At 40.0% G+C, this 143,774-nt stretch overlaps 5 protein-coding genes across 23 annotated transcripts; 3 read left to right on the forward strand and 2 right to left on the reverse strand.

Moving 5' to 3' along the window:
- Positions 1-4,697: 4,697 nt before the first annotated feature.
- TEX12 (testis expressed 12) lies at positions 4,698-45,797 on the forward strand. Of its 5 annotated transcripts, none has more exons than XR_010378904.1 (5): positions 4,721-4,835; positions 10,359-10,465; positions 41,280-41,766; positions 44,451-44,562; positions 44,655-44,680. XR_010378904.1 is itself a non-coding variant. In XM_010986111.3 (5 exons), the coding sequence occupies exons 1-5, from the start codon at positions 42,006-42,008 to the stop codon at positions 45,622-45,624; spliced, it is 411 nt and encodes a 136-aa protein (XP_010984413.1). In that variant the 5' UTR covers positions 41,895-42,005; the 3' UTR covers positions 45,625-45,797. The 5 variants fall into 5 exon arrangements, 1 of the variants encoding a protein (XP_010984413.1); XM_010986111.3 differs by lacking the exons at positions 4,721-4,835; positions 10,359-10,465; positions 41,280-41,766 and adding exons at positions 41,895-42,031; positions 43,605-43,680; positions 45,480-45,797 and having other exon boundaries at positions 44,655-44,706; XR_010378903.1 differs by lacking the exon at positions 10,359-10,465 and having other exon boundaries at positions 4,698-4,835.
- Positions 21,932-39,038, reverse strand: IL18 (interleukin 18). 2 transcript variants are annotated; one of them, XM_010986140.3, is made up of 7 exons: positions 38,900-39,025; positions 36,555-36,671; positions 32,134-32,220; positions 31,319-31,330; positions 27,308-27,442; positions 26,363-26,496; positions 21,932-22,883 (listed from the first exon to the last, which is right to left on the reverse strand). In XM_010986140.3, the coding sequence occupies exons 2-7, from the start codon at positions 36,640-36,642 to the stop codon at positions 22,662-22,664; spliced, it is 678 nt and encodes a 225-aa protein (XP_010984442.1). In that variant the 5' UTR covers positions 36,643-36,671; positions 38,900-39,025; the 3' UTR covers positions 21,932-22,661. The 2 variants fall into 2 exon arrangements, with proteins under 2 accessions (XP_010984442.1, XP_031299591.1); XM_031443731.2 differs by lacking the exon at positions 36,555-36,671 and having other exon boundaries at positions 38,900-39,038.
- Positions 45,798-48,004: 2,207 nt separating the features above from the next.
- BCO2 (beta-carotene oxygenase 2) lies at positions 48,005-84,575 on the forward strand. 5 transcript variants are annotated; one of them, XR_010378902.1, is made up of 13 exons: positions 48,016-48,611; positions 52,734-52,938; positions 62,949-63,160; positions 63,370-63,485; positions 64,278-64,380; positions 68,286-68,414; positions 69,735-69,895; positions 70,829-70,996; positions 79,029-79,166; positions 79,741-79,923; positions 80,393-80,503; positions 81,601-81,783; positions 81,877-83,858. XR_010378902.1 is itself a non-coding variant. In XM_064482046.1 (12 exons), exons 1-12 carry the CDS (start codon positions 48,524-48,526, stop codon positions 84,519-84,521), a joined length of 1,695 nt encoding a protein of 564 aa, XP_064338116.1. In that variant the 5' UTR covers positions 48,005-48,523; the 3' UTR covers positions 84,522-84,575. The 5 variants fall into 5 exon arrangements, 4 of the variants coding, with proteins under 4 accessions (XP_064338116.1, XP_010984461.3, XP_031299582.2 ...); XM_064482046.1 differs by lacking the exons at positions 81,601-81,783; positions 81,877-83,858 and adding an exon at positions 84,441-84,575 and having other exon boundaries at positions 48,005-48,611; XM_010986159.3 differs by having other exon boundaries at positions 81,601-83,858.
- Positions 84,576-84,740: 165 nt separating this feature from the next.
- Positions 84,741-103,358, forward strand: PTS (6-pyruvoyltetrahydropterin synthase). 10 transcript variants are annotated; one of them, XM_064482041.1, is made up of 9 exons: positions 84,741-84,874; positions 86,215-86,294; positions 87,490-87,512; positions 87,892-87,948; positions 90,431-90,501; positions 90,695-91,538; positions 94,733-95,060; positions 96,939-97,083; positions 99,226-103,358. In XM_064482041.1, the coding sequence occupies exons 1-6, from the start codon at positions 84,753-84,755 to the stop codon at positions 90,816-90,818; spliced, it is 477 nt and encodes a 158-aa protein (XP_064338111.1). In that variant the 5' UTR covers positions 84,741-84,752; the 3' UTR covers positions 90,819-91,538; positions 94,733-95,060; positions 96,939-97,083; positions 99,226-103,358. The 10 variants fall into 10 exon arrangements, with proteins under 10 accessions (XP_064338111.1, XP_064338112.1, XP_064338113.1 ...); XM_064482042.1 differs by having other exon boundaries at positions 103,054-103,358; XM_064482043.1 differs by having other exon boundaries at positions 103,074-103,358.
- Positions 102,276-109,143, reverse strand: PLET1 (placenta expressed transcript 1). The gene is made up of 3 exons (XM_064481993.1): positions 108,960-109,143; positions 104,426-104,624; positions 102,276-102,402 (listed from the first exon to the last, which is right to left on the reverse strand). Exons 1-3 carry the CDS (start codon positions 109,141-109,143, stop codon positions 102,276-102,278), a joined length of 510 nt encoding a protein of 169 aa, XP_064338063.1.
- Positions 109,144-143,774: the final 34,631 nt, after the last annotated feature.

Below are 143,774 nucleotides of genomic sequence, written 5' to 3' on the forward strand. Positions count from 1 at the left end.
GTGTGTGTTTTGTATTTTTCCTCTGGTTTTTCAGCCATGTTTCTCAGTTTAAAAAGAAAAAAATGCAACTATTCTTAGAAGCCAAGTGAAATGCAGCGGAATCATATTTCCCCTTCAACAGTAACAAAATAATATGAAAATCAATATATGTATGTATATGCAAGACTGGGACATTGTGCTGTACACCAGAAACTGACACATTGTAACTGACTGTAGTTCAATTAAAAAGAAACAAACAAGCAGTAACAAAACAGAATAATCTGCCGAAGTCTTCAGATTTGACTCTGAATCTTGTATAGTTTTCTTTTGTTCACTCTCAGAAAATACCTACTAATCATTTTCCTTCTTCTGACAAAATTAGTAAACACTTTTACAAATGGGACTTTAGTATCAGCATTATGGCTGTGAAACAACTCTGGGAGAACCTTAAAAAGGATGTGAAAGCAAAAGAGTGGTCTCTAAGTTAAATTTACACTTAACTTCCAATCACAATGGAAATTTTCTGTTCATGTTTTACTTACCCAGCTGGATTGTGACACTTTTAAGGGCTAGGATCGTGTCTCAGATGACTTTGGAGCCGCACTCCTGCACTCAGCACACTGTCCAGCACATGCTAAATAGTCAGGGAAAAGCTGTAGAATGAATGAACAAACTGTGACTTCTGTAGCCTCTGTCTTTTTTATCAGCAAACGAGCAGTGCTCGCCCGATGCATGTGTCACTAGTGAATGATCAATAGATGCTCAACATTGTAAATAAAATATATATATATTTTTTGCAGCAGCTGCTTCTGACAACAAAAACTAGACATTAAAAAAAAGGAAGCTGGCATGGGGAGGGTATAGCTCAGTGGTAGAGTGCGTGGTTAGCATGCATAAGGTCTTGGGTTCAATCCCCAGTACCTCCATCAAAAATAAATAAATAAACCTAATTATCCACCCCCACCCACCAAAAAAAAAACTAGACATCATGGCCAAAGAATGCAGAAAAGTAACACGAGTTGTGCCCAGCTCTTACTTTATAAAAATGACTGAATGAAAACAGAGTTCAATGTTACTGTAAGAAAAAGTTGCCCTAAAAATGAAAAGCCTGTCATGCCACACAGGGCCACAGGGGGCGCACCAGAGGCTCCTCTGGAGGCAGAGAGGAGGGAGGGAAAAGCACAGGCCACAGCCTTTATTATGTTTCCTTTGTTGTGTATTCTGTGGGAAAGGCAAAGCAGGGAAAAGCAAACAGTTTAGGATTGTTTGAGGAATTCCAGTGGGCTCTGGGACACAGGGCTGTGGCTAGTCATCTGGTGTCTAGCTCTGAGTTGATTTAGGCCAGGCAAAATGTGGGCTGTGGGTGTGAGCGCTAGATAAAGGCCGTCTGGACTTGGAATTGGTTGGTTTGTATAGGAAACGTGGGCTCACCGACCAACAGGTTGTTTACTGTCTCGGGAATTCACTAGCCCTGAAGGGCAGTCTCTCCCCAGCCAGCCAGGACCCCAAAGATGTCAAAACATCATAAAGCATAGAAAATATAATTAATGCATAAGACCCCAGAGCTTACAAGAGATGTTATGACAGAGAAGTATATGAATAAGAAATTTTAATCCATACCTATTAATGTGATCTGCTTTAGGTATTTGCATTAAATCTGCATATTAACTTGAAAAGAACTGCCATCTTCACAACAGTCTTCTTGTTACGAGCATTTATCTGTTTTCGGGTTCCTTTATTTCTCTTAATAAGTTTTATCATTTTTCCCTGAATAGCTTTTATTACCTAAATTAGATTATTCCCACGATGATCATTCTTACCATTTTAAGTGAGATTTTACAAATTGTTTTCTTACTCATATCACTCATACATTGAAGTGAGATTATTTCTTTGTGGCTGAACAGATTGCAATGTTTTGCAATTTGGCAGATTTATTATCTCTAATAGATCTTTAGTTTTTAAAAACTGGTTCTATAAAAAATTTTAAACTTACTTAAAAGTACCAATCACTATAATAACGTCAAATTATTTTGCTTATCTTATATCTTCTATTTCCCCACTCTCATACATTCATGTCTTCTTCAGTTCTACTTAAGGTGCCCAATAATTTCCTGTAATTTTTTTCTGGCCCCAGCCAAAAATCATTAAGGTATATATAAAGCCTGTGAATCTCTGGAATACTTTTTCTTTCTCTTGTTTTGTTTTAAATAGTTTCCATGCTGATTTTTTTCCCCTCTGTTCTCAACTTTGAATGTGGTGGTATCTGTTTAGTCAGTGTTACCAGGCAGTGCGAGTAGGAATTTCCTTTTGTCCTGATTCCTGTCCAATGACGTGGTAGTTGAATCTTCCTTTAAAATCTGGATCTGGGAGGCACATTGGTATGCATGTGTCCCAGCCTCGTTTGCAGTTTCTAGCAACTTTTCACTTGATATATTTCTGCTGTGTTGAAGTTGTATCTCTCCCTCACTCCTACCTATTGCCTGGTTTTCTATTAGTCCCAGCTAATCTAGTACATGAGGAATTGTGATTTTTAAAAAATGCTGTTATAGTAAGATTTTCCTGCTTCCTCTCCTAACTCTAAATCACACACAATGAAACAAAAAAAATCCCAGCTACAGGTATGATTTGGGGTGGATGGCGACCTTCAGGAGAGAAACCGTGGGCAAGAAGCAAGAAAACTGTTCCTTCTAATGGAAAGAAAGGAATATTTTTGCTAAAAGGCTTAAGAAGAGCTTATCCAAATCTTTCCTGGCCTATCTCAACATTTTATAAAAACAGAGATTAAAAAAAAAACAAACCCTACATTTAAAATAGAAGGAAACTAAGATGCTGTGAATAAAGGAGGAAGCGACACTTTCTGTTTTCTGCACGTCTCCTTCTTCCAGTCTAAAGATTCTTCCGTAAACGAGTAGATGTGACTGGAGGCAGATATTGAATTAATGGTGCTTCTTGAACCATGACTCACCCGTTTGGTGGCTCTGCCAAGTCTCAGGCTAGGGCGCCTCCTCCCCATCCCCAAACCATGACCATCACTGGTTCCTCTCCCTCAAGGCGGTTACAGCAGACTTAGGGATTTGTTTGTCATTGATGTATTTCTTCCTGTGATTTAGAGGTTTGGAGAATTCAGTAACTTTTTATTTAGCTTCTTTGTCATACCTAATACATTTCGAAATTCAAAATATTCTTCTGGCCAGACCAGGGTCTATCCGCTATGGATTATTTCTAACTCGGTGCACATTTTAGCCCAACTGTTCTCCACATCTCACGTCAACACGCTCAGTGTGACGGCTCTCTTCTTCTAAGGTGAGATGACCCTGATAATATTCTCTGAAAATTTTTCACTCGTTGACCTACCCATATTTTTGCTTTTCCTCATTCCTGCTCTTTAAGGTCAAATAAATGCAGGAGGGAGGGTATAAGCTCAGTGGTTCCTTAGCGTGCACAAGGTCCTGGGTTCATTTCCCAGTACTTCCGTTAAAATAAATAAGTAAATAAATAAACCTAATTACTTCCCCCCAAAAGAAAAAAATACAAAGAAATTTTTTTAAATAAAAGGAATGCAAGCGGGAAATTTTGAACAGTCTCTTTTGGAGACACTGCCCAGTTTCCTATTGGGTGTAGAACCCAGTTTCTGAACTGGTGGACACATGGTGCAGAGGTTTGAAGTTTTAGTTTTGGGGCGTCCCCTTTCTCTCTTCACAATTCATTCTTACATTTTTGTCATCTAAAATGCTTTAAGAAACCTCATTTTCTCTAGTTTACATCTCTTATAACATCATCTAAAAACGTTCGTCGACATTATGACAGTAATCTTGCTCTGACACACGTGCACCTTCACTTGCTCCCCTGTGTTGGCTTTCATACTTCTGTTACTGCTGTTGTGAAAGTGTGTACATTAGTCTGTTGTAGCTTAAGGACATAATTCCTTATTCGGAGTCATAATTCTTGGTGTGTTACAGCGCCTTACAATTTGCAGGGAGATTTCACATTAATCTTTATTATTCAATCACTCATGCATTAAAAAATATTTCAGTGTCTACTATATACCAGGCACTGAGCTGGGCCCTGGGAATATAAAGATGAAAGAGACACAGGTCCTGATCTCCAAGAGTTCACAGGCTCGACGGGGAGGCACAGAAGACGGTACATGGGATAATATACACAGAAGTAAACTTCTGATAATGATTTGATCTCTAAATAGATCTTTTTAAAACTGGGAAGTGATTATATTGACTAATGGACACTGGAATTTTATCCATTTGACAGTTTGATCATGTGCATTTGTGTGTGCATAAAAACTGAACAAATTGGCATTTTGGCTTATAAATCAGTCTCTTAAGAGCACAGCCAAAACTTAATCTCTACTGTATAACTGGAGAAATGTGAAGACCTGATCCTTGAGCTTGAAGCTCATATCCATGACCCTTGGTGACCCCACCAAGGCTCAGACAAACCGGAGAGCCCAGTCTGGTTGGTCACTCGTCCCTGCTTCACTTCTCAACACTGGTCAATAATGTCAGATAAACAGAGGATTCCTGTAAAAGGTAGAACGTTTTTCTCCTTTACTGGTAGTCGTGTTGTAACTCACACAGAAGGAGCTGAGCCTTTTCCCACGCTGCTTTATAACTTTGGCATCCTTCAAAGTGGAAATGGATTCTGGTGGCGTAAGTGTCATTTCCTGGGCAAGAAACATCTTAAATGGAGAAGTGAGTCAGCAGGGCCCATGAAACTGATGAACCAAGATTAGTCACGCGGGCAGTGGAGCTGCTTAATCTGAATATAACTTTCTTTTCAAGCAATCACCCTTGAAATTGGGTGGAAATCCCCACACCTCTCTCAATTTGGCAGCTGCAGGGGTGAGTAAAGGCTGAGGACTCTGGCAATACTGTGGTGAGAGCTGTAGCTATTTGGATAATTAGAGTGGTGAATCCATTTTAATTTGAGCTTTTCCTTTGTATACTGTAAAATGCAAGAGTTATTATAAATATCAGAATATCCAACTATAAGGAAAGATGATTGAGAAAAAGACTCAGAACCATAGTACAAATTAAATGCCATTTTCCTTTTAAGTTGGGAGTGCTTTGGGAAGAAGCAGTACTCTCAAAAAAAAAAAAAAAAAAAAGGAGGGGGCTGGTGGGATGCAGTGTGACTGCTTTTCAGTGGCAGTAGGACTAGTTAGTAATTGGATTACCTATCTCAAGATCTCAAAATCTATTTGTAAAAGTTACCTCATTTCTTTTTCTCATTGCAAAGGAAAAGTAAACTTTAATTTCAAACCTGAATTTTTGCATGGGGAACACAGAAGTGTTATTTCTCAAGTTCTAAGCTAATTGATTCTAAGTGCAGCTCGATGCCTGTCGGGCAGAACTTTAAGATGAGGCTGCTTCTTGACTTTTCAATGGAGGCAGTAAATCACTTACAGCAGAAATTACCCAAAGAAATCACTTGACTGGCCTTTCCTGACTATGGAATTGTGACTTTTTCCTCCATTGCCCCAGGGAGAAACTATAACTATAACTTTCCTTCCGTCTTCCAATTTTCTTAATGTGCATTGCTCGGAAGAGAAGGTAGAAAATTTATGAGGAACTCAGGGAAACTTTCTTTGGAAGGACAGACACTTTGCTCCAGCGTTGAAGGTTAGGGAGTGTAGTGGGAGGGAAACTGCGAGGCCAACTTCAAGACTTGGTGGCAGGTAAAGCCAGGAGTTCCAGTTTCCTGCTATGAAATAACCATGATGGCTGGAGAGGGAACCAGTGGGCCGGCCTTGGTGCTGGTGGAGTGAGGAGGTGAAGGGCACAGTGCTGGGACCTGGCCTCACCCAGCTTTCTTGGGGCAGACTTGCCTGCTGGGAAGTTGCTGCACTGACAGAGTTGTCAGCCTGAGAATCTCTGAGTGAACCTCACAGTGAGGCATGAACTTGACATCTCTCGAGGAACTTTTCCGTCTAGACTGTATCAGCAAATGGAAAGTCCCTCAGAGTTTCCTCAGGGCATCTGTGCAACCAGCTCCCAGAGTGACTCTTCCAGGGACAGCTAATCTGGTGATGACAGAGGCATCCTTCAGCGACAAATGTCAAGAGAGCTTGTCTCTCTTTCCCCCTCTTCGGGCGCTGTACTTGCACAGGGTTGCTGACCACTTAAGGGGGAGCAGAAGGCCTTGAGGAGACTGAACTAGACTTGCGTTTGGGAGGCTGAGCATTATATTTCAGGGGAGGGCATTGTTCACTCCAACTGTGTACTTGGATACCACAGTTACACAATGGTTTGCACATATAAGGGCAAATATTTTAAATAAGAGGCAAAACAAGTGAAGGGAGTCAAAAGGGCAGGGCAACTATTGTCAATAATAGTATATTGCGTATTTCTTTTGTTTTTGTTCTTGAAGATTTCAGTGCTCTCTTTAGCAGAACAACTGGACAGAAAGCATACAATACTTGAACACTACCAAGTACCCTGACTTAAAGTGACATATTGGGACATCCTACCTAACTTCGTCAGAATACAGATTTTTTCATGTTCCCAGAGAGTATTCTCCATGATAGATCATACACTCTGATCTGCAAATATGGTTTGCATATTTGAAAGTTCCTAGGAGAGATCTTAAAAGTTCTCACCGCAAGAAAAAAATTTCTGTAGCTCTCTGTGGTGACAGATGCTAACAAGACTTACTGTGGTGATCAGGTTGCAGTCTATACAAGTACCTAATTGTACACCTGAAACTAATACAATGTTATATATCAATTATACCTCAAAAAAAAAAAAAAGAAGACAGTGCAGTTTTCCACCAAACAAATTTTTCCCTACAGTCTTATTCTCCTTACTGTAAAAAATTAAAATACATGTGATGGCACTTTTGAGAAGTCGACAGTATGTAGTAATTATTTCCTCATTTTCTCTACCAAAACAAGTCTCTTAAGTCTTGATTAAAAATCATCTATTCTAGGAAGAGTTCACTGATGAAACTTTCCCAGCTTGGCTTTCCTGTTATTACCATCATCATTAGTGAGCATTTTTGTGTGTGTGTGTTTACTGTGTTGTGGTTCTATCTGACACTTACTGTCAGTATAAATAATTGTAGTTCTGTAAGGCCGTGAATAACTGCCATACTTATTAAAATTACTAGCAAAGGTCAGAAAAAAAAAAAGTAAAGCAGTTGCTTTTCTTCAATTGCAAGATGCCGAATCATCTGCCTAGCTAATTAAAACAAAAACCAGGTGTTTTTTTTGTTTGTGTGTGCTCTTTGTTGGGGGGAGATAATTAGTTCTACTTATTTATTTATTTTTAGAGGAGGTACTGGGGTTTGAATCCAGGACCTCATGCATGCTAAGCGTGCACTCTACCACTATGAGCTATACCCTCCTCTCCAAAACCAGTTTTAAAAGCTAAATTTACTAAATTGATGAATGATTTTGGCTTATATAGATCTAGTCTAGAGTGTATTTTTTTATTTCTTTGCTTTTAACATTTTTTCCATATATATATATTATGTATAATATATATATATCTTCTAGACAGGTTTCTTGAAAGCAGGTTTTGTGTCTGGCTCATCTTTGTATGCGAGGCACCTAGTGCAATGCCTGGCACACTGTTGGCACTTACTGATATCTTCCAAATGACTAACTCTGATGAAATTTCTTGAGAGCAGGGATCTTGCCTGCTGCCTCTCTGACATGCTCAGTAGATGTTGGCTTGCATTTCTCTACTAATCTCAATTAGACTTTCTATTTTGAACTTCACTTTTTTTCTCTCCTTGGGACCCAGGGATGTCCAATAAATAGCATAGTTGTTTACGGGAAAACCTGGAGGCATCATGGAAAGAGCACTGCATTGACCAAGGGGCTGGAAGGGATGGATGGCACTTCCGGTAACTAGTATGTGATTTCAGGGCAAAATATTTCACTTCCTGTACTTCCATCTTATTATTTCACCTGCACCTCGGTTTACTTTTCTGTGCAATGGGGATAACAGCTTCTGTCTTTTTTTATTTTTATTTTTATTTGTTTTGACACTTTACTGGGCATTTATTTATATGCCTGCATAAATCCAGAGACGGATTTGAGAGCATCACAAATTTACTTCTCAGATTAGCCAGAGGAGGGAACCAAGTCTTGTTCCGGTGACTCTGTGGAGCAGCTAGAGAGAACTTCGCTCTGCCTCGGACATACGGTTTTTCCGCTCAAAACACTCCAAGAGCCTCCCTCTGCACTTTAAGAACCCTCGCCCCATGCCATTCATCGTCGTGCTCACTGCATCCCACCTCACACAAATGCATTTATGCCCCCGACTTCCTACAAGCTGCCCCTTCTGCTGGACCATCTTCCCCTCCTCTCCCAGCTCCCCTCTGCCCTGCAGGCCTTGGCTTAAACTGCCACCACTTATCTGACTATGCCAGCTAAGTGTTCCCTCTTGTCTCTCACTCTACTCTTTTCCTTCCCAGTGTTTTTAACAATTTGGGTGCTATCTTTTTTTTAAAAAAACTGGGTCACTGTGATTATAAACAAGACCTATTCTGCATGTTGAATTCTACGGAAGCAATGAAAGGATCAGTGGTATGATCTGAAAGTTATCAGAAACCTGTGCTTGTCAAAAAGTCCTTTCTATGGATCTTCTTGAAGATGAAGCATTTTTGCAAAATCATCGGAGTGAAACAATAACCGTCTATGAAGTGTGGTTAAAGATCTGATTACGATGCAATCGACAAAGAAGTTAACCAAGTTGCTATGAGTTTAAGTTGAATCAGATTGCTAACATTTTAAGATTTATGGTTAAGCTATTGTTTTATCTTGCTGGACTGCTTTCCGTTGTTTCTGCATGTTCTCACTTCTCTGACTAAAGTTGCTCTCTGGAACTCAGGAAGGCCTAGGAGGCTAAAGCTTTGCTACAGAGAAGAGGTGGGACACAATGGGTGTTTGTGTCTGGTGGGAGGGGTATGTGCCTGGGAAGTCCTGGATCTGTACTTAGATAAAATCCACACTCCTTACCCAAGTCCGCAAAGCCTCTGATCAAGCCCCAACCACCTTCTTACCCCACCCATGGCCAATCTCCCTTGAACCAACTCTCCTCCGTCCATAGTAGACTCTTTCTCTGCCTCACAGTCCAAGCTTGTTGCAACCTCAGGACTTTTGCACTAGCTGTTTTCTTTGCCTAGAATGTACTTCCTCATAATTTTGGCATGGGAACTCCTGTCTTGACCTTCAGATCTTAGTTTCACTGTCACTTCTTCATAGAGGTTCTTAATTCTGCACATGATATTTTTTACTATTTTTGATCTTTAAAAAAAACAGTTGTCTAGTCTCATTTCCCCTCTACTAGAATGTAAGCTCTTTGGGAACAGGAATCTGTGTCTCCTATTTGCTGAATCATCAATGACTATAAAAGAGCTTGGATCACACTGGGTGCTCAATAAATATTTGTCAGATGCATGAAAGGCGCTCAAATAATTTTTTAAGTTGGTTTGTCTTCCTCTACCTGTGGGTGAAACTTACATGTGAGCTTTGGGCAACACATGATTTCCAACCTTGATGAGCTGGTTGGGAAGCAATGAGGTGAGGAGGTGAAGTGGCAGATCAAAGTCTGGCAGTCAGAAGATGGGAAGGGACCGGGAAACCAGGCTCACATCTTTATGAAACCACCAGCTGATGAAACTCATGACTTTGACAGGCAGGTCAGGCTTAACTATGATGCAGAGAAGCAGAGGGACTCTGTCCTACCCCCCAACCCTTCAGGTTGTTATTGCTTCTTTAAACAATTTGTGAGCGTCTGTCATAGACTCTACCACCCTTTGGAGCCTCTGCATTAGAAATTTGGCCAATGGATATCTGTGTAGTCAAATGAAATAATGTCTGGCTCATGATAGGCATTCAACAGGGGGAATTTCATTACTCCATTGCCTGGGTGTAACAATCCCCCTTAGGGTGCCAGGAGGGGAAGGTGGAGCCTTTCTGGATACTGCAAGGTGAGGGTGTGAGATGTCAATAAGGTGGGAAAGAAATGCTGAGCAGCCAGGGTCACTGCGTTAGTTCTGTATTTTGTGCCTCACCTGCACAGCTCCCTTTCGTGGCCCTGGGTCCAGCAGGGGCTGGTGCTCTTTCTTTTCCAGTAAGTATTTAACCACGCAAGATCCCGAGGTTGCCAGGCACTGCTGCGTGATGGGCGAAATCAAAAGTCACAGCTGTTGCCCTCTGCTCCTCAGCGCTTTGAGCGCTGGGGTCCTCTGGGGTCCACTGACTGGGGTCCTCAAGACTTAAGAGAGCTTGGAAGTTTGTGCTTTTGATTGACTGACTTGCTCTGTTCGTAAGAAACAATTTAGTCCCAGAATTTATATTTTCCCTTTTCATTCGTTCATCTGTATTCACGTACTGAGTGCCTTCTATGTTCCAGGTTCTGCACTAGGTACTCGGGACACATCAGTGAATAAAATAGACAGAAGTCCTTGCTCTCATGGAGCCAGCATTCTATTGGGGAATCTCGCAGGAAACAATACGATGGTGTGTAAGCTAATTATCGAGCATATTAGAAGTTGATGGGCCTGTGGATGAAAAGTAATGCAGTGTGGGGGTGGGGGGTAGGGGGTGGTCAGCAGTGTCTGGAGGTGGGATGGGGCGGGTTACGGTATTAAATAGTCAGAGTAAGTCTCATTGAAAAAGAGATATCATCAAGTTTTCAAAGAGGTGGGGAATTAGGTGATGGACTTCTGGGGACATGGAGAAAATTCCAGGCAGAGAAAACAAGTAGACCCTATGGTGGACATGTGTTTGGTGTGTGTGAGGCGCAGAATGCCAGTGTGGCTGAAGCAGAATGAATGCAGAGGAGAGAAGTAGCAGACAAAGCCGAGAGGTAAGAGGGGACCAGATGGCGTACAGCCTTTGTAAGTCATAGAGACTCTGGTTCTCACTCTGATGGAATGAGGAGCTGTGCAGAATTTTGAGCAGAGACATCTCATGATTTGGCTTATGTTTTCGAAAGAGCCACCGCAGCTGCTGTATTGAGAAATGATAGTAGGGGAGCCAAGGGCAGAGCCCAGAGAGCAGGTGGAGGGCTGTTGTAGCATCCAGGGTGAGAGATGTGGTTCTGATCACGGAAGTAGCAGTGGAGGTGCTGACAAATGACTGGATTCTCAATACATATTTTTTTCATTTTCCAGTTTTATTAGGTAAAGTTGTTACAGTTTGACTGCACATATACAATATATTGCATGTAAATACACATACACAATATACTGCACATATTTTAAAAATTACATATATGTACTGTTCATTGTTTCTAAGAACATTTGGACTTTTAGCTTTTTAAACTGTACATAGTTATCAAAGGAATAAAGCCAACTGCAAAATAAGAATTAATTCAAGAAGATACATACACCCTGCTATTAAGAGCAACATTGTTTATAATTGCCAAGATATGGAAGCATCCTAAGTGCACATCAATAGACGGATGGATAAAGAAGATGCAGCATGTATGTGTAATGGAATACAACTCACCCATAACAAAGAAGGATATTTTGTGGCCCTTCATTCAGTTTTTTTTCCTTTTCACTTCAAAAATCAGAATTTTATAATTGGCATAAACATTTCCATGGCATCAAAAACAACAACATACCTAGAAATAAACTTAACTAAGGAGGTTACCTATACTCTGAAAACTATGAAACATTGATGAAGGAAATTGAAGATGATACAAAGAAATGGAAAGATACCTCGTGCTCTTGGATGGGAAGAATCAACATTATCAAAATGGCTGTACTACCCAAAGCAGTCTACAGATTCAATGCAACCCCTGTAAAGTACTCACAATATTCTTCACAGAACTAGAACAAACAATTCCAAAATTTATACGGAACCATAAAAGACCCTGAACTGCCAAAGCAATCTTTTGTAGATAGATTCTTTTTTATTATTATCTTTTTCTTCTTTTTGTTCTCTTTTCTCATGTTTTGATGACTAGAGAGTTTCCTTTAACATTTGTTGTAAAGCTGGTTTGATGGTGCTGAAATCTTTTAGCTTTTGCTTATCAGTGAATCTTTTGATTTCTCCAGCAAATCTGAACGAGAGCCTTGCTGGATAAAGCATAAGACTTATACCTGCTACATCAGTTAGGACTCTGACCATCAGAGGTAACTTCTCACAAATCCAGATTCACAAGCTAGGATGAGAGAGTCCTTCCTCACATTTGTCTGTTGAGATTCTTCTTGTCCTTAAGGCTCAGCTTAAATGAGAACTTTTCTGTGAGGTTTCCCCACCCAGCCAGCCAGAAGTCCTCCTCTCTGCCCTTTGTTCTTACCCTCTGGTTGCAGGGCGTCTATGGGAGGCCCAAGGCTCTGCCTGATGGGTGCCTCTGGTCTCAAAATGCATTGGGTTTAGAATATGGTATTTGAGAGCTTTCTGGAAATGTCTCCACCTGTTGTTTTTGTTTTTGTCAAATGGCAGCAAAAAAGTGAGTTAATGATTCTAAAAATATAGGCCATCTTGCAGTCTGAGAGCTAGAAAGAGAAAGTAAGCTTTGCAGTTCATTTGAGGAACTCTTTTGGGGCAAGTGGAGTTTCCTGGCATCTTGCCCCAAATTTTATGATTTCCAATGCCTATCCCTTTGACGATTACGTTCTGGTTTCCTGAACTGAGCTCTGTGAGATATCATTAATTTAGGTCCTAGACAGAAAATGTGAACCACTCATTGGGGTTAGGGACCATTCATGAGCAAACCCATTACCATTTTAGGAAAAATCAAAGGCCAAATTTTGAGCATGCTTTCAGATGTGAATACAAAATTTTCTTCTGCTATATGGGTTTTGTGGGTTCAGAGACAACCATAAGTAAATAGCAAAATTCCAAACTGTAAATTGCCATTTTCTGTGGTTTAGGTTAAACTGGATTTCTTTTGTGTAACAAAATCAAGAGTTTAAAATTTGGAAAACAAACAAGCAACCTGGCATTTTCTCTTTCAATTATAATGTACACATGTTGAAGGAAAATAGAAATAATGCAGTAGATGTCCAAGAACTAGAAAGAATGGTAGGAAAAGCAGTGATGTTTTTATTTATTCAGAGTGAGCAATGAGTTTATATACTGTAGGAAAAGAAATGACCTAAAGCAGGTTGGATTTATTTCTTGTAGGAAAGAAAGGCCCTGTTTCTCTCTGACAGGTAATGTGTGTGTGTGTGTGTGTGTGTGTGTGTGTGTGTGAGCTCAGGTGAAAATGGGTAGTGAGTACATGGAGAAGTGTGATAAAGGAAATAAAATGTATTAGCTATTATGTTCCAGTGTCAGATACTGCTAGGAGCTTTATACTGTCTCATTTCATCTGTAAAGTACCCTATGAAGTAGGTGTTTCTTTTCATACCCCTTTTATATGTGAGTAAACTGAGCCTCGGAGAGATACGTCCAAAGCACACATCTCTTGTGCACTTCAGTTAGGGGACAAGATTCAAAACAAAGCTGCATATCTCCAAAACCCATTCTCCTCATTTCATCACTTCATGCTGCCTCTTTAAACATCCACATTATATTTTTAGGAGTCAGATAAAAGGAAACAAGACCAAAGGAGTTTAGAAAACTAAAGGGCATATTTGAGAGTTGCTAAGAGACTAGATCTTAAAGATTAACATCACAAGAAAAAAAAAAATTGTCACTATGTGTGGTGATAGATCTTAATTAGACTTATTGTGGTGATCATTTTTCAATATATACAAATATCAAATCATTATGTTATACACCTTATTAGAAAGAAACAACAGGCCCCAAATAGAGTCACTCTGCTAAGGCCCTATGTCAGCAAAACAAACTTAATACGTAACCAAGTTGCAGTTACAACCTTTCCCAGGAAAGTAACCTTTAAACAGTCAACACGGAATTACCCAGTCAGCGCTAATGAGATAATCCATCCAACTGGCCCCTTCTGTTCCCTTTGGGAGGGTGACCTTGCCTAAAACAATGCATTCTTTTATAATATTTTCTTTTTTTTTTTTTTCCTGTTTCTGCTCTGCCTTTGAACCCTTTCTTTCTCTGCAGTTTGATGGAGGTCTTTTCTGTTTGCTAGGTGGGGTGCTGCCTGATTCAAGCATAATTTAATAAATCCAATTAGATCTTCAGATTTACTCTGTTGAATTTTTATTTAGCAGATTTGGTGACTGCGATGGGATTGGAAGTGAAACTTGGTGGCATTTGGGGACGAGAAAGACAGGCTTGGTACTCCACGAATGCTTTGAGTTCATTGTCCTTCTTGCCATTTTTGAGGGCCAGGGGGAAGACCCTCTCAGTTCTGAGCTCTGCTTTCTTTGCATTGAGCTTCTGATCTAATTGGCATTTATTTACAGAGGAGGTCAGCTTCAGCTGGCAGATAATTCTGCCTGGCACCCCACTGAGCTGGTAGACAGTTCTGCGAACAGTCCAGCCCCTACCCTTTTAGATTGCAATTCCCAGCCCTTAATTTTGCCTAAAGATCCACATGGGAGTCGCTAGTGGCTGTGTGCAGTTCCTATCCATGTGGAGCCCCCGTGTGCAGTCCTCATTTGTTGAGGTCTGCTGGTTCAGTCCTTTCCTTCAGTCCAGAGTTCCATGGGAATTATTGGCGGTTACCAACCAGAGTTGGACTGGATCCAACTTAAAAGCCAAACGGGGTCCAGGATTGGACTGGGCTTGATTTCAGCTGGACTGGGTCCAGTGGAGGTATTGGGTGAATACAATTTTGTTTTAAGTAAAAAAAAATGGGATTCTTAAAATCCCAAGAGTTAAGTGTGCCGTGTTCCAGCACACTGCTTATTTTATGTCTAAGAACTGTGGTCCTGGAAGCTATGAATACCTACAAAAGTGGTGAAAATCTTACTAAATTTGTTTTGTGTCTTGAGAGCTTGGTTTGGTAACCTTCAGGTTGTAGACCCCAAAATATAGCCAGACAGAAATGTTGGTTATACCCCATTTGTGGGTAGACATGGCTGGTAATAAATGTGGATTAAACTCCATTTGCAGCTCGGGTCCTACCAAACTGCTGCCAGCTCTTGGGAATTACAAACCAGGATTACAATGGCTATTATGAGGAACATTCCAATCAGATAACATCAATTAAGAAGTGCACTTAGAAGCAATAAATATCAATTTTAATTGGCACGTAGATGCCTCCGCAAGGCTTCAAAATTCCAAAATAGTTTCATTGAAACATTTCCTGCGAAAGGCTGATGAAAAATTATAGATATAAAAGGTACCCCCTGAAAAGACTATAGGACTGGTGTCATTCCTACTGCACTCCTTGAGTCTCCTTTGAGTATTTGTTCCAGTAATCCTCTGTGTAAATTGCCTTTCCACTCGGAAGAGACTATTAGTCATGTTTTTAAAAATAAAATCTTGACTTGGCTTTCTGCCTGCCTGGGCCATGCAGGCTGCTTGTTCTTTCTTTGGGCTCTCTTTGGGGGTGACTCTGGTTCTTGGGAAGGTAGGAACATTTGCACCTTCTTTGAGGACACATTTTGGGTCCATGGTGTTATTTAATACCGCCAGAAATATTTACTCTTTGTCCTGGCTGAAGCCTGACAAGATATTGAAAGCTGATATTGGAGCCTGAAAAGATATTTTTCTTTTTAAGGGCTCCTCTTCTAGGATAAATATCTATGCCTTTGAGGTGTAAATATTCTACAATTTCAGGGAGGTAATTCTTATCAGAAGAAGAAAAAGGGCAAAGTTCATTTGAAATTTAGGCAAATGAAAAATCATGTGTCTTCTCCACAAATACTAGTAGAAAACCTTTTAGCTGAACATATAAATTTAATCCAAATGATCTTTTGTAACTAGTGAATTTTACATTATCATGCCTGTCTTATGGCTAAAAATTTAAAACCAAATTATCAGTTTGTGCCTGTCTGTATAATCTGTAAAAGATCTCTATTTAATTGGCTTAAACAAACAAGCACTTATGTAAATTTAGTATTCATAAAAACCCTCAGAAATATAGTGAAAACTAACCCAAATGCTTTCCAGATTCAAGTGATCAGAAAAATATTTGGTATTAAAGCTCGTTTATTTTGTTGGTTTAAGTAAAATAAATATGTCTTCAGAATTATTAACATTAAGTATAATGAAGATAAACAGCTTTTATTCTATATTGAGTTTATTAGTCATATGAGTTCCTGTTATCTCTTATAAAATTTGTCAGCAAAAAAAAAATTAACTTGGGATGATGGCTGACTTTACCTAACGTTTCATAAAGTTTTTGTGGGTAATCTAAATATAACTGTTAAGAACACATAACTTAAATAGACATAAGATAAGAGTTTTTCCATGAACTTCTTAGCAATGATTGTTTTATAATATTTCTACTTAAATAGTTTCTCAAATCTCTGTGATAACTTATATCCTTAAAATTTTCTAAGTTAAATGATGGGAATTGGTTGAATGCCTAGATCATTTCCAAATAAGGTAAAATACTAAAACATTAATTACTGAACATAGGCTTGTCCACTTTTGGCTTCTTTTTAGAGAGAAACTAAAGCTATTTGGATCCATTAATAAACATATGGGTGCTATGCAGACAAAGTTCCATGAGAAAGCACATGTTTCTAGAAGGCCAGTCTACAAAATGATAATGTGAAGGACTTGTCAGTTTTCACTAGAAATTAAAAATTTCTAAGAATTAAAAGAATTCTGATGTATGTGATTAAGCCTACTAGAAATAGTAAGAGAAATATCTCTTTATGCAAGCAAAGTAGGATGTATATTTTTGGTAAAAAAAGATTTATGAAGAAGGAATCTTGGAAAGGAAATTTATATGTGGTCAGGACAAGCTAAGATTGGAATAAATTCAGTTAAGTAAACGAGTTTTAGTATCAAAAGTAAGCCTTTGCAAAATTAGAATTTAGTTTTCTCTCTGTTGGAAGGATGAATTTTTATTGAACTATTAGTCTGGTCTTGATAAATGATTGTAAAAGTCTTTTCTTTTTACCTTTTTAAAATAATCTACTTAAACAGAAGGATTCTGTGCTTTGTCAAAATAATTTTCTGTGTTCAGAAATCTGAATCTTCTCTATTAAAAGAACTAAAGTTTTTTTTTTTAAACAATAGATAACTCTCTGTATTTGCCTTTAACATCTTCTATTGTCACTCTGGTTTAATGAATAACTAAGCATTGTTTTACAGTGACCTATGATTCTATTTGACCAAGTGATTTAAAACCTTTTCTGATACTCTTGACAGATTTCCCCAAATCAAATTCTAAATGAAGTCTTTTTTTTTTTTTTTTTTTTTTTTTACTTCAAACTAACTTTGAAATTTTCCAGTATGTCCCTGGAATATTTCAAAAGGTTCATTCTATCTCCTTATATAAAGGAAGATGTTAAAATAATTAGGCTTATTTGATATGTTAAATTACATGGGAAGCATTGTCAAATAAGAAGTGATGTAAATAGTTTTAAATTGTATCTGTATTTCATCAATGCTAAGATATGATCCAGCGATCCTGCTCCTGGGCATATATCCAGAGGGAACTCTAATTCAAAAAGATACACGCACCACAATGTTCATAGCAACACTATTTACAATAGCCAAGTCACAGGAACAACCTAAATGTCCATTGACAGGTGACTAGATAAAGAAGTTGTGGTATATACACAATGGAATATACTCAGCCATAAAAAAAGAATAAAATAATGCCATTTGCTGCAACATGGACGGACCTGGAGATCGTCATGCTAAGTGAAGTAAACCAGAAAGAGAAAGAAAAATACCATACTTGTATGTGGAATCTAAAAAACACACACACACACACACAAATGAACTTACTTACAAAGCAGAAACAGACTCACAGACATAGAAAATAAACTTTTGGTTACCAGCAGGGAAAACGTGTGGGTGAGGATGGATTGGGAGTTCGAGATTTGCAGATACTAACTAATATATAAAAAATAGATAAACAACAAGTTTATACTGTATAGCATAGGGAACTATATTCAATACCTTGCAGTAACCTATAATGAAAACAAATATATGAAATATATGTATGTGTATGTATGACTGAAACATTATGCTGTACACCAGACAGTGACACAACACTGTAAACTGACTATACTTCAATTAAAAAAAGAATGCACCTTACAAATGAAGGTATGCCATAGTTTAGCTGACAGTGTCTTTTCCTTTTTAGTGGTACATGAAATAATGGGACATTTTATAATAAATGGCATCTTAAATTCAATGATAAAGGGAATTCTACTTTGTTTTTAAAAAGTTTTCTGGTGATTTCTTTCTACTTGAGCTCTACCTTGTTGCCGTGGTGCTTGATCCAGTCTGGTCTGATGTCACATAGCTTCAGCCACTTCGCATTTCCACAGTAACTGCAGCGGACAGCTCCATGCTGGCTCATACTAACAATATGACCGTGAGTGTGCAGTGTGTCTTTTCACTTTCTGCTACAGATAAATATGCCTGGCCAAGCACTGCTCAGAAGTATGGGGGTTAACATCTCCAGGGGCAAACCTTCAACTAATGGGTGTCAGGAGCTGGTGGGTAAATGCCCCTGCCTCCCTTCTTCCCTTCCTCCAGAAGGATAATTTTGGGAAGCATTTGGTATGCTTCTTAGGAAGTTCTGGACAAATCAGACCCACAGCGAGAACCTTGATAACACATCTTGTACTAGCTTCTGCACCTTCCCTTTCTCACCCTCCTAGCTTTCTCATTCCTGCTCCTTGGGAGCACCTATCAAATAAATTACCTGCACACAAGTCCTTGTCGTAGGCTCTGTTTTTGGTGCGGAGTAGGGGAACTCAAGCTAGAACTCCTTTCTACTCTCCCTGTCAGAGCCCCTTCTTTCGTTATACAGACCCATTCCTTATGTCAAGACTCAGCTCAGGCTATAACCTTTACGTGTTCAAGATTTCAACTGCAGCTTTGAAAGATTGTTGTAAAATTATACCAGATTCTGTTTGGGCAAGAGGTAAGGAGTTTTGTGGTTTTTCAGCTCACATTTTAATAGAAACAAAAACTAAGGATCTATGCCAAAATGTCAAAGATGGCTGTCTGAAGATGGAAGGATGGGCGCCTTGAATTGTCTTCTTCTGTTACATCATATTTTCTAAAATTTCTGTAACAAATATGTCAATTTTATAGTAAGCAAAACAAAAACAAAAGCAAGCAAACAAAAAAACCCCAATAAAAGTTAATGTAAAATTCAAACTGACTTTTTCGTCTTTTAAGAATGAGTTTATTGAAGTATAATTTACATACCATAAATCCATCAATTTTACATATACAATTCAAGGATTTCTATTAGAAAGTTTACCAAGTTGTGCCATCACTATGACATCCGGTTTTAGAACACTTTCTTCTCCCCAGTGAGATTTTTCATATCTGTTTACAAGTAATCCCCATTCCCACCCCCAACCCTAGGCAAATGTGAATCTACTTTTGTTGTTTTTATAGATTTGTCTCCTCTGGGCATTTCACATAAACAGAATATCATATAATGTGTAATCGTTCGTGTTTGCCTTCTTTCATTTAACACAATGTTTTTAAAGTTCACTCATGTTATAGTATGCATCTGTGGTTTACTTTCTCATTAGTATTTACACCTTATTATCAGTTTGCCACATTTTGTTTATCCCTTCGACCGGCTGATGGACGTCCGGGCTCTTCCCAGTTTTTGGCTGTTATGAATAATGCTGCTATGAACATAAACATATGAATCCTTGTATGAACACGCTTTATTTCCCTTGAGTAGACATGTAGGACTATGGAATTGCTAGGTCATATGAAAAAATTATATTTAAACTGTAGAATTATTTTCCAAAGTGACTGTACCACTTCACATTCCTGCCAGTAATGAATGAGAATTCCTGTTTATTCACATCCTTGTCAACACTTGTTACTCTTTTTTTTTTTTTAAATTGAATTATGGTTGATTTACAATATTATATTAATTTCAGGTGTACAGCATAGTGATTCAGTATTTTTACAGATTATACTCTATTAAAAGTTATTATAAGATAATGTCTATAATTCCCTTTGCTATACAATATATCCTTGTTGCTTATCTATTTTATACATACTACTTTGTATCTCTTAATCCCTTAACCCTAATTTGCCCCTCTCTTGTCTGTCTTTTTAATCATGGCCATCCTGGTGGGTATGAAGTGGTATCTTACTGTGGTCTTAATGTGCATTTCCTAATAATTAATAATGTTAAGCATTCCTTTATGTGTTTATTATCCATTTGTACATCTTCTTTGGAGAAATATCTATTCAAATCTTATGCCCATTTAAAAAACTGGATTGTCTTCTTATTGAACCGCAAGAGTTGTATATTTCTGATACGAGTTTTTTGACATACATGTGATTTACAAATATTTTCTCTGTGCTTTGTCTTTTTGTTTTCTTAATGACATCTTTTGAGTGAAAAGTTCTTTTTTTTCATTTTAAATTTTGAAATAATTTTTTTAATAGAGGTACTGGGGTTTGAAGCCAGGACCTCATGCATACTAAGCACGTGCTTCACCACTGAGTTACACCCTCCCCCTTAAGTTTTGAAATAATTAAAGATTCACAGGAAGTTACAAAGATATTATAGAGAGTTCCCCTGTAACTTTCCTCCAGTTTAACTCCCAAATTTTGAACTTTGATTAAATCCAATTTATTAAATGTTTTCTTTTATAGATCAAGCTTCTTGGGTTGTGTCTAGAAAATCTTTGCCTAGTCCAAGATCTTGACATTTTCTCCTGTTTTATTCTAAAAGTTTTATAATTTCAGCTTTTATGCCAATATCTCTGATCAATTTTGAATTAATTTTTGTAGATAGTGTGAGGGAAATGTCTACGTTCATCTTTTTTTCTTTTTGCATATGAATATTCAATTGTCTCAGCACCAGTTGTTGAAAACTTTCCTTTTCTATCAAACTGCCTTTGTCAGAAATTAGCTGGCCATAAATATAAGGGTTTACTTTTGGACTCTCAGATCTATTCCATTGATCTGTAAGTTTATCCTTGTGTCAGTACCAAACTGTTCTGGTACTGCCACGTATATTAAATTTTAAGATTAGAAAATGAAAGTTATCCAGCTTTGTTGTTTTAAAAAAATTTTTGGCTATTCTGGGTCTTTTGGATTTCCATATATGTTTTACATACAGCTTGTTAGCTTCTGCAAAAAAGCCTGCTGGAGTCTTGATGGAGTTTGAGTTGATTCTATAGATCAATTTGGAGAGAACTGCCATCTTAACAATATTGAGTCTTCCACAGAGAAAGACAAATAGTGTATGATATCACTTATGTGTGGAATCTAAAAAATACACAAACTAGCGAATATAACAAAAAAGAAGCAGACTCACAGATATAGAGAGCAAAGCAGTGGTTACCAGTGGAGGGTGGGGAGGGGCAATACAGGAGCGGTGGGTGGGAGGCACAAACTATTGGGTGTAAGATAGGCTTGAGGATGTATTGTACAACATGGAGAATATAGCCAATATTTTGTAATAACTGTAAATGGAAAGTAACCTTTAAAAAATATATAAAAACAAATTAAAAAAAATTTTAAAATATTATCTTCTGATCAGTGAATGTAAAATGCCTCTACTTTTATTTAGATTATATTTAATTTTCCTCAGCAATGTTTTGAAATTTTCAGTGTTCAAAACTTGCACTTCTTTTGCTAAATTTATTCGTAAGTACTTTATTCTTTTTAATACTATTGCAAATGGAACTGGTTTCTTATTTTTAAGATAAATACGTGTATACAGAGATACAATTTATCTTTATATATTAATCTTGTATTCTGTGACCTCGCTGAACTTGTTTATTAATTTTAATGGGGTTTGTGTGCACACGGGTGTGTCTATTCCTTAGGATCTTCTACATACAGAATCATGCAGTCTGCAAATAAGGACAGTTTTACTTCTTCTTTCTAATCTGAGTGGTTTTTCTTTCTTTTTCTTGTAACTGTGCTGGCTAGAACCTCCAGCATGATGTTGAATAGAAGCTGCAAGAGCTGAAATTCTTTTTTTTTTTTTTTTTTTGGTAATCATTAAGCATGGCGTTAGCTTTAGGTTCTTCATAGATGCCCTTTATCACATTGAGGAAGTTCTCTTTCAAGTTTGTTGAGAATTTTGAATACAAATTGGATTTTGTAAAAACTTTCTTCTGCATTTATTGGGATGGCTGTGGGTTTTTATCCTTTATTAATATGGTGTATTGCATTAATTGATTTTAGAATATTAAGCCATCTTTGCATTCCTGGATTGAACGGTACTTGATCAGAGTGTATAATCCTTTTTCTATGTTGCTGGATTCAGGATCAATTTGACTTTTAAAGATATCCTGACTTTGGAAGAAATGCAGAAATTACTCAAATGAAGTGGTTTCTTATAAAATATTTATGGTCTAAATTATTTTCTTAAAAACTAGAAAATTCAAATATCAGTATTATTCATCATTAGGACCAAGAACCCAAAATATTCAGAACACTTCTACTGAATACAATCTACGTTTCAATTAACAATGTAGAATGTATTTTCAAACCAAGCATTCTTTTTACATTATACAAATATTTTTTTCACCTGGATAAGGGGAAACCATTTCAATTTTGTGAAAACTTATTATTAATTTATTAGTGGTACCTCTTGAGAGCACTATTCATTTTATTTCATCATTGTAATACAGGTTCAAACTCATAACCTTTCTGAAAGACACAAAGTCAGAAAGGTCAAACTACGCAATTTTAATATCTAGTTCTTGTCTTGAACAGTAAACATTATAGCTTTATCTCCAAAGTCCTCCTTTTCTTTCAAAATGAGTTTGAAAAAGTCATTCTCTTTTTTACAAGCTAGAAAGTACCCTTTGTAAAATGAAGACTCAAACTGTATCTTATCATCATGTCCTGGAACACTTCTCTGAAAGAATATGATGTCATTTCCTTCATCATCAATATTATCAGGAGGGCTCATTTCCTAGAGAGAGAAAAAAGTTACTTAATTTTTAAATACATGACCAATTTGAATACGTGCAGTTTGTTTTGAAATATATTACTGAACAGAACTAAAGAAGTTTATATTCTCAAGAGTTAAGAAAAAAAAATCCCTTGAGTATAGAGATACTGACCTCCTCTCCAACTTGATTTCCAGTCTCCCATTCTGCCTGCCCACTCTGGCTTTTCCCACCATGGAATTCATATTCAAATCTAGACCTCCCAATATATCCATCATATGATTTCCTTTTCTCCTCTCGCATTAAGTGAAGTTCATATCTGCTCAAGATGAAGTACAGTTCCAGCAAAGACCACAGCTTTTTTAGGCTAATACCAGTTCCTGTCTTCTCCAACCATTCATAGCCAAAGACATTGATGACTCCACCCATAGGCCTAGGGTAGCTCCAGTTTGAGAACTAACTGTGAGAAAGGCAGGAAGTGGCCAGATTCTCAGCTGCTTCCTTCAGTGGAGCCTAGAACTGAAACTGGCTCTAACTCGCTGCTTGTTCTAGGGCCAGGTCCTGGGTTCCTGTATAGCTCTGATGTCTTGGCTTAGTCCCCTTTATTGCTTCCCTGCCAAGCTCTCTAGTTCCATAGTAGTCCTGAATTTCTGCCCTGCAGGTAGTCTGTCTTTTGATTGGGCACTGCCCTAGAAGGCCAAATGCTGATTCTTATATATTTTAGCTGCAGAATAAGGTATTCCCAAGAATGAATAGATCACTTGAGACTATAATCCTGCTGGTCACCTGACAGTACTGCCTGCACTATGCCAATTATTTTATCACACCGACTTTTCAGGATGGACTAGAAAATGTGAGGATCACCTCAGGTTTTTCCATGTTAATCCTGGAACCAGGAGACATTTTGAACTTAATTTTGACCCTCTGATAGCAAAGATCCTCACGATCCTAACTGAGGATGGACAGAGAGCCCCTCACCACTGCCCCAACCCCAAATAGCATTCCAGCATCCTCCTAAGATGCCTAAAAGAACCTGGGGGTTATTTCTAAACTTCTCAATCAGTTATGGAATTTACAATCATAACTCTTGAACTTTGTCCTCTAGCTCAAATGTTCAGTCTTGAAATAATGACAGTACAAACTGGTTTTCCCACTGGCACCTGTTTCTGCGGCTGTCTACAGTATAGCAGAATTTAGGAAGAGACCCTAAACTGGGGAACCACTTTGGGACTAAGCTGAAGTCTAATGGGAAATAATCCTTAGTCAAAACTTCAAAAGCTCTAGAAGTATTAGCAGATGAACCTGTTAGTTCAAACCTAGCATGGAAAGTTTAGAGTTGAAGGTGGTGGGTGTGGATAGGTAGAACAGGCTGTCTAATCACAGTTCAATGTCACATTTCAGAACAGAGGCAAGGAAATCCTGGGACAGTAGCTCTCCTTGGCTTTAGTGTTGACTATTCACAGCCGTCATAAAGAAGGTGCACAGCAAGTGAATGTAGAAACAATCTGGTGACCCTGGGGAACCCCCAACTTGGAAAGTCCTACCTGGTGAAACCTGAGTGCTCCAAGCAAGGATTTAAAGGATTCTTTACATCAGGAGGGGCTGATTTTGATCTCAAGGACAGTTAAGCTTGGCCTAACATCTGTCCTCTTGGTCGTCTCCCAAGTGCATCAGCAAGTTTGAGAGAGTCCTGACCATACTTGGATGGATATACAAGGAATAGACAATGACAATCACCTCTTGAAGCACATCCCTGTTGATACCATGAAGGGTCTTGCCCAAAGAATAACAGGGGTAACCGTAAGCTCCAGGACTTTATAAAAAGTAACCAACACAGAAAGGTGAGCACATAATGGCAGTTAGTTGTGTCTTATGATCTAGAACCTAGTCTAGATTTATAATCATTGCTAAGATTCATATTAGTGGGAGAAAAAGGGATTACAAAGCCCAAGCTAAAACTGGTCCTAGCTTACCCCTTCCTCCCTCCCTCCTTCCCCCTTCTCCTCCCTTCCTCCTCCTCCCTCCTTCCAACTATTTACTGAGTTCCTACCAGAAGCAAATTTACTGTGAAGCTAATGAAGCTTAGAAGATCCCCTCACTTGCCCAAGTCTCTTCTAAGGCCTCTTCTTTTCTTGTTCTAAATAAATTGTCAACTTTATGCTTTTGATAATTATATAGTCTATTTCCTTAAAAGGGCTGCCCAAATTGCGTAATCTTCAGGCTCCCCTAAACCTGGATTTGCTCCAATGTCTACTATATGCCAAGCATCATTTCCATCTTCTTAACACTCTCCCTGGTCTCTCAACAGGAATCCACTTATAGATCAGGCTTTCCCCCAGCTTCTGCAGCAGAGTTAGTTTTTCTCTAGCCCACATGGCTTGAGCTTGGTCACCTTCCTCCTTCCCTTCTGATTTTGTTGCTAAGTGACACCATGCTTAACTCTCTCGACCCTGTTTGTCCACCCCCAGGCCTCTAAAGTCATTACAATAACTAAGCTTCCTGCCTGTCAGGTCAGAGAGCAAGGACTCCAAATTGTCACCTGAAAGGGTATCACTCTGGTTGGAGGGGGATGGCTAAGAGACTTGTTTGGAGGCTCTATTTGTTGCAGACACCTGATCTTACTTGTGCTTTAGAGTGGCTTTTTCCTCCCTCCCGATTTGCCCCTTGGCATGTCTACTAAGGTCATACTCTAATTTTTGGTGGGAACTGAGTGATCTTGACAGCAGTTCTTTATTGGCAAATCTCCACTCAGAAAGTCTTCACGACACAAGATTCACCTCCGAAACACTGCCCGTTTGTGAGCATCCCCTGGCTGCTCTCACTGGAAGGGAAGTTTTCTGGGTCAACCCATAATGATAGTTAATGATTTTTTAATCCAATAATAGTGGAAAAAAATAGAGAAAAATGGCAATGGAGAAGAAAATGGAGAACAGAGGAAAAAGCAATGGCCATAAATAATTTATACTTGGCTTTGAGATATATTATACTGTTGCTTTTACAACTGATTTTATTAATTTAATTCACCTAGATTAACATTAAAAATAACATACATCAGCTGAATGCTAAGGGTTGTAGCCAAGACTTAGGTGAAGAAGCAGGAACAAAACAATTAGGGATTAAAATATTATCATAATTTACAAAGTAGAGGATTTACGGAAGAACAATTAGCTTCATTCTGTGTAGCAGGACTTATTCTGGAAAGTCACATGCAATTATTAAATATAATAATTCATATATGTATTCTGTGTTATTATTTATCTATAGCTTGATTATTCAGAAGGCCTAGGTTATGTAACAAGGGCTGTGCCCCTTCCTCCCTATGGCCGGCTCGGAAAAACAATGTTACTACAGTAAGTTAAAAAGAGTTTGACAATTTTTAGTAAGTATCCATTTTAATCTACATCTTGCTATTCTTGTTTTAGGCAAAAAGTTGTACTGGTATATTTGGGCTTTCTAACTTTGCGTATAAATATTACTAAAACAAATTAAAGTTCAGCCTTACCTTAAAGGAAACAATTTTGTCCTTACAGGAGAGAGTGTAAGTTTTCCTACACCTCACAGAGATGGTTACTGCCACACCTCTAATGAGGCTGTCTCTGTACACATTAATGATAAACAGAGTCTGAGGTGCATTATCTGAAATAAAGATTAACAAATGAGCATGCTAGTTAGAAGAATTTTTTTTGCAAATAAGCATTTATGCAAATTAACCAAAGGATAATCCTTAATAAGCCCATCACCAATCTCACACTGAGATTCAGCCAGTTAGCAGAAGACTGTACAATTGTTCATGCATTCTTTAAAACACACTTAAATATGTATTATAACAAATGCAGCAACTTTTTGAGTGCTAAAGGGATTTTATGAATTCTAGAAGATTGTCTTTAACTTTTAAATGCTAAATAGAATATTAAAGATCTGTCTGTTAAAGGTTAAAAATTCAGGATTTTTCAACAGTGTACATTCACTCTGTCAACTCTGCCTGAACTCTGATGTTTGGAATTCATCCCTTGGAAGGCACAGTGAACTTACTCATTTTCCAAGACACGCTAAATTTCTGAGGGCAGACTTATCTGAAATGCTTGTATATTTATATTTAATTCTGGGTTTTGAAAATGCTATCAGCAATTTCAGCTGTAAACAGCAGGTATTAAGGATCCAACTCAATGGCGATCCTACACAGTTAATGCAATTATAGTCAAGGGATTGGTGATTCAAGTGTAGGGTCAAAGTAGCATGACCCCGTACTATCTTTATTGTATCAGTTTTTCAGCCCAGCTAAAAAAAATATAGATTCTCTATAAAGTTTCTTGTAAGTGAAATTATTATTACTATGACTTTTCATATAAGGGTTAGGTCTATCATAGAAAAGTATAGGCAGTTAAATGGAGTTGGAAGAAGTTGCTGGCCATTTCCACATTTACAAACATAATTAAAAAAAAAATACCTGAACAGTCAGAATCAGGCATATCCTCAAACACGGGTAGATTTCCTTGGTTTATGAAGAGAACTTGGTCGTTCAAATTTCGTATGATTGAGAGTTTAGGTTCAAGCTTGCCAAAGTAATCTGATTCCAGGCCTTCTACAATGCACATTAAATTTCATTAAAAAAAAAGCTTTTCCCCCTCTAAATTTACAAATAGGCATACTATATATTCCAGTTTTCAATAACAATCACTACCTTCTGTTATGGAAGCTGAGGTAAAGCTGCACAGTGTTTTTTAATCCACTTCTAAGGTCATACCCTGTTCTTGTTATCACTTAGAACTACTCTATTTCTGAACTCTTCAATTCAAATATCCTACTTTCTGACCAGTCTCCTATCCTTGTAGTTTCCTTACATGTTTCTTCCACTTTCCTGAGTCCTCCTGACTCTTACATTTTCTATCTAAGCTCTTCTAATCTTCACTTCCTTCTCTGTGCAGCCTGGATCTCCTGGTTCATCCTTTTATCTACCCTTTTGCCAGTATCTTAAATCCCGAACTCATTTGTCTTTCTACTACAAAACTCTAAACTTGGCCACTGAGTGTGCTGCTGGTAAACAATCATACAAATATGCAAATTAGTGCCATAACAAACACATCTATCGTCAATACTTTCCTTTTATAGTTCAGCACGTCTTCCATAGTCCATGGCTGCAATTTCAAACCCTCTTCACTCCCCTCGGGATCTCGGCACTGTCACCTCTGCCTTCACTTTCAGCAAATGATTTCCTGCTGGTCACTTACACACTTAAACTGTCTCATCAGTTGTTATTTCCTCTACCCGTCTTGTCCTAAGTGAAATGTGTAAACGGTGCCCCTCCCAGCATCTCAGGCTAACCCCATCTGTGCTCTGCATGCACTTTCAATGAAGCTTTGATCTACCATCATCCTTCCTTCCAACAACTCAGCAATTCTCCTTCCTGGATTTTGCCCTAAAAAAACAGTACACAAATGTGTAAATATGTCTCTAGAAGAAGGCTTATAGGAGTATTTTGATAATAACAACAAACTGGAAACAACTTAAACGTCCATCATTTGAGAATTTATCAAATAAATTCTGGTATGTTCTTACTATGGATTATCATAAATTTAATATAATAGCAATTATTCATTGCCATGGAAAGACAGAAAGATGTCCATGTATTAAACCAGAAAAAAGAGGCTTAACTGTAGTATTTTATGTATAAACATCAAAATGATAGCAATGAATATTTTGTTGTTATTGTCATGTTTTTATTTTTCTTCATTTTCTTACCTTCATTGCCTGAATTTTTTATAATAAACACATTACTTTTGTAATCATAAAAGCATAAGGCTCTTTTCATTTTGAGACTTAAAACACCTCCATCCACCGTATCCCACTCTGTAGCTAGACTTATTTCTCTCCTCCTTTAGCCGAGCTTCTGGCAAGAATTGGATGTATCATTTCCTTACTTTCCATTCACCCTTCTTCTACTCACTGCAATCTGCCTCTGCCTCCATTTCTCCACCAAATTGCTTCCACCAAGATCACAAAACTCCCTGTTGCTAAATGTAATAGATGCTTTCTGGCTCTTGATTTTCAAGGCTGCAAAATTCAACACAGTGCCTATTATCTCCAACTTGAGATGCTCTCCTGGGACTGTGGCTTTCTTTGTCTTTCTTATTCCTCTTTGGTTACTCGGTTCTGTTTTATTAGCTTCTCTTTCTACTGCATCCTCTAATTGTAGGCATTCGTCAGAGTTTAGTCCATGGCTTTTACTTTTTCACTCTACATATTTCCTCTGATTTGTCATTTTATTCCTATAGCTTCAGATGCCATTTTTATGCGTGTCTCTTACATCTACATATCCAGCCCAAATTTTTATCCTGCGTTCAGAACCATATGTCCAAGAATCTACTGGACATCCCCACTAGGATGGCCCAAAACCATGCCCATCATCTATTTTCCCCTTTGCCCTGCAGTCCTCTTTACGCTGCTTTTCCTCTTGTTTTCTATTTCACTGCATGGTACAAATTGTCCACATGAAAAAATGTAAGCATCATCTTTACTGTCTTTCTCTCCATCCCCTTCCAAATCCAACTCCAAACCATGTCCTGTTGATTCTTCCACGTATTTCTAAAGTCTCTTCACAGCCCTCATTGGCACCCCACTGTTCCGACCTTAATTCATGTCACCATCATTTCTTATAGGGACTACAATAATGGCCTCTTAATTGGCATCCCCCCATTTTAGCCCCCCCCCCAGCAATTCTTTCTACTGAAGCCAGAATAAATTAAAATTCAATTTTAGTTAAAGTTAACATTCAGAGATATGATCATGTTATCTCTGAATTTTAACGAATCATATGACCACCCAAAATAAAGTCATTTTCCAGATTCCTTACAGCTGGTGCCATATGACTAAATTCTCAATACAGTATGAGTGGACTTGATGTTTACAACATCTAAAAAGAGCCTTTAAAAGGAGTGTCTTCCTCTTACTTTGACCACTTTCTTGCTAGCTGGGATATAGACCCAAAAGTGTGGTGAAGATTTTCAAGGATGTGAATGAGTTCAACAACTGGGGGATGTTGAAATAGAAAACAGAAGAAACTTGAGTTGCCAGCATCATCAGGCTACATCCAGCCATACTAGTCTTGAACTGACTACTTGGATTTGTATTCAATAGAAATATTTTCTATCTTATCCAGTTGCTATATTTTTGGATCTCTTTGTTATAGCAAACTAATCTGTATCCTAGATCATGCATATTGTGCTTAATGAATCCTCATTACTCTAAAGTCCAAATTCAGTATCTTGGAATAAGAGTATCTTCTTGATCTGCACCCTATTTATCATTCTTCTCTCACCATTTTCCTGGTCCCACTCTACTCCTATTCTGAATTACTCTTAATTTCTCATACACGCCACACTTTCTTTCATATCTTAGCCTTTGCATGTGTTCTTGTTTCTGCCCAGAACATCTTCTCTTGGCCAACCTCTATTTACTTTTTAGTTCTCTTCCTTCTTCAAAATGCCCTCCCAGAATCTACTGGACTAAATTAGGTGCCCTGCTACGTGCTCCCATAGCATCCTGTGCCTTTGTAATACTTAACATATCATGTTCCAATTGCCTTCCTAGTATGCCTGCTTCTTCCTATAGGACCTGTGTTTTGCTCACTGTTATATCATAGTGCCTAACATAGTGCCTGAGATACAGATGCTAATATTTATTGAATTAAATAAATGGGAGTAGGGCAATCTTTAAGAAGCAAAATATGTCAATAATATCTCAGTAAATCTTGGAAAAGAGACATGAAGGAATAGTATTAAAAAAAAAGTTGCTGTTCTCTATTTCCATTGTAGTAAGGATCAACTTAAGAATGAGGAAACTGCTATTTTTAAGGAAAAGTATGAGAAACTAATGACCTTTAATAATCTGGGGGTCTGTTAGAGGATCGTAGGCTATGTACCGGTATGATTCTCCTTGAATGTCAGAAGTACAAGGGACAGGTACATTCACTTCTTAGCAAGACTTAATGACTCAGCCTCAGAGATCTGTTTTCTCTACCCTTCTCCATCTCTCTGCTTCAGAATTCCCTGCACCCTGGGAGCCTCCCAGGCTTCTCCCCAAAGCATTTATAAGAGAAAGGGTGTTCTTGATTTTGGACAATTCTCATGCTTCAATCCCCTTTTCCTATGTACTCCAGAGAATCCCTGACTTGCTGCTCATCTCAGGATATATGTAACAGGCAAGATCTATTTTGTAGATTCTAAGAGCTGGAGAATTTCCTAAGGTGTAGAGAGGCATATTTTGTTGGAAATTCTTTTTTGCATCCCTTTTAGTCATCTTTATTCCAAAGCAGTGCTATTGAGTCCACGTTCCTTTGAGGGCCTATCGGCTTCTCAAATAAATTCTCTCAGCTGAGGATGGTGATATGGATATGCCTGTGGGATGCTTAATCAAGTAGCTATTTATTTTACAAAGAGAAAGAAATAAATGTATACTTTACCATCATTTTCAGCTAAAAGGGAAAAAGAGAAACAAAATATGTTACATTCTGTATTTCAACTCAGAATTTCCTCTCTCTCTACCCTTTTATTACTTTTTTCTGCCACTCTGCATTCTTTAACCCCCTATCTTGCCAGCGAAGGCTTTTGTTGGCTTCCATAAAAATATTATATAATCATCTGAAAGGTTCCATCAAATGAAGCCAGTTAGACTTAGTGTGTTCTCAGGTATGTTAGATATAAAGCTTAAATCTAGGGTTCAGAAGTTCAAATTTGTAGCTCAAAAGAAACTCTATAAAGTGATAGATTTTACTCTTAAATGTATTACTTCAATGGGAAGTCGTCTAAAGACTTTCTTTGAAGCTTTCAAATAAAGCCAAACTGTCCAAGGAAGATTAACCATAAACATTTATTTTTATTTGTTAAATATATTTACATAAAATGGTATAACTCACAGAGCTCTAGATTTAAGATATGTATCTCTTATGTAATTTGCCAGTTTGCTTTGGGAAATTGTATTACCTGAACGTATCCAATTGTGTAGGATTTTCATCACGGGCGCCTGCAGCCACCTTGTGAGTGGGCTACTACTAACTAAAGCGCCAGGACATGTCGTGAGACAAGGTGCTGGGACCTTGGACACACCGTGGTTAATTTTTAGAGGCCCAATATATAAATATATTTCCCAGAGAAGAGTGTTATTAGTATTACAGTGGAAGTTGGTGGCAAGAAAGAGTCCTTACTAGTTCACCTTAGATCCTTTCAACTTGAATACATTGATCTGAATGCTGTATTTGGGCTGTTGTTTTAGACTTACCTACAAAGTAAAGCGTATTGTTAATAAATCTCATTTCCACAAAGCTCATGCAATTGTCTTCTATTGGTTGAACAGCCATCTTTATCCCTAATGAAAGCAAAGAGGCATCTGTTAAAAGGTGGTGATTGTTCCTTTAACACAAATGGAATCTTTTACCACTCACTCCCTTGTTCTACCACCAATTCCAGAAGTCAGTGTACCACCCAGCATGCTGACGAACACTCTGGACATTTAGTAAATGCCAGGAGTCTTCAGTTTATGAACGGACATGTTCAAATCTTCTCTTGCAAACCATTAGATACTTGGAATCCAGAAAGCAGTCTCTCATTAAACAATGTTATTAAGGGTGGATAAGTGGCCCACTATTGAAGTGAATTATTGTTCTAGTATTTTGGGGGAAATATACATATATTACCAATATATAGACACCAGACACACACCTAATCCTGTCCTTTAACTAGGAACTACTTCTATCTCTGTCTTATAACTGGTGGGGTCCCAGTGTGTGTGAGATTGAAGGTTTGTGACTTCATTGTCAAAGTGCTAAAGTTGGGGCACTGATTAAAAATAGTGTTTCTGTCTGGGAGTGGGGGCAGGGTGGGAGGTGGCTGAAGGGCTCTGGCATCTGATGGCCCTCTTTCTCACTGAGCAGCAGCAGCTTTTGATCTGGAGTCTGGATCACACTATGCTTTTTACACAAGTAATACACAAATACAATCTTTCTGTAAAAAAGTCAAATAACACAGGATTAGAAAATGTTAAAAATTCTTTTTCCTCTTCTCCTCTGTCCCCCTGCCCCCAGCCCTCCAGTACAGTATACATCCTTCCAGACTTTTGTCTATGGAGCAGGGGTTGTAAATCTGGGAACTCTATGAACTTGGATGGGAAAAACAATTGCATATTTATTTTCACCAACTTCTAACTAAAATTTAGCAGTTCCTTGCATTATGGTGTAGGAAGCAAACCACAGTAGTATTCATAACTGTCATTAATAGAAAAACATATTTCTTATTCTAATTGCTGCAGAGCTCTTGAAATATGGTTTAAACTCATTACTACTTTGAAATATACGGAATTTATTAGACCCAAGAGTACAATTGCTATTTCATGTGTTAATAAAGGAACACATATATATCACACAAAAATTTGTAAAAAAAACTTTTTGATAACCCTATTTTGATATAATGGGTTTCTTTTCTGATCCTATACATTTAATTTTCTGCCTGTAAAAGCGTGGTTCTGAGTAGGGGTGCACAGACTTCACTGGATTGCCATGAGAGCACTGTGGGGGTGTGGTGTGCCCACTGGTATTAGTAGGTCAGAGGAGGAGTGCAAAGATGCTAGCTGCCAGTGCCAGTGCTAGTGAGACAGATGGAGAATGCAAAAATGGCAGCTGCCAGGGCTCCGTCCATGGAGTCCTAAAAGCTCCTGCACCTCCCTCAGATGCTTTAAGATTAACAAATGAGCCTCCTTCACATATTGTCTGGGTGCTTTTCAAACTATTTTCGTGATGGGTCCTGGGGTGAGTGAGTCAAGCCCTTTGAGAGTGGAGTCTGTTGCCTACAGCCCTATGGTCCTCCTGGATGTAAACTCCATTGGTCTTCAAAGCTAGATGTTTTGGGAGCTCATCTCTTTGGTGCAGTTTCCGAGGGTTGGGGTTCGTGATGCTGGGCACTGACCTCTCAGTCCTCAGGGAGTAGCTCTGTATTGATGATGTCCCTCCTGATTGTGGGTGGCTGCACTGTAGGTGGGGCTTTTGGTGAGACCCTGTCACTACCTCTCCTACCCATCTGGATGGGACTTTTAAATCTTTCTTTGTGGAGGAGCTTCCAGCTAGTTTTCAGGTCTTTTTCAGAGGGAACTGAGCCATATGTAGCTGTAGATCTGTTGTGTCTGTGGGAGGAGGTGAGTTTAGGATTTTCCCAGGCCATCTTGAACTGCCCCTCCATTTGGTGGTCATTTAACAGTTTTATCTAGATTCAGTTTATATATAATATATAAGTATATATATGTATACACACATAGACACATAATATTTTTAATTATATATATGGTTCTCTATAAATATTGTTTAGATAAAAAAGCAAAAGAGAAAAAGAATGAACTTTTGGAATATCTAAGTGTCTTGAAAAAAGGGCATCATGGCAGGGTGGAGGGAGGAGGATGTTGAAAATAAATGGCTGAGATTCTCAAAGATAAATTATACCTTCTTGACAATTTCATAAAAATTTGGCCTTAAATATTTAACATAGTTTGTTAGCATAGTCTTTATTATTTTATTAATTTTCCCCTTACAAGAATGTAAGTTCCATAAGGTAAAGAACCTCTGTTAGGTTCAGTTTAGTACTCCAAGTGCCTAGAATGGTGCCTGGCATATAGCAGACATCTGACAAAAGTTTGCCGAATAAATGAATAAATGAAAACAAATTTAAAATTATAATAGTAGTAAATGTTAAAAAATAATAGAACAACAATAACCTGTATGTCTCAAGAGTTTCTGAGATACTTAAAGAACAGCCTAGTTTGTACTATAGTGACATGAAAGGAAATAATTCCACCAGGTATAAGAGACACTTCCATGTGGCAATAGTGTCAACAGTTCACAAGTCACCTTGCCTACCGGCTTTGACATTGTCACTCCAGATAAACTATTTAATTTGGAGTTTATAAATTTCCATTTTGCCTATAAAGTGAGACAATCATTTTTTTTATAATACATTAGTTTGATTCTGCCTAGTTCAACCCACATAAAATGCAACTTGTGGTTAAGTATGACAAAAGCTTGTAAAGGAGAGATTCAGATTATAAAGTCCCTGTTTAACTAGGCTAAAGGGGGTGAACTTTTTTTTTCCTGAAAAAGTACTGACTTACTTTCAGTAGGAAAAAGACACGGTAAAATTTATGTTTCAAAAAGCTCACTTTGGCAGCAGTGTAGAGAACGGATTTGATGGCATGAAGTTGGACACAGGCCAGAAAACAACCTCAGAACCAATTTTAACCGTTAAGACTTGATGATGCCACAAACCAAGGTAATGGCTGTGGCGGTGAAAGGGAGAGGATGGAGTCAAGAGAGATTAAACAGCAGCATTTTTCAGCTGATTGGTTGTGGGTCAAATGGAAGAAGGAGGAACTGAGGATGACCTCAAAGTTTCTGGCTTGGGCAATTTGTTGAGTGGTTACTTCATTAAGAAAGAAGAGAATGAAAGACAGGCTTGAGTGGAAAATACCTCAGTTGTAAATCTAAGAGATAAATATCACAGAAGTCAAAAAACAAAGGAGCTTTGAGGAAGAGCTTCTTGAAATCAGAAGCTGCAAAGCCCATAATTTAGATACAAGCTTCAACTTGTTCAATGAATTTGGCAATTATTATCAGCAGAATGGTTTAGGGAAAGTGGAGGTAGCGGAAGGCAGGTGGGAGAATGAGGTGAAAAAAAAAAGTAAAGACAGTGAATGTAAACTATTCTTTTAGGAAGTTTAGATACAAGGTGAAGAGAGAGGTTGGCCATTATTGGGGGATATAAAACTTGCAAGTTTCCATTTCTGGCTTCAGATCCACAGATTCAAGTGTAAGATACACTAATGAATTCCTTTTTAACACATATGACCAAACAACCTATCCCGAAATGAAAACTGGGAGTCCTTCTCAACAACCTTGTCTAACTTTTCCTGTCTCAAAAATACTGTAGATTGTAACTCAGAAATGTTTCTAGAATTCAGTATCTCCTCTCTATCTCTACCAGCAATCTTTTAAATCTAGCCCCTGTCACTTCTGGTATCTTCTATTTTAATAATCCTTTACTTGGTCCTCTTGCTTTCGAATTCTCCCTCACTCCACACTGTGATCAGTTATTTCCTGGAACGTCCTCTGCTTTTTTTTTGCCTGCCAAACCCTTCTTAATCCTTTATCCTTTGTGTCATAGCTCAAACATTTCCTCTAGGAAAACTTCCCTCACTCCTTCATTCCTAGCTAATCATTTCCCCTCAGTGCTCACCATTTATCCTCCTGAAATAGCTCTTATTACACTGAATTAAGACTATTTTGATTACAAATAGGTTTGCCCAGCTTCAATCTGAGTTTCTTTAAGTCAATGAGTTGTCCTTTGTTTTTGAATCTTCAACACTTTATATACAATAGGAGCTCAATAAATGTTAAGTAAATGTTTGCTATGATAAATCTTGTCGCCATGACAACCATGAATAAAGGGAGTGGCACAAATTTTTTTCTGTCTTAAAACTTTCACTCCATCTGAAAGCCTATGAGAAACAGTATGAAAATGAGGGAAGTCTGAAAACAGATTTAAAAAAATAGAATAATTTCTCTAATATTCTTCCTCTTCTTTTTTTTTTTTTTTTCCTGGTAGTTTCTTTAGTTTCTCTTTTATTTCATGTGACTCTTTATTTTGAATTCTTTATTTTCTTACCACTCTTTTTGTTAGATCTCAGTACATCTATGATCACAAGTATTGTGGTCCTCTTCCTCTCCCCAATTCTCTTCTTTTTCTTTCTCATCCACGCTCCTTTGGTTTCTTAACTGTAATCTATGAAAATTATAGTTCCCATTGGATAAAAATGCTTTGAATATTTCACCTAAGATTCTGGCTTTTTTCAAAAAAAAAAAAAGAGTTATAAACGACCCCAGATAGATCCTCCAAGGAGTATGCAGTGATAATTGGTTCTTTGCAACAAAAAAATTTTAGTTACACAAGCCTTGGAAACTAGCCAGAGGCTAGTGAAAGGTATAAAATCATGATGAAAATTAAGCCACATGTGTTCCAATCTGTGCTGGGGCAAATCATTTAATTTTGAGGGTCAGTTTCTTCATTTGGACAAGGAGGGAGGGAGGGAGTTGAATGGTCAATATTTAAGGTTTTTTTTCCCTAGCTCCAGCATTCTGTAATTCTATATTCTAGTTAAGGCTGCAAAGAGAGAACCATTTATATGTGGCAAATGCCCCAGTAACCACTTCTTCATAATTGTAAAACAACACATATTGATTAAATATTTATCATCTAGTCAACTTTGTTAAGCCATTAGAAGTTTAAAGACATACTAATTAATAGCTTAAAAGTAAAAGTGTTTTGAACTTGAAAGGCAATTATGATTATGTTTATCCTTGCTATGAAATTCCAATTCTGTAGAATAGGTGTGGGGGGAAATAAGAAAGCATATTATCTAATTCCCTAAAATCTTGACAGCAACAAGATCAAAATCTAACTTTTCAGTTCTAATAGTCATTTTGTCCTTCTAAATTCTGCCATCTTATGAATGAAAGTATGTGGGCATGGTGGAGGTTAGGGTGGAAGAAGGCTCAGGTAAAATTTTAGGTAAATAGTTAATGATCAAAGGTGTATACAATTAACTGCTAAATACAGACTCGAAGCAAAAAGCCAAAGTGAAACTGATGGAATGGCCTTGTGTGAAAAGGAGAATTGAATTTAATCTTGAATGCTTACAATTTGAATATATGGATAAGAACATGGAAGAGCATTTATGTGATACTTAACACAATGTTGTAGTGGGGGGGTAGACTGGATGGATATATTTTTTGACTGTAGAGGAACAATCCTGCTATCCTGCAGTGAACACAAGGTAGGGTGGGGTTAGATTACGCAGTGCTTTGAAAGTCATGTGAAAGTTTGTATTTAATTTCACAGGCAATAAGAATGCAGGTTACTGAGTTCGCAAGGGCATTATGGAAAAGATTAGAGACAGGCTCTGAAACTATAAGAATTCAGGTAAGAATTCATAATATTCATGTAAGGATGTAATATCCAGATTTTAAAGATATTTTGAAGGAAGATTTAATAGAACATATGATAGCTAGATATAGGTAAAAAGAAGAGTTTAAGAATATCCTAATTTTTGTTATTTATACATCAAAACAGAGATATTCATTCAACCCTTTCCTTGTGAAATAAAATTCTCCTGGGAAATGCTATAACATTGTCCAATTTGGCCCAGCCTAAGGATGCTGACGCAGATTCTATAGATTCTCAACCTCTGGCAATTTTTTTGTTTGCTTTTAAAATAGTTGATTCAGAATTGAGAAGCTCTTTAAAGAGAAACATTTATCTTATTCTAAAGCAGCAATTCTTGGGAGTTCATGAGGTCAAAGCTATTTTCATAATACCTCTAAGATGTAATTCATCTTTCACTCATTTTCTCATGAGTGTACAATAGAGCTTACAAGGGGTTATATTCTGTGCTTGATATTGCATAGACTGAAAGCAGAAGCAGATGAGAATGCAGCTCTGTTCTATTAAGCCAGGCATTAAAGAGATTTGTAAAAATGAAAAACACCACCACTTTTCAAAGTAGAGTTTTTGGGAAAAAATATATAGTTATCCATAATTTAAAATGCTATTTATACTGACATGTTATGTGCTTTTTGTTATTTTAAAATCAATTAATAAGTCAGTTTTTTATGTTTCTCGGTTTTAATTTTTAACACAGTAAATGACAGAATACAGCAAATAACCTAGAGAAACAAAAATTCTTCAGGACACTCTATAATTTTTAAGAGTAGAAAGAGGTCACAAGACCAAAAAGCTTGAGAATATTTGCCCTGAACTGATGTTCTCCAAGATTGGGTAAAAGAAAGAATAAGATTTTACTCTGACTTTGCTGTGTTCCTTATGTTGTAACTGACTAGTCACCCATCATAGTTATGTCAGAATACTTAAACTCCTCTCAGTCGCTTTTTTAGATTATCTACTTGTAATCGCTGTATCTAGGTTTCCAAATAAAGAGGAATCATATTTCTTACCTGTGCTCAACAGTTTCCTGGGAGAGGAAGTGGTCTGGAAGATTTGACGTCCCTTTCTTGTCCTGGTAAAAGGAGGCAGCCCCTTCCCCCTTCAGCAGCAGAAGCAAGCAGCCAGGAATGCAGAAAGAATTGGAAAACACAACTTCTCGCTGCTCGAATCCAACAGCGGTCTGGGGAGGGGTGTGTGTGCCAAGCACTTGGGAGAAAGGAGGAAGAGGGTGGAGGGAGGAGACTGTTCTGGCACGCCTTGGACCCGCCTTCAAATGTGGGCTCTTTCTTAGGGCAGTGAAACTTGAAATAAAGTGTCAGAGAATACGGGCATTTCTTTTCATGTAAAAATCATATATAACTTTAATGAAATCATTTCATTTGTTGCAGTTCTGGCTTTTCCAAAGCCTGTACCTCTTTCAGAAGGACATCCAAGCACTTTAAAGAAAAGCACCTTCTTTGTCTATTAGAAGCATCTTTTCTCACATTAATCTCTCTTTTTAGAATTTCTACTTACACTTTCATATGAAAAATTTTTTTATCTAACAATGCTGAATAATCCTACAAGAATAATTCCTATAATGTAATCATAGCACCCAAAATGGAACTTTAAAGAGCAGAGTGTGACTATCACAGCCTTGAAAATGATTAGCAGAAACAAAGTTTCTCAATTTTCTCTTGAACATGTGCTAAATTGTATTACCTTCTTAGCAAGGGAATTAGTAAGGTGACCTTTTGTTTTTGGTTTTTTTGCCATCACAGCGAGAGACTGAACAGAGGGGTTCTAGACTTAGAAATAAACTGTTTACATCAGCAGCTAGTTCAGGTGTTTTTCTGTTGTTGTTTTAACAATATAGAGTTTTCATTTCATAAGGTCATAAAAACATCACGTTCACAGCAGTGATTACAAAGGAAGTCTAAGTAAGGTAGGATGGTTGAAGGTGCTTGATGCAGTGACAATCAGAAGAAAAAGAAATAGCACATTTAAGACGTATTTGATAATACACACACGACTGAAACTGAAATAACAAGTTTTTATCCTATGTGTTGTCCAATCAGGCCAATTAACGTGAAAGCATGAAGTAGAGTCAAAACAGTGATTTCAACAAGCAAAGCACCAAGCAAGTTAATTTTAAGTGGCCCATCGTCAATTATTTTTCTCAGCTGTAAAGATACAAAATGCATAATTTGTCCATTTCTTACTTTGGAGACATTTTTTCCTTTGTCATAGAGCAACCCAAATGTCTCTGTGTCCTATTTCATAGGATTGTTTGTGAAGATTAAATGAGATGATGATATTGAGTATTTGAATATTTTAAAGCACCAGACAATACCTCTCCTCCCATACTCTCACTTATTCTTACTCATATAGCTTACCAAATGGAGATAAGATAAAAAAAAAACAAACAAAATGTACATGGTGTTCTCTTAATCTGATGCAAATATTTATGTATTAGGTGGAATCATTTTTCCTGAAACTATTTTAACAACTAGATAACTACCTGTTTAGATATCATACCATATGAAGGCTGGGAGAGGAATTAGATCAGTACTTCCCAGACTTTGGGGTTTAATGGACCATTAATAAGAATAACAACAATAATGATAATAATGAAGAAGAGATAAACACTGAGTGGATAGCTTTACATTTTACCAAGTTAAGGACTTTTTAAAAATCTAAAAAAATTTTTATATTTTTATTTTAAAAAAATTTTAAATTTTTTGTTTTCTTTTTTGGGGGGAAGAGGGTAATTAGGATTATTTATATTTATTTAATGGAGGTACTGGGGATTGAACCCAGGGCCTTGGGCATGCTAAGCATGCACTCTACCACTGAGCTATACCCTCCCCACTATTTTCATTTCTTGAGAAGACACTTTAACACCACAACCTATAGGAAGGACACAGCATCAGATTAAGACAATCCTTTAAAGCGAATGCATTAGCTTTAGGAAAAACTCATTATTTTTTTCCTCATTTTATCACAAATAGGGAAAATTTCAATACAGATTTCTATCAGTCATCAGAAAGTGACTGGGATCCTTTAAAGACTATCAATAACTGCACCATAATCTAGTCTACTTTTACTGGATGACTTACATCTCACAATAATAGCAACTCAAGTTAAAATGAGCACCTTTTTCACAAACAGACAATAAATAAACATATACACACAATACTTACAAGTCTTTATGACAGCTAACATCTAAATAAGCCAAAGGGAAAAAGACATTAATAACATGTGTTAAATATAATTTGCTAAGTTGTAAGATTGTGAATCTGGAATTTATGGGAAATGTTACTGACCTTTGTTTTATGAGGTGATGGGCTTTCAATTTTCTTCCACAACTAACTGCGCATGAGTGTACAATATCTGTCTTTGAAACTGCAGGTCAAAATTGCCATGTGAAAGCATCCAGTGAGGCTAAACTTCAAGTATGTGAGCCTCGCATGTTACGAAGTATTTTTTTGAAAGCAGTCAATGAAGTGGACTACTGAATGAAGTTACTGACACATTAAAGAAGAAATTTTCTAAAAAGACGGTGTGATTCCAAAAGCTAGTCTGGATCAAGAAAAAAAAAAAAAAAAAAAAAAAGGTGAAGGAACGGAGGCTCTGGATCTCGAAGCCTCGGCAAGCCGGCCAGGAGAACTCAGGTTTAAACCCTTCCTGCAAACAAACCATCTGGGACATGATGTAACTTTCACTTGGCAAGTGGTGGTGGTGTGCTGCTATTTTGTTTTCTGAGGTTCCAAGGGGCTGGGGCACACCCCGGCCTTCCGCTGGCAGTTCTTGCTTGGTTTTTCTTGAGGAACGGGTCTCAGGTTTCCCGCTTCTTGCAGAAGCGCACTGGAAGGCAGGGAAACGCCTTGACTCACAGGTACTCCAACCGGAGAAGATGAACGGGAGGCGCTTCTCAGGGCTGGCGCGACAGGCGGCGGAGGGGCGGCTCGGGGGGCGGGGCGGACACGTCACGTGACACGCGCATTGCCTGCCGGGAAGGCCACCACCGCCCCTGCGCCTGCGCACTGGAGAGCAGCCGGCCTCTTCATTCCTGCGCGTTCGCTGACGAGGTCCCGAGGCCTAGCAGTCGAGCGGGCGTGGGGTGGGGATGCTGGGATGAGCGCCCGGGAGAGCGTGACTGGGTGTGAAGCAAGGCAATGAGAAAGGGTGGACGCTTCCTTGTAGGGTCTCTAGTGGGGCTGAAACCCTCGTGGGGAGAAAGGCGGGGAGCGGGGCGGAAAGTGAGGACCAAGGTGGGTGGGGCGGCCTGAGGGGCGGAGGTGACGGTGAGAAGAAAGAAGGCGAGAAGCAAACAGTTGCACAAGGTCCAGGGGGAGTGCTTGGTGATGACTGTGCACCAGCGCCTCAGATTGCACAGCCGGGGTCAGTGGCTGTGACGGGTCTGTCGCAGGCAGGGGCCTGGTCTCTTGACGAGGCCTGGATTTGGCGGAGGCCCTAAGTCATGACAGAAAAATTAATCTTTTTACAGAGGCAGAATTAACTAGTTAGAAAAGTTTTGGTTTGACTTAAACGCACGTTCTATTGCTTTGAGAGAGGCAAGAAGAGGTGTTAAAGGAAAAGGGAAGAGAAAAAGGGGAAGGGAGACGAGAACAGTTCTCATGTTGGCTTCTCTGAAACATTCTCGAACTTCCCAAGGCAAAGTGAGCGCCCCCGTGCACATGTAGTAGTTTTCTACATGTTGCTATTATAGCGCTTACACTTACGTACTAGAAAGATACTGACAGGATAGTAGGAGCCTTATAAGGAATTTACTAAACAGACATCTCTGTTATTTGTTGTTGCTGTCTTTCTGTCATATATACGTATACCTATACATGTAATATATACGAATATTACATGTGACTAATCAAACATTTGTTGCAGTTGTCCAGGTCAGCATAGTTTATCAAAAAACAAGCAAAGTTAATGGATAACTTGAGTGTACCGAGCGATCTTCATCCACTAAGATGTAGAGATCATACCATTCTATGTTTTAACAGTTTTTCTTTAAGTTTAAACTTAGTTTTCCAGACTCCCTGGGAAATTATCTTTACAATTTAGGAGAAAGTAATTTAAAAGTGAAAGTAAAAATTGATGCTATATGAAGAAGTTAAGATAGGACAGTGGGGAAAAAAATCTCAGAAGCAATCTTGTTCTAGTCTGGCCCAGTGATTTATGTTTGAATTTGGTCAGCTATCTGTATCCGTTTTCACATTTGTGAAAAATGAGATTGAATTAGATGACTATAAGATTTATTTTAATACTAAGATACTGTGATGGCAGAAAAATCTTAAATGAATCCTGAAACAAGGAAGAAGTGCCAAAGAGACTAGTTTGGCTGATGGAATATAACAAGAGAGCAGAAGAAAATCATGGGAATGATAGGTTGGCCCCAGGTGATGTAGGACTTTGGATTCCACACCAAAGAATTTGAACTTATCCTGGAGCAATGAATGACCAAGGGAGGGCTTTTTGACTTAAGGGAATGCAGTAATCAGAGTTTTGAGAGATTACCCACCAGCAGTTGGTAGGATGAAACATAGAAGGGAGAATTTGAGTGGGTTAGGTAAATAGACAAAAAAAATTTGAGTGGGTTAGACAAATAATGAAAGCCTAAACTAACAGTGGTAGTAGGAGTGGAAAGAAAGGGAAGGATTCAGGGGAGCTGTAGCATGAAGTTTGTACCTAAATTTGGCATTGCTCTAAACGTTCCAGCTCTTGCCTCCAGAATATGGCAAGTCACCTTGTAAAACCTGATAATAGAAATTGCAAAAGACCAAGAGAGTTGGAGGTAATCTATATGCTTGTGGAGCCTTAATCTTTTATTTTATATACAGCTCAAGTTTGTTCCATTTAAGATAATTCTGTTGATAAGTGGAATTTAATGTCTTCATATTTCCAGAGCTGGGATTGACCCAGCAGGGCCTATGTTGACTTCAGCTTCTTTTTCACTAAGTACAGGCCTCCAGGAAACTATTGGGAGATTTCTTTGTGATAATTTGTGATCTAGAGACAGAAGTGGGTTCATGCCTTTATGATACATTGGACTTTAAATAATTATTCTGATAGATAAGTAAGATACCTAGCTATTGTACTTGCAGATATTTTTAAAGAAGAGCACTATATCCTACTCTTCTTTACTACTACCCCACCAATTGATTTGATTACATTTGGGACATTATTTGTTCCCTTGAAGATTATGTTATCTTGGAAAAATTTGCAAGCATCTGGCTGTTATCCAAATTAAAGTTTTGTTGTTTTACTGTGGAAACACCTGCTGGTTCAAGATACAGGAAATGTTTCATCAGGGGATTAATACCATTTTTAAAGTCTAGTGCAAACCCACAATAAAATTATTATGTTGAACAGTGCTTGTTGGGTCTAAAAGTTTCCTTGATAGTAAAATTACAAATGACTAGTTAGGACAATAGAGCATATAATTTCTAGCATGTTTACTTTTTTTTGAAAGGTATTTTATTTGCTTTTTTTTTTTTTGATGAAATGATATACCTTAAGGATCTTATTAACTGTTTACTTATTTTCTTTGCTTTCTCCTATTAGCCTCAAATGCCAGATAGTCCACAACTGTCCTCTCTTGGGAAATCAGATTCCTCTTCCTCTGAAAGCTCTGGACTGTTTTATAAAGATGAAGCCCTGGAGAAAGACTTAAACGGTGGTGTATAAAGTGCTTATATTTATATACATTGATTTTATAATATGGAAAATATATTGTAGTTCTTAACTTAGTGATTTTTTTTTGAACAGATATGGGCAAAGAAATTAATCTCATGTTGTCTGCATATGCAAAGATCTTAAGGCAAGTACTTATAGTATATTCTCTTGAGTCTTTAACTTAGACATAGAAGTTTTCTTTTGGAAACGCCATAATGGGAATTTTAGTTCAGTGGCTGCAAAACCTGTCCAGTAATTTTGGAAATTTTTTATTCTACCTCAGTTTCTTATAATAGATTAGTTGGTTATTTTCAAAGATTAACTTTTATACTAAATATCCTTTGGTTTGATTCTCCCAGAGCTGATATCAGGCTGGATACACTTTGGTCTCTAATTAGATGATATAACACTTAAAATTTTATGAAAAAACTTCTTTCAGAAAAATATCATTGAGGGGAGGGTATAAAAATATCATTTGGTGAAGGTTATGATAATAGAGGGATATTAAAGATAAAATAGATATTTATGTTTATGAAATGTTTAAGTATTTTCAATATATATTTGAAGGCTGAATTTAAATATTCTGTTGGCCTGAGATGATTTGTAAGATAATTTTTTAAACTACTGGACAGTCACTATAGTTGAATAATGGTTTCTGTGGCAATTAAAATAATGTACATAGTTTAAATTAGAATTATATATATAAGATATGTATTCTGCTGTATCAAGAGCAGTAGTCAAAAATATTTGTGGGACTGACTGAATTTTTACTGAGGAGTGTAAATTAATGGAGCTTTCTGGTATACAAAGCCATTTAAAATGAAATAGCTGACAAATATAGCATAATAAAGAACATCACTATGATAGTGAGTTTAGATGTTATAACTAGTTTATTGTAAAACTTTTCTTTCCCACTAGTGAGAGAGCAGCGGTAGATGCATCTTACATTGATGAGATAGATGGACTCTTCAAAGAAGCCAATACTATTGAAAACTTCCTAATACAGAAGAGAGAGCTCCTGAGACAGAGGCTTACAGTGATTGCAAACACACTGCACAGATAAAATTGTGTACTTAAAATTAGCTGAGAATTTAAACCCATTGTTGTAATGAAAGAATGACATTTGTGCTCTGAATGCTTCCTAGTTGTTAAGAAAAATGTGTAGCTTAAATATAGAAGGGGAAACTCCTTAAATTTCTTCTCTAGAATTAAAAGAGGCTTTAAGCTGGACATAAATATGAAGTATGTAGTTTTTCTTTTGAGGGTCAACTATTTGGCATATTTTATAAAAGTCTAAATTATTTAAATTATGTATGAATTCCTTTTTTTCAATCCTCCCAACCTTTCTTAACTTTCTAGAAGACTCAGTGAGTTAATTCGATAATATTTAATAATATTGTGCTTTTTATTTTAGAATATTTTCTTCAAATAGCAGATGGATAGCTTTCAAGATAGTTTTAAGTTGCTTTTCATGGTTGGTATTGAAAAAAAATTAAAGCCCAAAAGTAATTTTTCCAGCGTCTCAATATGTAATTAAACTGTGCCATTGCTATTCAATATTACCATTTGATTATTTTCACTATTATTATTACACATCGCTAATAAAAATTTGGTTTAAAATTAATTGTCTTGTGATAAAAGTGGTAAAGTTAAAACCAGAAATTACTAACCAGAACTTTATGAGTTGATTTTTTTACACATCAACCATATCAATGGTGCAGTTAATGAAGTTTACTTTGAAGCCTTAGCAGCTGTGCAGGGTGGGGTAAAGGTTAGTGATGCAAAAGTAGAGACTGGCTAAACAACAAGGCAATCTTGGTGAGTCATTTCAATCCTGTTATAATTCCGAAGTTGAATTTGGACTAGAAGATCTAATGTTTATCCAGAAAAAAGTCCTCCCTTTGACAGAAGCTACTGCTGTGATTTTACTGAAAACCTTCAATATGATTTATAGTTATATGTGATAACTATTCATCAGATTTTTAAAAAAATCACAGCACTCATTGTTCAGTCATGTAGATAATTTAATCTGTTATATGTATATTTTGCTGATACAAGCAGTCACAAACTTGGACGTATTTATAGACAGTACCATAGGGAATTTGGTATTCTTCAGGTGGACCGCATGTTTGTCATGCTGCCTTCCTAATGTTAAAATCTCATTCCATCAAATTACTATTTTAAGGCATATATACCGCATAAAAGAACTACTCGTACAAGAAAAGACTGAAAACAGTAAAGTAAATATTTACTAAAAATGTTGTTATTAAGTGGGAAAAATGATTAGGTTTGTAGAGGAATATGTTGATGGTACAGGATAGGCTGAAGGTCAGTAAAGTAACTATTAGAAATGGGATTTTAAATACTGAATGCAACAGGATGACTATATTTGAGTAGATACGATTTATTAGCTGGATTTTGAGTTATTCTGTTACCTTACAGAGTTCTTTACTGTTTAAATATGAAGCTGACTCTGCTAGCTTATCATCATTAAGAAATATTCTCGACTTATTTTTTTTCTAAGCGTTTATTATTAATGTGAAAGATAAGGCTAATCGTTTCAGAGTGGATTTCATATTTGTTATGTCTCGATAGTGTCACTATTGTTCAATATCTGGTTCTTCTCTGTGTAGTTCAGAGAATTGATCATTTCATTTAATGTGTGTAAGACTAGGGAACTGATTTTTAGTCACAATGTACTTACTGGTTAAAACAGCTACCTCCTGGGGAAAAAGTTTCTGAAAGCCTAATTAAGGCTTTTTTTCCCCAATCAAATTTGATGTCTTTGGTACCATTCACATAAATAAGAATAATTATCTCACAACTGGATGTATATTATTGCAGGAATATATTTGTCCTTTAATTTATACTTCTCACTCATTTCAGTAAAATTTCACAAGTTTATGAATTATTTTTCACTAGTTACAAATTGTATTTCATGATCTGCTAGGCACTGTGGGGGATACGGAATAGTTTAAGATACTTGGTTCTCCCTTCTGACAATTTTAACCACTCCTTTCTTGAAATACAGTTATACATCTTTGCTAGGAAGCCATGTAAGTGTTAAAAGTATTTCCGTGACAGTGCTATTAACTCCTTCTAGTGGGAGTTACTAGAAGGCTTTGGCAAGGGGGTCAGAGAGGTAGGTTTTGAAATGAGTTTTTGGAAAGCAAAGAGGAAGGATATTTCAGGAGGGAAAAGTTTGTTCAAAGGCACAGAAGAACAAAAACATGTGGTAAGTCACTTTACTGAGCTGACAATTCACAGAGGGGAACAGTGTATCATCTAAACGGCTTAGAGAACAGCACAGAATCTAGTTTCAATTTGTAGCCCAGTAGTGTTGCTCAGAAATGTTTGTTAAATTAATAAAACTATATATAAGTTTTTTAAGGACATACCTTCACGGGGCTTTATTCATACTAGATTGTTAGAAATGTTTAGCAAATTAAATGAATAGAAAAGAAAAGGAAAGATGAAATGTTAGAAAGGCAGTGAGACAAAGATTGAAAGGTAGGTTGTGGCCAGATTAAAGAGTCCTTTGTTGACAGATTTTGGACTTTATTCTGTGAGTAAAGAGATCTGACTCTTTCAGAGGAGAGGAGTGGCATAATGAAATTGATCCCATGCGTCAGCTGACTTAATTGTAGTGTGAAGACAGATCTCAAAGAGCAAAGTTTCGGGAGGGAGACCACTATTGGTGGTCCAATGTCAGTATTTCAAACAGCAACCTAACTATAGATGGGTTGCTGGGATACCAGTCCGGGAAGTGAGACTAAGAGACTGCAGGCATTTTTGAAACCCCGCCCTTTTTAACACCCCTGCCCCCTCCACCCGTCTCCTTTCCCTTCTGTTTTGCCAGTGAGCCAAGGACAGCCCAGGAAGTGAGTGTTTCACCTCACTGCCAGTTCAGTGTGAGGATCTGGGAATCACGGAATCTGCTGCTACTAAACTCAAAAACAAAAATGTTTTTTCAAAACTTTTTACGTTTTTTCAGCAATCTTTCTGCCATTGCAGGCGATTTCCTTTCTGTGATAGTACACCGGATCCCAGGTAGGGGATTTGCCCCTTCCTCCTCTTTTTCCTTTTCCTACTAGCCTGAACTTAGAACTGCGTGCCTCTTTCCTGAAGAATACTAGGAGCTTCTGAAATTTCCATTCTCTGTGGAGCACATCCAGGCAGCAACACTGCAGAGCTGGGAGTTAAAGAAAATTGAGTCAGGATTTGTTTTCTTGTCAGGAAAACAGCCTTTCCATTTGTGTATTTTATGCAACATACAGGGACTGGATTTGGGGTTTAAGAATTCTTTTGGATCTGCCATAGGAAGAATATTCACTATTTAGAACTTTCTCAATTGAAAATCACTGCTACATGTTCTAATGTAAATGTTTGCTGCCTCTATTTGCATTCTGGGTGACTGCCTTAAAACCTCTGTTTATTGTTTTGGAGCTTTCTATCACAGCAACTGTTACGTGATTTTATTTCTTGAAATTGGCTGATACAGAGCAATTAGAAATGCTGATGTCTGCTAAAGCCCTTGAAATTATTTAATTCAATAATGTAATGCTTGCAGATGCAGGGCAATGTGTTAAATACTGGGGTGGGGACAAAAACAAGACCATGTACTGAAGGAGTATCGGTAGTAAAGGTTACAAAGTATATTCATCTTTATCACACTAGACAGAATAAGTAAATGCCTAAAGGCTACTAAAACATGCTGTGTGATTTCAGACAGAATCAGTTCTTGCTATGCGAAATGGGAATGTGGTGTTTATAAAGCAGGTGACATGGGCACTGCATCTTGAAGGATGCATCACCTCAAGGAGGTAAGAAATATCCTAGGTAAGCAAAAGGGTACAGTTATGAGGAGAAGAGGATGAGGAGTGATCCAGTTTGGCTGGAGGGGAAGGTATTAGTGAGACAGACCTGGACAGGCGGGTTGGTGTGAGACTGTACGTACCTCCAGTGCTTGGTCAAGTAGTTTAGATTTTACTTGGTAGACAGCGAGGACTCATTTGTAAAGGTTTTGTGGAGGAATGCATGATACAGTCAGATGGGAAGATTAATTTAGTAGCATTGCTTCCTAACTGTTTTCACATTATAGCTCACGTAGAAAATAATAATATTTTTGCTTCACACTGGAGTAAATTGGATGGAATCTGGAGCCCCATGAGCTACTTAGGGCTGGAGGTGATTGACTTGGGGCCTCGGGCCATCCCCAAAGCTAAGGGAATCAACAGGCCCGTCAGTTAGCAAGCTCTAGCATAGATGATGGCTAGCCTCTCTAGTTTCAACTAAGAGGCTGTGATACTAGCCATCTAAGAGGTTGTAAGGGCCTAAATTAGGACAGAAGAAAGGAAGTTACTGCTAGGTAAGAGAAGATGAAGCATCAGTGCTGATGAGGACAGGTTCATGCTGGAAGGAAAACTGAGGGGACTACCCAGGAGGGGCGGACTGGGAAAATCTTTACAAGGGATTTACCCTAGGCACCGCTGCAAACTTCTGCACCCTGGTAATTTATACTGGCTACCCCGTATCATCCCCTTAGCATCCTCTTCCGGGCCTCGTGTGAGGACAGTCAGCAGGGTTTAACCACTTAGTGAACATTAGGAGGGCAGTGAAGAAGGTAAATTCAAGGCACAGAGCGATTTTGAAGCTAGGTTGTTTAGCAGGTGAGAAAATTAATTTGGAAGGGGGAAAGTGAAAAATTCTCTTGACATGTTGAGAGTCATGGTGGTATGTTGAGAAGTAATCAGTAAAATTGAGGAACTAGATGAGATTACCAGGGAGAGTGCTGAGATTAAAGAGTAAAGGTCCAAGGTCAGACTTTAGGAACATATTCATGCGGTGATAAGAAGAGGAGCCAATAAAGGGAATTAATATTTGAAAGTTATTTACTGTTGTATTTAATTATGATGGTAGGCGGAACAGGAAGTTTCATCCTCCTTTTATCCTCACTATCCCTATTTTATCATTGAAAACCCTAAGGCTCAGAGTGATTAGTAACTTGCCCAAGGTTGTCAGCTGGCATAAAGCAAACAAAGAGAGAGCAGGAAAGTTGGAAAAGTGCAGCATCTCAGAAGGCAAGAGTAGAAGGGGGTTTAAGGAGGTGCTGACTGCAGTGTCAAGTGCTGTGGAAAACATGAAGAGTACGTAACAAACTGCCGGCAGCATGCTGTGGGCTATAAAACAGACATGCAGATACTTCCACAAATACAAAATGTTTTAAATTCATAAATCTCTATTGAGACAAATGCCCAGAGTATTCAGTTTAATTCTACTTAAGTAAGAGGAGTGAAATGCCTGACTCAGGGAATTTATTTTAATCTGAGAGAATAGGATAAATATGCATCATGATAGCAGTAGTAAGATGAGTGCCTGATGGTTTCCTCTTCTGAGTTTTCAAAGCATCCTCTGTATACCTCTGATTTTGTGATTCTCAAATTTTAGTATGCCTTAGAATACCTGCTCGCCTTATCTCAGAGGTTCTGTTTTATTAGGTCTGGAGTGGGATCCATGAATCTGCACATTAGCAATAACTCCAGGTATTTCTGTTACAAGTAGCCCTTAGACCATACTTTGAGAAACAGCGCTCAACCAAAACACTGACTACTGTATAAATGATCTACTTGTATGTCTGTTTCCTAGGCAGTGAATTTCTTTAACAGTTTTAATGCCTTTTACCCTGCAGCAGTGCATACCACTTTATTGAATGAATAAATCACTCAAAGAAAGAAGATATTACATTTTGTTGGATTGATCATTAAAAGCTCCATAAATAATAATAGCTAACATTTTGAGTATTTACTATGTTCTGAAAATTTTATATAACCTAACTCATTTGTTATTTATAACCTTAAGAGCAATCAGAATTATTGTTATCCCCTGCTTAGGAGGAAACTGTACAGAGATTTAAACCCATGTATTCTAGAGCCAGTCAGAGCCTGAGCCTACACTCATAAGTGTTAGACTGTACTGCCCCTTAAAGGAAGTAGCATTTGAGATAGACTTTGAACAATAGATAACATTTCTTCAGGGATAGATTAGTGGGATGGCATTCAGGGTGAAAATGATTTTCTTTGGGGAATTAGGAAATAGCTGAGTTTGACTGAAATGTTGCTTACAAGAAAGTAGAAAGTCTCCTGTGCTCCAAACTGAATTTTTGAAAGATTTTGAGGAAATGGAATAAGATATAATATTGTAAAATATTTTGCTAAAAGAACACAAATCTTACTTTTTTAGAGGAATAGTGTCCTAAGTGTTAGTTTGTTCATTTCCTAGTTTAAATTTTTTATTTTTTATTTTTTTTAGAGGGGAGGTAATTAAATTTACTTATTTTTAGAGGAGGTACTGAGGATTGAACCAAGGACCTTGTGTATGTTAAGCATGCACTCTACCACTCGAGCTCTACCCTCCCCCCGTTCCCTAGTTTAGACTTCTATATCTCTGTTAAAGTTTTATGAAATAAAATAAAGGGCTGTATTTTATAGTACCTAATTAATTATATATTTTACCATCCCTCTGTGTTAGGCAGTAATGCCCCATGAATGAACACTAAGTATGAAATTATAGGCACAATTTTCATCTCTTTATTATAAAATAATGATTTTTTTGTGTGTGACTTTTCAACTTCAGGTAATTTCAGACCAGGTATCACTGTATAATTTACTTTATGACACCTTTTTCCTAGAAATGCTGTGTACATTAATATGTATACCATTAAAATAGAAAAAATTAAGTTGCAGATCCTACTGAATCTGATAAAGCACTGTGAAATCTTTGGGATCACGTTCTGGTGTATCTAAAGTCCTGAGGACAAGGTAATTATGACAATATTGAATGGTGGGCATTTTTTATTATAGCAGTGAGATTGCTATTAGCACGTAGATTCAGTCTTGTGAAAAGACCAGCATTGTTTAACTCTGAGAAATGATGGTAATGGTAATTAAATCTTAGGCAGACTTGTACCTCAAGAATACAGAAAATATTGTGGTGGTTCAGAAATGGAGAACCAAAGAATTGATGGTCTGAGAATAAGGAAGGAAAGGAGTTTGGAGACCATGTTTGGTGTTAGGTTTACATTTCCCGTACCGGTAGATAAGATTATTGTCTATAAAGAACAAGCATGTTTACAGAAGATTGGTAACATTTTTGTGCTTTTTATTTCCTCTTCAGTTTTGAAAAAGTATGTCGGAAATTCTCATCAGAAAGAAGTGGTCTTCAGTAAGCAGAAGAATCTTCCATGTATTGCACCACTTCTAACCACGGTGGAGGAGACTCCGCAGATCATCTCTGCTCGAGTCCAGGGACGTTTTCCTAAGTGGCTCAATGGCTATCTACTTCGAATTGGACCTGGGAAATTTGAGTTTGGGAAGGATAGGTAAGCCTTGATTTTGGAGAACAATTTCGATTTCTTAGCATGGGCTCGTTCTTTGGAATACGCACTAATGTTGGCTTCCTCTCTGAGGCTAAACGTTGCCATGCAATCCCTTTGATTACAGATGAGGAAACTAGTCTATAGAAAAAAAATGGATACTTAAATTCTTTTTTAAAAGTCCTGACTTTTTTTGCTTTGCAGAATATTGTAAGTTTTAAGTTGTCTGAGGTTTATACCAAAAGAGAAGTGTCAGGAACTGTCTCCATGACTACCGAGCTCTGTTTCATCACAAGTTCCTGGAGGAAGGGGCAATGTCTTCACCTCATACCACTCCCTTACCCAGTACTCCCCAGACACAATGGCTCTTTCAGTTCCTCAAACCAGGCACGTTTAGTTTTGCTCAAGGTCTTGGCATTGGCTCACTCATCTTTCTTCCCAAGTCTGATTCTTGTCAGTCAGATATCAGCTCAAATTTCACATCCTTTGAGCCTTCCATGATCTCCCAATCTAAAAATGCTATTGTTTATCATATTACCTATTTTAATTCTCAGTGCTATCAGTATTTAGCATATTTTATTTGTTTTTTATTTATTAGCTGTGTTCCCTCACTAGATGTCAGTTCTGTGAGGGCTGGGACTTTTTCTTATTCGCCCCATACCCCCAGTATCTAGGACAGTGCCCTATCCTTAAATAGCACTCAATAAATATATGTAAAGAATGAAAAAAAAACCCAGTAACTCTTTAGTATATCATTTCTCTATGTGTCTACTAGGGACATGAAGTGATGTGAAGAAACCACTATAGTCAGGAAGGAATCTACTTTGCTTTAAACATTTAAAAATATTAGAAACTTTTTCTTCATTATGAAAGTTTTTACCTGAGTAAAACTTTTTGAAATGTAGAATGGAGTGGGGAGAAAAGTGTGTACCACATCCTCTGTTAGCACTTTGGTGTATTTCCTGTTAGTCCTTCCCCTATTTCTGCAGATTTGTTTTAAATAATTACAATTATATATAAAATATTTTTAGTGAGGTATAATTGACATGTAACATTGTATTAGTTTCAGACATACAACATAATGATTCAGTATTTCTATATATTGTTAAATTATCATCCATCATCATGGTTACAAAATTTTTTTCTTATGATGAAGATTGTTAAGATTTACTCTCTTAGCAACTTTCAAATATGCAATATAGTATTATTAACTATAGTTTCCATGCTATACATTATATCCCTTACTTATTTTATAACTGGAAGTTTGTACCTTTTCACCTCCTTCACCTCTTGGAACCACTAGTCTCTTGCAACCACCAATCTATTCTCTGTATCTTTGAACTTCTGCTTTTTTTTTTTTAAAATTCCACATATAATTGAGATCATATAGTATTTGTCTTTCTCTGTCTGACTTATTTCACGTCACATAATGCCTTCAAGCTCTATCCATGTCGCAAATGGCAAGATTTAGTTCCTTTTTTATGGCTGAGTAGTATTCCACTGTGCATGTATGTGGTGTATACAACACATCTTCTTTATCCATTCATGTGCATGGGCACTTGTTTCCATAGCTTGGCTCTTGTAAATAATGCTGCAATAAACATGGGGGTGCATATATCTTTTCGAGTTAGTGTTTTTAGTTTCTTTGGGTAAATATCCAGAAGTGAGTGGAGCTGCTGGATCATATGATAGTTCTATTTTTAACTTTTTGAGGACTCTCCATACAGGTTTCCATAATAGCTGTACTAATTTACATTTTCACCAGCAGTGTGCAAGGATTCTCATTTCTCCATATCTTCCCCAGCACTTGTTATTTCTTTTCTTTTTGATAATAGTTATTCTAACAGGTGTGGGTTGGTATGCCATCGTGGTTTTGATTTGCATTTCCCTGATGATTAGTGATATTGGACATCTTTTCATGTACCTGTTGACCATCTGTATGTCTTTTTGGGAAAATGTCAGTTCAGGTCTTCTGCCCATTTTTAAATCAGGTTGTTCGTTTTTTTCCTATTGAGTTATATGAGCTCTTTATATAGTTTAGATATCAACCGAATTTTTTTGCCCTAAAAATTTCACACTGTCATAAGCCTTTTTATCTGTGTTGTTATGAAATCTGAATGACCATTACTTTTAATGGCTGGATGATATTCCAAGAACCATTGCCTTTTAAAAAAAAATGTGGTGAAAATACACATAACATAAAATTTACCATCTGAAGTTTGACAACTGATTTTGAGTGTACAGTTAAGTAGCATTAAGTATATTCACATTGATGTGCTGTCATCACCAGCATCCATCCGCTTTTCATCTTGCAAAACTGGAACTCTGTACCCATTAAACAGTAGCTCCCATTTTCTTCTTCCCCAATCTCCAGGCAACCACCTCTTCTACTTTCTACTAGCTGTACCATTCCTGTGGGCCTGATGGGAATCTGATCGTGGTCCTGCTATGTTTCTCCAACTGTTGTTGGAAACAGATCAAGAATTAGGAGCATGTTCAAGAGATATTTCTTAGTAACTCAGATACTTTAATTTTCTGGACCTCTTGCATCTTGTCTTCACTGAGTATTAGACTTACAAAATGATAAGACTAGAAGGAAACAAAATGCAGTGTGCTTCCACCACCCCTTCCCTCCCCAACCAACTGCTGCAAAAAGCCCTGAAGGAGTTACTTTAAATGCTCAGGGTGGTGTTTGTGGGGGCTGGGAGGGTGGGGGAGTGATTTGGAGGCAGAGAAAAAGAAAAGGAGCAAACCGGCTTATGAACCCCACCCACCAGGCCTAACAGAGAAGCTCTACTTTTCCCTATTTTACACATCTGGATTTCATAGAAGTTACAATTCGCAAAAAGATTGTAAAGCAAAAAGGAGGAGGAGAGGGAAAAGAAAAATAAAACTTCTAGTCCACCCCCCAGAGAGTACCAGCCTCTTGCAGAAAGCACTGTGTTTATTTCATCTGCTGCAGGAGCAGCGCTAGAAAATTGTAAAACCAAGTAGCAGAGCTGCTCAGGGCCTGGGCTTGCACCACAGGCCTCTTTTAAGATAAACATCAGTGGGGGAAGGGGAGCGGGTAGGGTGGCTGGTCCTCATAAGTGTCTACTTGGGTCTTTCAAGTCACTTCTTTCCAGAGCCAGCAGTAGGCATTTATAGCAAGAACAAGGTATTTCCCACCCCTTGGGTGAGAAGTACAGGCATTTTTAGGTCAAAGAGGAGACAAACGGAGGCTTAGTTTAGTGGTTGCTCCCAACTTAGATTTAAAGGGCAGAGACCCGAAGTCAGTGTGACCCTTAACCTGTGGACAAGAATAACCCCACTCAGTTGTGCATCTCTGATCTTTTGTTAGATGCCACTTAATAGAACGTGCAGATGTAGTAATGACATGACAAAGGCCTTTCTTCAATTGAAATTTTTTTGTCAATGACTTCATTGGAGGCGTGCTTATCAGTTTTGAAAATCAGATGAATCTGGGCAGAGTACTAACTATCCTGAGCATTTGAACATCAGCCACTCTCCTGGAATGACTTCAGGGTCCATGATGAAGACAGTCCAGCCTCCCAGTTCCATGACTATCCCCACTGCAATGATTGTCCCCTCTGTGCTTCAGTAAGACCACATACTGAGGCCACATCCTGGAATGTATTCCACAGAACTGCCCTTCCCCTGGGATCTTGAACTCAGACTGTGTGCTCAAAGCCCCACTTTCCACACTCCTCCATTCCCATTAAACTTATTTTCAGTCGCATTGAGTTCTCCTTACTCTTCTCCATTTCCTCAGTTTATCAGCTTTCCTTTATCAGCTTTCTTTGATTTCTTCTCCCTAGTGCCAAGTCCGTGGTCAGTCCCTTCAAACACACTCTCACCACCACCCTCACTTCCTCGGCCCTGCTGATCGCTGCGTCTCCGACCATTTCCAGTCCTCCGTTAACCTATTTCTGGTTCCCTCCATTCATGGTCCAAGCCTGCTGGGCACTTCTAGAGGAAATCATATAACCTTGCTGATTGATTCAATTACAAAGTTATGATTTCCAGTCCTAGCTGAGTCCTTGGTGCTGCCAGGAAATCTTTAGCAGTCACTGTTCTTTCCAGCTTCCCACAGGGTCCTTTTTCCTGAAACCTCCTTCACCCTCCCTGTCCCTTTCACTCTCAACAGATGAACCAGGTGTAACGAATAGGAGGGTGATTGTACTTGAGCTCCTTCAACTGCCCTCTTCCCCACCTCTGCATTTCCCCACAGAGGTACCTGTTCCTTCCTCGTCCTGGTCAGTGGAGGAGGTGGCCCTCTTCCCCTCCTCTGAAACCTTGCTGCATCATTCACACCCCTCCCCTTGTGTCTGTTTCTCCTTCACCAACCCCTCAACTCAGCCTGCAAATGACCTCTCATCCTAAAGAGCCCTGATTCCTTCCCACCTTCCTCTCCAGCTAAGACCCTTTCTCTTCCCCTCAGTGCTTCTGTCTTCCTACTTCCTGGGGTCTTCTCAGTTCACTGCCATCTGACTTTTCACCCCACTGTGCTACAGTGTCAGCTCTCAAAAAGATCACCAAAGCCTGTTAAATGTTAGATGAAATGGGCTTTCCAGTCTTCAGCCTGACTTTTCTACAGCATTTGACCTTCTTGACCACCCGTCTTAACATTCTCTGGTTCCTGGATTCCCACATAACACTTTCTACTGATTCTTCTCTGTCCCTCTGATTGCATGTTCTGAAATCACTTTTTGTTGTTGTTGCTCACCTCACTTCACCTGTCGCTTTAATGTTGATGTATCCCAGCCTCTGCCCTGAGTATTCCTTCCTTTTCTCTCATTGTATGCTCTCTTTGATATGGTAGAAATGATGCATTCTTCATTGTAAGATGGAGTTGGTTCAGATCCCATTTTCATCACTTACCAGTGCTATGATCTTGAGCAAGGTTTCTTGTATGAAAAATGAGGCTAATAATACCCATTTTAATGAACGGGTATGAGGATTAAAGGAGGTGATGCATATAAAGTGCTTCATTCAGTGGCTGCCAAGGACTGGCACTCTGCATTTTCATTCTCTTCTTTCCCTTCAGTGCCCTCTCTCCCCACTCCCTGTCCTGTCAAATAACTTCTTACAGTTCACCTGCCTTTTGGGGATGTTGTGGGTCCCAGGATTTGGAGTCAGCACTGAGTTGGAATCCTTGTTCTGCCACTTACCAGCCCTGTGACCCTGGGCATGTTGTTGCTCTGAACCTTGGTTTCCACATCTGTAATATGGGAATAGTAGTTCCCCATCTCTAATCAATGTCATGGGAGGAAATAATATATTTACATATTTGAGCCTTGAACAACAGGAGGGTTGGGGGTGCCAACCCTCTGCATAGTGAAAAAACTGTGTCTAACTTACGGTCGGCCCCCTGTGCCACGTGCCTCCAGCTGTGGTTCTGCATCAGTGGATGCAAGCAGCTGCGGATCGTGTGGTGCTGTAGCACTTGCTACTGAAAAAAAATCTGGTGTAAGTGGACCCTCGCAGTTCAAGCACATGTTATTCAAGGGTCAACTATGTACACACACACACACACATTATACATATATAAAAGATGTGGTGAAGTGCCTCGCACGGTACCTGGCATGCTGTGAATGCTCAGTAGGTGGTGTTACTCTCTCATTTGCACCTGTGGCTGTGCCCATCACACACAGATACTCTCAAGCATCCACCCCCGACCCCATACCCATCTCCTGTGCTCTAGATCTGATTCTTGCCGCTGGCTGCAGAACATCTCTACCCCGATGTTTTGCAGTTGCTCAGGCTCTTGTTCAAAACTGAACTATTTGCTTTGCCTAGGACTTGCTCTTCACGTGTTCTCCATCTCAGTGAAAGCATCACCGTCCGTTCAGGTGTGACTTTCTGGATTCTCTCTTTTTGTCACTCCTGTCAGTGACCTCTGACTCATTCCTGCAGTTTGTCCTTTTCTAACTGTGCTGCTTCAATGTAGACTCTCATCTTCTCTCACTTGAATTACTGACTGGCCTTTTTTTGGTTTCTCTACATCTGGTTGCTTCTCTTTCTGTCCCATGTTCTACTCTGTGTCCAGTGACCTTTCTAAAATACAGATCTCACAGTTTCACTCTCCTGTTTCAAAACTCCACACTTTCCTGTTAAAGGACTTTAAGCCTTAAGTCTAAGTACTGTTGGGCCTTGTGCTGACCTATTTCTCCATCATCATCTCCTACCACTGACGGCTCTGCCTACACACTCATTTCTTAACTGCTTATTTCTCCAAGATGCCATGTACCTTCAGGCTCTTCCTTTTTTAAAAATCACCTCTCCCTAGAATGCCCTTCTACCCTTTTCCAACTGGCAGATATTCTTAAAGGACCAGACAAATATCGTCTTCCCTCTGGCCCTTCCATGATGTCCACATCTTTCCATGCTGTTGCTCCCTCTTTGCATAGATAGTGTTATTTTCCCCCAACACTTCTCCATTGTTGCAGTAATCACTTTGAATTATAGCTATTTATATGCCTATAATTGCTGAGCTTGGCACAATGCCTTGCACATAGTAGGGACTCAAGTAATATTGGTTGATTTGAATAAATGAATGCATTGAATGACAGTGTCTAGAAGTATATTGTGAGATGGAATCTAACAAGTTGAAATTTATTAAAGATAAATATGGATCAAGAAAGCTAGTTACACAACAATGAAAATGGAAGTGATTGGCTTGACAGCAGAATGTATTAAAAAATTAGAAGTTTTACTTGACAGCTCAGTGTGAGTCAACAATATGAGGTGATAACAGAAAAAATAAGAAGGAAAGAAAAGAATATGAAATATCTTAAATGAGAAAGCTGAGTATCTGAGTTTACACCCAGAGTATTGTATTTGGCTCTATGTATCATGGTTCTATTGGGCTTTAGACCAGAATAGCAATAATTATTGAAAGTATTTTGTTTTCAGTATTATTGAAAAAATTACCAAAATAGAGAGAGAAACCACTGGCTAACATTATCAAGAAGGAAAAGAAAGCACAAATGTACAAAATAAGAAATGATGATGAGAAAGAAGATTTATTGAAACAGACAAAAAATTACAAGAGACTTTGTGGGCCTCTGTGTAAATACATTTGAAAACCTCAAAGAAATGGATAATTTCCTGGGTAAATACAGATTACCAAAATTGATAGAGGTAGAAAATTTAAACAGACCAATTTCTGTAGAGGAAAACAAGAAACTTATTGAGAAACTACTTCTTTAAAAAAGCTCTAGGCCCCGATTGCTTCACAGGGAAATTCTACCAAACCTTCAAATATTTTATAGTTCCAATGCTGCATAGATTATTTCAGAGGATTAAAAATGAAAGGAAATTTCCTGCTTTTCTTATGAAGCAGGTGTAATATTGATAGCTACACATGATAAAGTTGTTACAAAAAGAAAACTATCATTTATTCATATTATTTATGAACACCCATGAAAAAGTACAAAATATATAGTACTAATATAATACTAATAAATATTTCATTAACAAACAGAATCCAACACTACATGAAAAATATAATTCACTATTATCAGGTAAGATTAATTCCAAGAATGCAAGGTAGGTTCATTATTTGGAAATCCATTAATGTCGTATACCATATAAAAAGATCTCAGGGAAAATAATCATAGTCATAATCATAATCTTCTCCATAAATACTAACAAAACATTTGTTGAAACTCAACATCCATTCCTCATAAAAGTAATCAGGAAAATAGGACTTCATGTGTATTTTCTCAATATGATTTTGTATATATGTATGTATATACACATATACATATACATGTATATGTACATATATTAGAATAAAAAATATGTGTATATACATATGTGTGTATATATGTATATACACACAATGTGTGAGTATATATGTGTGTATATACACATACACATATGTAAACTAGTATATTTTAATCTCAGTCCTAAAACCAGTAATACTAAATTGGGATACACTACTAGTATTTTTTCTAAAGCAGGAACAAGGAAAGGATGGCTACTATCTCCACTACTACTTAACCAGATATAACCAATACAATTTGACTAAAGAAATTGATTAGAGGCACAATGATTAGTAAAGTAAAACTGTCTCCTTTTGCAGACGACATCACAGTAAACCTGGAAAACCACAGAGAATTAATGACAAAATAGCACAAAGAATAAAAGGTGTAGTAACAGGATGTAAAATTAACATGCTGAATCACTAGCCTTCATATACACAAAGAATAACCAGTTAGGGGACATAACGGTAGAAAAAAACATTATTTACAATAGCAACAAAGAAGATTAAATACTTAGAAATGAACTTAACAAGAAATGTGCAAACTTTCAGACACGCCTGAAAGACACAATTAAATGGAAAGATCCTTTGCTCTTGAACAGGATGGATGACACAGCATCACAAAGATGTCAGTTCTAAGTTAATTTTTAAATTTAATAAATAAAATTAATAAAAATTCCAAAGACTTAAATGGAAGCTAGACAAATGAAATCTAAAGTTCATATGGAAAAATAAATATGCAAGAATAGTCAAGAAAACACTAAAAAAGAAAATTCTCAGTGTAGAGGGTAACTAGCTGTATCAGATGTTAAAATACAGGTCCTTTATAATTAAAACATTGTGATATGAGTGCATAAATAGATAAATAGGTAAGTGATATAGAATAGAAAGCCCAGAAATAGACCCAAGAACTTACAGAAATTTAGTTTATGATAAAGATGGCATCTCAAATCACTGGGTAAAAACGGCCTTAAAAAAAAAACTTTCTTATTTCCTGTGTTTTTTTTTAAATTGTCATAAAAAAACACAATGTTTACCATTTCAACCATTTTTTAAGTGTCCAGGTTAGTGCTGTGAAACAAATCTTCAGAACTTTTTCATCTTTACCCATTAAACAATAGCTCCCCATTTTCCGATCCTCTCAGCCCCTGGTAACCACCATTCTGCTTCCCGTTTCTGTGAATTTGACTACTTTAGATACCTCATGTTAGTGCTATCATACAGTATTTGTCTTTGTGACTGGCTTATTTCATTTAAGTGTGATGTCCGTAAGTTTCATCCATATTATAGCATGTGTCAGAATTTCTTCCCTTCTTAAGGCTGAATAATTTTCCATTGTATGTTAAATTTTGTTTATCCATTCATCTACTGATTGACACTTGGGTTGCTTCCACCTTTTGGTTATTGTAAATAATGCTGCTATAACATGGGTGTACAAGTGTATCTTTGAACCCTTGCTTTCAGGACCATAGCCTTTTAAGACAATGATGTTAGTCTTGCTTAGTCATGCTAAATAACTTTTTTTTTTTTTTCACGGAGATACTGGGGATTGAACCCAGGACCTTGTGCATGCTAAACACGTGCTCTGCCACTGACCTATATCCTTTCCACCTTAGTCATGCTAAAGATATTAAACATTCAATCTGTCAAACATATGAGAGAAAAGACTATGTAATGTTAAACCCTTTTAAAAGCAAAGCTACAAATGTTTCCTTACAAGGTTTTTATATTCCATCATTTAAATACATCATTTCCAGTGTAATTAAATGGACAAAAATGATTATCCAGTAAGGACAGTTATCTTATTTGCTTACTTTAATAGTTTTGATAAATTTGAAAAATTTTAAAGTGGAAATGTAGTATGTAAAAGATACGAAGATAAGTATTTCTAAAAGTTTTGGGACCCATTTTAATTTGGGAAATGTCAAGCATTCCATATCCTCTCATGCTGTTCTCTTGGTTATAGGGTAAAGATAGAATTATCTTAGGAGTCACCAGCTTAGGGTTTTTCTTTAGCCCTCTGAAGTGAGCTTTTTGAAAAGGGGTACGGGTCAGGGGAAGGTAAGTTGCTCTTTCATTGTTGTACTCCTGGATATCCTCAAAAGCTATCATTCCTTAATTTAAAGTTCTTTCACTAATCAGGTTGTGCCAGGAACCCGTCCCGTTTACTTATCTCTATATTTGAAGTCTCTCATTTTGACCCCATGTTTTTCTTACTAATATTTTCTATTTTTGTTCCCGTTTAAAGGTACAACCACTGGTTTGATGGAATGGCTTTACTTCACCAGTTCAAGATGGAGAAGGGCACAGTGACATATAGGAGCAAGTTTCTACAGAGCGATACATATAAGGCCAACAGTGCTCGTGACCGAATTGTGATCTCAGAATTTGGCACACTGGCTCTCCCTGATCCATGCAAGAGTGTTTTTGAACGTTTCATGTCAAAATTTGAGCTGCCTGGTAAGCAGCCTTTATCATGCCCATAATTTACAGGTGATAGTGATGATTCTTTAAATTATTCTGATATGTGACAATCTTTATAAATATAAATCTTGAAATATATATTTCTTGGTATGAGAGGATGTTTAAACTGTTTTCTCCCCCTGATTGTGTGCGTAGGGCCTGCTACACTAAGTTGTGGCGCTTAAATAACTTGGGTTTGGTTTCAGCAATGACTGACAACACCAACGTCAACTATGTGCGGTACAAGGGTGATTACTACATTAGTACAGAAACCAACTTTATGAATAAAGTGGACATTGAAACCCTGGAAAAAACAGAAAAGGTAAAATACAAGATTAAAATGAATATAATGGACCCTAAAATTACTTTCCATTGAACATACCTTTGAGGGTAGTAGATATCTGAAGAAGAAATTGGAGCCTTAAAGAAAAACAAAGTTACCCACTGATTCAGGTCATTGTGCACCCTCTGTCCTGGTTAGAATGGCCTGTGGGGTTGGTTTTCCTTTAAGATAATTCTAGACAACTTCTTCCTTAGTCCTTATATCTGAAGGCTAGAGTGAAGGAGAAATAGAATAGTACAAATTTACTTTGGCCAGTTCACGTTCTGCCTGGCAACAGGTAGAACTGGACTGGAGGTTATCTAGACCCACACTGCCTTCCTTCACTTAACACATTAATTAAAAGTAAAGTAACTGATACAACATTGTAAAATGACTATAACTCAGTAAAATTGTTTTAAAAAACAAATAAAATAAAATTTTGGATGAGAATTTTAAGTTTAATTCTTATTCTTTTGAACTTTACTCTCATCTTGTGATCTTGGGCAAAAAAAAAAAAAATCCTTACTGGACAATCATTTTTGTCCATTTTTTTTTTGTGCTGTTGGTGAGGTTTTGTTTGGTTTTGTTTGGTTTTGTTATTGTTGTTGTTGGGTCTCAATTTCTTTTTCATTAGTAGGAAAAATAACTTCGATTTCTCAGAGATGAGACACTAGGGCTAAAACTGTAGTTTTTATACCTTATTTTAATATTTGACACATTCCTATTGTCTTTGCATCTAAATAGAGATCTGCCCATGTAACATTTAAGTCTCTGACAATCTTCAATTTGCAGGTAGACTGGAGCAAATTTATTGCTGTGAATGGAGCAACTGCACATCCTCATTATGACCCAGATGGAACAGCATACAACATGGGGAACTCCTATGGGCCACATGGTAAATTTGGGATGGAGGTCTTTTGAAAAATAAAAGGGCATTAACTGTCTTCCCAGAGTTCTATTATGGTCAAGATATTAACATATGTAACTTCATTTGAAAGGTTCAGAAAGAAATCTCCAGAGTAGCCTTACTGAACTTAAAATAAATAAATTATCCTTAAGTTCTGTAGTCTTTTTGCACATATGTCTAGCAGCTGATTTTCTATTTGATGTTTTCCGTGTGACTCATATTTGCATGTTCCATTGTGCTTTTTGGTTGACAAGCATTGTAAGAATTTTCAGTATGAATTTCTAAAATGTGAATTTTTAGGAAGTACCATATTGTAAGTATAAGAAATTTGGAAAGCTACAGCAAAGAGATACAGAGAAGTTACACTGTCTAGTACATGGGAAGGAATTTATTTTTATCATGGGAGTAATACACCACAAAGGAAGTTAAGGTTATAGTTTGGTTGCATTCACAATCACTGATATCACATCTCTTTCCTTGTCATCCACATACTTCCCCAGCTACCTACCAATCTGTTCCAGAAAGTTCTAATGGCTAATAATGTTAGCTAACATTTATTGAGTGCCTAGTAAGTGCTGATGTTAACCATTTTTTTCCCCATACATTTTCTCATTTAATCCTTATAACAACTCTCTGAGAAACATACTATTATTATCCCCCATTTTACAGAGAAGGGCAGTGAACCTTGAAAACATTTAGGATACTTGCCTAGGCAAGCTGCTAAGTGTCTAATACCAACTTGGCATCAACCCTGAATAACACCCAAAAGCTTGCTATTAGTCACTCTGTTAGACCATCTTTTTTTTTAAATTTTTTTTGGCAGGGAGAATTAGGTTCATTTACTTATTTATTTATTTTTAGAGGAGGTACCGATGACTGAACACAGGACTTCCTGCATACTAAGCATGCGCTCTACCGCTTGAGCTATGCCATTCCCCCAAGACCATCTTAATAATTATTTATCACTGAGTACAGAAGACTCTCTTAGGACCTGCAGATTCATGTTCCTATACCCAAGTACACATTGTCTCTCTCTGTTTGAAAAGAATTGTGTAAGTGTAAATATCAGTTATTTCTGACTGTCTTAGCTGTCAGTCTATCATCCATAGCCTGTGAGGCTTTTGTATAGGGTTAACTTTTGGATGGTTAGTGTACCTTTTGGTGAGTAGTTGACTTTGTGCATTGTTCATCTCTACCTCTCCATGTTTACACATACGAGTGTATAGGAAAATGAATACTGCATCTTTTTTTTTTTTTTTTTTACTGGCTCAAGAAGAGATAGGGTACCCTGGAAGCATCATCGCTCAGCCCTCTCTCCTCTTCTTTGTTACCTGATCTCAGATAGGGATGTATTCTTCAAAGCTGTTATAGGAAACAGCAAACTTTTTTTTTTAGGTAAAATGTTTTGGCAGATGGGTAAACTGACTCATTAGTCTTTTATCCATTTTTTTTGATCATTAAAAAATCCATTTCTTCATAAATGAACCATGTTAACCAAGTATATAACTTTGTAACTAGTTCATTATATGAAAAATACTGTTTAACCATTCTGAATTATCTTTCTAAAAGAAATTGATCATTAGATCAGTGATTCTCAGCCTTTAGTGTGCCTGAGAATCACCTGGGAAGCTTCCTAGCAATGCAGATAACTGAGCTTCATCTTCAGAGACTGGGAAAGGGGCCAAGAACCTGCATTTTAACTACCCGTTCTCTCCTTATTTTGGTGCATTTTAACAAGGTCCCCAGGTGATTTTGGTGCAAGTGGCCCATGGATCTCTGAGAAACCCTGCCACCAATTATCAGAGGCTGTGCTTATTATTTTGCCTCAATTTGATGTTTACACAAAGTCTTGAAGAGTCTCCCAGAGTTAGGCTCACAGTATTGTGCAAGTCACTCCCCTGGGTGTTTAGTCTTCTGCTGAGTGTTCCCTGGGTGTCTGGCATGAGCATGAGCAAAACTCATATTTATAATGGGTTCTCAAAACATATCTATATCCCAACCTAGACCTCCCCAATATTTATATCCAGTTGCTTACCTAGCGTTTTTACTAGGATGTCTAATAGACATTACAAAATTATTTTGTTTAAAACCAAACTCTTGATCTTTCCCCCTAAACTTTCTCTGCTCAAATTGTTCCCCATCTCAGTTGATGGTAGCGCTATCCTTCCAGTTGTCAAGGTGATAACTTTGGAATCCTTTTTTATACCTATCTCTCACATCCATGTTTAATTGGTCAAAAGTAATTCCAGCAATGCCTTCAAAATATATCCAAAAGTCGACCCTTCTTGTCACTTCCACTGCCACCACTCTGGTTTGGGCTACCATTCTTTCTCATTTGAATCATTGCAATAGCTTCTTAACTAGTCTCCTTACTTCTACCCTTGTCCCACTTCAGTTTATTCTCAGCACATAAGCCAGTTTGTCCTTTTAACCCACCCCACCTCATCTCCTAGAGTTTTCTCTTTGTTTTCTATGACAGGGCCACCCTGCCTCATTGCTGTTACTTGAACACTCCAGACTTACTCTTGTCTGAGAGTCTTTGCATTTGCTCTTCTTTCCACCTGAAATGTGTTTCTCCCAGGTATCCTCAAGGCACTAGTCCTCACTTCCTTCATGTCTTTGCTCAAGTGTCACCTTCTTTGTGAAGTCTTCCCAGACCACTATAATTAAAGCTGCAAACAGTAGCCCCCATCCTTATGTACTCACTCCTAATCCCCATTCCCTGGTTAATTTTTCATTACAGTTCTTCTCATCATCTGATGCATTATGTTTTTACTTGTAAACTGAATTGTATGAAAAGTAAAACATACTTATTGTATAATTTTTTTTTTTTTTAGAATTTAAGCTTTATAAAAGAGCCTTTTGTCTATTTTGTATACTGCTGTATGCAAGTGTCTGGAATATGGTACTTAGGAATCTTAGAAGAGCACCTGGAATATAGTTGACACCCAATAAGTAGTTGCTAAATAAGTGAGTAGGGAACTATATGGTTATCTTGTTCCAAAAGAAACTTAGTGATTGTAAATTCTGTAAGTTACCTAAGTTCTTCAGGACTTACATTGGCAATTCTAACAGCAGGAAGATAATTCAATATGACCTCAATATTTGTTCATTCGTTGAATAATTTGACAAACATATGTTGTTAGTTAATCCATCAATAGCTATTTATAGTGAACCTACTAACTGCTAAGTCATTGTTTGATACTGAGGATGCAAATATGTATCAGATACAATGAAGAGTTCAGTCTACTGGGAAGTAGATAAACAAGTAGAAAATTACAGTACAATGAGATAAGTGCCATGACAGTACAGGATATCATCAGGGCATAGAGGAGGGTCACCAAATGCCTTTGGGGGGGAAGAGTCAGGAAAGACTATTTGAGGAGTGGGTGCCTGAGTTGATTCTTGAGGAGGTAGTGATAGTCCGGTGACTGACTGCGTGAGTGAATGTTGATGAGACAGGATGATATGGGACCCAAAGTAACCAGAAGACCGAAGAAAAGGAGTTGGACATAGGTACAAATGGAGATTGCAATTGTTGGGACTGGGGAGTGGGGAGAGGAACAAATAGAATTTGAGGTATTCCTGGCTGTTACCTTATGTTTTCCTATGAAGTATGGAATGAGTTCATCTTCAGAGAGATAAAGAGGAACCATTTGTGAACACTAAAATACAATAAGGAGTTGATTACTTTGTGCATGCTGTTTCAGAACTTTAGCTAATGCCTTTTATAAAGTTAATATATTTTATATATTCAGGTCTTTATGAAATATGGGTGTCATGCACATTGCATAACTCTCTTATCTACTTTTGCCTGATTCATAAGTGCAGGGGTTATCTTTTATTCTTAAAATGTATATAAAACAGTTAAGACAGGACTTTCTATATTCCAGGTTCTTGCTATAATGTTATTCGGGTTCCTCCAGAGAAAGAGGAGCCTGGGGAGACAATGCATGGAGCCCAGGTGATATGTTCTATTGTTTCTACAGAGAGGATGAAACCTTCTTACTACCACAGCTTTGGTGAGCCCCAGAATAAGGCACATTGTGATGGGGCCTGCATTAATGTCACTGTAGCAGAGGGACTAGTTTTGGCAAGTACTATGTTAATACAGTTTATCAGAGTATGGTGATGAAAGACTAGGGTTGCATTTTAACACCAGTTAAGTTTTTTCTGTTTTCTCATGTACTTCTTACCCTAGCCAACTGACTACTTGAAAAGATACAGTTATTTTAGTACAAGCCATTTCTAAAAAATTGACAACACCAATTAATTTTTAAATTGAATTTACATTAAAAATACTGACTGCTCTAGGAAACAGTTGTCAGTTTAAGAAATCATTGGCTGCTTCATAGCACATTGGGTGGGGGAGAAACAGGCTGAGATTTAGTCACGCAGCACCAACTCCACTTCAGTTCTCTTTGGAGAACAGTCTCTCCCTGCAGTCTTCTGCTCTAGGATGATACAATGAATAACCCCTAGTCATAGAAATCAGTCTGTTTGGTTTGTTTTGTATTATGTTGTACATCACTGAAGATTTAAATACAAAGGAAAGAAATGCATTCATGTATGTTTCCATAAAAGAAACTGTGGACTTTGGGTGATCATGATGTGTCAGTGTCAGTGTAGGGTCATCAGTTGTAACAAATGTACCACTTGGTGGGGGAAATTGATAATGAGGAGGCTATGCATGTATGGGAACAGGCGGTACACGGGAGATCTCTGTACCTTCCCTTCAGTTTTGTTGTGAGCCTAACACTGCTCCAAAAAATAAAGCCTTAATTTAAAAAAAATGACCATAAAATTTACAGAATTCAAAACTCTAGGTAACTTTAAAGCCCAATAATAATAATCACACAGCAAAAGATTTTGACTATATTTTGGGGGGAAATTCATATTTCATATAGATAGCTTCATTTTTTTCTCAGAATATTTATCTTCCGCGTTCTAAAGCTTTATAACCAGTCTGCTCCTGGATCCTTACCCTCACTATAAATGACAAAAGGATTAAGGAATAAAGGTCCAGATCATAAATGACACTTTAATATAATATGCCTTTACTTTGTTCCTAAACCAAAACAATTCGAAGAGAAAGATAGAAAAAAAGATAAAGAGCAAGTTGAGGGCATTCAACTCAAGCCATTCTAAGCAGTTCCCTTTTTTATATAGGAACAGAAAATATGTACAGCAAAGCTGGGAAATGATGAGGAATTATTTCTGACCAGTGTTTGTTTAGGTCAGCACTGATACGTCCAAGCATTCAGACAGGTCACCATAACTGTCACACTTCAGACAACTCTAGTTTGCTAAATAACATTTTATTGTTTGCCCGAATCTTTTAGGAATGACAAAGAACTACATAATCTTCATTGAACAGCCTCTAAAGATGAATCTGTGGAAAATCATCACTTCTAAAATCTGGGGAAAGGCCTTTTCAGATGGAATAAGCTGGGAACCCCAGTATAATACACGGTTTCATGTGGTGGATAAGCACACTGGTCAGGTGGAGAATTTTGAGTGTATTTAGCATGAAAATAATTGTACATGAAAGCAAATTTCCATATGATTGATTTTTTTCTACCTTCGCCAGGCATTAGTTGCATGACATTCTTAATCAAGGATATTACCTTCTTCCATAGGTAGAGCTGGTTATTTATTAATTAATACAGTGGATTTTGCATATTAGAAAATTGTAAGAAATGGTTTTATGTTTTACATTATCTGATTCAATTAAAATGACATCTAGAAAACCCTCTTAGCATCTTAGCATGTATTTTTCCCATATAATAATATTTGCTAAAGACAATGCTCTTCATGCAGAGGTCTTCTGTAACTTTTGCAGTGGTATTTTTATTAGTTGTTTCCATTGACTTTTTGACATGTAAATATGATAATCCTACCAGAGTTCAAAGTACATTGGTTAAATATCTTTCTGTGTACTCCTGATTAATAGTACTATTATATTTGTCTACTTTTTACCTCTCTAAAGAAACAGTATCCTAAATTTACTGGACCCTAATTCCATTACCAAAAAATTCCCATTTTAGTAATGAGTACACATTTCAAAGAATTAGTCACTTAATTTATCATAAGCTCCTAATAGAAGTATTTTCTATTGAACCATGTGGTTAAGAGTCCAGGATTTATTTATCCTTTACAACATTGGGCCTTCACAACAATATTTCATGAGAACTTTTAAGTTGGTTGTGACAGTTGATTGATCAGATAGTCCCAGTTCATTGATTAGTGTAAGATGAGATGACTTTAAATCAAAGCATATTGGCTTTTACATTCCAAATTCTACTTTTTGCATCTACCAGGCCTGTCACTTAAAGGGGGAGAAATCTTCTTAATTTGAGCTTTCTGGATCTGTACCCTAAAGGAAATAAAATAAAATAAAATGTCTCTTTTTCATTGTTTGTGTTTTCCCCTGCAGCTTCTTCCAGGGATGTACTACAGTAAACCTTTTGTTACTTTTCACCAAATCAATGCCTTTGAGGACCAAGGCTGTGTTGTAATTGATTTGTGCTGTCAAGATGATGGAAGAAGCCTAGAAGTTTACCAGCTACAGAATCTTAGAAAAGCTGGAACAGGGCTTGATCAGGTAAAAACCTCATTTGTCAGGGGCTGTCAGAATAATTTTGATCTTGTCAAGTTCTGGTTTGGGTTCAGAATTAGCTGTTTCTCTTACCTCTTTGGCAAATTAGGAGGGAGAAGTGTTTTAAAGCATTGAAGTTATAATTGTGGCATTTATTTAATGATCTTATATTCAGTAATGCTGTAATTACACTTATAAATTCTAATAATTTATAGATTCTTTTAGATTTTGAATATCTACAGTTTTCCCAGCATCATTTATTAAAGAGACTGATCTTTTTCCATTGTATGTTCTTTGCTCCTTTGTCACAAATTAATTGTCCACATATGTATAGCTTTATTTCTGGGCTGTCAGTTCTTTTCTATTTATCTGTGTGTCTGTTTTTCTGCCAACACCATGCTGTTTTGATTGCTATAACTTGGTAATATGATTTGAAATAGGGAGCTTTGTTTATTTTTCTCAGGATTGTTTTGGCTATTCAGGGTCTTTTATGGTTCTATACAAATTTTAGGATTTTTTGGTTTTATTTCTGTGAAATATATCATTGGAATTTTGATAAGGATTGCATTGAATCTCTATATAGCTTTAGGTGGTATGGACATTTAAACAATGTTAATTCTTCCAATCCATAACCAAAGAATATATTTCCATTTCTTTATGTCTTCCTCAGTTTCTTTCAGCAATGTCTTATAGCTTTTTAGTGTGTAATCTTTCACCGCCTTGCTTAAATTTATTCCTAGGAATTTTATTCTTTTAGTTGCAATTGTAAATGGGATTGTTTTCTTAATTTCTCCTACTGCTAGTTCATTGTTAGTATATAGACATGCAACAGAGTTTTGTATACTAATATTGTACCTTGCAACTTTCCTGGATTTATTATTTCTAACAGATTTTGTGTGTGTGTGTGTGTGTGTGTGTTCTCCTATGGGGTCTTTAGGATTCATCTGCAAGTAGTAACAGTTTTACTTATTCCTTTCCAACTTGAATGTATTTTATTTCTTTATCTTGCCTAATTGCTGTGGCTAGGACTTCCAATACTGTGTTAATAAGAGTGATGAGAGTGGGCATCCTTTTCTTGTTTCTGATCATAGAGGAATAACGTTCAGTTTTTCACCATTGAGTGTGATGTTAGCTGTAATTTTGTCATATATTGCCTTTATAATGTTGAGGTATATTTCTTCTGTACCTGTTTTATTTGGAGTTTTTGATCATAAATTGGTGTTGAATCTTGTCATTTTTTTCCTGCATCTATTGAGATGATCATATGATATTTATACTTCATTTTATTAATGTGGTATATTACATTGATTGATTTGTGGTTGTTGAACCAATCTTGCATCCTTGAAATAAATCCCATTTGACTATTGTGTATAGTCCTTTTAATGTATTGTTGTATTCAGTTTCTAATATTTTATTGAGAATTTTTGCATCTGTGTTCATAAGAGATATTGGCCTGTAATTTTCTTTTTTTTGTGTGTTGTCTTTGCCTGGTTTTGGTATCAGGGTGGTGTTGGCCTTGTAAACATGAGTTAGCACATAGTCCCTCCTCTTCAGTTTTTTGGAAGAGTTTGAGAAAAATAGGTATTAAATCTTGAATGTTGGTAGAATTCACTTGTGAAGCTGTCTGGTCCTGGGTTTTTGTTTTTTTGGCAAGTTTTTGATTACTGTTTCCATCTCCTTACTAATGATTGGTCTGTTCAGATTTTCTTTTCATGATTCAGTCATGGGAGGTTGTATGATTCTAAGAATTTATGCACTTTCTAGGTTGTCCAATTTTTTTTGGCATTTATAGTGTTCTCATAATCTTTTTATTTCTGTAATTGTAGATTACATTGTAATTTCTTATCTTTCATTTCTGATCTTATTTGAAACTTCTTTTTTTCTTAATCTAGCTAAAGATCTGTCAGTTTTGTTTACCTTTTCAAAGAACCAGCTCTTAGTTTCAGTGATCTTTTCTATTGTTATTTTAGTCTCGATTTCATTTATTTCCACTCTGGTCTTTATTACTTTCTTCCTTCTACTGACTTTGGAGTTCATTTGTCCTTCTTTTTCTAGTTTCTTTAGGTGTAATTTATATTGTTTATTTGAAAATTTTCTCGTTTCTTGAGGTAGGCCTCTCTTGCTGTAAATTTTCTTAGTACTGTATTTGCTGCATCTGACAGACTTTGGTATGTCATGTGTTCATTTTCATTTGTCTTCAGGTACTTTTTGATTTCTCTCTTGGTTTCTTCCTTGACCCAATTGTTGTAGCAGCATGTTTAGTCACCATATATTTGTGATTTTTTTTCCAGCTTTCTTCCTGTAGTTTTCTAGCTTCATACTGTTGTGTTTGGAGAAAATACTTAATATGAATTCAGTCTTCTTAAATGTAGTAAGACCTGTTTTATGTCCTAATATGTGGCCTATCCTTGACAATGTTCCATGTTAACTTGAGAAGAATGTGTGTTCTGCTCCATTTGGATGGAATGTTCTATATAGACTTGTTAAATCCATCTGGTCTAATGTTTCATTTAAGGCCACTGTTTCCAGGTTGACTTTCTGTTTTGATGTCACCATTAAGTTCCCTACTATTATTGTGTTGCTGTCAACTTCTCTCTTTAGGTCTGTTAATAACTGATCTATATATTTTGGTGCTCCTATGTTAGGTGCATATATATTAATAGCTATTATGTCTTCTTAGTGAGTTATCCCCCTTGGTCATTATATAATGTCTATCTTTGTCTCTCACTACCTTTTTTGGCTTGAAGTCTATTTTTGTTTGACATGAGTGTGACTACATCCACTTTCTTTGGCTGCCATTTGTTGTTTTTTTAAAATCATCTTTCATCTCTTTACTCTGAACCTATGTTTGTCTTTACAGCTGAGATATCCTAGAGGCAGCATATAGTTGGGTCTTTGAAAAAAAAAATCCAGCCAGCTACTCTGTGTCTTTTGGCTGGTGAATTCAATCCATTTACTTTTAGGGTGATTGCTGATGAATGAAGACTTAGTACTTCCATTTTATCTGTTGTTTTCTGGTTGCTCTGTATCTCTATTGTTTCTTTTTCCTTGTGATTATGTCAGCTATTTTAGTTTGGTGGTTTTCTATGATGTTTTTCTCAGTTCTCTCTCTCTCTCTCTCTTTCTCTCTTTTTTTTTTATGTTTCATGTCTCTGCTCTAGATCTATGTTTTGTGGTTACCATAAGGTTTGTATAAAACACTTCATGGATAAAAATAGTTCTTTTTCTCCTGATGGAAGCTTCATTTTCCTAAATGGGTTCTGTCCTTTTCCTCTTCACCTTTTATGTTTTGTCTCAAGTTATCTCATTTTATGATGTGAGTTTATCACCAAATTGAAGTAGCTCTAGTTAAATTTACTGCTTTTTTCCTCTTAAACTTTATGCTGTAAGTAAGTGTTTAACAACCTATTCTGATATAGAGTTGCAATTTTATGATTCTGTCTGTTTATGACTTTAAAGTTTTATGTACTTTTTCCTTTTTGTTTCAGATAGAAGAGCTCCTTTCAACAATTCTTGTAAGGCAGGTTTAGTGGGGCTGAACTCTCTCAGCTTTTGTTTATTTGGAAATGCCTTTGTTTCTCCTTCATATCTGAAGGATATCTTTGCTGGATAGAATATTCTTGGGTGACAGTTTTTATCGTTTGCTATCTTTAGTATATCATTCTACTCTCTTTTGACTGTAGGGCTTCTGCTAAGAAATCTGCTGGGTAGCCTAGTTCTGTTGTAGGTTACTCTCCTTTTTCCCTGGCTACCTTAAAAAATTTGGGGGGGTGGGCATTGACTTTTAAGAGTTTTAATACAGTGTATCCTGGAGAAGGTCTTTTTGCTTAGGTGTTATCTTTACATCATGGACTTGTATCTCTAGTTGTCCAGGTTTGGGAAGTTCTCAGCTATTATTTCTTTAAATTCTTTGATCCTTTCTCTTACTCTTCTCCTTCTGGGAAACCCATTATCCTTATGTTACCTTTTCTAATGAAGTTGGCTAGTTCTTGCAGAATTCTTTCATTTTTTTAAAGATTTCAGTTCCCTTTTTTTTTCTATCTGTATAATTTTAGATTTCTGTCTTCAGGCTTGCTAATTCTCTTTTCTGTGTGGTCTGCTCTATTTCCAGTGCTTCCTAGTGTATTCTTTATCTTATTCATTGAATTCTTCAGCTCCAGAATTTCTGGTTGCTTCTTTTTTTTTTTTTTTTTTTTTTATAGTTTCAATCTCCTTGGTAAAGCATTTCTTCTGTACATTAATTTTATTTCTGAGCTCATTGAACTGCTTTTCTGAGTTTTCTTATTGCTCACTGAGTTTCTTCAGAACAACTATTTTGAATTCCTTGTCATTTAAATCATAGTATTCTATGACTTTAAGTTTCATTTTTGGAGATTTGTTATTTTCTTTTTGTGATACCGTGTTATCATGGTTTTTTATGGTGCTTGATGAGTTGCAATAGCTAGCATATTTGAAATAGCAAACACCTTTCTTCCTCAGGTAAAGCTTTTCTTTTTTTTTTTAACTTGATTTTAGCAATTCAACAGATTAACTTATTGGAGGCTTTTCTTTTGTTAATAGGTAGGTGGCACTATAGCACAAGTTTTTGGATTCTCTTACTTGAGCTGCCTCTGGTCATATTTGAGAATCAGCACTTTTCCATTCTGTACCGCCTCTGTGAGAGTTGTTGTCTGGTGTCCTTGCCATTGCTTGTGCCTCCAGGGTCACTGGTGCCTTGCTGCTGCTGGTGTCACCGATGCTGCTGCCTGGGGCACCAGGATGACAGGTGTCTCTGCTGCATCTGAGGTTGTCTATGTTGCAGGTATTGGTGCTGTTGGGAGAGGGAGGTGGTGGGGGTAGCCAGGGTCGAGGAGCCTCTACAGTGTCTGGGATTGTTGGGTTCCCAGGCACCACCACTGTGGATTGGGGCTGGAGTGTGGCCGCCTCTGTGGCTGGAGGGACCAGGGTCCAGGCCCTGCTGGTGCTGCTGCTCGGATCCCTGTGACTGTGGGTACTGCTGCAGTCTGGAGGCTGGAGTCATGTGGGCTGCCTCCTCTGCTGTTAGGGGTCCTCTGGGGCTTTGGGTTTAGCTGCTGTGAGTGAGGAGTCGGGATTACTGGCACCATCTCTGCTTTTCCCTCAGTTCTGCCTCTTCTGTGTGTTCCAGTGCACCCACCTCTAGGTGTACAGATGTGTGGAACTCTCTGGCATCCCAATGTGTTAGGCAGAGAACCTTTGTTGAATTATGATTGTTTTATTGGTGTAGATTGAAAGGGAGAGACAAACCGAGCATCTCATGCTGCTGTGAGGCTGATGTACACCTACTTGTTTACTAATAATTTTTCTGATGGATGAATGCTGGATTTTATCAAATTTTTTTCCTGCACTATTGGAAATACATTGATTGATTAGAAAATATTTATAACAACCATTGATTGATTTTTTAATATTAAGCTAGCCTTCTACTCCTGGACCAAATTCCAATTGGCTGCAGTGTTTTTTTATTTTAATATATTCCTAAATTTGCTTTGTTAATATTTGTTTAGGATTTTTGGCATCTATTTCATGAATAAGATTGACCTGTAATTTTTATTTCTTACAATATTTTTGTTAGATTTTGGTATTAGGGTTTTGCTGATCTCATACAGTGAGTAGGAAATTGTTTTCTTTTCTGTTCTCTGCATGAGAATGTGTAAGATTGACATTATTTCTTATTTCTTAAATTCAACAGTAAAGCCATATGGGCCTGTAAATTTCTTTATAGGTAGATCTTAAATTACGAAGTATGTTTCTTTAATAGTATAGTGTTATTCTGATTCTCTTATTTCTTATTGTATCAGATTTGTTAGTGTTTTTCTAAGAAATTTATTCATGTTATCTAAAATTTCAAATTTGTTGACCTAACATTATTCATGATTATCATTCTGTGTTTAAAAAAATGTATGTAGGGTTAATTAATAGCCCCTGTTTTTATCTCTCATATGGTTGTTTTTGCTGACTGTCTTTTTTGTTTGTTTAGTTTTGCCAGGAGCTTATCGATTTAATGAGTCTTTTCAAAAGATCATCTTTTTGAGTTAGTTGATCTTTAATGTGTTTGTTTTCAGTGTCATCAATTTTTGCTATTATTTTTATTTCCTTTTTCTATTTTCTTTGTGCTTAATGTGTTCCTTTTCTGACTAAGGATATAGAAACTTAGTTTGTTATTTTTTTATCCTTTCCCTCCTCAACATATACCTTTGGGATGATACGTTTCTTTTTAGCAGAGCATTCCCCAAGTTTTGAAATATTTTATTTTTATTACTTTTCAGTTAAAGTATTTTCTAACTTTCATTCAGATTTGTTCTTTGAATTTTTTAAAAAATTTTCAAACAAATGGAGATTTTTCTAGTTATTTTTCTGCCATTGATCTCTAGCTTAATTTTGTATGATTTGAAAATTTATGAGATTTATTGAGATTTGCTTTATGGCCTAGCATAAGATTATTTAAAAAATATTTCATGTGCATTTAAAATAATGAATTCTGAATTTTGGATGTAGTGTTTTATATGTCAATTAGGTTACATTTGTTAATAATATTATTCAAATCTTCTCTATTCTTATTGATCTCCATTGTATCAGTTATCATATAACATGAAAGGTATATTAAAGTCTTTCGCTTAGAATACACATTTTTCTGTTTCTTCTCATAGTTATGCTAATTTAAATTTACACATTTTAGTGCTCTGTGTGCATACAAATTTAGAATTGTTTTCTCTTCCTGGTTTTTTGAATATTTATCTCTGAGTAATCCTTTTTGCCTTAAAGTTTACTTTTTTGCTTAATGTTTGCATGCTGGAACTTTCCCATCCTTTTACTTTTAATCTTTCTGAATGTGTACCATGTAAGCAACATATAATTTAAAAATCTATTATGCTGACTTCTTGACTTTTAATTGGGGCATTTTGTTGAAATTTACATTATGTATATTTTACCATTTTAATCATCTTTATGTGTATAAGTCAGTGACATTAAATACATGAACAATGTTTTGCAACCTTTATCACTATTCATTTCCAGAACTTTTTCATCATCCCTAACAGAAACTCTATACCCATTAAATATTGACTTCCTATTCCCCGCCTCCGCAGCCCTTGGTAGAATTTATTCTACTTTTTCTATGATTTTGCCTATTCTAGGTACCTCATGTAAGTGGAATCATACAAGATTTGTTCTTTTGTGTCTGGCTTATTACATTTATCATAATCTTTTCATAAGTCATCCATGTTGTAATGTGTATCAGAATCTCATTCCTTTTAAAGATTGAATAATATTCCCTGTATACATATGTATATACATATATATACACTACATTTTGTTTATTCATCTGTTGGTGGACATTTGGGTTATTTTCACCTTTTGGCTATTATGAATAATGCTGTTATGAACATTGGTGTACAAATATATATTTGACTCTTTGTTTTTGATTCTTTTTTGGTATATACCTAGAAATGGAATTACTGGACCATATGTTAATTCAATATCTAACTGTTTGAGGAACTGCCAAACTGTTTTCAACAGCAGATGTGCAATTTTACATTTCCACTAGCAGTGCACAAGGGTTCCAATTTCTTCATATTCTAACACTTGTTGTTTTCTGGGGTTTTTTTTTGTTTGTTTGTTTTGATAACAGTCTTAATTTCTAGTCACTTACCCTGCAGTACGTTCTTGATGGCACTTATCACTGTCAGACTTTGGGCTATGTAATCATTTGTTCCTTTGACACTACTTAAGTAACATATATTTTAGTTCTTATCTATTACCATTCTTTCTCCACTGGAACATAAGTTCTGTGAGGCCAGAGACTGCTTTGTTCACTGCTGTATTCCCAGTGTCTAAAACAGTGCTTGGCCTATTATCAGTACTCAACAGATATTTGTTGAGTAAATGAATGAATGAAAATAATCATTTATGCAGTTACTTAGAAATGCCAATAATGTTGACTGAATCTAAATTATTGGGACATGCTGTTATCCTATTAATGACAATTTTCTTTATTTCTTTATTTCTCTCTCCTGAACAGGTCTATAATTCAGTAGCTAGATCTTTCCCTCGAAGATTTGTTTTGCCCTTACATGTCAGTCTGAATGCCCCCGAGAGAGAGAACCTCAGTCCGTTGTCCTATTCTTCAGCCAGTGCTGTGAAACAGGCTGATGGAAAGGTATGCTATGAATGGACATTAGACTAAGACTTTGAACTTTAGTGGTGTTACTTTATTCATTGGCTGTTCTCCACAATGTTTGGTGCCCAGTAAGTTTCATAGCGTTGAGCTGAGCAGGGTAAGGTCATGGAGCATGGCCTGCAAAAGAGTTGCAGAATTCTGGCTGGGGGGGAGCATTGTATTTATCTAACCCTTTTGTGTTTTGAAACAGGTATATGCAACTTTCTAATGGTTGTGGAATATCTAAGTATTTGAGATTGGTGTTGACCATCCCCAACTTTTAGATATTTGCATTTACACATCATTGTGTAGCTATCAGTGTTTTAGCTTTAGTAGAATAAAAGTCCACTTCCACTTCCACCTCCTATGCCATCTGACAGCTTAGTCACAAACCCCCATAATCTTTTATGCATTCATACACGTGATGAAAAGAGGAAAAATATAAAAAGTGACATAGAACCTCAGTTTCAAGCCCTGTCACAAACTCTTACAGGGTGTTAGCCTCCTCACTGACCTATGCTGAAGAAAGTAAGAATTAAGCGATCACTGCAAATCCTTTTGTGACCTCTTTTAGATTTGGTGCTCTTATGAAAATCTGTATCCCGAGGACCTAGAAGAAGAAGGAGGTGTTGAATTTCCCCAGATCAACTATGGCCAGTTCAGTGGCAAAAAGTATAATTTCTTCTATGGATGTGGCTTTCGGCATTTGGTGGGGGATTCTCTGATCAAGGTTGATGTGGTGAACAAGACACTGAAGGTAATGAAAATCTCTTTCTTCTCTGAACTTGTACAAAACCTGCTCTGCCCGTAAAATTAATTTGTTTTGTTTAAGGTAGGTATTGAGATTCTTTAATATTTAAGCAGCTCAGCCACTTACTTGTATTAAGTTTAAGAACCACAGAGTCATGTAGGTTAGGGTTTATTCCCTGTAGGGAATCTAAATGAACCACAAGCCCAGAAAAATAATTCTATGCTTGATGGTACTTTGAGAGAAATCACGGGACACCTCTATTTAAGGCTGAAGGGAAATTATAATTACACCAGTTGTGCTTGGTGATGCAGCTGCAAGAGCCCCGTCTCCTGTATGCAAGTCAGTAAGCCTGGTTCTTCTACTGCTGGACTGTTATGTTGACAGTCAGATTCACGCTGGGAGTGACAAAAGCTGTAGAAAACTTCCAGCTCATAGCTAGTCTTTTATCAGATCCTTTTTTTTTGGTGACTTACAGGTTTGGAGAGAAGTTGGCTTTTATCCCTCAGAACCTGTTTTTGTTCCAGTACCAGGAACAAGCGAAGAAGATGGTGGGGTTATTCTTTCTGTGGTGATCACCCCCAACCAGGTAAACATATTTCTGTCACTAGTCAGAAAGAAAAGTAGCGCTGAGCCTTTGAGGGTTATATGTAGTGATGCTGTTGATAGTTTATTTTGATTCCAATATGGCACCTTTTCCCTTTTCTTCCTCTCCTTATTATTTATATACCCTTTCATCATAGTTCATACTTTAATACTGTTTTAAAGTTGTATTTGTAGAACCATAATAATAATTTACACTTGCACAGGAATTTATTTACAAACTACGTTCACACAAATTATCTTATTTAGTCATCAAAATAGATTTCTGAGATACCATTTTACACATGTGAAATCTGTAGCTTAAGGAAGTCGAAAGAGACTTGCATTAGATCTCATAGTGGTAAAGCCAGTATTTAAATCTCAATCTCCTGAATTCTGGTCTAATATTTCATACCACCATCTGTGCTGCCGATTTTAACTGAGTGACCCAAAAATCAAATGTGGTAGACCCTGACCTAGTGCGTCAATAATGTCGATCAATCTAACTTCTCGTCTAGAACAAATAGGTTCACTTTGAGTACCAGCTCTGATCAATTATTAGTGGCTGCCTGGGGTGTAGGATTCTGAGGCTTTTTAAGGTTTGGGGAGAAAAGTGCTGTTAACAATTAGTAATGTCTGCCATGGACTTAGGAGGACTTAGTCCTCATGCCATGTATGTGCCACTCCTGTAATTAGACCAGGGCAAATCTCAGTCTGCTTTGCGGTGCTTCTTTTTGAATAGATCCAGATTAACACAAAATAGAGGCATTTCTATTTTGAAAGAAAGAATTTTTAGGTTTCTTAGGAGATTGAAAAGGGGCATGGATCCTTAAACCCAAAGAGATACTATGAAGGTGCTTGATATAAACAGCTTAGTTTCTTCACTCTAGATAGGAACTTCTTCAGCCACAATTTCCTTTTCATTCCAGTTTATCATTCTGCAGACGTTTAGTGAATGACTAGGCATGGCACTATGCTAGGTGCTGGGGATAGATATGAAGATGAATAAGACATGGTCTCTTCCTTAGGAGTTTTACAGCCCCGTGGGGGAGACAGATTTTTGATGGGAAAAAAAATTATCTTCTATTGTCTTTCCTTCTCTAGAATGAAAGTAATTTCCTCTTAGTCTTGGATGCCAAGAACTTTGAAGAACTGGGCCGAGCAGAGGTGCCTGTGCAAATGCCTTATGGGTTCCATGGCTCCTTCGTAACCATCTGATGGAACCACCACAGGGTCTGGGAACTAGGTTTGAAATAAATGTGCTCTGTACAAAAGCGAAAGCAAAAGGTGCACCTTACCATCCCAACCTTAGACATCTAGTTTTAAAATTTCTGTTAAAAATGGAATTCATGAAATCATTATGGCTTTATATTTTCTTAGAGATCTTCCCTGAAAACATTAAGCAAGTGTTGATACAACCTTTGAAGAGAATTTTAAGTATCTATTTACTGGATATATCTTCCTCTAGGTAAGAAGAACACATGAAAGAAAAACTAGAACTGGGTCATTATCACCACCAGATTGGTGGGGACAGAGGTTCCCATACTTGGGAGAAGAAATACACATAACCATAGGTGGTAGAACATTGTCTGAAAAACCCCTTGTTTATTCCATGACAGCCTGCCTGTTGGCAGTGGTCCTAAGGTATCACAGAGAACAGGAAGCCAGCTATGTCATGCTTGGAGGCTTCTTCTAAACTGGCTGTTCCTCTGCTTCCACAGCAGGTGCCACTGCAGTTGAACCACCCGCTACCACATCCCTTCCCACCCCAGATTAGCCTTGGGAGGGTGCTGCCTGGAGGGGCATTGTTTAACATCAGGCATTTCTTCAAATCTCCAGCCTTACAGTTCTTCAGAGATTGAGGAACAGTTGGTAGTTCTTCATCTAGTTGGGCAGCAGGTGGCGTCTAGACCTTCTAATCTCCACATCTCTACATCCCCATCATTTTTACCAACAGTCCAGACCAGCCAAGATCTGTCACTTAAGCCACATGATAAAATCCCTTTTCCCCTTTTCCTTCAGTTACACTCCTTTCTTCTGCTGAACTCCCACCCAGGGCCAGTTAAACTGTGCATCTCTATGTGCCTGTTGAGTGTGGCTGGAGGGGCGCCCCGGACGTGTAGTTTGGGGCGATGTGAACGCATTAGGCTCACTGCACAGTTGTAGAGCAACACAAGTTCTTCTCAGTTTTCCTTCAGAGTTATTATAAATGATGCAGACCCTGTTCTCTTTAGTGAAGTGTCCCATACATACAGATGCCACATGCTGGGGTTTACCTTGTGGCCATAAAGTAAAAGCTCTGAGTTTTGTGGCTGGGTTGGTGAGTCACAGAACAACAGCAATAGATACGGAATGGCAGGAAGATGTCTAAACGGAATGAATACAGTGGATGTGGGAGCTCAGAGGCTGAGACAACCACAGACCATAAATCCCCCGTTACTTCACAGAAGGCTTCGAAAAGGCATTGCACTTGCACCCTCTCCTCCCTCCCTGAGATGAGACATGAAAGTTTGATTCAGATCTTATCTGGTGAATGAAGGAAACTCCAGTCGACATCTGGGAGTTACACAGATATTTTATAATCTAGGTGCATATGGCTGGTAATCCAGTGTAGAAAGTTCTGGAAATTGAATGAACTCAAAGCCTAGGCAGGGCCTCTTCCTCTCCCTAAGTCCAACTCATCACTGGACAGTGTCCCGAGACTCAAGGAAAGGGTGTATAAAGTGCACAAGTGAGGGGAAAAGGAATTAGGGTGCACCCTAGTGACCTTATCTTAATTACATCTGCAAAGACACAATTTCCAAATAAAGCCATATTCTGAAGTACTGCAAGTCGGGACTTCAACCATTTAACTTTGTGGGGACACAATTCAATCCATAACAGGATGACTGAGAGTGAATTTGGTGAGTACCTTTATACAGAATTAGCTTCAACAAAATAGAACAAGAACTCTGCAAATGCAATTACATATTTTATTGAAGCAAAGAAGTAAAGCAATTTCTCAGAAATTCTTTCCACTTTTAACCTTTTACTTTATTTTGATTGTTTAAACTGTTTTAGGAACAAATTATTTGTGTAAACACTAGAGTATCTCTGATGCAGTCAATGCCTGGGAAACATTGTTTATATTGTAAGTGATCTTGGGTAAATTCACGTATCTGGGCCTGTTCTTTCTTTAAAGTGAGAGGACTGAACTAGATTTAGACTCTTATTTCAGAAATTTCTGGTTTATAATTATTCGAAGTTCTTTTTTTACAGCCTGGGGGGGAGAGGAGAATATTTGAAAATGTGTGAGGAATTTTTGCCATATAACATATTAATAATTTAATGCAGAACAAACAATAAACAGCTGAAGACAGACACTTTAAGGAAACCATCATTGGGATTTATATCTCCGCCACTCCAATGATTTTAACTGTCTTTCCCAGTGCCTGGAACAGTGCCAGGCACATAGTATGTACTCAGTAACTATTTGATAAAAGAGTGACTGGCAGGAGGCGACACGGTGCATACTGGAAACGTGTGTGTGTGTGTGTGTGTGTGTGTGTGTGTATGGGTGCATGTGTTTACCCTGTGGCAACCCAAAGTGATAAACGGGCGACGGTGCATACTGGAAACTGGTGTGTGTGTATGGGTGCATGTGTTTACCCTGTGGCAACCCAAAATGATAAACGGGCGACGGTGCATACTGGAAACTGGTGTGTGTGTGTGTGCATGGGTGCATGTGTTTACCCTGTGGCAACCCAAAGTGATAAATGGGCCTGTGCATGCATGTGGCTAAAAACAGCTTGAGAATTTCATTACGGACAGTCCAAAGGTGGTAGCGTCTGTGAAAGTCACGTGGTCCTACACGTGCCCTCAAATTTCTTCTCCCTTTAAGCTTTAAGTAGACTGGGCCCCGGGAGTAACCAGGGAAGTTACTGGAGGTTTCTATTGTAACCCAGGGTTTTCTAGAAGAGAGAGGGAGAGGCGGCTCAACGAGGTCCCTCTCGGACCCAAAGCAGGCCCAACCAGGCTCACCCTAACCGCGTGACGTGGCCTCAGGTTTAGCGGACATAAAAAGACCCCACCCACCGTATCTGGCCGCTCTGAGGCATGCACAGCTCTCTGAGATCTTGCTCTCCGAAGAGACTGGGGTAGAAGGGACGCCTGTTACGGCCTCCGGCCGGCAGAGGGAGCTCAGCCATAGAGTGAAGCGGGGAGCGCTTCCGGCAGGCGCTGCCCGCACTGCGCAGCCGAGGAGGAGCCGCGGGCGGATGGAGGAGGCGCTGACTGGGCTCGCGGCCTGCGAAGCAATGAGCGCGGCGGGCTCGGGTCCTCGCCGCCGGGCGCGGGTGTCCCGCCTGGTCTCCTTCAGCGCGAGCCATCGGCTCCACAGGTGGGTTGTGCCCACGTGACAGTGGTGGGGGCGGGACCTTCGAGCCGCGGGGCGGGGCCCGGGTGCGGCCGGGGCGGGGGTGCCTGCCGAGGAGGGAGCGCGGCCGCGGAGCCTTAGCTCGCCCAGGTTACGCAGTGCTAGGCACATGGTAAACACTCGGTACACGTAAATACTGTTACATGTCAGGAGCGTTAGCCTCCGTGACTGATACAGTCTCAGCAAGGCGAGGTTTGTCCACTTTTTACCCAGGAGAAAATGAGCCCAGGTGTTCATTTTCCAGAGAGCAGGCAGCACAGCTGGGATTTGAACCCGGAGTACTCAGACTGCTTGATCGCATTCAAGAGCTGGTATTGAGGAGAGTTTTGCCACTCATTAGCAAGCTCCACTCTCTGAACATGTTTCCCCGTCTGTAGAATGAAGTTAACTCCCACCGAGCAAGATTCATCCATTCATTCACTGGCAGGTGTTTGTCAGGTCCTGTACTAGGTAACAGGGATGCAGGGATCAAGGCCTGCCACAGCCTTCCGTCTGAAGTGTACAGACTGGCCAGTTTTGTGGAGGGTACAGTGAGATAATTTTGTGTGAACGCTTTCCAAACTTAACACTCTGAACGTAAGAAGTGGATGAGCAGGAAAAGGTGAGGAAAATAATCAAGAGAGTCTCAAAAAGAAAGGGGTTATTTAATGGGAAGCTCAAATATGAGGGTGGAAAGGCCTCACTGAAGCTGCACAGTTGGTTGGGCAGCTATACGTGCAAAAACCTATTAAGAAAATTGTTCTCTGCTTGGAACAGCAGCTCAGTATTGTAATTTTACTGTTTCACCTAGTTTGAATACCTCAATGGATTGGTGAAGTTACCAGTAGGCAGTAGTTGAGGGATGTTAAAGCAAGATTTTAAAGAAGAGACATACTAGGTCTTGTAATTATTTTTCAGGAGAAATGAGATTTTTTAGGCCGCTTGAGGACAGACATCTTTTTATCACCATGAGCCTTTGATTCATTCAGCCTGTGCCTAGAATGTGTGTAGGTACTCAGTGAATGTTGTGTTGAAAATGGAAGGGCCTTGAGTGGGTCAGTTGTTGGGGTCTTGCTGTGGAACAGGGATGTTGAGTTAATATGCTAATTTGTATGATATAGAAATTTAATTAGGGGACATACACTGTTTCCTGACATAAAGTTGAGTGATGAAATCAAATTCACTTATGACACTCCATTTGTTGAGCTAAAGAATAATAAATCGTGAGGTTTTTCAGAGGCTAGAGCAAGCAAGTGTAGGGAACAGAGAAAGTGACCATGTGTCATGTTGATTTTTCTTTCTTTTTCTTTTTTTTTTTGGGTCAGCAAATCTCTGAGTAATGAAGAAAACTTGAAACTGTTTGGGAAATGCAACAATCCAAATGGTCATGGGCACAATTATAAAGGTGAGAGAAAAGCTTGTGAAATTTTAGCTCTTTGAGTGATGATGAAAGTGTTCAGTAAATATAGTCTTAGTGAATAAGAAACATTAGGGACAGAACATGAATTCTTTGAGCCTTGAATGAGAAATTAAATGGAAGTTCAAAATGAAAAGATCTGTTACCTTGGTTGGATGTATCAAGTTTCGCTTTGCAATTGTCTGCTGTTACAGATAGTCCAAAACAGTGAATGGTTTAAATAACTTTTTCCACAGCTTTGGAATACATAATGACATTCTTTTGGCACCGTGTTTCCTTCTAATTAGGTATTGCTGAGGCTAATGTTAACATTAGAGTGTATCTTTGAGTAATAATGACTGACAAAAGGGGAATATTGACTCAGAATATGCTGTATGGCAGGAAAATAAGTGGGGTCTAAAACTTTGCCAGTGGTGTTCCAAGACAGTAATTAAATTATGCAAGAGACTTGATCATTCGAGATAGAGATAATATCTCGGAAAACAGATATGTAAGCCATGGGGCATCACAGCATATGGAATGATGGAGTAAAAAGACCAGAAAAGATGTCAGAAGACTGAGAGTTCTAGTTTAGTTACTGCCTCTTCCTTGACCTATGATGCCTCTCTCAGTGTGCTCTCTTATGTTAGTACCTAATGGTGTTTGTATGGAGCTAAAAATATACATATATAAAAGTCATTAATTTGTAAGGCACTCTGATCATCAGGCATTTTCAAAAGCTTCATACAAGTAGTTGTTCTTCTGCAAAGCATGACTGTAAACTGTGCTTACGTTCACATGAGTAAAAGGGGTAAGAATTTTAGACCCAGGAGTAGTTTTGCTTGCTCAAAAAGGCGCTGCCCAGAATTGGACCAGCTCGCTGTGTAGCTGGATTTCTTCCTGTGCATATTTTACTGTTAACAGGCAGTGATCAAACAGCATCCTGATCCAAGTGCATCAGCATCATTAAGCAGAACTTACACCCTTTTTGGCCTTGGCTAAGCTCCTCTTAAGTTCCTCTGCCTTGGTCGAGTCTTGCTTTAGTTGATAAAAAAATTCTTAGCTAAAGTAACAGATGTTCTGGGGGAAAATACAGCTTTGTGGGGCAGAGATCTAATACTTAATTTATGTTGCTAACTTGTGTTTGGATGTTATCTGTTGAAAGTCATGTTGGTTTTTTGGTATTTTGTTTTCTTCCCCATAGTTGTGGTGACAGTCCATGGAGAGGTACGTGCCGAGAATGTCCATGTGGTTTGTGCAGATTGCTGGGCCCTCTTTCAGCCAACGTGATGGATTCTGTGTTGAAAAATTCTGTTCTAATCAGTATGGCTTCATTGTTGGTCATTGTGTATGGTGAGCTGCTGCCATTTCAGCCTTTTCTCTCCCAAAGCGTCATCTTTAATGTGCTGTATGTGGACAGGCAGAAAAGCAGGACAGTGGCAAGGATGCCGAGAGTCCTTGGTGTTTCCATGCTGAGATGGAGTGTCTCGGGGAATGAAGGCAATGTGGGCACGATTTCTGCACCTTGTGCAGCCTTCAGTAATTTACCAGAGGTTTAAGTGTGAAGAGCGTATTATAGTAATGCTCACCTTTGTTTATTCTTTAGGTTGATCCTGTTACAGGAATGGTTATGAATTTGACTGACCTCAAAGAGTACATGGAGGTAACGGCATGTTGAATGCTTATTATGTGCTGTCTTCTAAATGTAACATTTAATTGCCCCCTTTTTGCTTCCCTGACCAGAGGTCCTGTGCCCCGGCGAGTGGAATTGGGTGTGGGAGTGTGGTGGTAGCTGGAAGAACTCTCAGTGTTCTCCTAAAGGTGTTTGGATGACTTAGTGGAAATGACTCACGGTTGTATTTCAATGATGGGAATAAAGGAAGAATTCTCATCTTGTCTTCTTTGTTGGCATATCCTGGTTTCCTCCATTTAACAAATTCTACCCTTCTTTCAAGACACAGCTTTCTCCTCGAAGCTCTCTATTCCTTCTGTGAGTTTTCCTGACACCTTTGATCGCAGACTTTAATACTACCCTGTTTTACTCACTCTAGCTTTAATATAAACTCACTGGGGCAGTTCATCGTAGGGATAACACAGAAGAAAGTGCTCAGTAAAGGACTGACTGATTGGGCCATTCAGAATTCTTGTGTTGAAAGAGAGCTCAGAGGCTATCTAAGCCAGCTTCTACATTCCGTAGATTAAGCCTGAGAGATGCTGAACAGTTAGCCAGCCAACTTGCCCTAGGTCATGTGGTTAGTCCTTGACAGAGCTGGGGTTAGATTTCCTTCCATCTGGTTTAGTTTTCATGGTGCCATTATTTCGCCTGTTTATTTCGCTTCAGCTTTGCTCCTTCCTTTTGTTCTAAAATTTGACATTTGTTTCACAAAAATGCTGTTATTAATAATCATCGCTTCTTTCATGTTACTTATCATCCGAATATTCAACAAGTTTGCCTCCTTTGCACCCGTCTTTGAACTAAGTATTAGGAATACAGCGATGAATGAGACATAGCTCTTAGCCACGTAGTGCGCATGTGACCTTTTCTAGGAGGTAAAGACTAGTAAGTGCTCAGTAAGTGTTTGTTGAATAAATGAATAACAGAATGAGTGAATGAACAAACAGTGCTGTGCTCAGAGTACGTTAGGAAAGCTATAAAGACAGAGTTCTTGTATTTACTAGGGACACAAACTGCACAGAGTGTTGTATAATACAAGAACAGCGTGAGAAATGAGATGTCCTAAGAAGGCATACAGTGAAATACTGCAGGAGAAGCTCTCTGCACTTTCCCCCCTTTGCACACCTGAAGGACACTACACACTCCGCTCAGTAAAAGAGGCTCATGGCATGCAGAGTCGAATGAGAGCCCTGCAGAAGAGGCTTCAATGGAAAACTTGGGATTTGAACTGGAATTGAAGATAAAACAAAGATTTATTTTCTGGGTACCCATATGGATATCATTTGATTTATTTTGAGAGTTGTTTGGTTTAGGACATACTCTTTTTCTGTTTTAAAATATTTGATATATATTTTCATTTGATCTATTTTAAAAGTTGTTTGGGTTTAGGACTTACTCTTTTTGTATGTTTCTAATTTTGCTCAAAAATGATTGCTATTATTAATGTACGCTTCTTGAAACCATACCACATGGAAAATTAGATTGTTTCACAAATGCTTAGATTTTTTTTAATGTAAGTATAGTTGATGTACAATATTATATGGGTTACAGGTATATGATATAGTGAGTCACAATTTTTAAAGGTTGTACTCCATTTATAGTTATTATAAAAGATTGGCTGTATTCCCCGTGTCATACAGTATATCTTTGTAGCTTATTTTATACATAATTGTTTGTACCGTTTAGCCCCTTACCCCTGTATTGCCCTCTCCCCTTCCCTCCCCACTGGTTAGCAGTCATTTGTTCTCTATGTCTGTGAGTCTTTCTTTTTTGTAAACTCACTAGTTTATTGTACTCTTCAGATTGCTTAGATTTTTTTTTACAATAGCTGAAAGTAAATGCATACGCAGAACAAGGCAATTACAGTTCTTGTCATTGACAAAGGAAAACATTGTTTAGTGTATGTAAGTATTAGGACACAGTACTCTTTACATGTTTATATTTTTTCTTGTAAGAGCCCAAGATCATTCTTAGATTACTCCTTACAGAAATTTAGAACTACTTACATAATTTCAGTCTTAATCTTTATAATAAAGCAGTGAGTGCTTTATAAAATGTAGCACTCACTGGATGTTTGTCCTAATGACATTGTGGCATTGTGCTGAGACTGTTAGGGAGAAGTTTTTCTGGTAACATTTTGAACAGAGTTCAAGAAGTGTTAGACTGAATTCTGAATCACCACGGCTTGTTATGAGAAAGCTCCAGTGAATTCTCTATTTTTTTGGTTTCTTACCACTTTGCATTCAGTAATGAGACTCTCCAGTCATTATGAGAGCTAGGCCTTACTTTTGTTTTGCTTTTTTTGTTTGTTTGTTTTACGACTTTAAACTTTCTGAGATTGCTTTGTAAGACACAGAGCACTTACAAGTATTAAGTTAGTGGCTAAATGATAAGGTAAAATTTAGAGACAAAGGCAGAACCCTTTGGAATATGAGTCACAAATTGAATCAATGATATTCCTTCTTTGTAGGAGGCAATTATGAAACCCCTTGACCATAAGAATCTGGATCTGGATGTGCCATACTTTGCAGATGTTGTAAGGTAAGTGACTGTTTCTACCATATATAAATAGAAAGAATGAAGAATTGGTTTTAACGTTTGATCTGATTATTGTGTAATTTCTTGAGTTCGTGTCTGATGATATCTTTTAAAACTAGAGTTTCTTTTCTCTGTAAATATTAAACATGAAGTTTTGTTTATTTGCCTTTTGACCGTCTTTCCTTCTCTTCTACAGCACGACAGAAAATGTAGCTGTATATATCTGGGAAAACCTCCAGAAATTTCTTCCTGTGGGAGTTCTTTACAAAGTCAAAGTATACGAAACGGACAATAATATTGTAGTCTATAAAGGAGAATAGCTCCTAGAGGTTACTACTACAGAAAAATTTAATTTCTTTCCACATTTGAAGATCTTTATCCCCATCATCCCCTTGGATAATTGTTTTGCCTCCGTGGGTTCGGGGGGACTTGATTTATTGAAATCATTGTGAGTAAGATCTGTTTTAAATTCAAATCCATTTTAAAACCAAATTTATAATGTATTCTGAGTATCATTTAAAGAGCTTTTTTAAATCTATAGATTAAAATCACTTAAGCAAAATGTTTTGGTGTAGAATTATTTGAAAGCAAAAGAAATCTACTTTTGTTTGTCCATTATCTCCTTTTTAGTGTTCGTTTTTTTTCTTGGTATAATATAAATAGCAAAAATATAATAAGACTTACAGTAGGTGAATCTTGTACAAAATAAAATGCAAATGACCACGAAGTCTGGAAACATAGACAATATATATTTCTTAATATATTGAGCTCCCTTGATCACTTCTTCCAGGATATGCAAAAGGTGCAAGTTGATTCAGTGAAAATTAGACAGACATCGCATTGTAGATGGAGGTACAAGGATTGATGGAGATGCTGCTTTAGTGCACATTGTTCATTGCAAATTTGCACAGCTTATTGGACTGTGAACCACTCATGAGGAATAGCATGTTGAACGTGTCGTGGAATATCAGTAAACTTTGTTTCCAGACCTTATGGCTACCTGAACAATTTAAACTCAGAAGACTGAAGAATAATCACAGGTATTAAACAGTGTTAAAATAATCAACACAAAAAGACTATATAACTCTGTAATGTGTCTCTTGTATATAGTTTTTCCTAATTAATCCCCTTTTGTTCTGATTATTAAACTTAGCTGCCTAAGTTAACTATATGTTTGGCTTTCATCTTTGATATCTTTTCCTCATGCCTCAATCCACAAAAATTTTTTTTTCTTTAATCTATTTTTATATATAGTAGCTAACATTTGCAAATCTCAAACTCCCAAATTTATTGCTTCCCACCCTCTTTCCCCAGTAACCATAAGACTGTTTCCTATGTCTGTGAGTCTATTTCTGTTTTGTAGGTGAGTTCATAGTGTCCTTTTTTTCCCTTTTTTTTTTTTTAGATTCCACATATGAGTGATGCCATATGGTAGTTTTTGTATTTGCTTCCTTTGCACAAAGAACTGTGTTCTCTCTTGTGTTCTCATTTGTGTTCTAAACTTCTTAAATATAGGGCTTTATTTTTCTCTCCACATGGCAGCTAGTACACAGTGGATTCTTAGACTGTTGCTGCCTGAAAATAGTAAAAGGACGTGTGCTGTGATTACCATAGTAACGCAATTTTCAAAGGAGCAAGTACACTTATATTTTGGAGAGTTACTAACTGCAGAAATTTTATGGTAAATTTTGACAATGATACAATGCCCACTTGATTAAATGTGAATGTGTTTTAGTTACCAACACAACTTTAATGTTACTTATTCATGTATGTTTTGTATTGATTACCTGAAAGGTAGGATAGCTGTGACTTGTTAAGGTACTTTATGTCTTAAAATCCCACAAATGTCATGCAGGTGTTCATGAGTTGCTTCAAGAGAACATGTTTTTCCTGCTTGCTCTCTTTAGGAAGGTGAGAATTCTGTCTACCTACCTGTCTGTCTGTCTGTCCATTTAGGGAATGAATGAGTGACTGAAGGACCAAAGACAGGATGTATAGCTCATTTGTTCTAAGTCTCCACAGAACCTGCCCTCAGAGACCTTATCAAGCTATATTGTGCTTACTGCTCTACCGTTTTGGGTTTTCACTACCCCAGTACCTTGTGGGCAAAATCATTCTAAGAGTATCTGGTGAATAGTACTCAATAAGTTTTCACTGATTAAATTAATGGATGACATATTTGTAGAAACTGCTGAGATTTTTATAGTGTCTTATACATAATGGACACTTGGTAAATATTTTTAGAATTGAATGACTGAAGGTTTTGAGGCTTGAGTTCTAGTCCTTGGGCCTTTGTTGCTCAATTGTGTCACTTTGATCTCAGAACCTTAGTTTCTTTACCCGTAAAATGAATGCTCTGACAGAGGTTTTCTGAAGTTGCTTCTGCTTGTTCTCAGATTTTATATCCTGATGATTTTTAAGTACCAAATGATTAATACTAATTTAGAAAAGGAAAAAAATTATTATGGGGTGGTGAGGTTTGGAAAAGCTTAGTGGAGGAGGTGAGTCCTGAATGGTACTAAAGTGGTGGGGTAGGAAGGATGGTGGCTTAGAATTCAGGAGAAAAGAGAGAAAAAATACTGAAAGGGTAACATTTTGTAAGTAAGGTTTCTAGGGTGGGAATGTACAAAGTGTATTTGGGATATAGTGAGTAAATTAGTCTTAATAGAGTGGTGATGCAGTGTGAGAGAGTAATGGGAAGTTAGCTTGGAAATACATGATGGGGACAGCCTAGAGAGCCTTGAATATCAATTTGATTTTTATACTTTAAGAGTGTCAATGAAAATAATCAATTTATAATTTATAATAGAAATAGAGAAGAGTTTTATTTGAGTCAAACTGTGGTGAGGACTGTAGTCCGGAAGACAACCTCTCAGTTAACTCTGGGGAACTGCTGTGGAGAACCCGTTTCAGCAGTTTTATAACTTACTAGAACAAAGAACATCAAACAAGTCAGGGATATATTCCTCCAAGATTTGAAAAAACAGATCCGCATGCACACAGCCAGTCCACATGTCCTGGTTTCACTGCTGTGCCACATTCGAAGAAATACCATCCAGCAATCAGAAGTAAAATAATTCTGATTTTCACTTGTATCTCTTGAGGGACCTTAAGAGGACCAGTTTATAACTGAGAGCAGCGCCTAGGAAATCCGCTAGCCTCTCCTTCCAATCCACAGAGGCTTGAAAGCTTCCATCTCAACTCCTACAATACTCAGCCCACACTTTTATTTTGTTTTTTCTTCCTCACCCTTTCCCTTGACTCAGCTCTTTATTATGCAGAATAATTTAACCCCTTTACGCATTGTTTAGATCATTGTTTTATTGTTGTAATACTTGGCTTTCTTGTACATCAGTGTACCATTTGTGATGCCTGTTTTAGGCATTAAATAATGATACAGTCCTTCCTTTGTGCCAGGTGCTACTCTCGGTGCTTTACATTAACTGGTTTAATCTCCACAACACCCAATGGTAGCTACTGTTTTTCTCCCTATTTCACAGATGAAGAAAGCAAGGTGCACTGAAGTTAAGTAACTTGTACCAGGTCCCACAACTCATAAGGGGTAAAATCTAAAGAAATTGAACTCACACAGCCTGGCTTCAGAGTTTATGCTTTAAGATATTTGCCAAAAATACCTCTCTTATGAAATAATAATAATTTTTACAGAGTAATATTTTCAATGTTTACTTTAAAAAATAGTGTGGGGGTTTGGTAGAGAACAAGATACTGTCTAAATTTTCTGCCTGTTCTGCATTTTTTCCTTGCTCTGAATGGTTGGTGTTATAGTTGGACTGTTGATCGGGTTTGGAGCACTTTCTGGTGTGTGAAGATCTTTGAGGTAGTGGGATTTGGAAAACAATTTTCTTTCCTACTTTCTCAGAATGTAATTATCACTTCCCTCAAATGGGTAGACCACTGCTATTTCTATCACAGAATGGGAATGCACTGAATTCACGAAACATGAAGCTGCAAACAGGAAAACACAAGGGGAAGAACAAGCTTGGGCAAGTGAGCGTGGGAGGAATAAACCGGTGTTCATCTCTCCTGGCTGCGCATGTGCTCCAGCCTGTGGCTCCCTTGCTGTTGCCTGGGTGCCTTTGTTTTTCTCCCTTTTGGTGTATCACTTTCCCACTAGTGAGAATCAGGAGGTGGATTATAAATGTGAGGATCAGGACAAGCCATTCCTTTAACCCTCTTCTCTTCCTTTGCTACCCTTCGTGCTTGCCTCCCGCAGGATTCACCTAAGGAGTGACAAGGATGACAGTCCCGGGAGCCGGCACTGCTGCAGTTCCTGCCTCCTGTGCCCAAGGAAGATAGTTCATGTCACTAGTTGAATATGAGTTACTTTTGAGCCTGGATTTTTGCTTCAGAATCCTTCTCAACAGTGTTCCCAGCAGCTTCTGTCAATCAATCAAACATGGCACAAGGGATTGACCATCTCTGACTAGATCCTTAGAACTAGGTCTGGGTGTGACAGAAAAATCAAAATTGAGACTTGGAAGAGGGATGAGATACCACCAGAAGCCAACCTTTTATCCAGCAGATACCAACTGAAACAGAAGGTAAAACGATTTGTTTAAGATCATCTTTCTGCTTAATAGAACTAGAATTAAACAGGTGTCCTGCCCCCAGATCCCATGCTCTTGCTCAGACGCCTCTGTACTGCTTGTCTGAATTCAGCTCCTCAGATTTCGTTGAGTCTAAGAGTTTTCCAGCTTCAGTTAGCATCTTTGCTGAGGCTCCAATATTTGTCATACCTTCTGCATTGAATCTGAGATGGGGGGCCAGGTTGGGCCATGAAGGATAAATACAAAACTTGGCTCTAGCTTTTTGGGTCAGGACTCCTAGCAGTTGGTCTTGGACATGGCAGCAGGGGAGCGGGGCCTGCAGGAATACTTTTGGAGCATGCAGCCTGCTTGTTGTGACAGCGAGACACCCCCCCATTCCTTCTCCTTGTCGTATGACCCAGTTGTTCTGGGGGAGCCCAGGTGATGCAGGAGCTGCCCAGAGAGCCTCTAGGGTGTCCTGGTTAAAAGTGCAGGCCCTGAAGTGGTAGAGACCACTCTTCAAAACCCAGCTTCACTACTTACTCACTGAGTGACTTTGGGCAAATTATTTCTCCCTCTCTGCCTGAGTGTCCTCTTCCGTAAAGTGGCTAAATATCATAGAGTTCTTGTGAGAATTAAATGAGGTGACGCATATAAAGTGCTTCGTTTAGTGCCTGGCAGACACTAATAGTGGCTACCAAGTGATGTCACAGAAAATGGTGGAGGAAGGAGCTCCAAAAATTGTTCCCTCCACTGAAGCAGCCATTAAGTTGGCAAAAAATGTCAGGGTCCGCTTGTTCTGAACTCTAGAATCTAATAATAATAATAAAAAAAACCCCTTACATTTATTTGGGGAGTGCTTAATGAGGAAAGAGGCTGCTAAATTTTGACATGAAATTTATGAAAGTCTGTGAGGTCACTGGCTGACCACTGAGATAACAGAAAAGAGACTTCAGTGGCCACATTCAAGAAGGAATGCAGTCTTCGCAAAACTAGTTTAGAAAAGTTACTAGTCGAATGGGTGACTGCAGCCCTCAACGAGCAACAACAGTGGACCCTGATGAGAAGGGAGAATCTGATTTCCACAGTTACCACGTTACAATAAGGTCAAAATGCTCAGTTTTTGACAAAAAAAAAAAAAAGGACAAAGTAGGAAAAAATGGTCATTTCACAGGGAAAAAGAAGAAATTGACAGAAACTGCCCCTGCGGAAGGCCAGGTGGAAGTTGGCATTCAGTCACCGAAGTTGGCATCTTGGAATTTAGCATAGCTATTAAAAGAAAACTTTGTTACTTATTACTGGAAATACCATGTTTTGTTTTGGTTTTATGTTATATTATGAATATTATAAATATTTTACCCATCTTTCTTAGTGGAGATTACCATTAGGGGAAAACTGACCAGTTTGCACTCGAGAAAAATTAAAATTGAGAAAATGTTCCCCTTATATCTGGCTTCGAAAACATACACACTCTCACCATTCCATTGATTTTATTAATGCTCCCATAAATGAATAAAATTAGATGACATTTTCTATATTTTAAATTGATCACTCATTAAAGACATATTTGAATTTAACACATTCATTATTCTTGTTTGAGGTATAGTTTATTTGGTATAACACAGAAAATAATGCCTTTATGCCATGATCTTTCCCATCCTTGACTACTCAAGACCTGGTACATTCTTACTTTCTTGCCCTTCAAATGCTACTGGTGTTGTATCTAAATAAACGTTTAGATTGGCTGTGTAACTGGCTGTGAACAGGAGCCAAAAATCTAGGTCTAAGTAGTTACAAAAAGCCTAATTTGTGTCCTGAGACACACAGTTGAACACCACTGAGTGGACTGTTCCCCTCACCAAGTAACCCTCAGGTCTCCGTTTTGGTCTGAAGGAGCGGGAGTGGAGTTGTACATCCGAGAACGTAAAGCCTTTGTTCACGTGTGTCAGATTCCTGGCTTGGAACTGAACAAAGAAGGATGCAGTGGCAGCAGAAGCAAGTGTTCCCGTAGCTTCCTTTCTAGAAGAGGAGTTTGCTGGTGAGGAAGACGAGCAGGAGCTGAATGGCATATCTGATGGGGCCGAGGAAGGCTGTGTTGGCCAAACTATTGGCTGTGGTTTGGGCTGTGGCTGAGGTTCGGGCTGTGGTATGGGTTGTGGATGTGGTATGGTTTGTGGATGTGGTACGGGTTGTGGGTGTGGTACGGGTTGTGGATGTGGTATGGTTTGTGGATGTGGTACGGGTTGTGGGTGTGGTACGGGTTGTGGATGTGGTACGGTTTGTGGATGTGGTACGGGTTGTGGGTGTGGTACGGGTTGTGGATGTGGTACGGTTTGTGGATGTGCTATGGGTTGTGGATGTGGTATGGGTTGTGGATGTGGTACGGTTTGTGGATGTGGTACGGGTTGTGGGTGTGGTACGGGTTGTGGGTGTGGTACGGGTTGTGGGTGTGGTACGGTTTGTGGCTGTCGTTGGTTCTGGGGTTGTGGCTGTTGTTGGTTCGGGGATTGTGGCTGTTGTTGGTTCTGGGGTTGTGGCTGCCGGTTTGCGGGTAGTGGATGCTGGTTTGCGGGGTTTGGCTGCCGGTTTGCGGGGTGTGGATGCTGATTTGGGGGGTTTGGCTGCCAGTTTGCGGGTTGTGGATGCCGGTTTGGGGGGTGTGGATGCCGGTTTGGGGGGTTTGGCTGCCGGTTTGCGGGTTGTGGATGCCGGTTTGGGGGGTGTGGCTGCCGGTTTGCGGGTTGTGGATGCCGGTTTGTGGGGTGTGGCTGCTGGTTTGCGGGGTGTGTTTGCCGGTTTGCGGGGGGTGGCTGTCGGTTTGAGGGGTGTGGCTGCCAGGTTGTGGGGTGTGGATGCCGGTTTAGGGGGTGTGGATGCCAGTTTGCGGGGTGTGGATGCCAGTTTGGGGGTTGTGTCTGCCTGTTTGCGGGGTGTGGATACCGGTTTGTGGGATGTGGATGCCAGTTTGGGGGTTGTGGCTGCTGGTTTGCGGGGTGTGGATGCTGGTTTGCGGTTTGTGGATGTCAGTTTGGGGGTTGTGGCTGCCGGTTTGGGGGTTGTGGCTGCTGGTTGGTGGTTTCTGGCTGCCGGTATGGGGGGTATGGGGATGCTGAATGCCGGTATGGGGAGTATGGGGATTCTGAATCCCGGTATGGGGGGTATGGGAATTGTGGATGCCGGTTTGTGGGTTGTGGATGTCGGTTTGGGGGTTGTGGCTGCCGGTTTCCGGGTTGTGGCTGCCGGTTTCCGGGTTGTGGCTGCTGGTTGGTGGTTTCTGGCTGCCGGTATGGGGGGTATGGGGATGCCGAATGCCGGTATGGGGAGTATGGGGATTCTAAATCCCGGTATGGGGGGTATGGGAATTGTGGATGACGGTTTGTGGGTTGTGGATGCCGGTTTGGGGGTTCTGGCTGCCGGTTGGTGGGTTGTGGATGCTGGTTTGGGGGTTGTGGATGCCGGTTTGTGGGGTGTGGATGCCACTTTGGGGATTCTGGCTGCCGGTTGGCGGGTTCTGGCTGCCAGTTGGCGGGTTGTGGATGCTGGTTTGGGGGATGTGGCTGCCGCTTGGCGGGTTGTGGTTGCCGGTTTGGGGGTTGTGGCTGCCGGTTTGAGGGTTCTGGCTGCTGGTTTGTGGGTTCTGGCTGCCGGCTTGGGGGTTATGGCTACCGGTTTGTGGGTTATGGCTACCGGTTTGCGGGTTGTGGCTGGTTTTGGAGCAGGGGTTGTGATTTGCTTCGTTGTGGAGATCTTGATCATGGATGTATTTTTCACTAGAAAAAAAAAAAACAATGGCATCAGAACCTCTTTTGGGTGGCAGGTGCACACTGGAGAGAGGAGACTAATCTGATAGGATGCTGGAGCCAGAGTTCATGAGCAAAATTCAGTAAGCACTTCTCAAGGGCTCAGAGTGTGTAGAGGACGGGGAAACTAGGAGGGCACAGGATGTCAAGGAACCAAAAATAAGAAACAATCTACCCTTAAGCTCTGCACAGCCCTACAGGAGAAGGAACTTACACTGAATTTACATAACCACTGAGTTTGTTGTTAGGTGGGTAGTCTGCCCTCACATGTCCTCATGTTGTTAGTATTACATTGGATCAATCGGTGCAAACATGGTCCAGAGTGGTGCACTTTAATGCTTTTTCTTTTTTGGTCTTTGGTTTCTTTGCTCATTTCAAAGGTTGCGTGTAAAAGTCGTAAGAAATAGACAGCATCCAGACCCAAGGACGGCCACCTCTGCTTTAAAGTAAGTGGAAAGAGGCCCCGTCCAACCTGCGAATCTCTTTGTTGTGGTGTCTGAGAGACTGGTCATTTTCACATGCAGGGATCTGACCACATGTTAGCGTTTTGAGGTTGCCTGGCGGAGAAGCAGAGAAAGCCAAACCTGGGGGGTTGTCTGATCCTGGAAAACTAGAGCTTGGCCATGACACCTCCAAGGGTCTGAGTGGACCACAGAGGGGACTATAAGGAAGAAGGCGGGAAATGTGCAGTGATTTGCTCCAGCCTGTGCACCCCGCCCCCCTGCAGGGCGCCTTCTAGCTCTGTGGCAGTATCTTATCTCGTGGAACATTTCCCCAGGGCAGGTGTTCCTCTAGGCCACCCCTGAGCCAAAAGTCTGAACACAGCCACTTTCTTTTTCTCTCTGTCTCTTTTTTTAAAATCTGGATTTTATTAGCATGGAGCTAAGGAGTTCTGACCAGAAACAAACTTTTTTTTTTCTTTCCTACCATTTATACCAGTGTTCCTTTTGAAAATGTCCCGGAGAAAGAAAATAATGTCTGTCTTTTCACAGAGGGGAGACCACCAAGGAAACACTTAAGGCGTTCACATAATAGTTTCATTAGGCATAATCACTTTAACATTTGTTGTTGAAAATCGATAAGCCTTTGACCACATTTGCAATGCCTGACTGACAGGAAATTGAGCTGCATACTAGATGTACTTCAGAGTTTGGAGGCTCGTGAGGAAGATCTATTATCTGGTCGTGGAGAAGACTGATGTTTCTTACTCTTGGTTAAAGCCTGTATTTAAACACTTCACACACACACACACACACACACACACACACACACATACATGACTGTCTTTATAGTTTTCATGTCAGTCAAAGAAAAGTGGAAAAAAGTATAAGATGTGGACTTTGAGTCCTAGCTTTGCCATTTACTTTCTGTGTGGTCTTAAGCAAGTTACCAGTCTTTTCTGAACCTCAGTTCCTTGAATTTGTTTTAGCTCCCCAGAAAGAGGCAAGAGAGAAGCAAAGGGGCAGAGAAGGGAGACAAGGGACAAGGAGCCTCAGGATAGCTTGAAGTTGGGGACTGCAGCCTGGGAAAGGCCAGTGGGATTTCCTGGTGGTGGTGCTGGAGGCCAGAGGCTGCTCCGAGAACTAGTGAAATGATTGGTTTTCTGTGCTATCAACCCTTCTTTGTGCGAATCTCCCTTCTCATCCCATAAGCCCTTTGGTAACACCTGCTCCAGCGATGAAGGCTTTGTGTGAGTGGGAATTCTTTGTGGAAACCGAGGGAGCAGCCGACTCTCATAGCCACGTCTGTGTGGTGTTGACTGGAAACGGCTCCTGAGCCAGAGTCTGGAGTCAAGGTGACTGAGAGAATCAGAGTCCCCTCAGAACTGGCAGAAATGTTGGGGTGGGGAGGGGGATGGCTTTTGTTTTGCACAGGGCACAGGATAAGGGGCTGAGCTAATCTTATGCCGATCTCAAGGTGCTAGGAGCCTCAGCTGGTATCTGGGTGACACATGACTAGAAGACTCTGTTTTGCTAGGACACCCACAAAATAATTTTCCGGGCTGATTGATTTCACTGCCAGATACGGAAATAGGCTGCAGAGGAACTTACCTCTTCTCATCAGATCCTGGGAAGAAAATGCAGCCACTTTTTGCGAATCGACAGTGAAGGTTCTGTGGAGGGCAAATAAATGAGAGAGAATGGTGAGGAATTCACAAGTTCATTTCACAGTTGCTGCCTTCCCAGCAGACCCCAGCCCCTTAATTCCTGTTGTGCCTACATTCTCTACAGCACAATTAGCAGATCATTAAGTCCTGGTCTGCTCTACATTGTCTTGACTAAGATCCTCCCTGATCCTTCTCCAGACAAGGTAATGTCCATCCCCCACCCTCACCCACGCCAGCACCCTGAACTCCCCACAGGCTGGTATACACCTCTGGTCTTCGTTCAGGTTAGTCTTTCTGATCGTAATAATCCGGCCCAGGGAACATCTGCCTACAGACTCATCAGTAACCTCTGGGAAGTCATTTCTCCCTATCATCATGAACCCAGACAGATCTCCATCAGACAGACATGCCCCTGTGCTGCATTGCTTTGCCATCAGCCTCTCCTCGCACTGGAGGACCAGCTCCTTGAGGGCAGGTTCTGTTGTCCACAATGCCTGACATGTAGTGTCACAGGTACTTAATGGTCATTAAACGAGCTGTGCAGCTTGGTGTGTTGTTCTCCTGTCAGTGGGCCCGTTCAGTCTGTTGTTCATTTAACAGTTCGTGAGTGCACGACATGCCAGTCACTGTGCTTGGCGCTAAGGGGACGCTGGTGAACACTGGCATGCTTCTTTCCTTGATGGCTCTTAAAGTCCCTTTAGAGAGGGAGATTTTAAACAAATAATCGACCAACAAGTTAAGTAACTGATCACCATTGTGATACGTGCTCTGATGAAGCAGTGGAAGTTATGAGAGTGAGCAAACAGGAAGCCGGGAGTTGATCTGGGTGTTTAGAGAATTCTTTCTGAGGAGGTGATGTCTAACCTCAGTATTTATTTCTCTGTGGGCCTTGCCTCCCTACACCTCACTGTGATGTTCTGTGGGCAGGAACCTCTTCATATGCCCTTTTGTGCCCTACCCCACAGATGGGGCTCTCCCATCCTGTATGCTGCTCCCCTCCACGTGTCAGCCTTGTTGTACACGGTAAACAAGCAGAGGAGCCAGTGCACCATCGTGGTGTGAGTGAGGAGGGGTCTGGAGACTGCCCTGTCAGTGGGAATGTGTGTTTCCATTGCAGATTGTCACTCTGTGGTCTTTTATCTGTTGTTGCGTGGAGTGTGGAGGCCTTAAGGAGGTGAGATGAAAGGAAAGTCATTGCCCTCATGAGTCCTGACTGGCTTCTAAGAGCCTGCTGTCATTGTGAGGCTGGATTGTAGCAGCTTCCTTTGGATTCCACTCTTGCACGTCTCTCTGTGGGCATAAGAGTACCTCCTTCAGAGCCAGCTAGGTTCCACCAGGCCCAGGGCGTGGCAGCAGAGGGTGGGGTGGCTTGACTGCATCATTGTCTCCACTGTCCCTAGACACCTGGTGGCTGCTCGTAATGGACACGGCCCCGATGGTCAGACCTGCCCTTTCAGTACAAAACGGCAGTCAAAGTGTAAGGATCTCTCAACATTTGGTTCCTATAGTGAATGTGATAACAAATCCCTAGCTGGGAGGGAAGTTTGCTGTTGTTGTTAGCATGTAACATGAGCCCTCAGGTGGCCTCACCGCGGAATCTGAATGTGTCCATTTTGTGTAACACTAGGAAGCCAGTTTTATTACACAATCACCACACTTTCTGCCAGCAAGCCACTTCCAAAATGCGTCTGTTTTAAAAACATGATTCTCCGTGTGGTGGTGAAACCAGGTCCACCTAAAAGTGAATTCCTCTGTCGAGTTTATGATTAAACTCTCTGCTTAGAACGTTATCCTCTTTCTTATCCCCTGTTCCCCTGAGGATTGAGGAGCATCAAAGAAAAGGGGGAACTGAAACCAAGCAGGACCCTGCGGGGCCCTTCCTGGTACAAAAGCCCCTCTGTGTCTCCCCATTTCTTGTTTGTAGAAAAAAGCATTAGTCTCCTAAGCTTTCCCTGAGATCCAAAGAGTAGACTCAAGCAGTTACTAATGAGGGAAGTGAAGGAGTGCAGAAACAAAGGAAAAGTAGTCAAGAAATAACAGTTCCATGATAAAACAGAGTTCTGGTTCCTCCTTAAGGGTTATAGATAATAATGTGACACAGATCTTTGAGTTGTTTTGCAGGAAGTAAGACCCAGGTGGAGGACAGTGACTACATGCTGAGCATAAGCACAAAGACCCCAGACTGGTTGGGATCAGAAGGCTGATGATTACAATTCATGAAACATCATCCTGTTACAACATCACCAACCAATCAGAAGAAAGTCATGGCCCCTGCAACCTCACCACAAATGTAGCCTTTAAAAGAGCTGCCCAGAAAGCTGATGGGAGCTTATGTCTTTTGAGCATGAGCTGCCCATTCTCCTTGCTCGGTGCCTGCAATAAATGCTGTACTTTCCTTCACCACAACCTGGTGTCAGTAATTTGACTTTGCTGTTCAGTGGGCAAGTGGATTCAAGTTTGACTTGGTAAAAATGGGGACCAAGAGCACCCCTCCCCCAGGTTCTTGGCCACAGGCAGTTTCTCTGCACCCTAGCTTAGCAAGAGCTCCTGGAGGACTGCATGGAGAAGGCAGAGAGGGGAGCTCCAAGGTGGGCAGGTGTCTTCAGTACCAGAGTGTTTTTATTTTTAATTGTTTGTCACTGCTGTTTGCCCTGCCTAGCTCTGGAGTACTGTCTGCCCCAGACTATCAGGAGTGAGTTGGGTTGTGGTGGGAAGGGATAAAGAGAATTTGAAACAAACAGGGTGCCAGTGATAAGGATTCTCTGCTTGACCAAAGTTTACTTGGACTCTGGAACCTTCTCCTAGGCCCATCTGTGTACTTCCTTGGAAAATCCAGTTTTAGCCAGAATCCTGTTAAGGCAGTATAGCACAAACCTCCCACCCTCGATATCTGATCACTTTTATTATCTGATTGAGTTTCTCATCCTCTACTTTGTGATCACCCTGGCCTGTCTTCAGCAAGAATCCTGTTAGGTCAGTTTGGCAAGAGTCCCCCTTACAGGGTTTGATGTTTCCTTTTAGTGTTTTTCTATCCATTGACACTCCTACCCTGTTCCCTGGCTATAAATCCCAGGTACCCATGTTGCATTCAGAATTGAGACTTGTTCTATACTGAGGTCTCTTGTCTTAATTGCAATAGTCCTGAATAAAATCTGTTTTTATTCATTCATTGATTCATTCATTCACTCATCTTGCTTTAAGTACTGTCTGGCTCTGGTTTTATTTAACACCAGTTCTTTCTCTTGGTGCAGAGCATAGCTGGTATGTGTGCGTGTGTGCACATGTATAGTGTACAAACTTCTACAGATAAAAGTAGAACAAAGAATGGAGAGGTGGAAAAGGAGTGCAGCTATTGAATCCTCCATGTCACATCGGGGTTGTATTATGAGTCCTCCAAGGTCAGTATAAAACTGCAGAAACCCAATATGAAATTGTAAAAGCCCAAAGCAAATGATATATGGATAGGTTCTTACTGTAGCTGAACTGAAGATAGGTCTATGTCCCCAGGAGATACCCATTTTGCCTCGAACAATTTGCTGCGCGGGTTCTTCAGTTCGTACATGACACTGTTCGTACAATTCTTGTGTGCATCTTTCCAGAAGCCTACTGGTTGTGTCTTGTACAGTGCTCGCAGGATCACAGCTTCAGTGTTGTTAGTCACAGGCACTGATACTGGGAGGAAATGATAAGGAAACAATGAACCATCTGTGCCGTAAGACAAGAGATGAGGGTCATGAAATCAAAGTGAAGTGTGAAAAAAGAAAGTTACAAATATTATGTACATATAGTAATGTCCCACTTTTATAAAAGAAGTTGCAAAAAATCTGGAAGGGAATAAATACATCAAGATATTATCTATGGTGATATCTTGGTAGTGGGATGATAAATGATTTTTATTTCCCCCCTAGCTGTTTTTGTGTGTGTCTGCTTTACAAGTTTTCTCCAGAAAAAGGTGGACAAGTTGGACGAAAGAAGACCTTTACTCTGCTTTGCTACATACATCTCAAGATGAGAGCTCTGCCCTTCTCTCAGGGGGAGTGGAGTGTGGGGAGAGATGGGGTCGATGCCTGTGAAAGGGTGAAGTGGACTCCCCTGGGAAGTGCTTCATGAAATAAGGGACCATTACTGCCAAGTCAAAGCCATACCCATTGTTTTTTGGTTTTTATTTTTTTATTTTTTGGTCCCAGAAATGCTGATGTTCTTGGTCTCTGTTGTTGAGGCTGAGGGAAGAAGGAGGCAGGGCCTCTGAGCCCCAAAGGCACTAATCTAAGTACATGTCAAATAACCACTCAGGGTTCCCTGAACCCTCTAGTCTGATGACCTAGGTTAGTACACGCTCACGGGGACCCCGCTGACACTTGTTAGTTCCACTGGTTACTTTCAGCATTCTAACGTGTAATGGGTAGGGGATTTCAAGAGAATATTTCAGTTTGTCCATTTCCTCCCTTAGAAGATCCTTTCTGAACAAATCTCTCAGTGCTTGGTGGTAGTCTTTAGGGCCCTCTCAGCCAACCAAAACTCCTTCAAAGTCTTCTCCTTCAGAAAGCAAAGAAAACTGACTGTGTAGCAGAATAGGATCAGACAGTCCTGGATCTGAATTGTAGTTCTAACATTTAAGTCCAGGTCACTTCGCCTCTGATCCTTGGTTTGTTTACTGTTCATCACTCACTCCCCAAATATTTACTGAGAGCCCACTTTGCACGAGGGTTGGTCCTATGTCTGAGGATAACGACATTATTCCTCCCTGTACGAACATTAAGATATGCTATGTTGAAAGTTTCCTGTGAAGAGTAAAGAGAAGTGTGTAAAGACTTGAATCTGGGTGGGTGTCAGATAAATCTCAATTGCTGTTTTTAGTATGAAACTTTTCTCTGTTCTGTTTGTTTGTTTTTGCCAGTCAAGGTATCTGAGCCAGATCCCCGGGGCCCTGACTTGCTCAGCCAGAACCTGGCATCTGTCCTGGATGTGTGCACGATGGTGAGGTGGATGGTGACAAGGGACGGTGTCATGCAGATAGTCATCAAACCTGTCAGCTCTCCCATGGGCATGCTCCTGCCTCTGTCCTGTGTTCTGTTCCCTGCTCCCTGGCTTACATGCTCTGTTCACTCCTCCTGGCCTCCACAGTCTCCTCCCTCCAGGCTGCAACCAGATCAGATTTCCCCAGCCAACACTTCCATCAGGACCTACAGCTGTCGAAAACCTTCAAAGTGCCCTTGTATTTCAGAGCCTCTAAACATTTCTGGTTCTACATTCCTGCTTCTGTTCTGTCAGTTGCAGTACACATGGCTCTCATGAGCCTCATTACCCGGCGCACTCTGCTGTTCGCACCCCCACTCCAGGGGTGGCCGTCTTCTCTGGTTCTGCAGACGCACCTGGTTCGCCTGCCCCTGGCCTTTGCTCATGTCGGGGGCCCGTCTGGAATCCTTCCTTCCTTCTCATCACTTATCCCAGCCCCACTTACTCTCCAAGATCCCGCCTCTGGGCCAATTCAGCCCTCTTGCCCTCTCACTCCTGAATCATTGATTCATTTATTTATGTTTACTTGCGTTGAGGACTTAATTATGTTCTGGCTTGTACTATATGCTGTCATTTCATCTGTGTCAGTATCTGGCTATCCCCAGTGCTGGGCACCTGGAGGGCACTAAATCACTATTCATAAATTGATGTTAAAAAAAAAAAGTTTGTGCATCCGATGTTGTTTAGTGCCTTAATGATGAGGGTTCAGGGAAAAGGGCAAGCAAGTTACATTTCTGTTGCCCATGGAAGTTAAACAGCGGTGGCAGGCGCTTACCCGGGACAGTTGTAATAGGAATGCTACTGCATTACGAGTTTCTTTGACTGATACCAAGGCATACCAAGAGAACCAGTTCTAAGATATTGCCTTAGCTGCACTTTTGTCTTGGAAACTGCCAAGCCGTTTATACATGTTGCTTATACCAATGATAAGACAAACCCTGAAATTAAAAAAAAAATTCAACATTAAAATCAGGGGAAGTGGTTGGCCTGTGTGGGCATTTACTCAGTCTCCGCAATAGTCTGAGTCCCAGCCAGGTCCGATAATTTCAGTCTGCCAGGAAATCATGTAGCCTGTCGTGTAATTCCAGGTGTGGGATCAGGCCCTTCACATCTCCCAGGGCACAGGATTTTGAGTCTCAACTTAAATCCTTCCTTTAGCGAGTCAGTTTATCCCAGAGCGTTAGCACATTTCTTTCTGAGATGAAATCAGATGAGGTTTCGGGGAGTGCATGGCACATAGTAGCCATTCAGTGAACCGTGGTCCTCTTCTCCTTCTGCTTCCTAAAACTGCTCCAACCAACACCTCTGTAAATGCTGTGATTTTTCTTCTCATCTAGCATGGTCCCCTCAAGGGGTTTGGTGTGTTGGCTTTTGATTCTTCTTGTGTCTTCCTACTTTAAGGAGGCTCCACTGCCCCCCCCCATCTTCCCAATATAGGTTTCCTTCTCTTCCATTTCAGCCACAAAATCCATCACTTCATGATATGTTATCTTAAGTCAGAGGTCTGAGGTGTCTTTTGCAGTAGTCCCTCAGACCACCCAGGTCCTTCCCTGTATACAACATCACACAAGATGGTCCTCATATTGAATATAAGGTTATCTTCCCTGTCCTGATTAGGAGAAGACCCACTGTCTGCAGGAGAGGGACATAGGGAGCCCCATCCCAACTGAGACACTTAGTGATAGTCCCCATGAGAAAATGGAAACCAGGACAAGCCAGGATGAGTGTGGGAAGGCAGGCCATAGCCACGCTTATGCTGAAGCCTGCAGTGTGTAGAGCATGGGTGTGAGCATCCTTATGTTCTCCCAGTTCTAAGCCAGGTAGGGTAATATGGCAGACAAGAAGGTAGGCTCTGAAGCTGGGCAGCCTGGCTGGATAAAGCTGGACAAATCTTGGGTGTTTTTGAGGTTCAAATATTAGCTGCTAACTGCTAGTGACCTTGGGTAAAACTTTAACTTCCCTGTGCCTTAGTTCTTACCTGCAAAATGGGGCAGACAATAGCATTTGCCCTTGGATCAGCCCACAGCACAGTAAGACATCTTAGCTCTCATTACTGTAATTGAGAGGCAAATCGTGTCTTGGCTACGAGCAGGGTCTCTGAGGGCCTGGTCCATCACTCAAGTAGCTGTGACCTAGCGAGGTACTAACAGCTCTGCCTGTGTTTTCTCATCTACAAACTGGGAATGACAACATTATCTACCTTGAATGTTGAGGAGGACTCAATGCACTAGTCCCTGTAAACAGCCACATTAAATTTGTTATTATTAAGAAAGTCATGAGACAGCACTTGCCTTGACATGTAGGCTTGACTGATCCCAAAGGAATATTCATAAAATATTTCTAAGCACCTCAAAAAAGCACCAGATTAGGAACAAAATGAGTAAGATCTGAGAGCCAGCCAGCTCTGCTGCTTACTAGCCGTGAGACCCCGGGAAAGCCATTTCACTTCTCTCAGCTTCAGGCTCATACGTGCGTTGGGAGAGTAATTCCCTCCCTGTCTAGCTCACCAGATTTTTCACCCATAGCCTAAATGTGAGCAGTGCCTCCTAATGTTGAGCAGTATACAGTCATCCATGGTGGCACTGCTTATCAAGTGGATGGAAAAGAGCTGCCAACTGCGGTGCATTTATTATCCCTGAAAATAACACAGATGACCCCCCCCGCTGCCCGACACAGGCTGTTGTAACCTTGTTTTGGAGAACGCCCAACTTATTGAAGTGAGACAACTTGCCGCAGTTGTGCCCTCGCTGGGACTCAGGTACACTGAGATCTGGGACATACTCAAGATCACACAGGGAACGTGCAGAGGCCGTCCCAGCCCACCCGTTCTCTTCCATGTTCTCATTCTCCCTGTTTCTGTGTCCCATCTGGGTGAAAAACACGTGCTTTGCTTGTGTAGTTGAAAGCAGGGATGGAAGGGAGTACGTTCCAGAATTCTGGCTACCTCACCTCAGAGAACCAAGGACAGCAGAGAAGATGGCTTCTACTCACCTGTGTACATTGTGTCGTTTTCATAGATGTCTGGGTTGGCCTGGATTCCCCCATCAGCAGCACCGATGATCTTACTTATTGTTACGCATTTGCCGATAGGATACTGACACTTGGCAGAAGGAAACAGCAGTCCGAGGCACAGAGACAGCACCAGGGGCAGCAGTGGGGAACCAAGGACTCCCATGGTCTTGGTCTGTTTGGAATCTGCTGGACCTGGGACTGGTTAAGATCTACGACTCACCTGTTTATATGCTCTGGGCTGGATCTTCTGGGTGACGTCATACAGGCAAATCTCCCTTCCACTCCTCCCTAAAATGAACTGGCTTCTGGAATTTGGCCTAAGTTATCACTAGGAATGAATCTCTCTGTATGTGTCACCATGATCCTTTATCAGTTCCAGATTGGCCCCGGACGGGGAATATACTGATCATGGACTTATTTTGCAAGTCCGACACCTCAGCATTTGATATTTGAAGAAAGCCATGAGAAGGGTGAATGCCAGCAAAGTGAAATCCAGAGTTGAGTAGTCATCTCATACCTGGCCTGCTTAGACTCTCCACTCTTTTCCCTGTGGGAAACTCAGGCATAAAAGCCCTTTTTCTCATGGAGCATTATGTATCCTTTTCCAGTTCTTCTTAATCGAACATGTCCCCTAACCCGGTTCATTTTTTGAGTAGCACGAAACTGGAAAGACTGTGGTTCTGGATTTATATTTATTTCCTTGGAAAGAAATGACTTTGGTCCATCTTGCTCCTGCCTGACAATTTCCACTATAAACACCATAACACAAAGAAACTACTGGAAAAAATCAGAAAGTGTATTTTCTCATATTTCTTCTGTGATTTTAACGCACTCACTGAAGGAGAAAAGAGGAAAGAAGTATTTTATTTTCTGAATAGAAAGAAAACAAAAACAAGTAGAATTGAATCAAAAGGATATTTATATATGTTTCTTCAAGAGAAGTATTTACGGAATAGGAAGTAAGGACCTCTGAAGAAAAATGTTTGTTTAAGAAAAATGGCTAGATCTCACTGAGCACAGTGAGCATCGTGACGTTCTAACTTGCCCTGTCCCCATCCCTGTCACCCCAGATCTTCAAGAAGCTTTAGTAAGCAACAACCTTGCAACTCTGGTAGCCATGAAGACCAGCAAAGTAGAATCCAAAAGGAAAGGGACAGAATGGGTTTGGAGCTCGCCCCAAAGCTCATTTCCAGACAGTTGTCACTATGTGACCTGTCCACAAATTGCTTTCAGAACTTTGCAAACAGACTTATTGCTAGGGTATTTGTTGAAAATAATCAGTGAGGAGTTTTTAACAGTGCATCTGCCTGAAGCAGTGGTTGCAACTGGGACTAACAAAAAATGTAAAAGAAAACACTGGGGAATGAGATCTTGGTTGAGAGATTTGGAAAACTCTGAGAAATTCCTGGGAATCTGAAAGGCCATGTGCATGTACAGGGCTATACACATGCCAAGAAAAGACCTGAGAAGCCCTTATCTCTCATCTCTGGCTGACCTTGTGGAGCTATGCAAGTAAAAAATGTAGGCAAAGGCAGAGTTGTAAACTGCCTATGTGACCAGTGATGGCATGCCCCAGAATTCATGCAGAGAGGAACGTGGCAAATGTTGGGAGACTTATTGATTCAAGGCATTTATGAAATCTCTGATTATTCATTAGCTGGCCACTAAGCTAACTGAGCAGAGACTTCAGTGGCCACACATGATAAGGAATATTGACTTCACACAATTAATTCATAAAAGTTGCTGAACAGACAGCAGTAGCAGCAACAACAAGCAATAACAACCAGAGGAAACTACAGCCAACCCTGGGGGGAAGGGAATCTGGTGTGCAGAGTGATCACATTGTATTTTCCAAATGTTCGATACTCAATGAAAAGTATAAGACATACAAGAAATAAGAAATTATGGTCTGTGTACAGGAAAAAACTCTTGGTCAGTAGAAACTGTCCCAGAGGAACTCCAGATCTTGGACTTACTAGAAGAAACATTAGCTCAATTATTATAAATATGCTCAAAAAACTAGAAGAAGCCATGCTTAAAAGATGAAAGGAAAGTATCAGAATGATGTCTCACCAAGTAAAGAATATCAGTAAAGAAACAGAGATGAGAAAAAGAACCAAACAGGAAATTTGTAGTTGAAAACTATAAGTGAAATGAAAAGTTCACTAGATGGACTTAAGAGACTTTAACAACAGATTTGAACTGGCAGAAGAAAGTATCAGTAAACTTGAAAATATTCAGTAAAGACACCTAGTAAATGTAAGAAAACAAGTGCAAGACTTGTATACTGAAAACTCCAACAAAGGACACATAACAGCCAAAATGATCTTGAAATAACAACAACAAAGCTGGAGGACACACACTTGCAAATTTCAAAACTTACTACAAAACTACTGTAATCAAGACAGCATGGAAAGATGGCGGAGTAGAAGGACAAGGAGCTCACCTCCTTTCATGGGCACACCAAGATTACAGCTATGTACAGAGTAATTATTGATGAGAAAGACTGAATGCTACCGGAAAAGATCTCCCACAACTAACGATATAAAGAAAGAACCACAAGGAGATGGGTTGGAGGGGAGGAGTCGTGAAGACCCTTGCCCCAGAGAGAATAACGACAATTGCAGATCTCCTCAAGGAGTGAGGGGTCTGAGCCACACATTGGGCTCCCCAGCCTGGAAGTCTTGCACTGGGAAGACAAGCCCTCAGAACATTTGGCTTTGAAGGCCAGCAGGGCTTACTGTCAGGAGAGCAAGAGGGCTAGGGGAAATAGAGACTCCACTCCGAAAGCGTGCACACAAAATCTCACATGCTCCAGGACCCAGGGCAGAAGCAGTGATTTGAAAGGAATGGGTCAGATCCACCCAGTGATCTTGGAGAGTCTCCTGGAGAGGCAGGAGGCAACTGGAGTCCGTTCTGGGGGCAGACACTGGCCAAAGCCATTTCTGGGAGCTTGCTGTGCTATATGGACACTGGTACTGGCCGACACCCTTGTGGAATCCTCCCTGTAGCTTGTTAATGCCAGGACCTGACTCTACCCAGCAGCCTTTTGCACCAATCCTGGGACACCTCAGGCCAGGCAACTACCTAGGTGGGGGCACAGCCCCACCTACCAGCAGGCAGGCTTCTTTAAGACCTTCAGAGCCCACAGCCATTCCTGGACAGGGCTGTGTCCACCAGAGGGTCCAGGACCTGGCCCTACAGGTCAGTGCACAGGCACTAACCTGGGAAGCCCAGGGCTCTGCAGCCAGAGATCTCAGGGCACAAGAAAGGACCCAAGTCAATAAAATGAGAAATGAAAAAGAAGTTACAACCAACACCACAGAAATACAAATGATCCCAAGAAATCACTACAAATAACCACATGCCAATTAAATGGGCAACCTCGAAGAAATGGACAAATTCCCAGAATGTAGATTCTCCCAAGCTTGAACCAAGATGAAATAGGAAACATGAACAGACAAATTACAAGTACTGAAATTGAATCATTAATTAAAAAAAAACAACAACTCCTAACAAAATAGTCCAAGACCAGATGGCTTCACAGGTGAATTCTACCAAACATTCGGAGAAGATTTCACACTTAGATCCTTCTTAAATGATTGCAAAAAATTGCAGAGAAATGAATGCTTCTGAATTCATTTGACAAGCCCAGCATTATCCCGATACCAAAACCTGCTGAAGGTATCACAGGAAAAGAGAAGTACTGGCCAATATCACTGATGAACATTGACGCAAAAAATCCTCAACAAAAGTTTAGGGAACCAGATGCAACAATACATTAGAAGGATCGCACACCATAGTGAAGTGGAATTCATTGCAGGGATGCAAAGAGGATTCAATATCTTCAAATCAATCCATGTGATACAGCACATTAAAAAACTGAAGCTGTACACTGGAATGTGACACAACATTGTAAAATGACTATAACTCAATAAAAAAAGTTTAAAAAAACAAAAAAATTGAAGATTAAAAATCATGTAATCATCTCAATAGGTAACAAAAATCTTTTGAAAAAAATTCAGCATCGATGTGTGATAAAAACTCTCCACAAAGTGGGTATGGAGGAATCATAGTTTAACATAAGAAAGACCATGTATGAGAACCCCACAGCTAGTATCACACTGAATGGTGAAAAGCTGAAAGCACTTCCTCCAAGATCAGGAACAAGACAAGAATGTCCATTCTCACCACTTTTATTCAGCATAGTATTGGAAGTCCTGGCCCCAGAAATCAAGGAAGAAAAAGAAATTCAAATCAGAAGGGAAGAAGTAATACTCACTATGTATAATATGTTTGCCAATAACGTGATACTATACATAAAAAATACTAAAGACATCACCAGAAGACTACCAGAGCTCATCAATGAATTAAGCAAAGTTGCAGGATACAAAATTAATATACAGAAATCTGTTGCATTTCTATACACTAACAATGAAGTATCAGAGAGAGAAATTAGGAAAGCAATCCCATTCATAATCACATCAAAAAGAATAAAATACCTGGGAATAAAATAACTAAGTAAGTAAAAGACCTGTACTCAGAAAACTATAAGACATTGATGAAAAAATTGATTTAAAAAAAGGAAAATTGATAAAAAATGCAAGATGAGAAAAAACAGCTCAATTAAAAAGTGGGCAGAGGACCTGAATGGGCATTTTCCCAAAGAAGACATACAGATGGGTGACAGGGAAATGAAAAGACACTCAACATTGCTGATCAGAGAAATTCAAATCAAAAGCACAATGAGATATTGCCTCACACCTGACAGAATGGCTGCCATCAAAATGACCACAAATAACAAATGTTGATGAGGATGTGGAGAAAAGGGAACTGTACATTGTTGACAGAATTGTAAATTGGTGTAGCCGCAGTGGAAAACAGTATGAAAGTTTCTTAAAAAACTGAAAATAGAACTACCATATGACCCAGGAATTCCACTCCTGGGTATATGTCCAAAAAGCCCCAAAACACTAGTTTGAAAAGATACATACACCCCAATGTTCATAGCAGAATTATTTACAATAGCCAAGACTCTGAAGCAACCTAAGTGTCCATCAACAGATGAATTGATAAAGAAGATGAGGTGTATATACACAATGGAATACTACTCAGCCATAAAAAGGATGAAATTTTGCCATTTGCAACAACATCATGGACCTCATTATGCTTAGTGAAATAAGTCAGAGAAAGACAAACACTATATGTTATCACTTATATGCAGAACCTGAAAAAAAAAAAAAACCCAAATGAATGAGTATAGCAGACTCACAGATATAGAGAACAAACTAATAGTTATCAGTGGGGAGAGGGGGAGGGGAGGGGCACGATAGGGGTAAGGGATTAAGAGGTACAAAGTACTATGTATAAAATAAATAAGCTACAGGGACATACTATATAGCATAGGGAATAAACCAATACTTTATAAAAGCTTTAAATGGAGTATAATGTAAAAAGACTGTGAATCACTATGTTGTACACCTGAAACTAATTGCAAATCGACTGTACCTTAATTTAAAAAAAAGACATTGTGGTACTGAAATCAAGACAGACATGTAGATCAATGAAACAGAGCTGCAAGGCCAGAAATAAACTGATCTATTTATGATCAACTTTTTTTTTGTTATTTAAAGATAAATTTTATTACATAAAGATTAAACCTCTGTTGCAAGGAGATTCATATCAGATTAAACAAATTTTTCCAATGACTCTGAAGAAATGAAGTTTTCTGAACATATCTTCTAGAGTGTTTTTGATTCAGGTTGCTACATAAGGGAGTGAAATTTATTTTGAATGCTAGAATTAAAACAATTTGCTACTATATTGGTCCAATGACTCCTTTTATGAGATTAGGAATTCTTATGAAATCATAAATTTGCATGCTTGGAAACACCCTCATACTCCACTTTGGCTTGAAACTTATAACTTCTTCTACCCATCATATATTCTTCTGAAAAATACTATTTAAAAAAATTGATGTATAATTGACTTTCTAGTTATACTAGTAAGTTATACTAGTTTCAAGTGTACAACATAGTGATTCAGTGTTTTTATAGATTACTCTATGATTAACTGATTTTTGACAAGGGTGCCAAGATAGTTCAATCAGGGAGAAACAGTCTTTTCAACAAATGGTGCTGGGAAAACAGGATACTCACATGCAAAAGAGTGTAATTGGACCCCTCTGTCACACCATATAAAAATTAACTCAAGGTGGACCAATGACTTAAATGCTTTAAAACCCTAGCAAAAACTCAAGTATAAATGTTTATGGCTTTGGATTAAGCAACAGTTTAATAGGTATAATGCATAAAACAAAAGCAACCAAAGGATAAATAGATAAGTTGGACTTTATCAAAACTAAAATCTTTTGTTCTTCAAAGGACAACTATCAAAGTGAAAAAATAACCCAAATAATGGGAGAAAATATTGCAAATTATATTTCTGAGAAGGGCCTAGTATCCAGAATATACAAAGAACACTTACAACTCAACAATAAATAGACAAATATCCCAATTTTAAAATCTGAATACTTTCTCCAAAGTAGATATATAAATGGTAAAGAAGTATAATATGAATATGACGTAGCTTTCAAAAAAAGGTAAATAAGCACATGAAAAGACTCAACATTAATAGTCATTAGGAAAATGCAAATCAAAACTAGAAAGAGATACCACTGTGTAGAGATGCTACCTCACAGCCACTAGGGTCACATATGTCACTGAAGTTGGCATCTTGGAATTTAGCATAGCCATTAAAAGAAAACTTTGTTACTTATTACTGGAAATACCATGTTTTGTTTTGGTTTTATGTTATATTATGAATATTATAAACATTTTACCCATCTTTCTTAGTGGAGATTACCATTAGGGGAAAACTGACCAGTTTGCACTCGAGAAAAATTAAAACTGAGAAAATGTTCCCCTTATATCTGGCTTCGAAAACATACACACTCTCACCATTCCATTGATTTTATTAATGCTCACATAAATGAATAAAATTACATGACATTTTCTATATTTTAAATTGATCACTCATTAAAGACATATTTGAATTTAACACATTCATTATTCTTGTTTGAGGTATAGTTTATTTGGTATAACACAGAAAATAATGCCTTTATGCCATGATCTTTCCCATCCTTGACTACTCAAGACCTGGTACATTCTTACTTTCTTGCCCTTCAAATGCTACTGGTGTTGCATCTAAATAAACGTTTAGATTGGCTGTGTAACTGGCTGTGAACATGTTAAGCCAGGAGCCAAAAATCTAGGTCTAAGTAGTTACAAAAAGCCTAATTTATGTCCTGAGACACACAGTTGAACACCACTGAATGGACTGTTCCCCTCACCGAGTGACCTTCAGGTCTCCGTTTTGGTCTGAAGGAGCGGTAGTGGAGGTGGACATCTGAGAACGTAAAGCCTTTGTTCACGTGTGTCAGATTCCTGGCTTGGAACTGAACAAAGAAGGATGCAGTGGCAGCAGAAGCAAGTGTTCCCGTAGCGTCCTTTCTAGAAGAGGAGTTTGCTGGTGAGGAAGACGAGCAGGAGCTGAATGGCATATCTGATGGGGCCGAGGAAGGCTGTGTTGGCCAAACTATTGGCTGTGGTTTGGGCTGTGGCTGAGGTTCGGGCTGTGGTATGGGTTGTGGGTGTGGTATGGGGAGTGGCTGTGGTATGAGTTCTGGGTGTGGTACGGTTTTTGAATGTGGTACGGGTTGTGGCTGTGGTACGAGGTGTGGTTGTCGTTGGTTCTCGGGTTGTGGCTGCCAGTTTGCGGGTTGTGGATGATGGTTTGCGGGGGGTGGCTGCCGGTTTGCGGGGTGTGGATGCCATTTTGGGGGGTGTTGCTGCCGGTTTGCGGGGTGTGGCTGCCAGTTTGCGGGGTGTGGCTGTCGGTTTGCGGGGTGTGGCTGCCGGTTTGCGGGGTATGGATGCCATTTTGGGGGGTGTTGCTGCCGGTTTGCGGGGTGTGGCTGCCAGTTTGCGGGGTGTGGCTGCCGGTTTGCGGGGTGTGAATGCCGGTTTGCGGGGTGTGGATGCCGGTTTGCGGGGTGTGGATGCCGGTTTGCGGGGTGTGAATGCCATTTTCGGTGGTGTTGCTGCCAGTTTGCGGGGTGTGGCTGCCGGTATGCGGTTTGTGGGTGCCGGTTTGGGGATTCTGGCTGCCGTTTGGCGGTTTCTGGCTGCCGGTATGCCGATTCTGGGTGGGATTCTGAATGCCCGTATGGAGGATGTGACTGGTGGTATGGGGATTGGCAGTGCCGGTATGGGAACTGTGGCTGCCGGATTGCGGGTTGCGGCTTCTGGTTTGCAGGGTTCGGCTGGTTTTGGAGCTGGGGTTGTGATTGGCTTGGTTGTGGAGGTCGTGGTCATGGATGTAGTTTCAACTAGGAAAAAAAAAAAAAACAATGGCATCAGAACCTCTTTTGGGTGGCAGGTGCACACTGGAGAGAGGAGACTAATCTGATAGGATGCTGGAGCCAGAGTTCATGAGCAAAATTCAGTAAGCACTTCTCAAGGGCTCAGAGTGTGTAGAGGACGGGGAAACTAGGAGGGCACAGGATGTCAAGGAACCAAAAATAAGAAACAATCTACCCTTAAGCTCTGCACAGCCCTACAGGAGAAGGAACTTACACTGAATTTACATAACCACTGAGTTTGTTGTTAGGTGGGTAGTCTGCCCTCACATGTCCTCATGTTGTTAGTATTACATTGGATCAATCGGTGCAAACATGGTCCAGAGTGGTGCACTTTAATGCTTTTTCTTTTTTGGTCTTTGGTTTCTTTGCTCATTTCAAAGGTTGCGTGTAAAAGTCGTAAGAAATAGACAGCATCCAGACCCAAGGACGGCCACCTCTGCTTTAAAGTAAGTGGAAAGAGGCCCCGTCCAACCTGCGAATCTCTTTTTTGTGGTGTCTGAGAGACTGGTCATTTTCACATGCAGGGATCTGACCACATGTTAGCGTTTTGAGGTTGCCTGGCGGAGAAGCAGAGAAAGCCAAACCTGGGGGGTTGTCTGATCCTGGAAAACTAGAGCTTGGCCATGACACCTCCAAGGGTCTGAGTGGACCACAGAGGGGACTATAAGGAAGAAGGCGGGAAATGTGCAGTGATTTGCTCCAGCCTGTGCACCCCGCCCCCCTGCAGGGCGCCTTCTAGCTCTGTGGCAGTATCTTATCTCGTGGAACATTTCCCCAGGGCAGGTGTTCCTCTAGGCCACCCCTGAGCCAAAAGTCTGAACACAGCCACTTTCTTTTTCTCTCTGTCTCTTTTTTTAAAATCTGGATTTTATTAGCATGGAGCTAAGGAGTTCTGACCAGAAACAAACTTTTTTTTTTTTTTCCTACCATTTATACCAGTGTTCCTTTTGAAAATGTCCCGGAGAAAGAAAATAATGTCTGTCTTTTCACAGAGGGGAGACCACCAAGGAAACACTTAAGGCGTTCACATAATAGTTTCATTAGGCATAATCACTTTAACATTTGTTGTTGAAAATCGATAAGCCTTTGACCACATTTGCAATGCCTGACTGACAGGAAATTGAGCTGCATACTAGATGTACTTCAGAGTTTGGGGGCTCGTGAGGAAGATCTATTATCTGGTCGTGGAGAAGACTGATGTTTCTTACTCTTGGTTAAAGCCTGTATTTAAACACTTCACACACACACACACACACACACACATACATGACTGTCTTTATAGTTTTCATGTCAGTCAAAGAAAAGTGGAAAAAAGTATAAGATGTGGACTTTGAGTCCTAGCTTTGCCATTTACTTTCTGTGTGGTCTTAAGCAAGTTACCAGTCTTTTCTGAACCTCAGTTCCTTGAATTTGTTTTAGCTCCCCAGAAAGAGGCAAGAGAGAAGCAAAGGGGCAGAGAAGGGAGACAAGGGACAAGGAGCCTCAGGATAGCTTGAAGTTGGGGACTGCAGCCTGGGAAAGGCCAGTGGGATTTCCTGGTGGTGGTGCTGGAGGCCAGAGGCTGCTCCGAGAACTAGTGAAATGATTGGTTTTCTGTGCTATCAACCCTTCTTTGTGCGAATCTCCCTTCTCATCCCATAAGCCCTTTGGTAACACCTGCTCCAGCGATGAAGGCTTTGTGTGAGTGGGAATTCTTTGTGGAAACCGAGGGAGCAGCCGACTCTCATAGCCACGTCTGTGTGGTGTTGACTGGAAACGGCTCCTGAGCCAGAGTCTGGAGTCAAGGTGACTGAGAGAATCAGAGTCCCCTCAGAACTGGCAGAAATGTTGGGGTGGGGAGGGGGATGGCTTTTGTTTTGCACAGGGCACAGGATAAGGGGCTGAGCTAATCTTATGCCGATCTCAAGGTGCTAGGAGCCTCAGCTGGTATCTGGGTGACACATGACTAGAAGACTCTGTTTTGCTAGGACACCCACAAAATAATTTTCCGGGCTGATTGATTTCACTGCCAGATACGGAAATAGGCTGCAGAGGAACTTACCTCTTCTCATCAGATCCTGGGAAGAAAATGCAGCCACTTTTTGCGAATCGACAGTGAAGGTTCTGTGGAGGGCAAATAAATGAGAGAGAATGGTGAGGAATTCACAAGTTCATTTCACAGTTGCTGCCTTCCCAGCAGACCCCAGCCCCTTAATTCCTGTTGTGCCTACATTCTCTACAGCACAATTAGCAGATCATTAAGTCCTGGTCTGCTCTACATTGTCTTGACTAAGATCCTCCCTGATCTTCCTCCAGACAAGGTAATGTCCATCCCCCACCCTCACCCACGCCAGCACCCTGAACTCCCCACAGGCTGGTATACACCTCTGGTCTTCGTTCAGGTTAGTCTTTCTGATCGTAATAATCCGGCCCAGGGAACATCTGCCTACAGACTCATCAGTAACCTCTGGGAAGTCATTTCTCCCTATCATCATGAACCCAGACAGATCTCCATCAGACAGACATGCCCCTGTGCTGCATTGCTTTGCCATCAGCCTCTCCTCGCACTGGAGGACCAGCTCCTTGAGGGCAGGTTCTGTTGTCCACAATGCCTGACATGTAGTGTCACAGGTACTTAATGGTCATTAAACGAGCTGTGCAGCTTGGTGTGTTGTTCTTCTGTCAGAGGGCTCGTTCAGTCTGTTGTTCATTTAACAGTTCGTGAGTGCACGACATGCCAGTCACTGTGCTTGGCGCTAAGGGGACGCTGGTGAACACTGGCATGCTTCTTTCCTTGATGGCTCTTAAAGTCTCTTTAGAGAGGGAGATTTTAAACAAATAATCGACCAACAAGTTAAGTAACTGATCACCATTGTGATACGTGCTCTGATGAAGCAGTGGAAGTTATGAGAGTGAGCAAACAGGAAGCCGGGAGTTGATCTGGGTGTTTAGAGAATTCTTTCTGAGGAGGTGATGTCTAACCTCAGTATTTATTTCTCTGTGGGCCTTGCCTCCCTACACCTCACTGTGATGTTCTGTGGGCAGGAACCTCTTCATATGCCCTTTTGTGCCCTACCCCACAGATGGGGCTCTCCCATCCTGTATGCTGCTCCCCTCCACGTGTCAGCCTTGTTGTACACGGTAAACAAGCAGAGGAGCCAGTGCACCATCGTGGTGTGAGTGAGGAGGGGTCTGGAGACTGCCCTGTCAGTGGGAATGTGTGTTTCCATTGCAGATTGTCACTCTGTGGTCTTTTATCTGTTGTTGCGTGGAGTGTGGAGGCCTTAAGGAGGTGAGATGAAAGGAAAGTCATTGCCCTCATGAGTCCTGACTGGCTTCTAAGAGCCTGCTGTCATTGTGAGGCTGGATTGTAGCAGCTTCCTTTGGATTCCACTCTTGCACGTCTCTCTGTGGGCATAAGAGTACCTCCTTCAGAGCCAGCTAGGTTCCACCAGGCCCAGGGCGTGGCAGCAGAGGGTGGGGTGGCTTGACTGCATCATTGTCTCCACTGTCCCTAGACACCTGGTGGCTGCTCGGAATGGACACGGCCCCGATGGTCAGACCTGCCCTTTCAGTACAAAACGGCAGTCAAAGTGTAAGGATCTCTCAACATTTGGTTCCTACAGTGAATGTGATAACAAATCCCTAGCTGGGAGGGAAGTTTGCTGTTGTTGTTAGCATGTAACATGAGCCCTCAGGTGGCCTCACCGCGGAATCTGAATGTGTCCATTTTGTGTAACACTAGGAAGCCAGTTTTATTACACAATCACCACACTTTCTGCCAGCAAGCCACTTCCAAAATGCGTCTGTTTTAAAAACATGATTCTCTGTGTGGTGGTGAAACCAGGTCCACCTAAAAGTGAATTCCTCTGTCGAGTTTATGATTAAACTCTCTGCTTAGAACGTTATCCTCTTTCTTATCCCCTGTTCCCCCTGAGGATTGAGGAGCATCAAAGAAAAGGGGGAACTGAAACCAAGCAGGACCCTGCGGGGCCCTTCCTGGTACAAAAGCCCCTCTGTGTCTCCCCATTTCTTGTTTGTAGAAAAAAGCATTAGTCTCCTAAGCTTTCCCTGAGATCCAAAGAGTAGACTCAAGCAGTTACTAATGAGGGAAGTGAAGGAGTGCAGAAACAAAGGAAAAGTAGTCAAGAAATAACAGTTCCATGATAAAACAGAGTTCTGGTTCCTCCTTAAGGGTTATAGATAATAATGTGACACAGATCTTTGAGTTGTTTTGCAGGAAGTAAGACCCAGGTGGAGGACAGTGACTACATGCTGAGCATAAGCACAAAGACCCCAGACTGGTTGGGATCAGAAGACTGATGATTACAATTCATGAAACATCATCCTGTTACAACATCACCAACCAATCAGAAGAAAGTCATGGCCCCAGCAACCTCACCACAAATGTAGCCTTTAAAAGAGCTGCCCAGAAAGCTGATGGGAGCTTATGTCTTTTGAGCATGAGCTGCCCATTCTCCTTGCTCGGTGCCTGCAATAAATGCTGTACTTTCCTTCACCACAACCTGGTGTCAGTAAATTGACTTTGCTGTTCAGTGGGCAAGTGGATTCAAGTTTGACTTGGTAAAAATGGGGACCAAGAGCACCCCTCCCCCAGGTTCTTGGCCACAGGCAGTTTCTCTGCATCCTCAGCTTAGCAAGGGCTCCAGGAGGACTGCATGGAGAATGCAGAGAGGGGAGCTCCAAGGTGGGCAGGTCTTCAGTACCAGAGTGTTTTTATTTTTAATTGTTTGTCACTGCTGTTTGCCCTGCCTGGCTCTGAAATACTGTCTGCCCCAGATTATCAGGAGTGAGTTGGGTTGTGGTGGGAAGGGATAAAGAGAATTTGAAACAAACAGGGTGCCAGTGATAAGGATTCTCTGCTTGACCAAAGTTTACTTGGACTCTGGAACCTTCTCCTAGGCCCATCTGTGTACTTCCTTGGAAAATCCAGTTTTAGCCAGAATCCTGTTAAGGCAGTATAGCACAAACCTCCCACCCTTGATATCTGATCACTTTTATTTTCTGATTGAGTTTCTCATCCTCTACTTTGTGATCACCCTGGCCTGTCTTCAGCAAGAATCCTGTTAGGTCAGTTTGGCAAGAGTCCCCCTTACAGGGTTTGATGTTTCCTTTTAGTGTTTTTCTATCCATTGACACTCCTACCCTGTTCCCTGGCTATAAATCCCAGGTACCCATGTTGCATTCAGAATTGAGACTTGTTCTATACTGAGGTCTCTTGTCTTAATTGCAATAGTCCTGAATAAAATCTGTTTTTATTCATTCATTGATTCATTCATTCACTCATCTTGCTTTAAGTACTGTCTGGCTCTGGTTTTATTTAACACCAGTTCTTTCTCTTGGTGCAGAGCATAGCTGGTATGTGTGCGTGTGTGCACATGTATAGTGTACAAATTTCTACAGATAAAAGTAGAACAAAGAATGGGGAGGTGGAAAAGGAGTGCAGCTATTGAATCCTCCATGTGACATTGGAGTTGTATTATGAGTCCTCCAAGGTCAGTATAAAACTGCAGAAACCCAATATGAAATTGTAAAAGCCCAAAGCAAATGATATATGGATAGGTTCTTACTGTAGCTGAACTGAAGATACGTCCATGTCCCCAGGAGATACCCATCTTGTCTTGAACCATTTCATGCGTGGGTTCTTCAGTTCGTACATGACACTGTTCGTACAATTCTTGTCTACATCTTTCCAGAAGCCGACTGGGTGCATGTTGTACATTGCTCGGAGGATCACAGCTTCAGTGTTGTCAGTCACAGGCACTATTACTGGTAGGAATTGATAAGGAAACAATGAACCATCTGTGCCGTAAGACAAGAGATGAGGGTCATGAAATCAAAGTGAAGTGTGAAAAAAGAAATTTACAAATATTATGTACATATAGTAAGGTCCCACTTTTATAAAAGAAGTTGCAAAAAATCTGGAAGGGAATAAATACATCAAGATATTATCTATGGTGATATCTTGGTAGTGGGATGATAAATGATTTTTATTTCCCCCCTAGCTGTTTTTGTGTGTGTCTATTTTCCAAGTTTCTCAAGTAAAAGTTTAAGAAGGTGGACAAAAGAAGACCTATACTCTGCTTTGCTACATACATCTCAAGATGAGAGCTCTGCCCTTCTCTCAGGGGGAGTGGAGTCTGGGGAGAGATGGGGGAGTGGAGTGTGGGGAGAGAAGGGGTCGATGCCTGTGAAAGGGTGAAGTGGATTCCCCTGGGAAGTGCTTCATGAAATAAGGGACCATTACTGCCAAGTGAAAGCCAAACCCATTGTTTTTTGGTTTTTTTTTTTTTTTTTTGGTCCCAGAAATGCTGATGTTCTTGGTCTCTGTTGTTGAGGCTGAGGGAAGAAGGAGGCAGGGCCTCTGAGCCCCAAAGTCACTAATCTAAGTACATGTCAAATAACCACTCAGGGTTCCCTGAACCCTCTAGACTGATGACCTAGGTTAGTACGTGCTCACGGGGACCCCGCTGACACTTGTTAGTTCCACTGGTTACTTTCAGCATTCTAACGTGTAATGGGTAGGGGATTTCAAGAGAATATTCCAGTTTGTCCATTTCCTCCCTTAGAAGATCCTTTCTGAACAAATCTCTCAGTGCTCAGGTGGTAGTCTTTAGGGCCCTCTCAGCCACCCAAAACTCCTTCAAAGACTTCTCCTTCCCAAAGCAAAGAAAACTGACTGTGTAGCAGAATAGGATCAGACAGTCCTGGATCTGAATTGTAGTTCTAACATTTAAGGACAGGTCACTTAGCCTCTGATCCTTGGTTTGTTTACTGTTCATCACTCACTCCCCAAATATTTACTGAGAGCCCACTTTGCACGAGGGTTGGTTCTATGTCTGAGGATAACGACCTTATCCCTCACTGTATGAACATTAAGATACATTATCTTGAAAGTTTCCTGGGAATAGTAACGGGAAGTGTGTAAAGACTTGAATCTGGGTGGGTGTCAGATAAATCTCGATTGCTGTTTTTAGTATGAAACTTTTCTCTGTTCTGTTTGTTTTTGCCAGTCAAGGTATCTGAGCCAGATCCCCGGGGCCCTGACTTGCTCAGCCAGAACCTGGCATCTGTCCTGGATGTGTGCACGATGGTGAGGTGGATGGTGACAAGGGACGGTGTCATGCAGATAGTCATCAAACCTGTCAGCTCTCCCATGGGCATGCTCCTGCCTCTGTCCTGTGTTCTGTTCCCTGCTCCCTGGCTTACATGCTCTGTTCACTCCTCCTGGCCTCCACAGTCTCCTCCCTCCAGGCTGCAACCAGATCAGATTTCCCCAGCCAACACTTCCATCAGGACCCAAAGCTGTCGAAAACCTTCAAAGTGCCCTTGTATTTCAGAGCCTCTAAACATTTCTGGTTCTACATTCCTGCTTCTGTTCTGTCAGTTGCAGTACACATGGCTCTCATGAGCCTCATTACCCGGCGCACTCTGCTGTTCGCACCCCCACTCCAGGGGTGGCCGTCTTCTCTGGTTCTGCAGACGCACCTGGTTCGCCTGCCCCTGGCCTTTGCTCATGTCGGGGGCCCGTCTGGAATCCTTCCTTCCTTCTCATCACTTATCCCAGCCCCACTTACTCTCCAAGATCCCGCCTCTGGGCCAATTCAGCCCTCTTGCCCTCTCACTCCTGAATCATTGATTCATGTATTTATGTTTACTTGCGTTGAGGACTTAATTATGTTCTGGCTTGTACTATATGCTGTCATTTCATCTGTGTCAGTATCTGGCTATCCCCAGTGCTGGGCACCTGGAGGGCACTAAATCACTATTCATAAATTGATGTTAAAAAAAAAAAGATTTGTGCATCCGATATTGCATAGTGCCTTAAAGATGAGGGTTCAGGGAAAAGGGCAAGCAAGTTACATTTCTGTTGCCCATGGAAGTTAAGCAGCGGTGGCAGGCGCTTACCCGGGACAGTTGTATTAGGGATGCTACTGCATTACGAGTTTCTTTGACTGATACCAAGGCATACCCAGAGAACCTGTTCTAAGATATTGCCTGAGCTGCACTTGTGTCTTAGAACCTGTGAAGGCATTTATATATGTCATTTATACCAATTTTAACACAAATCCTGAAATTAAAAAAAAAAATTCAACATTAAAATCAGGGGATATATTTGGGCTGTGTGGGCATTTACTCAGTCTCCGCAATAGTCCGAGTCCCAGCCAGGTCCAATAATGACACTCTGCCAGGAAATCATGCAGCCTGTTGTGTAATTCCAGGTGTGCGATCAGGCCCTTCACATCTCCCAGGGCACAAGATTTTGAGTCTCAACTTAAATCCTTCCTGTAGCGAGTCAGTTTATCCCAGAGCGTTAGCACATTTCTTTCTGAGGTGAAATCAGATGAGGTTTCGGGGAGTGCATGGCACATAGTAGCCATTCAGTGAACTGTGGTCCTCTCCTCCTTCTGCTTCCTAAAACTCTGCTCCAATCTACACCTCTGTAAATGCCGTGATTTCTCTTCTCATCTAGCATGGTCCCCTCAAGGGGTCTGGTGTGTTGGCTTTTGATTCTTCTTGTGTCTTCCTACTTTAAGGAGGCTCCACTGCCCCCCCCCCCCATCTTCCCAATATAGGTTTCTTTCTCTTCCATTTCAGCCACAAAATCCATCACTTCATGATATGTTATCTTAAGTCAGAGGTCTGAGGTGTCTTTTGCATTAGTCCCTCAGACCACCCAGGTCCTTCCCTGTATACAACATCACACAAGATGGTCCTCATCTTGAATTACAAGTTTATCTTCCCTGTCCTGGTTAGGACAAGACCCACTGTCTGCAGGAGAGGGACATAGGGAGCCCCATCCCAACTGAGACACTTAGTGACAGTCCCCGTGAGAAAATGGAAACCAGGACAAGCCAGGATGAGTGTGCGAAGGCAGGCCATAGCCATGCTTATGCTGAAGCCTGCAGTGTGTAGAGCATGGGTGTGGATGTCATCCTTATGTTCTCCGAGTTCTAAGACAAGCAGGGTAATATGGCAGACAAGAAGGTAGGCTCTGAAGCTGGGCAGCCTGGCTGGATAAAGCTGGACAAATCTTGGGTGTTTTTGAGGTTCAAATATTAGCTGCTAACTGCTAGTGACCTTGGGTAAAACTTTAACTTCCCTGTGCCTTAGTTCTTACCTGCAAAATGGGGCAGACAATAGCATTTGCCCTTGAATCAGCCCGCAGCACAGTAAGACATCTTAGTTCTCATTACTGTAATTGAGAGGCAAATCGTGTCTTGGCTACGAGCAGGGTCTCTGAGGGCCTGGTCCATCACTCAAGTAGCTGTGACCTAGCGAGGTACTAACAGCTCTGCCTGTTTTTTCTCATCTACAAACTGGGAATGACAACATTATCTACCTTGAAGGTCAAGGGGGACTCAATGCACTAGTCCCTGTAAACAGCCACATTAAATTTGTTATTATTAAGAAAGTCATTAGACAGCACTTGCCTTGACATGTAGGCTTGACTGATCCCAAAGGAATATTCATAAAATATTTCTAAGCACCTCAAAAAAGCACCAGATTAGGAACAAAAAGAGTAAGATCTGCGAGCCAGCCAGCTCTGCTGCTTACTAGCCGTGAGACCCCAGGAAAGCCATTTCACTTCTCTCAGCTTCAGGCTCATACGTGCGTTGGGAGAGTAATTCCCTCCCTGTCTAGCTCACCAGATTTTTCACCCATAGCCTAAATGTGAGCAGTGCCTCCTAATGTTGAGCAGTATACAGTCATCCATGGTGGCACTGCTTATCAAGTGGATGGAAAAGAGCTGCCAACTGCGGTGCATTTATTATCCCTGAAAATAACACAGATGACCCCCCCCGCTGCCCGACACAGGCTGTTGTAAGCTTTTTTTGGAGAACGCCCAACTTATTGAAGTGAGACAACTTGCCGCAGTTGTGCCCTCGCTGGGACTCAGGTACACTGAGATCTGGGACATACTCAAGATCACACAGGGAACGTGCAGAGGCCGTCCCAGCCCACCCATTCTCTTCCATGTTCTCATTCTCCCTGTTTCTGTGTCCCATCTGGGTGAAAAACACGTGCTTTGCTTGTGTAGTTGAAAGCAGGGATGGAAGGGGGTACGCCCAGTATTCTGGCTTCCTCACCTCAGAGAACCAAGGACAGCAGAGAAGATGGCTTCTACTCACCTGTGTACATTGTGTTGCTTTTATAGCTCTTTGGGAAGGCCTGGACTCCCCCGTCAGTGGCACCGATGATGTTACTCAGTGTTATGCAGTTGCCGATAGGATACTGACACTTGGCAGAAGGAAACAGCAGTCCGAGGCACAGAGACAGCACCAGGGGCAGCAGTGGGGAACCAAGGACTGCCATGGTCTTGGTCTGTTTGGAAACTGCTGGACCTGGGACTGGTTAAGATCTACGACTCACCTGTTTATATGCTCTGGGCTGGATCTTCTGGGTGACGTCATACAGGCAAATCTCCCTTCCACTCCTCCCTGAAATGAACTGGCTTCTGGAATTTGGCCTAAGTTATCACTAGGAATGAATCTCCCTGTATCTGTCACCATGATCCTTTATCAGTTCCAGATTGGCCCAGGACGGGGAATGTACTGGTCATGGACTTATTTTGCATCTCCATCACCTCAGCATTTGGTATGTGAAGAAAGCCATGAGAAGGGTGAATGCCAGCAAAGTGAAATCCAGAGTTGAGTAATCATCTCATACCTGGCCTGCTTAGACTCTCCACTCTTTTCCCTGTGGGAAACTCAGGTATAAAAGTCCTTTTTCTCATGGAGCATTATGTATCCTTTTCCAGTTCTTCTTAATCGAACATGTCCCCTCACCCGGTTCATTTTGTGACTAGTACCAAACTGGAAAGATTGTGGTTCTGGATTTATATTTATTTCCTTGGAAAGAAATGACTTTGTTCCTTCTTGCTCCTGCCTGACAATTTCCACTATGAACACCATAACACAAAGAAACTACTGGAAAAAATCAGAAAGTGTATTTTCTCATATTTCTTCTGTGATTTTAATGCACTCACTGAAGGAGAAAAGAGGAAAGAAGTATTCTATTTTCTGAATAGAAAGAAAACAAAAACAAGTAGAATTGAATCAAAAGGATATATATAAATGTTTCTTCATGAGAAGTATTTACGAAATAGGAAGTAAGGACCTCTGAAGAAAAATGTTTGTTTAAGAAAAATGGCTAGATCTCACTGAGCACAGTAAGCATCGTGACGTTCTAACTTGCCCTGTCCCCATCCCTGTCACCCTACCTCTTTAAGTAGCTTTAGAAACCAACAACCTTGCAACTCTGGTAGCCTTGAAGACCGTCAAAGTAGTAGCCAAAGGGGAAGGGACAGAATGGGTTTGGAGGTCACCCCAAAGCCTCATTTCCAGAAAACTGTCACTACGTAACCTGTCCACAAATTGCTTTCAGAACTTGTTCTTTGCAAACAGACTTATTGCTAGGGTATTTGTTGAAAATAATTAGTGAGGAGTTTTTAACAGTGCATCTGCCTGAAGCAGTGGTTGCAACTGGGACTAACAAAAAATGTAAAAGAAAACACTGGGGAATGAGATCTTGGTTGGGAGATTTGGAAAGCTCTGGAACGCTCTGACAAATTCCTGGGAATCTGAAAGATCATGTGCATGTACGGGGCTATACACGTGCCCAGAAAAGACCTGAGAAGCCCTTATCTCTCATCTTTGGCTGAGCTTGCAGCACTATGCAAGTAAAAAATGTAGGCTAAGGCAGAATTTTAAAATGCTTATGTAACCAGTGATGGCATGCCCCAGAATTCATGCAGAGAGGAACGTGGCAAATGTTGGGAGACTTATTGATTCAAGGCATTTATGAAATCTCTGATTATTCATTAGGTGGCCACTAAGCTAACTGAGGAGAGATTTCAGTGGCCACACATGATAAGGAATATTAACTTCACACAATTAATTCATAAAATTTGCTGAACAGACAGCAGAAGCAGCAACAACAAGCAATAACAACCAGAGGAAACTACAGCCAACCCTGGGGGGAAGGGAATCTGGTGTGCAGAGTGATCACATTGTATTTTCCAAATTTTCAACACTTAATAAAAATCATAAGACATACAAGAAATAAGAAAGTATGGTCTGTGTACAGGAAACGACTTCTGGTCGGTAGAAACTGTCCCAGAGGAATTCCAGATCTTGGATTTACTAGAAAATAACATTAGCTAAATTATTATAAATATGCTCAAAAAACTAGAAGAAGCCATGCTTAAAAGATGAAAGTAATGTGTAAGAATGATGTCTCACTAAGTAAAGAATATCCATAAAGGAACAGAAATGAGAAAAAGGACCAAACAGTAAATTTGTAGTTGAAAACTATAAGTGAAATGAAAAGTTCACTAGAAGGACTTAAGAGACTTTAACAACAGATTTGAACTGGCAGAAGAAAGTATCAGTAAACTTGAAAATATTCAGTAAAGACACTGAGTAAGTGTAAGAAAACAAGTGCAAGACTTGTATACTGAAAACTCCAACAAAGGACTCATAATATCCAAAATGATCTTGAAACAAAAACAAAGCTGGAGGACTCACACTAACAAATTTTAAAACTTACTACAAAGCTGCTGTAATCAAGACAGCATGGAAAGATGGTGGAGTAGAAGGACAAGGAGCTCACCTCCTTTCATGGGCACACCAAGATTACAGCTATGTACAGAGTAATTATTGATGAGAAAGACTGAATGCTACCGGAAAAGATCTCCCACAACTAACGATATAAAGAAAGAACCACAAGGAGATGGGTTGGAGGGGAGGAGTCGTGAAGACCCTTGCCCCAGAGAGAATAACGACAATTGCAGATCTCCTCAAGGAGTGAGGGGTCTGAGCCACACATTGGGCTCCCCAGCCTGGAAGTCTTGCACTGGGAAGACAAGCCCTCAGAACATTTGGCTTTGAAGGCCAGCAGGGCTTACTGTCAGGAGAGCAAGAGGGCTAGGGGAAATAGAGACTCCACTCCGAAAGGGTGCACACAAAATCTCACATGCTCCAGGACCCAGGGCAGAAGCAGTGATTTGAAAGGAATGGGTCAGATCCACCCAGTGATCTTGGAGAGTCTCCTGGAGAGGCAGGAGGCAACTGGAGTCCGTTCTGGGGGCAGACACTGGCCAAAGCCATTTCTGGGAGCTTGCTGTGCTATATGGACACTGGTACTGGCCGACACCCTTGTGGAATCCTCCCTGTAGCTTGTTAATGCCAGGACCTGACTCTACCCAGCAGCCTTTTGCACCAATCCTGGGACACCTCAGGCCAGGCAACTACCTAGGTGGGGGCACAGCCCCACCTACCAGCAGGCAGGCTTCTTTAAGACCTTCAGAGCCCACAGCCATTCCTGGACAGGGCTGTGTCCACCAGAGGGTCCAGGACCTGGCCCTACAGGTCAGTGCACAGGCACTAACCTGGGAAGCCCAGGGCTCTGCAGCCAGAGATCTCAGGGCACAAGAAAGGACCCAAGTCAATAAAATGAGAAATGAAAAAGAAGTTACAACCAACACCACAGAAATACAAATGATCCCAAGAAATCACTACAAATAACCACATGCCAATAAAATGGGCAACCTAGAAGAAATGGACAAATTCCCAGAATGTAGAGTCTCCGAAGCTTGAACCAAGATGAAATAGGAAACATGAACAGACAAATTACAAGTAATGAAATTGAATCAGGAATTAAAAAAAAAAAAAACCAAAAAACTCCTAACAAAATAGTCCAAGACCAGATGGCTTCACAGGTGAATTCTACGAAACATTTGGAGAAGATTTCACACTTAGATCCTTCTTAAATGATTGCAAAAAATTGCAGAGAAATGAATGCTTCTGAATTCATTTGACAAGACCAGCATTACCCCGATACCAAAACCTGCTGACGATATCAAAGAAAAAGAGAAGTACTGGCCAATATCACTGATGAACATTGACGCAAAAAATCCTCAACAAAAGTTTAGGGAACCAGATGCAACAATACATTAGGTGGATCGCACACCATAGTGAAGTGGAATTCATTCCAGGGATGCAAAGAGAATTCAATATCTGCAAATCAATCCATGTGATACAGCACATTAAAAAACTGAGCTGTACACTGGAATGTGACACAACATTGTAAAATGACTATAACTCACGAAAAATGTTTAAAAAAATAAAAAAATGAAGATTAAAAATCATGTAATCATCTCAATAGGTAACAAAAATCTTTTGAAAAAAATTCAACATCGATGTGTGATAAAAACTCTCCACAAAGTGGGTATGGAGGAATCATACTTTAAAATAAGAAAGACCATGTATGAGAACCCCACAGCTAGTATCACACTGAATGGTGAAAAGCTGAAAGCACTTCCTCCAAGATCAGGAACAAGACAAGAATGTCCAATCTCACCACTTTTATTCAACATAGTATTGGAAGTCCTGGCCCCAGAAATCAGAGAAGAAAAAGAAATTCAAATCAGAAGGGAAGAAGTAATACTCACTATGTATAATATGTTTGCCAATAACGTGATACTATACATAGAAAATCCTAAAGACGTCAGCAGAAAACTACCAGAACTCATCAATGAATTCAGCAAAGTTGCAGGATACAAAATTAATACAGAGAAATCTGTCACATTTCTATACACTAACAATGAAGTATCAGAGAGAGAAATTAAAAAAGCAATCCCATTCATAATCACATCAAAAAGAATAAAATACCTGGGAATAAAATAACCAAGGAAGTAAAAGACCTGTACTTAGAAAACTATAAGATACAGAGGAAAAATTGATTGAAAAAAATGGAAAATTGATGAAAAATGCAAGATGAGAAAAAACAACTCAATTAAAAAGTGGGCAGAGGACCTGAATGGGCATTTTCCCAAAGAAGACATAGAGATGTCTGACAGGCAAATGAAAAGACACTCAACATTGCTGATCAGAGAAATTCAAATCAAAAGCACAATGAGATATTGCCTCACACCTGACAGAATGGCTGCCATCAAAATGACCACAAATAACAAATGTTGATGAGGATGTGGAGAAAAGGGAACTGTACACTGTTGACAGAATTGTAAATTGGTGTAGCCACAGTGGAAAACAGTATGAAAGTTTCTTAAAAAACTGAAAATAGAACTACCATATGACCCAGGAATTCCACTCCTGGGTATATGTCCAAAAAGCCCCAAAACACTAGTTTGAAAAGATACATACACCCCAATGTTCATAGCAGAATTATTTACAATAGCCAAGACTCTGAAGCAACCTAAGTGTCCATCAACAGATGAATTGATAAAGAAGATGAGGTGTATATACACAATGGAATACTACTCAGCCATAAAAAGGATGAAATTTTGCCATTTGCAACAACATCATGGACCTCATTATGCTTAGTGAAATAAGTCAGAGAAAGACAAACACTATATGTTATCACTTATATGCAGAATCTAAAAAACCCCCAAGTGAATGAGTATAACAAAACAGAAACAGACTCACAGATATAGAGAATAAAGTAGTAGTTATCAGTGGGGAGAGGGGGAGGGGAGGGGCATGATAGGGGTAAGGGATTAAGAGGTACAAAGTACTATGTATAAAATAAATAAGCTACAGGGACATACTATATAGCATAGGGAATAAACCAATACTTTATAAAAGCTTTAAATGGAGTATAGTGTAAAAAAAATTGTGAATCACTATGTTGTACACCTGAAACTAATTGCAAATCGACTGTACCTTAATTTAAAAAAAAGACATTGTGGTACTGCCATGAAGATAGACATGTAGATCAATGAAACAGAGCTGCAAGGCCAGAAATAAACTCCTATATTTACGATGAACTTTTTTTTGTCATTTAAAGATAAATTTTATTACATAAAGATTAAACCTCTGTTGCAAGGAGATTCATATCAGATTAAACAAATTTTTCCAATGACTCTGAAGAAATGAAATTTACTAAATATATCTTTGAAAGTGTTTTTGCTTCAGGTTGCTACAAAAAGGAGTGAAAGTTATTTTGAATGCTAGAATTAAAACAATTTGCTACCATATTGGTCCAATGACTCCTTTTATGAAATTAGGAATTCTTATGAAATCATAAATTTGTATGCTTGGAAACACTGTCATACTCCACTTTGGCTTGAAACTTATAAATTCTTCTACCCATCATATTCTTTTTTAAAAAACTACTTTTAAAGATTGATGTATAGTTGACTTACAAAGTTATACTAGTTTCAAGTGTACAACATAGTGATTCAGTGTTTTTATAGATTACTCTATGATTAACTGATTTTTGACAAGGGTGCCAAGATAGTTCAATCAGGGAGAAACAGCCTTTTCAACAAATGGTGCTGGGAAAACAGGATACTCACATGCAAAAGAGTGTAATTGGACCCCTCTGTCACACCATACAAAAATTAACTCAAGGTGGATCAATGACCTAAATGCTTTAAAACCCTAGCAAAAACTTAAGTATAAATGTTTATGGCTTTGGATTAAGCAACGATTTAATAGGTATAATGCACAAAACAAAAGCAACCAAAGGAAAAATAGATAAGTTGGGCTTTATCAAAACTAAAATCTTTTGTTCTTCAAAGGACAACTATCAAAGTGAAAAAATAACCCAAATAATGGGAGAAAATATTTGCAAATTATATTTCTGAGAAGGGCCTAGTATCCAGAATATACAAAGAACACTTACAACTCAACAATAAATAGACAAATATCCCAATTTTAAAATCTGAATACTTTCTCCAAAGTAGATATATAAATGGTAAAGAAGTATAATATGAATATGACGTAGCTTTCAAAAAAAGGTAAATAAGCACATGAAAAGACTCAACATTAATAGTCATTAGGAAAATGCAAATCAAAACTAGAAAGAGATACCACTGTGTAGAGATGCTACCTCACAGCCACTAGGGTCACATATGTCACTGAAGTTGGCATCTTGGAATTTAGCATAGCTATTAAAAGAAAACTTTGTTACTTATTACTGGAAATACCATGTTTTGTTTTGGTTTTATGTTATATTATGAATATTATACACATTTTACCCATCTTTCTTAGTGGAGATTACCATTAGGGGAAAACTGACCAGTTTGCACTCGAGAAAAATTAAAATTGAGAAAATGTTCCCCTTATATCTGGCTTCGAAAACATACACACTCTCACCATTCCATTGATTTTATTAATGCTCCCATAAATGAATAAAATTACATGACATTTTCTATATTTTAAATTGATCACTCATTAAAGACATATTTGAATTTAACACATTCATTATTCTTGTTTGAGGTATAGTTTATTTGGTATAACACAGAAAATAATGCCTTTATGCCATGATCTTTCCCATCCTTGACTACTCAAGACCTGGTACATTCTTATTTTCTTGCCCTTCAAATGCTACTGGTGTTGCATCTAAATAAACGTTTAGATTGGCTGTGTAACTGGCTGTGAACATGTTAAGCCAGGAGCCAAAAATCTAGGTCTAAGTAGTTACAAAAAGCCTAATTTGTGTCCTGAGACACACAGTTGAACACCACTGAATGGACTGCTCCCCTCACCGAGTGACCCTCAGGTCTCCGTTTTGGTCTGAAGGAGCGGGAGTGGAGTTGTACATCCGAGAACGTAAAGCCTTTGTTCACGTGTGTCAGATTCCTGGCTTGGAACTGAACATAGAAGGATGCAGTGGCAGCAGAAGCAAGTGTTCCCGTAGCTTCCTTTCTAGAAGAGGAGTTTGCTGGTGAAGAAGACGAGCAGGAGCTGAATGGCATATCTGATGGGGCCAAGGAAGGCTGTGTTGGCCAAACTATTGGCTGTGGTTTGGGCTGTGGCTGAGGTTCGGGCTGAGGTTCGGGCTGTGGTACGGGGTGTGGGTTTGCTATGGTTGGTGGATGTGGTATGGTTTGTGAATATGGTATGTGGTGTGGGTTTGCTATAGTTTGTGGATATGGTATGGGTTCTGGCTGTGGTACGGGTTGTGGATGCCAGTTTAGGGGTTGTGGCTGGCAGTCTGCGGGGTGTGGATTTTGATTTGGGGGTTCTGGCTGCTGGTTTGTGGGTTGCGGCTGCCGGTTTGTGGGTTCTGGCTGCTGGTTGGCGGGTTTTGGCTGCCGGTTTGTGGGTTGTGGCTGGTTTTGGAGCTGGGGTTGTGATTTGCTTCATTGTGGAGATCTTGGTCATGGATGTATTTTTCACTAGAAAAAAAAAAACAATGGCATCAGAACCTCTTTTGGGTGGCAGGTGCACACTGGAGAGAGGAGACTAATCTGATAGGATGCTGGAGCCAGAGTTCATGAGCAAAATTCAGTAAGCACTTCTCAAGGGCTCAGAGTGTGTAGAGGACGGGGAAACTAGGAGGGCACAGGATGTCAAGGAACCAAAAATAAGAAACAATCTACCCTTAAGCTCTGCACAGCCCTACAGGAGAAGGAACTGACACTGAATTTACATAACCACTGAGTTTGTTGTTAGGTGGGTAGTCTGCCCTCACATGTCCTCATGTTGTTAGTATTACATTGGATCAATCGGTGCAAACATGGTCCAGAGTGGTGCACTTTAATGCTTTTTCTTTTTTGGTCTTTGGTTTCTTTGCTCATTTCAAAGGTTGCGTGTAAAAGTCGTAAGAAATAGACAGCATCCAGACCCAAGGACGGCCACCTCTGCTTTAAAGTAAGTGGAAAGAGGCCCCGTCCAACCTGCGAATCTCTTTGTTGTGGTGTCTGAGAGACTGGTCATTTTCACATGCAGGGATCTGACCACATGTTAGCGTTTTGAGGTTGCCTGGCGGAGAAGCAGAGAAAGCCAAACCTGGGGGGTTGTCTGATCCTGGAAAACTAGAGCTTGGCCATGACACCTCCAAGGGTCTGAGTGGACCACAGAGGGGACTATAAGGAAGAAGGCGGGAAATGTGCAGTGATTTGCTCCAGCCTGTGCACCCCGCCCCCCTGCAGGGCGCCTTCTAGCTCTGTGGCAGTATCTTATCTCGTGGAACATTTCCCCAGGGCAGGTGTTCCTCTAGGCCACCCCTGAGCCAAAAGTCTGAACACAGCCACTTTCTTTTTCTCTCTGTCTCTTTTTTTAAAATCTGGATTTTATTAGCATGGAGCTAAGGAGTTCTGACCAGAAACAAACTTTTTTTTTTTTCTTTCCTACCATTTATACCAGTGTTCCTTTTGAAAATGTCCCGGAGAAAGAAAATAATGTCTGTCTTTTCACAGAGGGGAGACCACCAAGGAAACACTTAAGGCGTTCACATAATAGTTTCATTAGGCATAATCACTTTAACATTTGTTGTTGAAAATCGATAAGCCTTTGACCACATTTGCAATGCCTGACTGACAGGAAATTGAGCCGCATACTAGATGTACTTCAGAGTTTGGGGGCTCGTGAGGAAGATCTATTCTCTGGTCGTGGAGAAAGACTGATGTTTCTTACTCTTGGTTAAAGCCTGTATTTAAACACTTCACACACACACACACACACACACACACACACACACACAAAGACACACACACACACACACATACATGACTGTCTTTATAGTTTTCATGTCAGTCAAAGAAAAGTGGAAAAAAGTATAAGATGTGGACTTTGAGTCCTAGCTTTGCCATTTACTTTCTGTGTGGTCTTAAGCAAGTTACCAGTCTTTTCTGAACCTCAGTTCCTTGAATTTGTTTTAGCTCCCCAGAAAGAGGCAAGAGAGAAGCAAAGGGGCAGAGAAGGGAGACAAGGGACAAGGAGCCTCAGGATGGCTTGAAGTTGGGGACTGCAGCCTGGGAAAGGCCAGTGGGATTTCCTGGTGGTGGTGCTGGAGGCCAGAGGCTGCTCCGAGAACTAGTGAAATGATTGGTTTTCTGTGCTGTCAACCCTTCTTTGTGCGAATCTCCCTTCTCATCCCATAAGCCCTTTGGTAACACCTGCTCCAGCGATGAAGGCTTTGTGTGAGTGGGAATTCTTTGTGGAAACCGAGGGAGCAGCCGACTCTCATAGCCACGTCTGTGTGGTGTTGACTGGAAACGGCTCCTGAGCCAGAGTCTGGAGTCAAGGTGACTGAGAGAATCAGAGTCCCCTCAGAAGTGGCAGAAATGTTGGGGTGGGGAGGGGGATGGCTTTTGTTTTGCACAGGGCACAGGATAAGGGGCTGAGCTAATCTTATGCCGATCTCAAGGTGCTAGGAGCCTCAGCTGGTATCTGGGTGACACATGACTAGAAGACTCTGTTTTGCTAGGACACCCACAAAATAATTTTCCGGGCTGATTGATTTCACTGCCAGATACGGAAATAGGCTGCAGAGGAACTTACCTCTTCTCATCAGATCCTGGGAAGAAAATGCAGCCACTTTTTGCGAATCGACAGTGAAGGTTCTGTGGAGGGCAAATAAATGAGAGAGAATGGTGAGGAATTCACAAGTTCATTTCACAGTTGCTGCCTTCCCAGCAGACCCCAGCCCCTTAATTCCTGTTGTGCCTACATTCTCTACAGCACAATTAGCAGATCATTAAGTCCTGGTCTGCTCTACATTGTCTTGACTAAGATCCTCCCTGATCCTTCTCCAGACAAGGTAATGTCCATCCCCCACCCTCACCCACGCCAGCACCCTGAACTCCCCACAGGCTGGTATACACCTCTGGTCTTCGTTCAGGTTAGTCTTTCTGATCGTAATAATCCGGCCCAGGGAACATCTGCCTACAGACTCATCAGTAACCTCTGGGAAGGCATTTCTCCCTATCATCATGAACCCAGACAGATCTCCATCAGACAGACATGCCCCTGTGCTGCATTGCTTTGCCATCAGCCTCTCCTCGCACTGGAGGACCAGCTCCTTGAGGGCAGGTTCTGTTGTCCACAATGCCTGACATGTAGTGTCACAGGTACTTAATGGTCATTAAACGAGCTGTGCAGGTTGGTGTGTTGTTCTTCTGTCAGAGGGCTCGTTCAGTCTGTTGTTCATTTAACAGTTCGTGAGTGCACGACATGCCAGTCACTGTGCTTGGCGCTAAGGGGACGCTGGTGAACACTGGCATGCTTCTTTCCTTGATGGCCCTTAAAGTCCCTTTAGAGAGGGAGATTTTAAACAAATAATCGACCAACAAGTTAAGTAACTGATCACCATTGTGATACGTGCTCTGATGAAGCAGTGGAAGTTATGAGAGTGAGCAAACAGGAAGCTGGGAGTTGATCTGGGAGTATAGAGAATTCTTTCTGAGGAGGTGATGTCTAACCTCAGTATTTATTTCTCTGTGGGCCTTGCCTCCCTACACCTCACTGTGAAGTTCTGTGGGCAGGAACCTCTTCATATGCCCTTTTGTGCCCTACCCCACAGATGGGGCTCTCCCATCCTGTATGCTGCTCCCCTCCACGTGTCAGCCTTGTTGTACACGGTAAACAAGCAGAGGAGCCAGTGCACCATCGTGGTGTGAGTGAGGAGGGGTCTGGAGACTGCCCTGTCAGTGGGAATGTGTGTTTCCATTGCAGATTGTCACTCTGTGGTCTTTTATCTGTTGTTGCGTGGAGTGTGGAGGCCTTAAGGAGGTGAGATGAAAGGAAAGTCATTGCCCTCATGAGTCCTGACTGGCTTCTAAGAGCCTGCTGTCATTGTGAGGCTGGCTTGTAGCAGCTTCCTTTGGATTCCACTCTTGCACGTCTCTCTGTGGGCATAACAGTTCCTCCTTCAGAGCCAGCTAGGTTCCACCAGGCCCTGGGCGTGGCAGCAGAGGGTGGGGTGGCTTGACTGCATCATTGTCTCCACTGTCCCTAGACACCTGGTGGCTGCTCGGAATGGACACGGCCCCGATGGTCAGACCTGCCCTTTCAGTACAAAACGGCAGTCAAAGTGTAAGGATCTCTCAACATTTGGTTCCTACAGTGAATTTGATAACAAATCCCTAGCTGGGAGGGAAGTTTGCTGTTGTTGTTGTTAGCATGTAACATGAGCCCTCAGGTGGCCTCACCGCGGAATCTGAATGTGTCCATTTTGTGTAACACTAGGAAGCCAGTTTTATTACACAATCATCACACTTCTGCCAGCAAGCCACTTCCAAAATGCGTCTGTTTTAAAAACATGATTCTCCGTGTGGTGGTGAAACCAGGTCCACCTAAAAGTGAATTCCTCTGTCGAGTTTATGAGTAAACTCTCTGCTTAGAACGTTATCCTCTTTCTTATCCCCTGTTCCCCTGAGGATTGAGGAGCATCAAAGAAAAGGGGGAACTGAAACCAAGCAGGACCCTGCGGGGCCCTTCCTGGTACAAAAGCCCCTCTGTGTCTCCCCATTTCTTGTTTGTAGAAAAAAGCTTTAGTCTCCTAAGCTTTCCCTGAGTTCCAAAGAGTAGACTCAAGCAGTTACTAATGAGGGAAGTGAAGGAGTACAGATACAAAGGAAAAGTAGTCAAGAAATAACAGTTCCGTGATAAAACAGAGTTCTGGCTCCTCCTCAAGGGTTATAGATTACAATGAGACACAGATCTTTGAGTTGTTTTGCAGGAAGTAAGACCCAGGTGGAGGACAGTGACTACATGCTGAGCATAAGCACAAAGACCCCAGACTGGTTGGGATCAGAAGACTGATGATTACAATTCATGAAACATCATCCTGTTACAACATCACCAACCAATCAGAAGAAAGTCATGGCCCCAGCAACCTCACCACAAATGTAGCCTTTAAAAGAGCTGCCCAGAAAGCTGATGGGAGCTCATGTCTTTTGAGCATGAGCTGCCCATTCTCCTTGCAGTAAATGCTGTACTTTCCTTCACCACAACCTGGTGTCAGTAAATTGAATTTGCTGCTCAGTGGGCAAGCGGATTCAAGTTTGACTTGGTAAAAATGGGGACCAAGAGCACCCCTCCCCCAGGTTCTTGGCCACAGGCAGTTTCTCTGCATCCTCAGCTTAGCAAGGGCTCCTGGAGGACTGCATGGAGAAGGCAGAGAGGGGAGCTCCAAGGTGGCCAGGTGGCTTCAGTGTCAGAGTGTTTTTATTTTTAATTGTTTGTCACTGCTATTTGCCTTGCCTTGTCTGAAGTATTGTCTGCCCCAGACTAGCAGGAGTGAGTTGGGTTGTGGTGGGAAGGGGTAAAGAGAATTTGAAACAAACAGGGTGCCAGTGACAAGGATTCTCTGCTTGACCAAAGTTTACTTGGACTCTGGAACCTTCTCCTAGGCCCATCTGTGTACTTCCTTGGAAAATCCAGTTTTAGCCAGAATCCTGTTAAGGCAGTATAGCACAAACCTCCCACCCTTGATATCTGATCACTTTTATTATCTGATTGAGTTTCTCATCCTCTACTTTGTCATCACCCTGGCCTGTCTTCAGCAAGAATCCTGTTAGGTCAGTTTGGCAAGAGTCCCCCTTACAGGGTTTGATGTTTCCTTTTAGTGCTTTTCTATCCATTGACACTCCTACCCTGTTCCCTGGCTATAAATCCCAGGTACCCATGTTGCATTCAGAATTGAGACTTGTTCTATACTGAGGTCTCTTGTCTTAATTGCAATAGTCCTGAATAAAATCTGTTTTTATTCATTCATTCATTCATTCATTCACTCATCTTGCTTTAAGTACTGTCTGGCTCTGGTTTTATTTAACACCAGTTCTTTCTCTTGGTGCAGAGCATACCTGGTATGTGTGCATGTGTGCACATGTATAGTGTACAAACTCCTATAGATGAAAGTAGAACAAAGAATGGGGAGGTGGAAAAGGAGTGCAGCTACTGAATCCTCCATGTCACATCGGAGTTGTATTATGAGTCCTTCAAAGTCAGTATAAAACTGCAGAAACCCAATATGAAATTGTAAAAGCCCAAAGTAAATGGTATATGGATAGGTTCTTACTGTAGCTGAACTGAAGATAGGTCCACATCCCCAGGAGATACCCATTTTGCCTCAAACAATTTGCTGCGCGGGTTCTTCAGTTCGTACATGACACTGTTCGTACAATTCTTGTGTGCATCTTTCCAGAAGCCTACTGGTTGTGTCTTGTACAGTGCTCGCAGGATCACAGAGTCAGTGTTGTTCGTCACAGGCACTGATACTGGGAGGAAATGATAAGGAAACAATGAACCATCTGTGCCGTAAGACAAGAGATGAGGGTCATGAAATCAAAGTGAAGTGTGAAAAAAGAAAGTTACAAATATTATGTACATATAGTAAGGTCCCACTTTTATAAAAGAAGTTGCAAAAAATCTGGAAGGGAATAAATACATCAAGATATTATCTATGGTGATATCTTGGTAGTGGGATGATAAATGATTTTTATTTACCCCCTAGCTGTTTTTGTGTGTGTCTATTTTCCAAGTTTCTCAAGTAAAAGGTTGAGAAGGTGGACAAAAGAAGACCTATACTCTGCTTTGCTACATACATCTCAAGATGAGAGCTCTGCCCTTCTCTCAGGGGGAGTGGAGTGTGGGGAGAGAAGGGGTCGATGCCTGTGAAAGGGTGAAGTGGACTCCCCTGGGAAGTGCTTAATGAAATAAGGGACCATTACTGCCAAGTCAAAGCCAAACCCATTGTTTTTTGGTGTTTTTTTTTTTTTTTTTGTCCCAGAAATGCTGATGTTCTTGGTCTCTGTTGTTGAGGCTGAGGGAAGAAGGAGGCAGGGCCTCTGAGCCCCAAAGGCACTAATCTAAGTACGTGTCAAATAACCACTCAGGGTTCCCTGAACCCTCTAGTCTGATGACCTAGGTTAGTACGCGCTCACGGGTACCCCGCTGACACTTGTTAGTTCCACTGGTTACTTTCAGCATTCTAACGTGTAATGGGTAGGGGATTTTAAGAGAATATTCCAGTTTGTCCATTTCCTCCCTTAGAAGATCCTTTCTGAACAAATCTCTCAGTGCTCAGGTGGTAGTCTTTAGGGCCCTCTCAGCCACCCAAAACTCCTTCAAAGTCTTCTCCTTCCCAAAGCAAAGAAAACTGACTGTGTAGCAGAATAGGATCAGACAGTCCTGGATCTGAATTGTAGTTCTAACATTTAAGGACAGGTCACTTAGCCTCTGATCCTTGGTTTCTTTACTGTTCATCACTCACTCCCCAAATATTTACTGAGAGCCCACTTTGCACGAGGGTTGGTTCTATGTCTGAGGATAACGACCTTATCCCTCACTGTATGAACATTAAGATACATTATCTTGAAAGTTTCCTGGGAATAGTAACGGGAAGTGTGTAAAGACTTGAATCTGGGTGGGTGTCAGATAAATCTCGATTGCTGTTTTTAGTATGAAACTTTTCTCTGTTCTGTTTGTTTGTTTTTGCCAGTCAAGGTATCTGAGCCAGATCCCCGGGGCCCTGACTTGCTCAGCCAGAACCTGGCATCTGTCCTGGATGTGTGCACGATGGTGAGGTGGATGGTGACAAGGGACGGTGTCATGCAGATAGTCATCAAACCTGTCAGCTCTTCCATGGGCATGCTCCTGCCTCTGTCCTGTGTTCTGTTCCCTGCTCCCTGGCTTACATGCTCTGTTCACTCCTCCTGGCCTCCACAGTCTCCTCCCTCCAGGCTGCAACCAGATCAGATTTCCCCAGCCAACACTTCCATCAGGACCCACAGCTGTCGAAAACCTTCAAAGTGCCCTTGTATTTCAGAGCCTCTAAACATTTCTGGTTCTACATTCCTGCTTCTGTTCTGTCAGTTGCAGTACACATGGCTCTCATGAGCCTCATTACCCGGCGCACTCTGCTGTTCGCACCCCCACTCCAGGGGTGGCCGTCTTCTCTGGTTCTGCAGACGCACCTGGTTCGCCTGCCCCTGGCCTTTGCTCATGTCGGGGGCCCGTCTGGAATCCTTCCTTCCTTCTCATCACTTATCCCAGCCCCACTTACTCTCCAAGATCCCGCCTCTGGGCCAATTCAGCCCTCTTGCCCTCTCACTCCTGAATCATTGATTCATGTATTTATGTTTACTTGCGTTGAGGACTTAATTATGTTCTGGCTTGTACTATATGCTGTCATTTCATCTGTGTCAGTATCTGGCTATCCCCAGTGCTGGGCACCTGGAGGGCACTAAATCACTATTCATAAATTGATGTTAAAAAAAAAAGATTTGTGCATCCGATATTGCATAGTGCCTTAAAGATGAGGGTTCAGGGAAAAGGGCAAGCAAGTTACATTTCTGTTGCCCATGGAAGTTAAGCAGCGGTGGCAGGCGCTTACCCGGGACAGTTGTATTAGGGATGCTACTGCATTACGAGATTCTTTGACTGATACCAAGGCATACCCAGAGAACCTGTTCTAAGATATTGCCTGAGCTGCACTTGTGTCTTAGAACCTGTGAAGGCATTTATATATGTCATTTATACCAATTTTAACACAAATCCTGAAATTAAAAAAAAAAATTCAACATTAAAATCAGGGGATATATTTGGGCTGTGTGGGCATTTACTCAGTCTCCGCAATAGTCCGAGTCCCAGCCAGGTCCAATAATGACACTCTGC

This window comes from Camelus dromedarius, chromosome 34 (genome assembly GCF_036321535.1).
Source record: "Camelus dromedarius isolate mCamDro1 chromosome 34, mCamDro1.pat, whole genome shotgun sequence".
Taxonomy (NCBI): domain Eukaryota; kingdom Metazoa; phylum Chordata; class Mammalia; order Artiodactyla; family Camelidae; genus Camelus; species Camelus dromedarius.

Coding starts and splice junctions, on each gene's coding strand:
- IL18 (XM_010986140.3), bottom strand. CDS start 36,642: ATGAGAAAGAAAAAGAAGAGAATTGGGGAGAGGAAGAGGACCACAATA. Junction 26,497..27,307: donor GCCTGATTCTGACTGTTCAG/GTATTTTTTTTT, acceptor TCTTTATTTCAG/ATAATGCACCTCAGACTCTG. Junction 22,884..26,362: donor ACAAAATTGTTTCCTTTAAG/GTAAGGCTGAAC, acceptor TTCTCTCTCTAG/GAAATGAGCCCTCCTGATAA.
- TEX12 (XM_010986111.3), top strand. CDS start 42,006: ATGAGCGCCCGGGAGAGCGTGACTGG. Junction 44,563..44,654: donor CCTGGAGAAAGACTTAAACG/GTGGTGTATAAA, acceptor TTTTTTGAACAG/ATATGGGCAAAGAAATTAAT. Junction 44,707..45,479: donor GCATATGCAAAGATCTTAAG/GCAAGTACTTAT, acceptor CTTTCCCACTAG/TGAGAGAGCAGCGGTAGATG.
- BCO2 (XM_010986159.3), top strand. CDS start 48,524: ATGTTTTTTCAAAACTTTTTACGTTTTTTCAGCAATCTTTCTGCCATT. Junction 70,997..79,028: donor CTGGAACAGGGCTTGATCAG/GTAAAAACCTCA, acceptor TCTCCTGAACAG/GTCTATAATTCAGTAGCTAG. Junction 79,167..79,740: donor TGAAACAGGCTGATGGAAAG/GTATGCTATGAA, acceptor GACCTCTTTTAG/ATTTGGTGCTCTTATGAAAA.
- PTS (XM_064482039.1), top strand. CDS start 97,108: ATGGCATATCTGATGGGGCCGAGGAAGGCTGTGTTGGCCAAACTATTG.
- PLET1 (XM_064481993.1), bottom strand. CDS start 109,143: ATGGGAGTCCTTGGTTCCCCACTGCTGCCCCTGGTGCTGTCTCTGTGC. Junction 104,625..108,959: donor AAACGACACAATGTACACAG/GTGAGTAGAAGC, acceptor ATTTCCTCCCAG/TATCAGTGCCTGTGACTAAC. Junction 102,403..104,425: donor CTATCTTCAGTTCAGCTACA/GTAAGAACCTAT, acceptor TTGTACTGAAAG/GGCAGGTCTGACCATCGGGG.